Source organism: Pan paniscus, chromosome 7 (genome assembly GCF_029289425.2).
Source record: "Pan paniscus chromosome 7, NHGRI_mPanPan1-v2.0_pri, whole genome shotgun sequence".
Lineage (NCBI taxonomy): Eukaryota > Metazoa > Chordata > Mammalia > Primates > Hominidae > Pan > Pan paniscus.
In genome coordinates this window covers 111,692,941-111,816,576 of record NC_073256.2, presented here as the reverse complement: position 1 = coordinate 111,816,576, position 123,636 = coordinate 111,692,941, and the positions used below count along the sequence as shown (strand labels likewise).

Genomic DNA, 123,636 nt, shown 5'->3' with positions numbered 1-123,636 from the left:
CTTTCAGGTTCAAGTGATTCTTGTGCTTCAGCCTCCAAAGTAACTGGGACTACACTACAGGCACAAGCCACCATGCCTGGCTAGTTTTTTGTATTTTTAGTGGAGACGAGGTTTTGCCATGTTGGCCAGGCTGGTTTCGAACTCCTGGGCTCAAGTGATCTGCCCTCCTCGGCCTCCTAAAGTGCTGGGATTTCAAGCATGAGCCACTGTACCTGGCCTAAAGACTAGTTAAGCAGAAAAGATTATATATGCAATTTTAATTTTTATTATTTTAAATTCATAGGACAGATTAGGAGGTAATGAGTAGGATCTTGTAAGCGTCATATAACTTCATAATCTAGAGAAGGGGCTGCAAACTAAAGTACTAGCAATACACATTATTGTGTTAACCAATCTCCAGAACTCTTTTTTTTTTTTTTGAGACAAACTCTTGCTCTGTTGTCCAGGCTAGAGTGCAGTGGCATGATCTTGGCTCACTGCAACCTCCACCTCCCAGGTTCAAGTGATTCTCCTTCCTCAGCCTTCCTAGTAGCTGCGATTACAGGTGCACACCACCAGGCCCAGCTAATTTTTGTATTTTTAGTAGAGATGGGTTTTCACCATGTTGACCAGGCTGGTCTCGAACTCCTGCTCAAACTCCTGATCTCAAGTGATCTACCGCCTCGGCCTCCCACAGTGCTGGCTTAATAGGTATGAGCCACTGTGCCTGGCCAGAACTTTTTCATCTTTCAAAACTGAAATTCTATACCCATTAAACAACTCTGATTTCCCTGTCCCCCCAACCCCTGGCAACCGCCATTCTCCTTTTCGGTCTCTGTAAATTTGAGTACTCTAAATACCACATGTAAGTAGAACCGTATAAATTTGTCTTTTTGCAGCTGGCTTTTTTCACTTAGCATAATGTCCTCAAGGTTTATTCATGTTGTAGCCTGTGTCAGAATTTTTTTTAAAGACTGAATAATATTCCATTGTGTGGATATGCCACATTTTGTTTATCATCGGTTGATGGACATATGGGTTGCTTCCACATTTTGGCTATTGTGAATAATGCTGCTATGAACATGAGTGTACAAATATCTTTTCAAGACCCTACTTATAATTTTGGGGGGTATATATCCAGAAGTGGAATTGCCTAATGACATGGTAATTCTGTTATTTTTAATTTTTGAGGAACCACCATACTGCTTTCCACAACAGCTGCACCATTTTACATTCCCATCAACAGTGCAAAGGGGTTCCAATTTCTCCACATCTTTGCCAACACTTGTTATTTTCTGTTTTGTTTTGGTTTTCATAATAGCCCTTTTAATGGTTGTGCTTCTGACTTTTAGGGAGAAGCCAAAAATCTGCATTATTGTGTAATCAGTTTTCAAATATGCAATTAATTCAATTTAAAAATTAAAAACATTTTGTGAGCAGAACAAAAAATTATGCAGGACAAAATGTGCCCAGAGAGTTTCAACCTGAAGAATTTGATGATAGCATCTGTTTTAGAAATCACAATGGAATTTCTATAAAGAATTATTTTTATTTGGGAAGGTGAAATGTGCCAGGTAAATCTGTGATGGGACTTGATGTTGTGGAGAAGTTCTTTGTGACCAAAAAGTCTGGTGTTGAGAACCAGTTCTATGCTCTACTAATTAGCTGTGCAACTTTAAATCGCTCCTCTTATCCTAAATTTCTTTCTTTTCTTTTCTTTTCTTTTTTTTTTTTTTTTGTTGAGACAGAGTCTCGTTCTGTCACCCAGCCTGGAGCACACTGGCGTGATCTTGGCTCACTGCAACCTCCACCTCCTGGGTACAAACGATTCTCCTGCCTCAGCCTCCCGAGTAGCTGGGATTACAGGCGCCCACCACCATGTCTGGCTAAATTTTGTATTTTTAATAGAGACGGGGTTTCACCATGTTAGTCAGGCTGATCTTGACCTCCTGACCTCAAATGATCCGTCCGCCTTGGCCTCCCAAAGTGCTGGGATTGCAGACATGATCCACCGCTCCTGGCCTATCCTAAATTTCTTTATCTGCTCTGCCTACATCAGTAGGTTATGGGGATTAAATAAGATTTGTATTTGATTTTTTTTTTTACATGTAGAGCATTATTACTTTAAATTAGATCCTCCACTACCTAGACAAAAATATACTTAACATGCCTTACTTGCTAAGTTATTTCTGAAGCCAGAAATTAGTGCCTGCTTGATAAATAAGTGGAAATTATGTAAGTAGAATTATACTAATGTTTAATAGCTCTGCTGAACAATATTGATGTGGTTTTAGGGAGACTATTAGTTTGGGGACAGTTTTATAATGGTTTTTTGAACATAGATTCTAAGTGAGGATAGTCCAGTTTCTGTCTAAGCAGAATTTCCAGGATACTCAGGGCATATGGTAATATTTTTTAAATGTAAGGAGGTGGTAATTGCAGGGAACAGTGAGTAGTCTACTTTGGCCAGTGTAGGAATGTAGGGACAGTGTAGAGGGGATGGAGGGGAAGGTATGTTTGGAGACTGGGGTCAAATTATGAAAGGTCTTATTTGCTGTGCTAAGCCTTAGGGAGTAACTGAACTTTTTAAATGTGAGTGACATTTTCAGATTTGGTACTTTTATGAGCTTCTATCAGCCAGTCACTATGAAAGATGTTTTCACATAACTCCTAATCAGAAGTATTCTTTTAAAAAGGGAACTAATGGGGGCAGTGGCTTATGTCTGTAATCCCACCATTTTGGGAGGCTGAGGCAGGAGGACCACTTGAGCCCAGGAGTCAGAGACCAGCCTGGGCAACATAGTGAGACCCCCCCATCTCTACAAAAATGTAAAAATAGCCCAGGTGTGGTGGTGCACATCTGTAGTCCCAGCTACTCAGGAGGCTGAGTGGGAGGGTTGCTTGGGCCCGGAAGATCAAGGCTGCAGTAAGCTGTGATTATGCCACTCCACTCCAGCCTGGGTGACACAGCAAGACCCTGTATCAAAAACTAAATAAATAAAAATTGAAAAAGTAAAAAAATTAAAAGAGAACTACTTTGGTGCAGCAGAGAGGAAGGATTAGAGAGGGAAGAGCCTGAAGGCCGACCAATAAAGAAGTTACAGGCCAGGCGCAGTGGCTCACGCCTGTAATCCCAGCACTTAGGGAGGCCGAGATGGGCAGATCATGAGGTCAGGAGATTGAGACCATCCTGGCTAACGCGGTGAAACCCCGTCTGTACTAAAAATACAAAAAAATTAGCCAGGTGTGGTGGTGGGCGCCTGTAGTCCCAGCTACTCGGGAGGCTGAGGCAGGAGAATTGCTTGAACCCATGAGGCAGAGTTTGCAGTGAGCCGAGATCACGCCACTGCACTGCAGCCTGGGTGACAGAGCGAAACTCCCTCTCAAAAAAAAGAAAAAGAAGTTACAGCAAAGTTCTCTACGAGCAATTCTCGAAAAGCAATCCCTAGACCAGCAGCTCAGCATCACCTGGAGATGTGTTAGAAATGCATATTCCTCCAGCCTGGGCAACATTGCAAGATCCTGTCTTTACAAAATATATATTAAAAAATTAACCAGGTGTGGTGGCGTGTGCCTGTAGTCCCAGATACTGGAGAGGTTGAGGCAAGCGGAGCCCTTGAACTCAGGAGGTCGAGGCTGAAGTAAGCCATGATCACACGACACTGCACTTGAGCCTGGGCAATATAGGGAGATTTTGTCTCAAAAAAAAAAAAAGCATTAATGAATATTCTTAAACATGACCCCAGGCCCAAGAGGGGAGGGGTTGGCAATGTGTGTGTGCTTTAACAAATCCTGCAAACAATTCTGTTAAAGTTTGATGCACCCTAAGGTTTGAGAACCACTGATCTATATCAATGGTTTTCTTTTCTTTCCTTTTTTTTTTTTTTTTCTTTTTGTTGTTGTTGAGACAGAGTCTCGCTCTGTTGCCAGGCTGGAATGCAGTGGTGCGATCTCGGCTCCCTGCAACCTCTGCCTTCCGGGTTCAAGCTATTCTCCTGCCTCAGTCTCCCGAGTAGCTGGGACTACAGGTGCCTGCCAACGTGCCAGGCTAATTTTTGTATTTTTAGTAGAGATGGGGTTTCACCATGTTAGCCAGGATGGTCTCGATCTCTTGATCTCGTGATGCGCCCGCCTCAGCCTCCCAAAGTGCTGAGATTACATGTCAATGGTTTTCAAATTTAGGAATCATCTGGGGAGGTCTTTAAAAATGCAAGTTTTGGGGGCCTACACATCTCTTTTTAAAAAACTTCTCAGGAGATTCTAATAATTAGCCAGGTTTGGATACAGTGACCTAAATGAAAGTAATGTCCTCAGCTAGGATAGTGGTAATGGAGACAAAGGGATCATATAGAACAGATATTTGTCAGATACTGTAATACTGCTAGAATTAAATTAGGCCATGATGGCATAAAACTCAATAAAGCAGTTACTGTTCTGAAATAACTTTCTAATGGGAGAAGAGAGGGGCAGGTGCTTGGGAGCAGAATAAGGAAAATGTAGGTAGCATTTTGGAACAGCAGAATTGAAGCTCAAATGTCTGGAGGTTTCCGGATGTGGTAAGTAGTGCCACAGGCTCCAAATGGATCACAGAGGGTGAAGGTGAATATGAAACGACAACTAGATTTGGCAATTTGGAAGATTTTATAAACTTTGTGGTGGCAATTTTATTGGAATGAGAATTTGAAGGTAAGGTAAGCAGAATCCGTAATGCTATTTGTTGGCATGATTGAGAAATGAAAGTATAGGCGATGGGTACTTTTTCAATTTGAACTGAAGAGAGATTGCTAAAAACTATGTGTATCAAAGCCATCCGCTCCTCAACTGTTTACATATAATGATTGACTTTGGATATATGGCCTTAGACTGTTATCTGCAGAGTCTAGTTATGTTTTTTGTGCTTCCACACTTTTGACTACAGACTTCTTTGAAATTCCATTTCTGATTATTGTGTTTTGTTATGTCTACTTTCATATCTGAGATGTTCTGTCGTCAGGCTGGAGTGCAGTGGCGCAATACGGCTCACTGCAACCTCTGCCTCCCAGGTTCAAGCAATTATCCTGTCTCAGCCTCCTGAGTAGCTGGGATTACAGGCGCCCGCCACCGTGGCTGGCTAATTTTTGTATTTTTAGTAGGGACGAAGTTTCACCATGTTGGCCAGGCTGGTCTCGAACTCCTGACCTCAGGTGATCCACTCTGCTCGGCCTCCCAAAATGCTGGGAGCCACTGCGCCCAGCCACATATTCTTGAGTTTAAAATGGAATAAGGTTTTGAGGTATTCATTTAGAAAAAAAATGCTGAATTACATGACTTATTTTAAAGCAATAGACAAAACTAAAATATTAGTTAAATAAACATTCTTAAACTTTTTTTCAAGTTAATAAATCTTGACAAATTATTTGAGTTGACAAACTGTGTTGTATTCCCCACTGAAGGTCTCTTGGTTTGCTAAGAGATACTTTAGGCATATTTTGGTAAAGCTTTGGTCCTCTTTAAGTCTGCAGCTGCTTTCAGTTGTTGCCTCTCGGAAGGATGCTTTTAGATGTTCTGGTAATCCTGGAATGGTAGAATTGCTACTTACTCTGATGAAACATTTCACTTGGCCCTTCCAGAACAAGTTAGGGTCCTCTGGAATCACTGTTCTCTTTAAGCTAAATAAGGAATCAAAAATAATTCACCTGAAAGCCCAAGTCATAGAAAATAAATATTATCCAAAACTGCTCTATAACCATGTGAAACTTATTCATTTTTTTTTAATTGAAGTGAAGTCTCACTATGTTGCTCAGGCTGGTCTTGAGCTCAAGCTGTCCTACTGCCTCAGCCTACCAAGTAGCTGGGATTACAGGCACGCACAAGCACACCCAGCTAGCATGTGAAACTTTAAAAAACTGTTCAATAATTTTCCCTCCGAAACTTACTTCGATGAAAAAGTAAGAAATTAGTAATGAATAGAGCTAGGTACTAATCCTGCCTTTGCCATTCTTTAACTTCTGTGTGATATGAACAAATCACTAGTGGGGTGTTATTTTCTCATATTCTGAAACATAAAATAGAAGTAGGAATGTGTGTGGTGGGAGGTGAATATGAATCAAAAGAGAAATGTATTACAGATATTTATTATAGAGTTAAAGTAAAAAATAACAGTCCAGAATTGATCAAGTGTAGTGGCTAGGAGACAAGTGGGATCACAACTGAAAAAGAAGGGTAATCAGACTAAAAGGAAGTGTCCAAATTATTTTTCTCCTCTCCACTCCTCCCACCCCAGCTGTAATGTTGATGCTGCTTAATCAATTAACTAACATTACCAATAAGTAATAACCAATTAATGTGTTAATTCAACATTATAGTTACAGAGACTTTTACCTCCAATATTTGTTACTGTTAACCCCAAGGCATAGTATAATGTCCTTATAAAAATATTTAGGGGTGACATACTTGGCATTGAATGATTAAAGAAGGAAATGAAACGAATACCAATATATTGGTATATACCAATATATTCATTTCCAAAGATATATGTATCCACATAATTGGACAAAGACTTTGATTTTTTTCTCTTGAGACAGGGTTTCATTCATGTTGCCCAGGCTGGTTTTGGACTCCTAGACTCAAGCGATTCTCCCCACTCAGCCTCCCAAAGTGCTGGCATTACAGTCATGAGCCACCACACCCAGGCCTAAATTGCATTTTATTAGTTTCCTTTAGAGATAATCCAAAATCAGACTATACACTTCTGCAGAAAAGTACTTTTGAACTACACATTACAGTGTCCTTTGCATTACCAGGTACTTCATGTTTCGTATTTGTTGAGTAACAGAAATCTTGTTTTTTAAACTTCTTTTTTTTTTTTTCGAGATAGAGTCTTGCTCTGTTGCCCAGGCTGGAGTGCAATGGCATGATCTTGTCTCACTGCAACCTCCGCCTCCTGGGTTCAAGCAATTCTTCTGCCTCAGCCTCCCCAGTAGCTGGGATTACAGGCACTCACCACCATGCTCAACTAATTTTTGTATTTTTAGTAGAGACAGTGTTTCACCATGTTCACCAGGCTAGTCTTGAACTCCTGATCTCAAGTGATCCGTCCGCCTTGGCCTCCCAAAGTGCTGGGATTACAGGCATGAGCCACCACGCCTGGCCTTTTTAAACTTTTTACTTGAACTAATGTTTGACTTACAGAACACTTGCAAAAACAGAACAGAGTGTTCATGTGTACACTTCTTCCAGCTTTCTTTCTTTTCTTTTCTTAAGAGACAGTGTCTCACTATGTTGCCCAGGCTGGTCTTGTCTCAAACTCCTGGCCTCAAGTGATCCTCCTGCCTTGGCCTCCAAATAAATATCAACAAATATTTATTGAGTGCGGTCTGTAAGACTAGTACAGTTCTGGCTGGGTGCTGTAGCTCATGCCTTTAATCCCAGCACTTTGGGAGGCCGAGGTGGGCAGATCACGAGGTCAGGAGTTCAAGGCCAGCCTGGCCAATATGGTGAAACCCTGTCTCTACCAAAAATACAAAAAATTAGCCAGGCGTGGTGGCGGCGCATGCCTGTAGTCCCAGCTGCTTGGGAGGCTGAGGCAGAAGAATTGCTTTAACCCAGGAGGCAGAGGTTGCAGTGAGCCAAGATCATGCCACTGCACTCCAGTTGGGTGACAGAGTGAGACTCCGTCTCAAAAAACAAAACAAAACAAAAAAGACTAGTACTATTCTAAACACATGGGTACAGCAGAGAATAAAGCAAAGATCCTGCCCTCATGTAGCTTATATTCTGAGAGTAATAGAAAAACAATTAACAAATAAGTATATGTTAGGGAATGGAAAGTGTGATGAAATCTATAAAGCAGGGTAAGGGAGATACAAGATGAGACAAGAGAGCAATGGACTGTCAGATAAAGCCCTTTGACAAGTTGATATGTGAGTAATGATCTGAAGTGAAGGAGCAAACCAGATGCAAATCTGCAAGAGGAATGTCCCAGGTCACCTTTAGCCAATCTGTTTTAGATTTTCTGAACTCCCCAGATGATATTAAGGTAGGCTGCAGACACTATGAAGCTAGCTTGTTTTCTGGTTACCCTTACTCTTTATGTGTCCCAGTCCAAAGAAGAGGGGGGTGCGGTTTACTAAGGTGCCCAACCTTGGCAGGTCCCCATTTCAAATTCTTGTAATGCTGGCTCCAGGAGCTGCCAAAAGCACAACTCAACCTATGAGGTGCTCTTTATGACTGGAAAAAGTTCCCAGGATAAAAGCTCCTTAAGCACATTACTCTTTTTTTTTTGAAATAGGGTCTCTCTGCTGCCCAGGCTGGAGTGCTGTGGCACCATCTCGGTTCATTGCAGCCTTCACCTCCCAGGTTCAAGCGATTCTCCCGCCTTAGTCTGCTGAGTAGCTGGGATTACAGGCGCGCTCCACCAAAACCAGCTAATTTTTGTATTTTTAGTACAGACCGGGTTTCACCATGTTGGCCAGGCTGGTCTCGAACTCCTGACCTCAAGTGATCCGCCCGCCTCGGCCTCCCAAAGTACTGGGATTACAGGCACAAGCCACCGCTCTCAGCCTCAAATTACTCTTTTGAATGGCTGTACCTATTTACACTCCTACCAGCAGCCCAAGAGTTCCCATTGTTTCACATCTTCATTTCACCCTTGATATTTTTTAGCTTTTACTTTTTGTCAAACTGCTGGATAAAACTCAATAAACAACCTTTAGCCATTCTCTCTCCTTTCAGATTAGCCTTTCTAATACCATTTTTCAGGGATAGTTGACTGTGTTACCGCCTAGCACTTAGAAGGTGCTCAGTAAATACTCATTGAATGATGTAACTTTCCTACTTAACATGCTTTAATGCTTTTCCAAGTCCGGAGGCGGCTCCCCTTTTCTGAGAGCCTAATAATCACGTATTCATTTCTATATTCCCAGAACCTAACAAAGAGTTTGAAAATTATCCTGCAGGCACCGCTAAGTCAATGTTTTTTCGGATAAATGAATAACCAATAGGATATCGTATACTTCTGCGATGCACGCATTTCTATTATCGCAAACACCGAATCATACCGTATTTATTACTTATCCACGCAGATGGTGAGGTCTGTAGCCTCGGCACCTACACTGTGTCTGAAAGTAGGCACTAAACCAGTATTTTTTAAATTGAACCGTAAACTTGAATCAAACTTGGAAGCATTTAAAGGCAAACGCAAAGATACATGCGCAGTGATGCAGTAGGGTCGTCCAATCAGAGTAGGGCAGGACAGGGCGGCGCAGCGGCTAGGTAGTGCGCACGCGCGGCGGGCTCGTCCGCGATTGGCTTCGCCGAGGCGGGATCCTTGAGCTTCTCCGGCGGCGAGGGGATAGCTGGTTACCAGAAGGGCTTCTTTGCAGGGCCGGTGGTTTCTGTCAGATTTTCGCCGGTGCGTCCTGCAGGGGGAAGCTCGGGAGGCCGCGACAGCCTGTAGGCTCGTGCGGGACAAAGCAGGGAGTGGCGCCGGAGCAGGCCAACGAGGGAGGAGGGAGGGAAGGCGGCAGGAGCGACCGAAGTGGCCTTCTGCGGGCCTGCAGCTTTGGTCTGAAGTGCCAGGGACGCCCTGGCTGCTGGCCCTGGGGGGCTTGGAGCGAAGGGCGGGCGGTGGGGGTTTAGGGTTGTGCGTTTGTGTGGGAGGGATGGTTCTGGGCAGTGGCCCCTGGGGCCGCCACTGCGGTCGCTTTGCGCAGGCTCCTCTGGCGTTTGGGTCTCTCCCTCACTCCTGCACTGGGAATCTCCTTCCCCAGGGCCAGGGGGTGAAGGCTCCGCGAGCGTCCTGGAGAGTGTTGGTACGCCTTCTTTAGGGGCTTTTACCTCTTCACTGGTCAGGTTTTTCTTGTATTTCCTTAAAACCTTTTAATCGATTACCTTATGGAAGATTTTCTAGGTAGGTACAGATGCTTCTCGACTTACTACGGGGTTGAAAATATCCCAAGTGGAAAATGGATTTAAAACACAGCTAACCTATTGCGTATTAAAGCTTGGCCTAGCCTACTTTTGTTATCAAAAAAATTATTTTCAGCTGTTTATTTTAGATTTGAGGGTACATGTGCAGGTTTGTTGCATCGGTATATTACGTGGTGCTGAGGTTTGGATACGATTGATCCTGTCACCCAGGTAGTGAGCATGTTACCCAATAGTTTTTGAACCCTTGCTCCTCCTTTCCTCCCCCTTCTAGTTGTCTCCACTGTCTATTGTTGCCATCTTTATGTTCATGAATGCCCAATGTTTAGCTCCCATTTACAAGTAAGAACATACAATATTTGATTTTCTGTTTCTGCTTTAATTCGCTTTGGATAATAGCCTCCAGCTGCACCCATGTTGCTGCAAAGGACATGATTTCATTGCTTTTTACGGCTGCGCTAGCCTACCTTAAACATGCTCAGAACACTTACCTTAATCTACAGTTGGGCAAAATCATGAACACAGACGGTTGTGTGGTTACTTGTACAGTTTCTACTGAATGCTCATGGCTTTCTTAAAAGTCAAAGAATTCTAAGTGACACCGTCCTAAATTAGGAACCATCTATATATAGCCGGAGTCTCAAAGGAGCAATTTAAGGCATGAAGTGAAATAATTACTACCTAATGTAGTTGGAAGTCGACAAGCAGCAACAGCAGGGAGAGACCGTTGCTGGTTCTTGGTAGAGTTGGTGTACTTACCTTCTTGCATCCTAGACGTTTGATGGTTGCACATACCTCTCTTTAAAGCCCAGACGAACCCAAAGATTCTGGTCATTGTCCTGTATGTTGAACTACCCCTTCTCTATCTCCTTCACAGGACCTTCATCATTTCTACTCTCCGATAATACTAATTATACCAGATAACATTGAGTGCTTACTATGTGTCAAGTTTTGTTCTAAGTGCTTTACATATTTCATTTAATCCTCCCAACAGTCCGGTGTGTAAGTATGATTATGGTACCTCCTCTTAAAGATGAGGAAACTGAGACACATGGAGCCAAAGTAAACTGTGCAAGACCATTAGGAAGTGTCAGGCCACATTTATATTCAGGCATTTGCTTTCAAAGTTGTGTTCTTATTTACCACAGTGTAGTGCCAAGTACTTGTGGCTATCTGGTGTATTGCAGTTGTCAGCTTGGCCTTACCATTTTACTTGGAAGGACTGAAACTAATAGGTGTTATAGAAGTTGTAGCATCACATCAGGGCTACCAAATGGCTTTATTTCTAGGACCTGGGAAAAGGGCTCAGACAGCACTAATTAATTAATTAATTTATTATGGACAGGACAATATGAACATACAGAACCAGTTTAAAAAGCTATAAGGGTGCAATGGTCTTTTGGGGGGAAATGTACTGATTTCTGCATTTTACTTTGAAATGTATCAACAAATTAAATGGCTTGATGGATGCCCAAGGTCATATGTAAATAGCAGAGTTAGGATTCTAGCCAGGCAGCCTGGCTGGCTCCGGAGTCAGTCTGTTTTCTTAACCACTGCTCTGTGCTGATGCTTGTATGCTTGCATTATCATTTTTATTAGTTTACAAAATAGGAGGATTGAAAAATCAGAAATCGTGTATTAGATGTAGAAGGATTTAGGGTAGTAATTCTTCGCATTTAGTGTTGAAAGAAATTTTAGCATCTAGTTCATTCTTTATTTTATAAATGAGAAAATTGGTGTCTAGAGAGTTAAATAGCTTCCCCAAAGTTAAGCATCCCTGAAATAGCAGAATCTGAACTACACTCTGGTTTCCTTCATTTCTACTGTTGATGTTTCTAACTACTGTATTTTTTAACTGTTCCTTTTAAAAAAGTGTCAGAATTTTCAGTATTAGAGGGGAGTCTGACTAATGTAGAGAACAGAACTGATTACATTTCATGATGTGGACATCATATTTTTATTAATGCTATCTAGAATTTATTAGTTTAAGAAGGCTCATTATCTTATTTCGGTTGAGCTATAGTCACTAAAATCTTTAGTTTTAAATTTCAGCTTCTATTGTTCTGTTTCATTTGACCATTAAGTAACTGAGTCTAAATGCAAGGCCTAACATCCATGTCGTCCTGTGACAGTTACCGTTAATCAATTTCAAACTTGTGTCAATTATATATTTAGAGGCCTGTAGTATTCTGCTTACCCATTATAAAAAGGAAATTAGTTTAATGAAGTTATTTTGGCATGACTTGTTTGGTCAGAATTTGTACTGACTTCTGGTATTGGTAAATACTGCTTCTAAAGCAGTCAAAAACCATCTGTTTCATAATTTGCTTTAAGATTAAAGATTATACTAATAGAGATCTATTTTGTCCTTGAATAAGAAACAGAAGAGAGTGATCTCTCCTACTCATTGCTCAAACTATATAAAGGCTGGTTATATATCAAATATTTACATGTTTCATTATTTTAACATTGATGAAATTGGGAAATGTCTAACCATCAATGATAGTGTATCATGGTTTAATTGGCTACACTTTTTTTCTTGGATACATAAAATAATGGTACATCTTACAATTTAAAAATTTTTTATTTTTAAAATTTTTATTTACTTTAAAAAATTTCTTTTATATGGACTAACGATCAAGAGTATATCTTACAATTGATGGCATTTTAGATTTGATGAAATATGGTAATTTAAAAAATCTAATTAATGATACTTTTCCCTATTACAAAGGTAACATTTTCATTGTAAAAAATTTGAAATATACAGAAAATAACTCAGAATAGAATAAAAATTACTGGTATTCTAACCAGACCTAGAAATAATTAGGGTTAATGTTGTGGCATGTATTTTTCTAGTTTTTAAAAAACGATTGTGTATTTTAATATATAACATGTATATTATATCTACTTTATAGCAGTATAATTTACAATGTGCAGTTAGATGTGTACATTTTGATGTTTTCATATACAGATGTATATATACTCCTGTAACCATACTACAATCTTATATAGATTATTTCTATCACCTCAAACAAGTTCTCTCATGCTCCTTTGCTTTCTAGTCTTTTAAATGTACATACACCCATTATCGTTTTTATTTTTCTTTTCTTTTGTAAAAATTAGAATGAGGCTGGACATGTTTTGTGGCCATTTTTCCTTTGATTTATTAAAACATATTTCTCGTGTCATTAAACTTTTTTTTTAAAGTACTGCCCCCCCGCCACCCATTAATGGTATCATTCAGATAACAAATACTGAACTCCTTCTGTGTATTTGGTACTGGCGATATACTGATGAATTGTACGTAAGATTTCATGCCTGAGTTAATAGCTCAGAGGGAATGATAGGGCAAATTTCATTGCAGTGTGAAAAGTGCTTGGGTAGTGCATATATAGGAAGGTCTCCAGTCCAGTCTTTGGGAGGAGATGAAGAGGGCTCATGGTTAAGACTCCTAGACGATAAGGTAGAATTAATTAGGCAAAGAAAAGTGGGAAAAAGCATTCCCAACATTATATAAGGGAAAGTTTGTTCAAAGCCTAGAGAAAAAGAGAACATGGCTAGCTTGGGGAATAGTACTGACTCGATTTTGGTGGTATATGAAGAGAGTGTTCTGTTGTGTGGGTGTACCATAATTTATCTTGTACTTCATTATAGACATTTGTTTCCCTTTTTCCCCCTACTGTAATTGATACTAGCATCATTATTCTTTTTTTTTTTTCTTTGTTTTCTTTGAGACAGAGTGTTGCTCTGTCACCCAGGCTGGAGTGCAGTGGTGCGATCTCAGCTTACTGCAACCTCTGCCTCCTGGGTTCAAGCGATTCTCATGCCTCAGCCTCCTGAGTAGCTGGGATTACAGGCGTGTACCACCACACTTGGCTAATTTTTTTTTTTTTTAGACGAAGTTTCGCTCTTGTTGCCCAGGCTGGAGTGCAGTGGCGCTATCTCGGCTCACCACAACCTCTGCCTCCCGGGTTCAAGTGATTCTCCTGCCTCAGCCTCCTGAATAGCTGGGATTACAGGCATGCGCCACCACGCCTGGCTAATTTTGTATTTTTAATAGACACAGGGTTTCTCCATGTTGATGAGGCTGGTCTTGAACTGACCTCAGGTGATCCACTCACCTTGGCCTCCCAAAGTGCTGGGATTACAGGTGTGAGCCACTGCACCTGGCCTCAAATTTTTATATTTTTAGTAGAGATGGGGTTTCACCATGTTAGCCTGGCTGGTCTCAAACTCCCGACCTCAGGTGATCCACCTGCCTTGGCCTCCTGAAGTGCTGGGATTACATGCGTGCGAGCCACTGTGTCCTGCCCAGCTGATTATTCTTATACGTAGTTACTTAGTATTATCTCTGATAGTTCCTTAGGTTAAATTGCCAGAATTGGAATTTCTGGGTGAAACAGATAACGTTGGTAGTCATGTTCATCCTTGCTGATGGCTTATGTTAAATAGTGTTTTGTGGTGTTGCTTTGAATTGGAATGCTTGCTACTATCTATTGCAGAAACATGATGTATGTATGTAATGTCCTTGTTTTCCATCTGTTCCCCTATCCAGTCCTAGTGGAAATAAGATTGAGTGAAAATTGGGAAACCTGGTTCTAGTCTCTTGATTTATATTTTAAAAATTCCACTGTTTTCAAATGAAATAGGATAGTAAAAACAAGTTGAATTATAAAAATACCTTTTAAATTGCCAGATTTCATTCATTCAAAATATTTGTTAGTGATGGTAATGTATCTGTCACTGTTGACAGACACATTATAGTCATTAGTGGTGGAGAAAACAAGCATGAGATTGTTGCCCTCATGTGGTTTATGGATTAGTGGAATAGAAAAAAGGCAACATGTTTGATATTTGTATGTGAATTGTATTTCCTTGCATTTTGAAATTTTTATTTAAATTGCTTTAAAGAAGATATCATGCTTATAGTATTATCAAAATTGACATATATTTAAATTTACACCATTTGTATTAGTCTGTTCTCACACTGCTAATAAAGAGATACTCAAGACTGGGTAATTTATTAGGAAAGAGGTTTAATGGACTCACAGTTCCACATGGCTGGGGAGGCCTCACAATTATGCCGGAAGGCAAAGGAGAAGCAAGCCACGTCTTACATGGGAGCAGGCAAGAGAGTTTGTGCAGGGGAACTCCCATGTATAAAACCATCGGATCTCGTGAGACTTAGTCACTACCACGAGAATAGGCCCTGCCCTTGACATGGGGATTATTACAATTCAAGGTGAGATTGGGTGGGGTCACAGCCAAACCGTATCACCGTTCAGTTTAAATCTTAAATTCTTTTCAATAGCCCTTGATGAAAAATAAAATCTTACTAGCTATTGAACTTATTTATTTATTTATTTTTATTAAAAAAAAAAAGAGATGGGCTCTCTTGGGCTCAAGTGATCCTCCCACTTTGGCCTCCCAAAGTGCTGGGATTACAGATGTGGGCCACTTTGCCCAGCCTGAACCTGTTTTCTCAGGCTTATTCTCATATGTTTTGTTTTTGTTTTTTCAGTTGAAGTCTTGCTGCTATGTTGCCCAGACTGGTTTTGAACTCCTGACCTCAAGGGATCCCCCTCACCTCAGCCTCCTGAGTAGCTGAGACTACAGGCATGCACCACCATGCTCCTCTTATCTTTTTTTTTTTGAGACAGAGTCTCGCTGTTGCCCAAGCTGGAGTGCAGTGGCGTGATCTGAGCTCACTGCAAGCTCCGCCTCCCGGGTTCACGCCATTCTGCCTCAGCTTCCAGAGTAGCTGGGACCACAGGCGCCTGCCGCCGCGCCCGGCTAATTTTTGGTATTTTTTTTAGTAGAGATGCGGTTTCACTGGGTTAGCCAGGATGGTCTCGATCTCCTGACCTCGTGATCCGCCCGCCTCGGCCTCCCGAAGTGCTGGGATTACAGGCATGAGCCACCGTGCTCGGCCTTTTTTTTTTTCTTAATTTTAATTTTTAATAGAGACGAAGCTCCTAGGTTCAAGGGATCCTCCGGCCTCATCCTTTCAAAGTACAGGGATTACAGGCATGAACCACCACGCCGGCCCCTTTTACCTTTTTACATATGTCATGGTTGTATTACCAAACCAAACTTGAGACGGCCTGCCTGGCACAGCAAAGCTGTCCACAGACATTGGGATTTGCAGCAAGAGAAAGTGAGGCGTTTATTGCAGGGTGCCAAGCGAGGAAAAATGGGTAGCTAATGGTTAAGACCCAAACTCTGTGATGGCTTTCATGTAACTATTTTTAAAGATGGGGAGGCAGAGGTTACAGGCAAAGTTATAAATCAATGCATCATTGATTTGGCCTAAAAAGGTGAGACATCTTGAAGTGGGGGCTTGCGAGTCATAGATGTATTAAAAGATTCTCTGATTTGGGATTGGTTAAGGAAGTGAAGCTCTGTCTAAAAACTTGGGGTCAGCGGAAAGGAATGTTGAGCTCTGGCCTGTGGGTATGACTTCCTCCAGGCCTCTGAAGAAGAAATTCAGAACAAAGAATAATAGCAGTTAGAGTTCAGTCCTGTTTCCCCTAATCTGAGGTCTGTGTGCCAGTAGACAGTATTTTCCATTTGGTGGCGGTCTGGATTTCTGAAAAACAACTCAAGGACATATGTTAAGATGTTACCTTTAGTTTCTAGAGGGAACCAAACATTTTGTCAATCTAACTTCCCTCACCATTATTTTAAGCTATTACCTTCTTGCTAATCATATTGCTCATGTACTTCTCAGGGCTAGCTAAGTGCCTGGAATTTCCTTTGAAGGAACTGAAGATTTTCCTTTGTTTCTATGCTTGGTGGGCCAGGCAGGCCCGTAAGAGGGGTTCCTGTTCCATCTTAGTTGTAGTTTTGAGCTATTTTTATATTTGGGGGTGATTGTAATTAGATTCGTGGATAGTTAACTGTTTTGGGTATTTTTCAGGTCATCACTGCTGAATATGAGACGATCTGCAGCACCAAGTCAGTTGCAGGGGAATTCCTTCAAAAAACCAAAATTTATACCTCCAGGAAGAAGTAATCCAGGTCTGAATGAAGAGATTACAAAACTGAATCCAGATATAAAATTATTTGAGGTAAGGAAAAAAAGGACTCATGATATAGATAATATAGAGAAGCATGTATGTTTAAGAAAATGCCATTTAAAGAGTTAACAGTATTTTCTGCCTGTAGGAATTTTCAGTATCTCTGAAAACATCTTCTAAAAACCTTGGAAATGAAGATTACATAATTTTTTTTAAAAGGAATAACAGGCTGGGCACAGTGGCTCATGCCTATAATCCCAGCACCTTGGGAGGCAGAGGCGGGAGGATCACTTGAGCTAAGGACGTCAAGACCTGCCTGGGTAACATAGTGAGACCCTGTCTCTACAAAAAATAAAAATTTAGCGGGGTGTGGTGGTGTGCACCTGGAGTATCAGCTACTCGGGAGGCTGAGGTGGGAGGATGACTTGAGCCTGGGAGGTCAAAGCTGCAGTGAGCTGTGATTGTGCCACTGCACTCCATCCAGCCTGGGCAACACAGCAAGACCCTGTCTCATTCAATCAATCAATGGAATAACGTGTACTTGAGTCTATAAAATAAACTTTTGGTAATGATAAGTAAGTACCTCTTTGAGGGAAGGGGTGGAGATTCTAATCAGTGTTCTTTTTAAAGTTACCACATAAATAAGTGAAAACTTCTTTAAGGTCATTTAAAGAGGAAAAAATACATAATGATTTGTGTCACTATTCCAAACATTTTTTCTCACTTTTATCTGTAAAAAGTGAATACTGGCTGGGTGCAGTGGCTCACGCCTGTAATCCCAGCACGTTGGGAGGCCGAGACGGGCAGATCACCTGAGGTCAGGAGTTGAGACCAGCCTGGTTAACATGGTGAAACTCCGTCTCTACTAAAAATACAAAAACTAGCCGGGCATGGTGGCACGTGCCTATAATCCCAGCTACTCCGGAGACTGAGGCAGGAGAATTGCTGGAACCTGGGAGGTGGAGGTTATAGTGAGCTGAGATCATGCCACTGCACTCCAGCCTGGGTGACAGAGCAACACTCCGTCCCCCCCCCCCCAAAAAAAAGTGAATACTGGAAGCAGTCTTAATGTGTCTCATTTACTATTAAGAAAAAGGATTGTTTTGGTCTTAGGTCTAAGATCAAAGGCGTTAGTATATATGAAAGGTATATAAAGTATAAAGAAGGCATATAAAATGGAGAATTCACACTACCTACTACTCTGCAATTCCCTGATCCTTTTATGTTATAGGGATTAAAGTCTATTAATTTTTCCCTCTTCTTTTTATTGTGGTTAAGCATATGTAACATAAAATTTGCCACATTACCATTTTTAAGTGTACAATTAAGTGGCATTAATGACTTTCACACTGTTGTGCAACCATCACCACAATCTGTTTCCAAAACTTTTTCATTACCCCAAACAGAAACTCTGTACCCATTAAACATTAACTCCCCATTCTCTCCACTCAGCTCCTGATAACCACTATTCTACTTTTTGTCTGTATAAATCTGACTGCCCTAGGTACCTCATGGAAGTGGAATCATACAATATTTGTCCTTTTGTGTCTGGCTTATTTCCCTTAGCATAATGTTTTCAAGGTTCATCCATGTTGTAGCGTGTATCAGAACTTAATTTTTTTGTATGGTTGAATAATCATTATATGGTTTTACCACATTATGTTTATCCATCCATTCATCTATTTGATGCATGCTTGGGCAGTTTCCACCTTTTTGCTATGGCGAATAATGCTGCTATGAACATTGGCATCCAAGTTTCTGTTTGTGTTCCTGTTTTAATTCTTTTGGATTATAACTAGAAATGGATTTGCTGGGTAATATGGTAATTCTGTGTTTAGCTTTCTGAGGAACCGTCAAACTGTTTTTCATAGCTGTACCATTTTACATCTTCATCAGGAATGTGTGATGGTTGTAGTATCTACATCCTCAGGAACACTTGTTATTTTCCATTTAAAAAATTTTTTTATTATTGGCATCTCAGTAGTTGTGAAGTGGTATTTCACTGTGGTTCTGATTTGTATTTCCTTAATGACTAGCGATGCTGAGCATCTTTTCATGTGCTTATTGGCCATTTATATATCTTTGGAAAAATGTCTATTTAAGGTCTTTGCCTGGTTTTTAATGGTGTCTTTTTTTGCTGAAAAAACCTTCTAATTTTTGACTCTGCTTTTTTTGGTCTGTATGTGTTTGTTTTATCCTATATTTCTTTCCCAAGTAGATTTTTTAGCACTTACCAATGTAAAAATTCTGGCACACTGTAAGGAGAAAACATAGGCTTTTGTTTTCTTAATAAGGTTTCTTTCTTTCTTTCCTTTTTAAAATACAGCTTTATTTAGGTATTGATAGAGTTTGGATATTTGTCCCTTCAGAATCTCATGTTGAAGTGTGACCTCCAGTGTTTGAGGTTGGCCTAATGGGAGATATTTGGGTCATGAGGGTTGGATCCTTCATGAATGGCTTGGTGCTGTTTTCATGGTAATGAGTGAGTTTTCGCTCTGAGTCCACATGATATCTGGTTGTTTAAAAAGAGTGCGGCATCTCCCCCCTCCCTCTTTTGCTCTCCCTCTTGTGATTGAGATGCAGTTTCCCCCTTTACCTTCTGCCCTAATTATAAGCTTCTGGAGGCCCTCATCAGAAACAGAAGCTGGCACCATGCTTCCTATACAGCCTGCAGAACTGTGAGCTAAAATAAACCTCTTTTCTTTATAAATTACCTGTCTCAGGTATTCCTTTATAGCAATGCAAACTAATACAGATATAATTTAAATACCATACAGTCCACTTACTACAACTCAGTGGTTTTTATTATATTCACAGAATTGTGCAGCCATCTCCATAATCAATTTTAGAACATTTTCATGACAGCAAAAAGAAACTTTTTATCAGGAATTTATTTCTTATTGCTGAAATATCAGTTTTCTCTTGCTGCTGAAACAAATTACCACAAATCTAATGGCTTAAAACAACACAAATGAATTATCTTATAGTTCTGTAGGTTAAAAGTTCAACACAGATCTAAGATCAAGGTGTTGGTAAGGCTATATTCATTTCTGGAGATTTTAGGGGAAATCCGTTCCCTGGCTTTTTCCAGCTTCTACAGGTCACCACATTCCTTGGCTCATGGCCCCCTTCTTCCGTCTTCACAGCCAGGGAAGCACGTTTGAGTTCTCATGTTTCCTTCTCTTTGGTTTTCTGCAGCTAGAACTCATTTGATTAGGTTAGGCCCACCTGGGTAATCCAGGATCATCTCTCCCTTTCAAGGTCCTGGTCCTTAATCACATCTGCAAAGTCCTTTTTACCACATAACAATACATTCACAGATTCTGGGGATTAGGGTGTGGAAATCTTTGGGAGCCGTTATTCTGCCTACCACACTGAATAATCTGTTGTTTTAATATACCACAATTTATTTATCTATTCATTAGTTAATGGTCATTTGGGTTGTTTCCACTTTTTAGCAATTATGAGTAATACTCATGAATGTTTGTGTACAAATTTTTGTGTGGATATGTGTTTTCGTTTCTCTCTTTTTTCTTTCTTTCTTTTCTTTTTTTTTTTTTTTTTGAGATAGGGTCTTGATGATGGCACCATCATGGCTCACTGCAGCCTCCACCTACTAGGCTCAAGTGATCCTCCCACCTCCATCTCCTAAGTAGCTGGGACCACAGGCATGTGCCATCATTTTAAAATTTTTTTATAGAGATTTTTAAATTTTAAATTTCATAGGCTAATTTTTAAATTTTTTATAGAGATGGGGTCTGCCTATGTTGCCCAGGCTGGTCTCTAAGTCCTGAGCTCAAGCAGTCCTCTCCTCAGCCTCCCAAAGTGTTGGAATTACAGATGTGAGCCACCATACTTGGCCATGTTTTCATTTCTCTTGAGTGTATTCCTAGGAGTAGAATTTCTGGATCATATGATAATTCTATGTTTAACCTCTAAATGAACTGACAGACTCTTTTCCAAGCTGACTGCACCATTTTCATTCTTACCATCAATGTATGAAGGTTTTAATTTTTCCATATCCCTACCAACACTTATTATCTTTTTGATTGTGGCCATACTAGTGGGTAAAGTAGTACCTCATTGTGGTTTTGCTTTGCATTTCTCTGATAGCTGATATGGAGCACTTTTATGTGTGCTTATTACCCATTTGTGTATCTCTTTGGAGAACTGTCTTTTTTTTTTTTTTTTTTTTAAGGTGAAGTCTTGCTCTGTCGCTCAGGCTAGAGTGAGCCACTGTGTCCAACCAATATTTATTATTTATTTATTTGTTTGTTTGTTTGTTTGTTTGTTTTTGAAATGGAGTCTTGCTCTGTCACCCATGCTGGAGTACAGTGGCACAATCCTGGCTCACTGCAACCTCTGCCTCCTGGGTTCAAGCAATTCTCCTGTCTTATCCTCTGGAGTAGCTGGGACTAAAGGTGCCTGCCGCCACGCCTAGCTAATTTTTGTATTTTCAGTAGAGTTGGGGTTTTACCATGTTGGCCAGGCTGGTCATGAATTCCTGATCTCAGGTTATCCGCCTGCCTTGGTGTCCCAAAATGTTGGGATTACAGGTGTGAGCCACCACGCCTGGCCAAGATTTGTTTTTTGATGTAATGTCTAAGGACTAATTCTAGGCAAAAACACAGATTTACTATTTTTTTCTTTTAATTCTATAAATAAATTAAATAGTTATTTTACTTTTTAAAACTGAAGTGGGGCATTTTTGAAATTATACAGCAATTTTAAGCAAGGTAACATGAGAAGCCTAAAAGTATTAGGCTTAGCAGTCAACTCTGCCGTCTTTTTACTTTGTCTGTTACATTCTTAACTTCTTGTTTTTAAACTATTTCTTATCTTAGATTGAATTAACCTATAGTGAGAAAGCATTGCTTTGGTGACTTCAGTGGTTTTTACTTGATTGGTCTGATAAATACAAAATCTGGGACAAATTGAACATCAAAAGAAATATACTAATGGATTATAGCCCATTGAATAATACAGGAGTCAGAATCTATACTAATATATGTAAATAAATGAATAAATAAATAAATGAAGATTAAACTCTTCCTTACAGTGGAATGCTAAAGCATAGAAGTAGAAGTAATGATGGTGTTAGAGAGTCTCAATGGATGCCAAAACTAGTGGGTAAATGTTCAATGAGGAAATAGGATATTTGAATATACTCAAGTATCTCCTCACAACATACTTAAAAAAATTACAAAGGGAAAAATACTTTGGCAGACACCACCTTAATCAGTGATCAAAGTTAATACCTCTAGTAATGGAACTAACCGATATTATGTGCCTCCTAATATGATGAACTGTTGTATTCTTGCCCCAAATTCACAATCTGAAACTAATCATAGGGAAACATCAGACAAATCCAGATTGAGGGATATTCAGCAAAATAACTGGCCTTATTTTGAAATTTTGAAATTTCAAGACCAGAAACGATGAATGAAGTTAGAGATTGAAGGAAACTAAAGGAACATACTGACTAGATGTAATGTGTGATCTAGGATTGGATCCTGATTTGGGGAAAAATCTATAACAGACATTATTGCGATAAGTGACCAAATTTGAATATAGACTGTGGATTAGATACTGGTATTATACCAGTGTTAAATAATCAATTTTGATAATTTTACTGTGATTATGGAAGAGAGTCTTTGGAAACACACCTTGAAGTATTTAGAGGCGAAGGAGCGTAGTGTCTGCAGTTTACTCTCACGTGTGTGTGTACACACATACACAGAGCAAAGGAGGAGAGGGAAATGGAAGAAAATGTAAACCAATGGTTAATATGGGTAAAGGTATATAGGAATACTATTTTTGGAATGTTACCATGAATTTGAAATTATATGAAAATAAAATGTTGCAAAAAAGAAAATTTGTGACCTTCATTAGTTGACTTACTTTAATATCTGATCAGATATAAAAAATATAAAAAAATTTATCAGGTTTTTTTTTGGAAAGTTTATTTACTAACCATGAAATTTATTAAGATGAGTATTTATGGCCGGGTGTGGTGGCTCACGCCTGTAATCCCAGCACTTTGGGAAGCTGAGGCAGGCGGATCACCTGAGGTCAGGAGTTTGAGACCAGCCTCAACATGGAGAAACCCCGTCTCTACTAAAAATACAAAATTAGCCGGGCGTGGTGGTGCATGCCTGTAATCTCAGCTACTCGGGAGGCTGAGGCAGGAGAATTGCTTGAACCTGGGAGGCGGAGGTTGCAGTGAGCCGAGATTGCGCCATTGCACTCCAGCCTGGGCCACAAGAGCAAAACTCCGTCTCAAAAAAAAAAAAAAAAAAAAGAGTATTTATAATAACATGACAACTTTGCCTATTATTGTGAGTTTCTATTTAAAAAAAATTCAACCATTTACTACTGTGGTAGACAGAAAAAATGGCCCTTTAAACATATTCATGTCCTAATCACTGGAATCTGTGTTACCTTACATGGCAAAAGAGACTTTGCTGACGTGATTAATGTTAAGGACCTTGAGATGGGGAGGTTACCCTGGATGATCTGAGTGGGCCCATTATAATTATAAGTGTCCTTAGCAGTGGAAGAGAGAGAGGGAAGAGGATCAGAGAAAGAGATGGTGATTAGGGAAGCAGGGGCAGAGAGATGTAACATAGTTGACTTTGAATATGGAGGAAGAGGGCTAAGCCAAAGAATTTGTTTGGCTTCTAGAATTTTGAAAAGACAAGGAAATATATTCTCTCCTGGAGCATCCAGAAAGGAACTCAGCCCTGGTGATAACTTTGATTTTAACGCAGTAAGACCTAAGTCTGAGTTCTAACTTGCGAAACTATAAAATGATAAATTTGTGTTGTTCAATGCCACCAAATTTCTGGTAATTTGAGAGAGCAGCAATAGAAAACCCATACATATACAAAAAAAAGAGAAAATAGCACATAATGAACTTCCTTGTCCATATTACCTAACTTCAACAATTGAAAATGTATGACTGATCTTTTTTTTATTTTTATTTTTTGAGGCAGGGTCTGGCTCTGTTGCCCAGGCTGGAGTACAGTGGTGTGATCTCAGCTTGCTGCAACCTTGGCCTCCTGGCCTCAAGCCATCCTCCCACCTCAGCGTTCGAAGTATCTGGGACTATTGGAACACACCACTGTGCCTGGCTAATTTTTGTATTTTTTGTAGAGACTGAGTTTCACTATGTTGCCCAGGCTGGTCTCAAACTCCTGAGGTCAAGGACTCTGCTTGCCTTGGCCTCCCAAAGTGCTGGGATTACAGGTGTGAGCCACCATGCCTGGCCATGACTGATCTTGTTTCATCTTTTTTTTTTGAGACGGAGTCTCGCTCTGTTGCCCAGGCTGCAGTGCAGTGGCGCAATCTTGGCTCACTGCAATCTCTGCCTCCCGGGTTCATGCCGTTCTCCTGCCTCAGCCTCCAGAGTAGCAGGGACTACAGGCACCCGCCACCATGCCCAGCTTATTTTTTGTATTTTTAGTAGAGACCGGGTTTCACCGTGTTAGCCAGGTTGGTCTCGATCTCCTGACCTCGAGATCTGCCTGCCTCGGCCTCCCAAAGTGCTGGGATTACAGGTGTGAGCCACTGCGCCTGGCCTAATTTTTTATTTTTTTGAGACAGGGTCTTGTTCTGTCGCCCAGGCTGGAGTACACTGGTGCATTCTTGGCTCACTGCAACCTCTGCCTCCTAGGTTCAAGCGATTCTCCTGCCTCAGCCTCCCGAGCAGCTGGGATTACAGGCGTGCACCACCGTGTCTGGCTAATTTTTGTTTTTTCAGTAGAGACGGGGTTTCACGATGTTGGCCAGGCTGGTCTTGAACTCCTGACCTCAAGTGATCCGCCTGCCTTGGCCTCCCAAAGTTCTGGGATTACAGGCGTGAGCCACTGCGCCCGGCCTCTTGTTTCATCTTTAGTTTTCCACTCCAGCTCGAGTCACTCCCTTCTTATTTTGATGCAAATTCCAGGAATATGCTTTCATTTGTAAATTTTTAGAATATGTCTCTAAAATATAAGAGCTTTTTAAGGCCGGGTATGGTGGCTCACCCCTGTAATCTTAGCACTTTGGGAGGCCTAGGCAGGAAGATTGCTTGAGGCCAGGAGTTCAGACCAGCCTGGGCAACATAGTGAGACCCCATCTCTACAGAAAAAAAAACATTAGCTGGGTATGGTGGCACATGCTTGTAGTTCCAGCTACTAGGGAGGCTGAGGTGGGAGGATCCCTTGGGCCCAGGAGTTGAAGGCTGCAATGAGCTATGGTCGTGACACTGCACTCTTCAGCCTGGGTACCAGACCAAGACCCCATCTCTTAAAAAAAGAGGTGGGGGCTTGTTAAAAAAACCCAACATAGTGAGATTACCATTATCTCACCTAAAAATATTTAAGTACTGATTTTAGTATTGAGAAATTTAACAAGAAAAAGAGCATTTTATTATGAGAATGGCATGTTATGATTTGTTTAAAAACTTCTGATATGTTTAAAATACACTATAATTATAAGCATAATTTTTCATTCTGTCATATCGTTCAGTTTTAGTAGCATAATTTAAAATAGTTCTAAAAACAAGCAATAAAAATTAGATTTTAATTAGTTAATTTTTTTTTTTTAGATGGAGTCTCGCTCTGTTGCCCAGGCTGGAATGCAGTGGTACAATCTTGGCTCACTGCAACCTCCGCCTCCTGAGTTCAAGCGATTCTCCTGCCTCAATCTCCCAAGTAGCTGGGATAACAGGCACTTGCTACCACGCCAGGCTAATTTTTATATTTTTAGTAGAGACAGTGTTTCACCATGTTGGCCAGGCTGGTCTCAAACTCCTGACCTCAAGTGATTCACCCGCCTCGGCCTCCCAAAGTGTTGGGATTACAGGCATGAGCCACCATGCCCGGCAGATATTAATTTATTTTTAAATATCTAGTTCTAGTTTATATATATAACCGGTATATCATGTTTTAAATTAGAATCTTTTATGTAAAAATACAGAAAATACAGAAAATTAGGTTTGATTTCTGATTTAAATATATATTTGTTTCTTTTAGGGTGTTGCAATTAATAACACCTTTCTCCCATCACAAAATGATCTTAGAATATGCAGTTTAAATGTGCCTAGTGACGAAAGTACTAGAGAAATCAATTACAGAGATAATTGCAGTGGAAAATATTGTTTTGAAGCACCTACACTGGCAACATTAGATCCACCTCATACAGGTAAGACTGCTTTTTATTGATAAGGTTTATGCTTGACCAATAGTATTACAGTATTCTTTAAATGATGATTTAAGAATGAATATGTTATATTAGAAAATTGTTGATGTAATACCACTACATTGTTGGTAGTTCAGGTTTTTTGTTGTCATAATTTATCTTTAGTGATTGGATTAATAACTGTGTGATTAAAGTGTGCTTTATAGTAGATGTATGCTTAAGACTGTTTATTATAAACTTGGTCAAATGTGATCTTTTCCTCAAGAACCAAGATTGTGTTTAAAGATAGGATTTATACATGTTTTTCTAAAAAGCATGTTAATAGGACAAAAATTGGAGAGTTGAACTTGAAATTAGTTACTTGTTAATTCATTAGAGTCTGGAGTACTTCAAATCAGAGTTGAATTATTACGATACATACTTGCATGAAAACCAAGCATTTAACAAATGCTCCATCCCTCTATTGTTGAACTGAGTTAAAATAATGATTATGGTTCTTTTTGTATATGTAAGAGATCACTATTTGTTAGGTAACTAAAAAAAATAATTAAGATGGTTCATAGATGTTTATTTGGCCTTGTGAAAGCCATCATTAGACTGTATTTTTCCAAATTACATTTTATTCATGTTTTGGTTGAATGAACAGATTCAGCCAGCTGGCCCCATCTGTTGGGCTACAGAATAGTAACTGCCATCCTTATGATACCAGTGCAAATCAACAAAGTGCCCTAAGCACTTCACCATTTTGAAGGAAGTTCTTGGACTTCCTGATGATTAATGAATTTTACCTGTGAATGGGTTTGTATCTTGTTGGGACAGAAAGGAATTCTGTATTTACCTAACTGGCCATTATCTTGGTGCCATTTATGTGCTCCTCATAACTTTTCAAAAGCTGTGACTGGTGTCAGAACAAGGTGGAGAAAGACTTTTTGAACTGATTCAGTATAGGAAGATCCCTAGGAACAGCTCTGGGCATGGCAGTTTAGCTGCTGCTCTATCTTACTGACTTGCTCTCCCTTCTTTCCTCCCTATTTTCCCCACTTCCTCCTTCCTTGCTTCCATCCTTGTTAGGTGACTATTCTGTTTTCCCAGATTTTCTTTTCTACTTTAAGCCCGAGGTAGAAAATGATCCATGTATGCCCAGTTCTTTTCTAATTTCTTCATCAGAAAATGACATTTAGACTCTGGAATATAATACCTTTTATGTTACTAATCTTGGGCTTTATTTGTATTCTACCATAGTTTCTCATTCTCTTCCCTGCTAAATTTGAGAAGGGAGTTAAGAGTTAAGATAAAATAAAGAGGGAGTTAACTTACTCAACTCCTAATCCCATAATCCTTTCTCTGATTAGTACATTCAGTGGACTGGAGAACCTGTGCCAACCTCCTGATACCCTCCTGTTTCTTGTTCAGAAAGAGGTTAAATTGGGGAAAAGAGCTTTGTGAGAAATGTTTTGTTCTCTATGGTGGAATGTTGGAGAGGGATGTAGCATATAGAAAAGCATAGAGATGAGAGACCTGTTTAGTATCCACTCACCCTTTCACATCTTTTTCATTCTTGATCTAATCCACCTTGAAATGAACTACAAATCTGTATGTCCCAGTTAAATAACATATGTCATTTTCCCCATCACCTTTTTATTTTGAAATATGCCTACAAACTCTCGAGTTGAATGATGCAATTAACATCCTAAACTCACCAGTTACTAACATTTTGCCTCATTTGTGTGCTTTCTCTCTTTTTCTCTATGTAGATGCACTCCCCTCAACCTTTTGAAAATAAGTTGCATATATCATGCCACTTTACCTCTAGCCACTTAAGCATGTATTTCTTGAAATAAATGTTTTCTCCTGCATAACCACACATTGTTATTATACCAAACAGGATTAATAGTAATTCATAATATTTAGTTAATTGTTAATGTCATTTTTGCTAAGCTAGTTTCAGTTTGGTTTTTCTTTCAACTGAAAGAGCCCTGATAAGTACATTTTCACTTTCTTGAATTCACGGGACACTTTGAGTCTCTTCATAACACTACGTGTTTACAGATAATATTCTTTGTGTGAGAATGAAGATGTAGGTCTACCACTAATGACTTCCCCCAAAGCTTAGGGAATGTGATTTCTTTGGGGGTTGTGGTAGAATGGCCATAGGACCCACTTCTATCTTTTTTGATCCAAGCTCCACAGGTGTTTCTTTTCATGAACAATCCAGTTCAGTACTTTTGACCCTGGGCTTTCAAAAACCAAATTCTGGGAGAGGGGAAATGTAGTGGCTTCAATTGTGTCTCCTAAAGATATATGTTAAAGTCCTAAGCCTTGGTACCTATGAATGTGAACTTATTTGGAAATAGGGTCTTTGCAGATGTAATCAAGATAAAGTCATACTGGATTAAGATAGACCCTAAATTTAATGACTGGTGTCCTTATGAAGAAAGAGATAGAAACACAGACGGAAAAAGACCATGTGATGGTGGAAGCAGAGATTGGAATAACCACCCATGATTGCTGGCAACCACCAGGGGCTAGAAAGAAGCAAAGAAAGATTCTCCCTTAGAACCTTCAGAGAGAGCATGGCCCTGCTGCCACCTTGATTTTGGACTTCTGGTTTCCAGACTGTGGGAGAATAAATTCTGTTGTTTAAAGCCACCCAGTTTGTTATAGGAGTCTCAGAAATAAATACAGGAAGCCCCAGATCTCTTGGATATTCAGAGCTATATAGTTTCTTTAGAAAAAGAGAAAGTTTTTTTATTCTTTCTGATTCTTTCTCATTCTGAAGAACTGTGAGAGGAGACTATGCCATCTTCTGTTATCTGTTTACCTGAATCTCCTTCACAAAACTGTGACATGCAAAGGCAGGAACGTTCTCTTGTTAAGGTTTTAAATCAAACCACATAGATTTAAAAATGTTTTGTGACTGAACGAAGAGATCCTGAGAAACTTACAGTTTTCTCTAGTTGAGTCTCTTGGCTGTCTTTGGCTTCAGAGTGCTTCAGGGAAGTCAAGTAGCCACAAAGAGGCTATTGGAACATTATAGTTTGCAGGCTCTGGTAATATTTGAGAGAATAATTTCACAAGTGTTTTGGAACAAAAGTCATGCTGTAATGGATATGTGATGAATGGAAATAGGCCAGTGGAGGAAGTGAATGTGAGTAAGTATGTAAATAAAGTTTGTAAGTAAATAAATAAATTCGGTAGTGAAGGAAGTAGTATCTCGAGGAATGGTAGGGGGCTAGAGAGTTTTGTTGTGTTTTTGTTTTAAGGTAGTATGTTGTAGGCTGAGAGGAAAAAGGTAGTGAAGAGTGGAAGATTAAAGGTATAACAGGGGAGTGATAAAAATCTTTCCCCAGTGGAGAAGTTAGCTAAATGTTTCTTAAGTGGGTCTTAGGTCCTTGGAGATGGTTGGGCATATTCTCAAGAGTTTATAAATTCTCAGATAAGTTAGACTTTTGTGTTTTCTTTTAAATGATATGAATAAAAGTGTATACGCTCGTGCTAGATCTTTTGGATAGCTGCCTTATAATTGAGTGCCATTACAAGATTTTATGCCTGCAGATGAGAACAAGTAGACAACTGTATAAGTGGTATACTCTTGCCAAATGAAGGTTTCCCATATTCAAATAGGGATGGTGAATGAATTAAGCCATCTCATCCCCTATTGGATAAAAGGCTTGTTAAACACAAAAGATGTGTGTCAAATCTGTTGGTATCATATTTATATTGTAATTAGCAGTTTAATCTTAGCAAAATATTACTATCATGAAACTAATATATTTTAAAATATTTTATTGGTTTTATTTGTATTCATAAATGTTTGTTTTTTAATTGTGATAAAATATACATAACATACAATTCACCATTTTAATCATTTTAAAGTATACAATTAAGTGGCATTTAGCATATTTACAATGTTGTACAACTGTCAGTTCTATCTAGTTCCAGAGCATTTTTCTCTAAAAAGAAACCCCAGATCAATTAAATAGTCACTCTCTTTCTCTCCTCTCTTTCCAGCCCCTGGCAACCACTAATTTGCTTTCTGTCTCTATGGATTTACCTATTCTGGATATGCGATGTAATGAGAATCATGCAATATGTAATCCCTTGTGACTTTTTTTTTTTTTAAAAGGTAATGCATGCACATGGTAAAAAACTCAGAAGACGTTAAGAGTATAGTAAAAAGTTGGCCGGGCATGGTGGCTCACGTCTGTAATCCCAGCACTTTGGGAGGCTGAGGCGGGTGGATGACCTGAGGTCAGGAGTTCAAGACCAGCCTGGCCAACATGGTGAAGCCCTGTCTCTACTAAAAATACAAAATTAGCTGGGTGTGGTGGTGCACACCTGTAATCCCAGCTACTTCGGAGGCTGAGGCCAGAGAATTGCTTGAACCCGGGAGGCGGAGGTTGCAGTGAGCTGAGATTGCGCCATTGCACTCCAGCCTGGACAAAAAAGAGCAAAACTCCATCTCAAGCAAACAAACAAAAAGAGAATATAGTAAAAAGTCTCCCTTCCCTGTTACATAGCTGTCTACTTCCCTTCCCCAGAGGTAACCAGTTACTAGTTTTTTGTATGTCTTTTTTGAAGTATTCTAGAAACATATTTGTATACATATATATTTTTTCTCCATCTAAATAATTGTTCACTAGCTTCCTTGTTCTATACATTGCATTTTTACTGCAACAGTATATCACTGAAATCTTTTTGTCAATGCATTTAGAACTACCTTATTTGTTTATTTATTTTTTTGAGACGGAGTCTTGCTCTGTCACCCAGGCCGGAGTGCAGTGGCGTGATCTCGGCTCACTGCAACCTCTGTCTCTGGGTTCAAGTGATTCTTCTGCCTCAGCCTCCTGAGTAGCTGGGATTATGGCACCTACCATCACACCCGGCTAATTTTTTTGTATTTTTAGTAGAGACGGGTTCACCATGTTGGCCAGGCTGGTTTTGAACTCCTGACCTCAAGTGATCCGCCCACCTCAGCCTCCCAAAATGCTAGGATTACAGACGTGAGCCGCTGTGCCCGGCCAGAACTATCTTATTTTTAAAACTAATTCCACTGTGTGGATGTGCCAAATGTACTTAACCAATGTCTTAATGGATATTTAGTTTGTTTGGGATCTTTTGTTATTACAAATAGAGCTACAATAAATATCTATATAATATATACATATAGGAGACTATATTCATAAATACCTTGGAGTAGGATACTCGTCACAAGGTATGTGCCTTTAGCATTTTGATGGATAATGATAAATTGCCTTCTATAGAGGTTAGTACAGGTTTATACTCTCATCAGCAATGCATGAGGAATGCATTTATCATGTATTGTGATGCTCAATCTATATGTAAGTATATATTTATATTTTTGATATTTGACAATCTAAGTTAAACAGTGTTATTTTGTTGTGCTTTCAATTTAAACTTTTTGATGTTAAAGATTATTTAAAAATTACAGAAAAAATTAAGGATAGTAGGCTGGGTGTGGTGGCTCAGGCCTGTAATCCCAGCACTTTGGGAGGCCGAGATGGGTGGATCACGAGGTCAGGAGATCGAGACCATCCTGGCTAACACGGTGAAACCCCATATCTACTAAAAATGCAAAAAATTAGCTGGGCGTGGTGGTGGGTGCCTGTATTCCCAGCTACTCTGGAGGCTGAGGCAGGATAATGGTGTGAACCCAGGAGCGGAGCTTGCAGTGAGCCGAGATAGCACCATTGCACTCCAGCCTGGGTGACAGAGCGAGACTCTATCTCAAAAAAAGAAAAAAGAAAAATTAAGGATAGTATAAAAAACTTCCACAAATTTAACATTTTTGTGTGTATTGTATGTATATGTGTAATGTTTCAGTACTAGTTGAGAATAAGATACTGACATGGTGCTCCATCACCTGAAATTCTTTAGTATGTATTTCCTAAACAAGGACAGGCTGCTATATGATAAAGTACAGAAGTACAACAGTCAAAATTGGGATATTAACACTGATACAATGCTATGGTCTGAACGTTTCTGTTTCTCCAAAATTCATATGTAGAAACCTAAGCACTAATGTGATGGTATTAATATTAGGAGGTGAGGGCTTTGGGAGGTGACTGGGCCAGGAGGGTGAAGCCCTCATGAATGAGATTAATTCCTCCGTGAAACAGGCCCCAGAGAGTTGCCAATCCTCTTTCACCATGTGAGGACACAGGAGACAGTGCCATCTATGAACCAGAAAGGAGGCCCTTACCAAACACTGAATCTGCCAGTTTCTTAATCTTGGACTTCCCAGCCTTTAGATCTGTGGGAAATACATTTCTGTTGTTTATAAGCTACCCAGTTTATGGTATTTTGTTATAGCGGCCTGAATGGACTAAGACAAGGTCCTTCATGGCAGAAACAAATTTAAAAATGAATAAACTTTTTTTTTTCCTGCTAGACCAGGATATGTGTTGTATTTAGTCATCATGTCTTTTAGTTGCCTTCAATCTGGAACATTTTCTTAGTCTTTGCTTCTATTTTGTGACTTTTTAACTTAAGGAGTACAGGCCAATCATTTGTTGAATGCTTATCAGTTTGGGTTTGTTTGATATTTCCTTATAATTAGATTTAGTTTACACATTTTTGGCAGAAATATCACAGAAATAGTTCTTAGTATATCAATCAGAAGGCACATGATGTCAATTTATCCCATTACTGGTGATAATAAGTTTGATTATTTGGATAAATTGGTGTCAGCAGGGTTTCTTCACCATAAAATTATTTTTACCTTTGAAATTAGTAAGTATCTATGGAGAGTTACTTTGAAATTTATTACTATAATTGTTGCCAAATGTTAGTTTTCTCATTCCATCTATATTTATTAGTTGGCATTCTGTTGCAAGGAAGAGCTTTCCCTTCTCCCCCATTTATTTGTTAATTAATTTTTATGGATTCATAAATGTCTGTTTTATTCAGTGGGTTATAATCTGTTATCATTTATTATGATGCTCAGATTGTCTCAGATTTGGCCAATGGGAATCCTTTTACCAGGGTTCCTGTGTCCGTTTGACAATCCCCATCAATTTTTGAGCGTTTTTGTGCTTTTGGCACAATAAGATCTTTCCTGCCCCAGCTCTAGAAATCATTCAAGAGCCCTAGTTCTTTTTTGGCGGAGAAGTGTATTTAAAAACCAAAAACTGACCACTAGGTGTACTCATTGATACTGCAGTGTTATTGCTTTTAGCTCTTCTAGCAGTCAAAACTCGAAAATCTATATATGATTACATCTATATTTATCTATAAATACTAAAAACCATCAGCTCATACCAATACCTCCAATTCTAATATAGTACCCCAGGGTTCATTTTAGTTTGCAGCCCTTTCTTTCATAGTGAAAAATTTGGTTATTGTTATCTTAAATATATTTACCTATTAATTTCTGTTTAACCAGTCTATCAAAAAGGGACCAAATTTAATAGTAAATTTTTTTTTTTTTTTTTGAGACAGTCTCATTCTGGATTCAAGCAATTCTTGTTCCTCAGCCTCCCACGTAGCTGGGACTACAAGCATCCACCACCACACTCAGCTAATTTTTGTGTTTTTAGTAGAGATGGGGTTTTGCCATGTTGGCCAGGTTCGTCTCGAACTCCTGGCTTCAAGTGATTTGCCCACCTTGGCCTCCCAAATTGTGGGATTACAGGCACGAGCCTGGCTGAGATTTTATATCCTTATTAAAAGTGCTTATTTGAATAGAAGTTAGTTATACTTTTTCTCACAGAAACTATGACATGATAAAACTTCTTTGGTTTATGTATGACTCTTTTAGCCCCATCATAAAAAGGGTTTTTGCATAATATTTGTGGATTGCTTAACTTTTCCTAGGGGCCTAAAATTCTTTGATATTCAAGTCAGTCTCTTTCCAAGTACCTATCATGTCAACCTTTTGCAAAATTTGCTGTTTCATTTTGTAGTTGATTGTCATGCAGTCTCAAAGAGACTTTGATATTATGGTTGAGGTTTAAGGGACATTTGAATGGAAAATGATTTTTAAAAATTTGTGACCAGTTGATTGGTGAATCTATTTTCTTTTCTAGTGGCTTTTACTTCCTTATACAACAACCTAGACATAACTGCAAGGAATCAGATATTGAATATTCAGAGCCACTATATCTTTTTCCCGATAGAAAATTCTCCACAGACAATTGAGTTTTGAGGAGATCATCCTTTGTCCTTTAGGGCTCTTTTATGAAGATTTGGGTAAGGGAATAAATTAGGTTTTATGATTTTTGGGCGTATGAGCATTGTTTCTGATCCACACAGTCAGTAGTCCAGTCTGCTGAAGAAGGGGAAACATGATAGGTGTATCCTTTCTCCTTTCAAAAATACACCATTGAAGATAATTCTCCCCTAACTAATTTGCCTTCTAGTTCTTGTCCTAGTTGTCAGGATTAAGAAGGGCTTTTGAGGAAACCTATACACTGGGACTGTTCTTTTGAATTCCTGCCTTGGATGGAAGTGAATAAAAAAGGTCCTAAAGGTACTAAAAGGTCCTAAAGGTACTAAAAAAAGGTCCTGGTCATTTGAATATTGACTCTCTCATATGCATCCTTCCAAATAATCCTGAAGGATGTTTGAAACTACTGAGGCGTTATCCAGGGCTATTTCTAGGAGGTTGGGTTATCAAATTCTCTCCAGAGTATAGAGCATTTCCTTTTTTTTTTCTTTTTTTGGAGACAGAGTCTCACTCTGTCACCCAGGCTGGAGTGCAGTGATGTGATCTTGGCTCACTGCAACATCTACCTCCTGGGTTCAAGTGATTCTCCTGCCTCAGGCTTCTGAGTAGCTGGGATTACAGGTGCCCACCACCACACCTGACTAATTTTTGTATTTTTTTAGTGGAAACAGGGTTTCACCATGTTGGCCAGCTGGTCTTGAACTCCCGACCTCATGTGGTCCGCCCGTCTCTGCCTCCCAAAGTGCTGGGATTACAGGCGTGAGCCACTGCACCTGGCCGCCAGAGTATAGAGCATTATTTTTTAGATGGGTCACTCAAGGGAAGAGGCAACAACCTGATGATATGGATATTGGGCAGTAGTTAATTTACATGGGTTCTAGAGGGTTGTCTGTGTGTGTGTGTGGTGGGGGGCAGGGGGGAAGGGTGTGGTATAAGACCTAATATTAAAGCTCAATTTAAAACATTTTAAAAATAAATTTTATTGTGCATACCTGAGGTTTACAACATGATGTTATGGGAGATATATATGTGTGTATGTGTGTGTGTGTGCGTGCATGTGTGTATGTATATGCATGTGCACACATGTACATATATAGAGAGAGTAAAATGGTAATATAGTGAAGCAAATTAACATATTATTCATCACATATACAGTTTTTTGTGTGTGACCAGAGCACCTAAAATCTACTTATTTAACAAAGTACCTAATACAATTTTATTAACTATAGCCTTCATGTTGTATATTAGATCCCTAGACTTGTTCATCGTACATATCCACTACTTGTATCCTCTGACGCGTATCTCCTGATTTCCTCTCCCTCCTCCCCCACCAACCCACCTCTTTGTTCTGGTAACCACTGTTTTATTTTTAATCTCTGTATGTTTGGCCTTTTTTTTTTTTTTTAAGTAACATTTCACATATAACGTGAGATGCAGTATTTTTCTTTCTGTGTCTGGCTTAATTCATTTAGCATAATGTCATCCACATCCTTCCATGTTGTGGCAAATGACAGAGTCTCCTTTTTTAAGGCTGAATGATATTCTATTTTGTGTATGTGTGTGTGCTCCCATGATGCAGCGAACATGGGAGTGCAGATTTTTGAGATGGTGATTTCATCTCCTTTGGGTGTGTGCCAAGAAGAGGGATTGCTGGGTCATATGGTAGTTCTATTTTTAATTTCCTTAAGAACCTCCATAATGGCTGCACCAATCTTCATTCCCACTAACAGTGTACAGGGTTCCCTGTTCTCCACACCCTTGCCAACATTTGTTATCTCCTGTTTCTTTTTGGTGGGGGGAGTGGGGCGGAGGAGACAGGATCTTGCTTGGTCACCCAGGGTGGAGTGCAGTGGTACAATCATAGCTCAATGGAAAGACAAAAAAAAAAACAAAACTATAGAATAGTTGAAATAATAATGACATGCAGCCTCTACTTTTTGGAGAATGAACTGTCTTCCTATCTTGTCTTTCATTTGAATCCTCATTTAAAAACAAAATGTCAGAGAAGTGGTAATTTGAGCAAGGTAACATAGGCAAAGAAGAAAACACAAGGGAAAGAAAAAAATAACCAAAAAGAATATATTTTTATATCAGCTAATATGCTTTTGGTTCAAGTATCGATAAAAATACTAGCTTATATAACTGAAGGTTTTTATTGGCATGTATAACTGGAAATTCCAGGCTTCAGGGCTGACTGGTCTAGCAGTTTCAAGGATACTGTCATGAGCCCAGTTTCTTTCTATTTATTCCATCTGTCATCTGCAGGATTGGTTGCATTCTTAGACTGGCTCCACTCATGTTAAATGATGGATCCCAGCAACTACTGTGGCCACACGCTTTTTCTCATCTATCTCATGACAGGCAGATGGTTCCTACTCAGAATTACTAAATAAGATTTCCTAACTTTGTGCTGTTGCTGACCACTTTCCTGTGACCAGGGGTTTTTCTAATCCCAGTCTTAGTTTGCCATCATGAAGAGGAATCCTTACCAGTTTCTGAGAATCCTCAGTGTACGAAGCAGGCACATACTTTTCATCTCCTTCCTTAGAAGTGAGAGTTGTTTCACCCAGGTTTTCTGGCTGCAGCACAATGAGTGAGTGGTGTAGTGAATATTGTGAGACGCCACCAGCAAACATAATGTTGACTATACTGATAAAATGATTAAGTGAAAGAATGGCTAAAATAAATAAGAGTAGCTTAGCAATGTTTGCAGTATACAAAATTCATCTAAAGGGCAGGCCAGCTTCTGAGGCAGAGAGGCTCCTTTAGCTCAACGTATTTTTACACCAAGGACAAGACTTGGCCAAACAGAGATCCTTAATAGACAGCTGGGAGCTATTTTGTGAAGATATATGTAAATTTAGATTATATAGAGTAGGTCTGTGATTCATGTAGCATGGGTGGAGTAAATTTTATAATTTGACTCCTTCGGTTTTGTGAGGGTTTTCAAGGTCCTTAAATCCTAGGTTTTGATTGTCTTGACTGCTTAACATCACAGAATATCACCACCAAAGCACAGTGATGAAGTGTGAGATATTTAAATGCTGTAACTGAGAATAACTCTCAGAGATTGGATTTACCCTAGTTTTTGCCCTATTTTTATGTGGCAGATTTTTTTTTTTTTAAGTCTTATCTTCCTCTCATGTTGCATTGTGATTATATCAAACATAATCTTATGTGCCCCTTCAGAGTCCCTTGGCACCATCTGCCTTGTAGAATTTTCTGCTGCCACTGGAGGCTAACCAGTTGCTTCATCTGAGGAATGAGGGCCCTATGCCTTGGTGGCCACCATCTAGCTAAGTTTATGAACCATACTCTAGGAGGGTCTGGCTCCTCCTGCCACTTCCAATCTTGGGTATAACGCCACACAACATCCTTGTAGGTAGCACCCTAAGCATCGGTGAAGGCCAGATGACACAAAATGAAGTGCAGTGTACTTCAGGGTGGACTTTGACCAGTGGGAAATAGGAGACAGGAGGGAACTTGCCAGATAAATTTCTTTTTCCACATGGACTACTCTGAGGTATGGTTTCTTTTTGCAGTCTATCAGGAGACATTCCACAAAGAGTACACCAAGTGGATGCATTTGTTAAGTGACCTACTATTTTTTTTTATAGCTTGTTGTAAAATGGTAGCCAGCACTTTCCCTTGCTTTATATATTTTCTTGCCTCAGTTTACCTTCTCTTCACCTTTGATGCCCTGTGTATGCACCTCTCAAGTGAAACATCAGCATTTTAATCAGGCTCTGTTTGCCAGAGAACTGGGCCAAGACAAAGATTAATAAGGCATATAATTCTTATCTTGACTCTTTTGGACTACCTCCTAAAATACAGAAAAAATTTCTGTAATCACTGTACTTTTTGTGCCTTAAAAAGAGTTTGTGGAAAAAATCACCCCTACCCCACAATTATTCTTTACTATTATATCTAATTTATCTAAGTTTTATTTTAGAAATTCAACTTTGTTCAAACTTTGCACATTTTTAATGGCTAAAGAGTTTAAAATACACTACTTGCTATGTTTTCTTTTTAATGATAATTTTTGAACATTTTATTATGATACTTTAAAAAATCTTACATAAATGTTGAAAGAATTTTGTGTTGAACACCCATAAACCTACCATCTCAAGTCTACAATTAAAATTTTGCTATATGTGTTTTATTATATATTTATCCATCAATCTACATTAATTTTAAAAAAGAGTTCTAAAGTTTCAAATATGAGTACGTTTTCCTCAAAATAATTCATGCAATTCATTAAGATTAATGTGCTTAAGCCTAAGTGTGGTGGTTCATGCCTGTGATCCCAGAGCTTTGGGAGGCTGAGGTGGGAGGATCGCTTGAGGCCAGGAGTTCAAGACCAGCCTGGGCAACATAGTGAGGCCCTGTCTCTTAAAAAAAAAAAAATTAATGTACCTAAATACATTCTTTTCATAAAACTATCTAAAATACTGCAGATACAACTCAGCTGTTATTATGGGTGCTGTGCTTCAAATAAATGGTGTTATTCAGTATTTATCTACTTACAACTTTGACACTCGTGAATAAAAAAATCAAGACACATTAAAGTGGTAAAAAATTTTATTCGGTAACCACTGGCAATAGGGGAAAGAGCTGAGCTCCATGATTTGTGCAGTCATGACTGGGCCTTTTAAAGGGAGAATGAGGGAGTACGGAAGGGGAGCAACTGAGGGCTCAAGTAGCGTCAGGAAAGTGAAAATTACAAAGGGCTGGTGCTGTGGTTTGAATGTTTGTTTTTCCCCCACATTTATATGTTGAAATCCTAACCCCCAAGGTGGTGATATTAGGAGGTAGGGCCTTTTGGGAGGTAATTAGGTATGAGAGTGGAGCCCTCATGAATGCGATTAGTACCCTTTAAAATAGGCTCAAGAGATCTCATTTGTTCCTTCTACCATGTGACGACATACTGAGATGGCACCATCTAAGAACCAGGAAATGGGCCCTTACCAGACACCAAATCTGCTGGTGTTTTTATCTTGGACTTCCTAGCTTCCAGAACCACGAGAAATAAACCTGTGTTGTTTATAAGCCACCCAGTTTATGATACTTTGTTATAGCAGCTCCAGGCTAAGATAGTTGGTCATTGTAAATGTGAGTGGGTCAGGTGTGCCTGCCAGCTGACAGTTATCAAAATTAGGATTCTGTCCTTCCACAGAGACTGGGACACAGAGATCCAAACCTTCCTGATGATTACATTTCAAAGGAGTGGCTTTCTGGTTCTTGAGAAAGACACTGCTGAGTTGTAGGAGATACATACACATCTCAAAGGGACAGAGAAAGAATTTACAATTGTAAACTCTTCTTAGTTAGTGCTCTAAGAAAGGAAGGTCAGGGGCCTATAGTCAGGTGTTGGCTAGAATAAACAGTAAGCTTCTTTTGATAGCCCTGAACTTCTCCAGACAGACTGGAGCTCAAAAGGAGGCTGGGTATTCCAGGGCTGAGTGGAGGTGGGCTAGGCTACTAGAAGCTTTGCTAGAGTTGGTCAAGGCTCTTAGAGCAAGAATTTGGATGGAGTTGTTTGCCAAGAATTATTTACAGTTCTCATTAGTTTGCCTTGGATGTTTTTTGTTTTCATTTTAGAACACGTAGATCCACCTTATTCTTTTTAATTGCTGCAAAGTATACCATGGTATGAATACATCATAGTTGTTTTTAGTTTTAGTTTTTTTTTTTTTTTTTTTTACTATTAAAACCTCTGCAGTGAACATCCTTATGCATGTGGTCTTGTGAACATATGCATGTATTTCTCAGGAGTTGTTAGATCATAATGTGTTTGCATTACACTTTAATATGGTCTGCCAAATTGCCTTCCAAAATGACTGCCATCATTAGTGTATGAGAGAATTTATTTTCCCAACTTCTTCAACACATGTTACTAAACTTTTTAACTTTTGCCAATTGAATGAGGAAAACCTACTGTTATCTTTTGTGTCTCCCTGTTTATTTGTGAAGTTGAGTTCTTTATATGTTGGACATTTGTGTTTTATTCATTAAGTTATCTGTATTCTACAACCATTTTTCTATTGTATTTCATAAGCATAAAATTTAATATAAATTTTATATGATACAGGAGCCTTCATAAGTAAATGAAGACTCAAAAAATTGGTAAACTTGTATATTTTTTATTTTTACAGTTTATTTTTATTTATTGATACATAATAGTTGTACATATTTTGGGGGTGCATGTGATATTTTCATATATGCATACAATGTGTAATGATCAAATCAGTGTATTAACCAAAAATGTGACTCAATCAGAGGTTTATTAAGCCAAAGTTTAAGGATACACCTGGGAAAAACACAAGTCACAGGAGCATCTGTTACCTGTGCTTTCCAAAAGAGGGTTTCTGGAACTCAGTATTGAAGAATAAAGAGTAAGCAGAAGGACAAAGGAAGGTAAGAGAGGCAGTGAGACAAATGGTTACATTTTTGTGAGGCTCTAATTAGTGCTCAGTAAATCTGTGTTTTACATAAGGTAAGGTAAACATTTGAAAAGATGGAGTAGAGGAAAGAGTCAGTTATGCATCCATCTCGGGGTAGCCGAAGGAGTGATTTTTTTTTTTTTTTGATAATTTCATTTTATTCCCTTGGGTCATTACTATTATTATTTTTCTTAAACTTTTATTTCAAGTTCAGGGGTACATATGCAGGATATGCAGGTTTGTTACATAGGTAGATGTGTGCTCTGGTGGTTTGCTGCACAGGTCATCCCATCACCTAGGTATTAAGCCAACATTCATTAGTTATTCTTCCTGATGCTCTCCTGACCATCCCTATAGGCCCCAGTGTGTGTTGTTCCCCACAATGTGTCCATGTGTTCTCATCATTCAGCTCCCACTTATAAGTGAGAACATGCGATATTTGGTCTTCTGTTGCTGTATTAGTTGGCTGAGGATAATGGCTTCCACCTCCATTCATGTCACTGCAAAAGACATGATCGAAGGAGTGATTTTTTGTCTTGTCCCTGCAAAAGACATGATCGAAGGAGTGATTTTTTGTCTTGTCCCTGTTGTGTACCTAAGAAGGTAAGCTTGTAATTGACATTGTCAGCATGAGATTTAACAGAACTCAGTTTTGAGAGTTAAACTTAGGTTGCACACCCAAGGTTACAATTGGCATGTGCTGGTTTTAGGGGATATGTATCCTGAAAGATTTAGTGACTAGGAAGGGATTTTCTTGTGAGAAATTTGTGAGGGAGGTATATGTCCTTTTGCCATTGCGGGACCCTGACTTAACGTGTAATGCTATGACACAGGGTTGTGAAATTATAGCTCTGGGGGGAAAGAGGAGGAAGGAAAGGCAGTGTTGCATGACTAATTTTCTAGGTTTAACTTTCCTTTTGGTATAATGAGTTTGGGGTCCTAAGATTTTATTTTCTTTTACAAGAGTAATTAGGACAGCCATCACCTCAAACATTTTTTATGTTGGGAACATCCCAATTCTTCTGTTTTGAACTATACAATAAATTGTTGTTGACTATAGTCACCGTATTATATTATTGAACACTAGATTTTATTCTTTCTATTTAACTGTACTTTTTTTTTTTTTGAGACAGAGTCTCGCTCTGTCGCCCAGGCTGGAGTGCGGTGGCGCGATCTCGGCTCGCTGCAAGCTCTGCCTCCCGGGTTCACGCCATTCTCCTGCCTCAGCCTCCCGAGTAGCTGGGACTACAGGCGCCTGCCACCACGCCTGGCTAATGTTTTGTATTTTTAGTAGTAGAGACGGGGTTTCACCATGTTAGCCAGGATGGTCTTGATCTCCTGACCTTGTGATCCGCCCGCCTTGGCCTCCCAAGGTGCTGGGATTACAGGCGTGAGCCACCGTGCCCGGCTTTTAACTGTACTTTTGTACCCATTAACCAACCTCTCTTAATCCCCACCTCTCCTTCCCAGCCTCTGGCAACCACTAATCAAGTCTCTACTTCCATGAGATTCACCCTTTTAGCTCCCACATGTGAGAGAGAACATACGGTATTTGTCTTTCCGTGCTTGGGTTATTTCACTTAACATAATGACTTCCAGTTCCATCCATGTTGCTGCAAATGACAGGATTTCATTTTTTATAACCAAATAATATTCCATTGTGTATATGCAGTTCATTTTCTTTATTCATCTGTTGATGGACACTTAGGTTGATTTTTTTGCCTTTGTTTATTGACTGTTTCGTAAACATTTTGTTTCACAAAAATCTCCAACTGAAGTTAATAATAGGTGATATTGTGGAATATATGTTTGGCCTTTGACCCCGTTTCCCTGGTATACAACTCCTAAAATCCTTACGACCTCCAAAGTAATGTCTGTTTGTGTGCTAGTGATTGATTGATGGCTGACAGCCCCTAGGTAGTTTCAGGATGTGAGTTGGTTACGTGAAAGACCAAGGCACCATTAGAGAGTTGGAACGTTCAGCCTCACCCCTATCTCTGGGGAGAGGAGAGAGGCTGAGGGTTAAATTGATTACCAGTGGCCAGTGATTTAATCAGTCATGCCTATGTAATGAAGCTTTCATAAAAAGCCCAAAGCCCTGTGTTGTAGAGCTTCGAGATAGCTGAACAAGTGGAGGTTTCTGGGGGTTGTGCCTGGGGTGGGCATGGAAACTTTGTGTCCCTTCCACCATAACTTGCCCTATGCATCTCTTACATCTGGCTGTTCATTTGTATCCTTTGTAATATCCTTTGTAATAAACTGGTAAGCGTGTTTCTGGAGTTCTGTGACCACTCTAGCAAACTAATAGAACCCAGAGGGGATTGTGGGAACCCCAACTTGAAGCTTTTTGGTTAGATGTTCTGGAGGCCCAGACTTGTGACTGGTTGTGTAGCAGGACGAGCCACAGACAAAACCTCTCAGACACCGAGTTGTAGAAGGAAGGGCTTTATTCAGCTGGGAGCATCGGCAAGCTACTGTCTTAAAATCTGAGCTCCCTGAGTGCACAATTTCTGTTCCTTTTAAGGGCTCACAACACTAAAGATTTCACATGAAAGGGTCGTGATTGATTTGAGCAAGCAGGGGGTACGTGACAGGGGCTGCATGCACCGGTGGTCAGAGTGAAACAGAAAAGAGCAGGGAGTTTCACAGTGTTCTTCCATACAATGCCTGGAATCTATGGGTAACATCGGGTTCTAAGTCATGAGTTAATTTTTAACTACTAGGTTTAGGCCAGGCAGGCCCAGGCCTGGTTTTGGACCTGGCGCCGGGCTGCCTGTCTTTGATTTCACTTCCTTGTTTTTTTCTTAAAACAGGTACTGAGTATAAAACAATATAAAACAATATGAGAGGGTCTCTCTCTTCCCTCAGGTGGGGCCATGGGGTTTGTGGTACTGAGCTCTTAACCTTTGAGATCTAACACTATCTCCTGATAGTGTTGGAAAGTTGAATTAGAGGATACCCGGCTCCTCTCCACTGCAGAACTTAACTTCTTGCTTGGTGTGTGGGGAGAAACTCCCACACATTTGGTCACACAAGTCTTCGTGTTGATTGTTGTGGTGTGAGAGCAGAGGAAAAACAGTTTGAGTTTTTCACTCTCAGACAGCACAGTGATTCTTCATAAAACTCTATGACTACACCAACGAGCATTGGCAAAGAACAAAAAATTATTCAATGTCTTTTACCAGTTCCATAAACTGGCAGTGATTCATAGCATTTACACATATATTCGTAATATTCTTAACAACTATATCCATGATACCTTTTCATAGTCTGCTTTAGAAAGTCCTGCATAGTATTTTCCACTTAATTCTGCATCAGTAGTATAGCTTCTTTTAATTTAAAAACTTGTCCATTCTATCTTTAAACTAGAAAGATAATTTTATTGTAATATAATCAAACAGTAATAAATATTTCAGATTAATCATCAATTACAATTTACATAGGTTATCACTAATTTGTGCTGTCTGCATTGAGGACTAAGCTCTGATTTTTTTTTTTTAATCTTGCCTAAATTCCTATCTAACGGGTCTGGGGAATCATGCTCTGTAAACCATACATTCTCATCAGATGGTTTTATTTAACCCTGTATATCATGACTTACTTTCCAATCTGACTCTGGCATAACATGGAAGAAAATAAAAATATTTTACCCCAAAACATGTTTCTCTGCCATATCTTGAAATGGTGGTGCAAAGCCATCCCTTGTGGGAAAAATCCACATTCTATAGAGAATCCACTTTCCCCTTGTTTTCCTTTCTTCCTTTCTAGATCCAGGAGATAATCAACTAAGAGCCAGGCACTCTTTTAGGTCTGATAATAAACAATATACAACCTGTTCTCTCTGAAGTCTGCTATCTGAGAGCTTCCTCTGCACAGTAAAACTTGGTGCCTACAATCCTTTATCTTTACCCGAACATACATTTCCTTTCTATTGATCCCAGGTCTTCAGATAAACTCAACCAATTATAAACCAGAAAACGTTTATAGCCTGGAACACCGCCCCCCCCCGCCACCCCGCCCCCGCCTTGAGTTGTCCCGCTTTTCTGAACTAAACCAATGTATTTCTTAAATATATTTGGTTGATGCCTCCCTAAAATATATGAAAGTAAGCCATACGCCACCCACCTTGGCACATGTTCTTAGGGCCACCTGAGGGCTGTGTCTTTGGCCATGGTCACTCATATTTGGCTCAGAATCAATCTCTAAAAATATTTTATACAGAGTTTGACTCTTTTCGTTAACAGCGTGATATATTCAAACACACTATGATCTGCATCTTTCATGTTAATGCTGCCTGGAGTAGACCATGATATGGATGTATTGTATGCTTTTAACTCCAACTGATGTGCTTTTAGATTGCTTCCACTGTATGCAACTACAAAGAATGCTTCGTTGCTCCCGTGTGCATTTTATTTTTCTAAGGTAGATTCTGAGACATAAAATTACCACAATTTTAGAAGATTTCCTACTCATGTAAAATATTAGTAGATACTTCCAGATCACCATCCAAAATGTCATTTTACACTCCCTTCAATGGTACAGAAGAGTACTCTTTCCCTTCTATCCTTTTCCACTCTTGGAGTCTTCTTTTTTTTCTTTTTTTGAGGCAGGGTCTCGCTCTGTCACCGAGGCTGGAGTGCAGTGGCATGATCATGGCTTAGTGCAGCCTCAACCTCTTGAGCTCAAGTGATCCTTCCACCTCAGGTTCCTGAATAGCTGGAACTACAGGCATATGCCACCACACCTGGCTAATTTTTGTATTTTTTGTAGACATGGGGTTTCTCCATGTTGCCTGGTCTGGTCTTGAACTCATGTGCTCAAGTAATCCTTGGCCTCTCAAAACTGTTGGATTACAGGCCCATGTGCCACTGAGCCTGGCCTCACTCTTGGCATTTTAAGTCTTAAAAAATTTTGCTAATCTATGAATGAAAATCATTTTTAGTATACATTTCCCTGATAACTAGTGAGATTGAACATTTTTTCATATTTTAGTAGTGTTTCATTCTTAACATAATACCTGTATTTCTTCTGAAAATAACAAAATAATTATCTAAAGTATATACCCTGTGTTCTGTAATACCTGTATTTCTTCTGAAAATAACAAAATAATTATCTAAATAAAGTATATACCCTATGTTCTTTCTTTGGTTCTCTTTTAATGTTCCAAAAGCTCAGAAAATGCTAGAATGATTTTGAATACCTGTGGTCCAGTCGTTGTTGGGGCAGGTTGATTTTCTTTTTGCATCTCTATGGACAAGAATCATTTGCATTACTGATTTCTACAATTTACAGAGCTGTGAAACTGCTCAAAGACAATGAAAGGGTAGAACTATTATGGAATCAAATTACTCAGTAGCGTATACCAGACAACATCTAGCATTCCATAGAACATCCAGCAATCTTTCACTGTTTTCTGAAAAGATAATACACTTAAAGCTTTTAACACATTGGCTCACAGTGAGAGCGCAGTAAATGTAATTTGCTTCTCCATTGTTAAAAGAATGAAAAACAAGATAATTGAGAATTTATAGCATTTCTGTGGAACTACAGTTCCCTGGATAGGTGCTGTATCTAGATTCATTTTTGATTTCATTGGGTCTTGCACAGTGCCTGGGAGCATTTATATACGTGGTCAGTAATTAAAAACAATTTATTTTTCCTACCTCTTAATAACTATCACAGTTGTTCAGTGATAGTTTTATTGGATAGAACTATGTTCAAGTATGTTCTAATTTATTCCCCTATCTGGAAAAATATGTATATTGTGAGAAAATAGGTTTGTCTTGCTTACATTATTATGTATCATATATTTTCATACTGGGGTTAACAAATATATTTCTAAGCACCGAAACTGATGGCCTTGAAAATGGCTAGACTAGCTGTTTCCTTTCATAGTCCAAACTGTGTGAATATAGCTAAATAAAAAATCTGGCTCTATTATAATAGCAAATGCGATTTTGTATGTGGAGTCTTAAGGCGTGATTATACTGTTTCTCACCATGAACAGTGATTTTTTACACATGATAAGGCAGGCTAGCAAATTCACATACATTACGGCTAGAATAATCCATTGCTTTAAAAACATGATTTTTACCTGCTTTTTAGATTGAGTGTTCTATAAAAATTTTTTCTTAACTGAAAAAAATATGCAGAGGCTAATGTAGACTGTAAAATGAAGGAGAAGCTTAGCTTTACTGTGGAGTCTGGGTCTGGGTGTAACCTAACTAGCTAGAGGATATGCAATTCCTGATTGACAGCAGATCCAGCATTATGCAGATTTTGTAAGGGAGAACACTCAGCTCAGAAACAGTGATGAGAGGCTCTGTTAGGAATTACTACATTCACCACTCATATCTTTTAGTTTTCTGTCTACTGGATTTGTAAATAAATAGCACAAAACAGTTCCTCTTTTGTTTTTATTAAAGTGATACTGCAATGCAGTTCAGTCTGTCAGCTAGGCATACATGTGTGAAATTTGATATTCTCACTAAATTAGCTAATTTTTAGCTGTGTTCCATGCTTATCTCTAGACCTTCGTGTATTAAATCCTGTCTCGAGCTGTTCCCTTTATACACAAGTGTGTTTTGCTTGTGCCTTCCTGTCTTCTTCAGTGAGAAGCTTTATGTAGGTCAGGCTTGGCTTAAGCAGATTTCCTGAACCTGCGTCAGCTTAAGCTGGAGGAATTTTAATAAACCCTCCCCTGTAGGCGTGGGCCTAAATGAGGCTAGCCTAGTTAAGCCTGATCTTTTTGTTTGTGGAAAGAGCTGAGCAGAGCTGAAGGCTGCATGGTGGTTTCAGAAACTGCCTACTTAATTTGAAAAGAACAATGGTAGGAAAGGCTAGATCTTCCAATTTTACCTTATCCGAAAAGCTTGATTTGCTAAAGCTTGTGAAGCCATATGTGAAAATTCTCGAAGAACACACTAATAAACATTCAGTAATAGTAGAAAAGAATAGATGTTGGGATATCATAGCAGTTAACTATAATGCAATTGGAGTAGACCGCCCTCCTCGAACAGCACAGGGCCTACGCACCCTTTATAAAAGGCTCAAAGAATATGCCAAACAGGAGCTATTACAGCAAAAAGAGACCCAATCAGATTTTAAAAGCAATATTTCTGAGCCAACCAAGAAAGTTATGGAGATGATTCCCCAGATTTCCAGTTTTTGCCTGGTAAGAGACAGGAACCACATACAAAGGTAAGCTTTACTTTGTTTTGTTATGGAAAATTATGGCGCCTCCTATCTATTGGGCTTTGGCTTAGTCGTGATAGAGATATGCATAGTAAGCATCCCCACAACGGGAGCAATGAATAGTGTCTTTGTTTTGCATTTTTTAAAAAGAGAAAAGTGAGGCTATGAGGAATTTTTCTGTTGCATTTAAGCTACTTTTTACTGTCTTCCCCTCCCCCTTCCCTCCTGTAGTCTCTAAAAGTAAAGGTTAGGAAGGAATAAGTGGGTTGAAATTTGTGACATCACTTCATAAACTTCTTAAGCTTTAAAATTAAATTATTTAGTTTGCTTCTGAGAGATACTTTTTTTCTCATTTAAGATTACATTTCACTGGAATTTTCAATTTTATATAAGATTTATATAAAGTTAGCAGTTTCTAGAGAAATGGAACCTTGCTTTTTTATGAATTGTCATTGTCTACACTTATTGAATATATGTTAACTAACAAATATAAACAAAATCAATAAGTAAACTTGTTAATGGCATGATTGTGTATATGAAGACAGTTTAAATTATTTTTCTAACACGTTTAAAATAAAGATGAACACAACTAAAGGGAGTTAATGCCTAATTAGGGATTCAGTTTACTTAATAAAATTAAAAGTTTTTTTTTGTTGTTGTTTTTATTCCTTAATAGTCTAGTTTCACTTTGATCTTGGGTCGTATAGGAAAGAGTAAGCTTTCTCTTACTGCTTTGCAAGGATATCAAATTATGAATTTTAAAATACCCCTAAGAGCAACTGGGTTTTTTTAGAGTTAGAAGCAATTTTTTGGTTAAACTTGTGTTCTATGTAACTATTTGCCTTGGAATTTTCAAAAGTATTATCTTGCCACTAATTCAGATTGTAACCTCTGGCAAAATATAAAAATGGCAGCTACATTCTTATTCTGAACCATTTAGGGTAATTTAAACAAATTGTAAACTCCTTGTTAGTTTGAGGAGCCTTTCAAACAAAGCTTTACACAATGTGCTTTTCTATTGGTGGAAGAGGCATTATATAAGCAAATTATTGATTACTATGAAATCCCTTTGAAATTAGGAGAGAAGCAGAAAAAAACCACTTTGTAGCCAAGTGCATATGTTATTTTGGTAATTTACTAGGAAAGTATTTTTGAGCCTAGCTTCTTACCAGATACTGCTTATTTCTACTTGATAGCACAGTAAAAAAAATATCACCAGTGGGAATCCAGGACATGAATACACAGTGGATTAATTCTTGGGGCCACTGGTTAAAATGTTCACTGTGATGACAAATGATGAAATCCCAATAGCTAGATATCCAGAAAACTACACAGTAAAATTGTTTTATACTGTGCTACTTATGCAGAATTTTCTCTCCCTTGAACCATGGAGAAAAGTGTTTTTTGCATTGCAGGTATAAAACTGTACCCTTTGGTTAGTAGGTATAGGTTTTTATAATTTGAAAACGACATGTAGAAACTGTAATTTTAGTTAGTTGCATATTTAAAAAATAACAGCGAGTAGAAGAAAAATAATATATAAATATACAAGTATCTGGTTACATTTTGACTATTTGTGTGTGAATATTTACAATATTCACACACAAAAAATCTTTTGGGATATGAACATTTCTCTGATAAAAATGAGTTGATTTGTACATTTCTATACCTATGGCTTAAATAATACCAATTTGTTAGGTTTTAAAGGGAAGAATATAAGAAACATGCCTTTTAAATTCTTATGTTACTGTGTCTACATTGACATTTTCTCTGTATTAGCTTATTTCTTTAATATATATATTTAATGTGCTTATATTTATTTGATTGACATCGTCCTTGAATCTTAATAATCTCAGAAGTTTATAATTATTCTATAATCTTAACTATACTTCTACATAAATATGCCTGTTAATCTTACCAAACTCTTCCTTTTTAATAAGGAAAATACTAGTGTTTGCATTAACATACTTAAAAATATATACCTGTTTTGTAAGGCTGTTTATTTTCTGTAACTCACATTGACTTATGTCTTTATTTTTACCTCTTCCTAATATCAGTTTATATTTTGTGTTTTTGTAAACTGATCTTCAAAGTTCTGATTCTCAAGTCCTTCTCTGTCATTTTTGTGACCTGCTCTAAAGCTTTTTTTCTCCCTTTTTACATTGTTATGCCTTAGTTGTAATGTTTTAGCTAAAATGGAAAGGAATGTTCCAGATGTAAGGCATATTTTTAATTTACTTGGTAGTATTATGTCTATGTTTATACTCTCTATTTTACATACTAATTTGAAATAGTAATTATGTGGTTTTAAAAACTTAATTTTCATATGCAATTTTAGCCTTTTCCCATTCCAGGTTTTAGTAGAGCTATTAATAGAAGCAGAGCTTGCTACTTTGAATTACATTTATAATTAATTGTTTTGTTTTTGGAAATAATAAAATGACACAAACAGAGACAAGAACAAAAATAAATTTATATAACCTACAAATAGATTTTTTATTATATACTATATATGTTTCATTTTGTCTCTTAGATAAATATCTGATATTTCTGGCAATTTAATGGCATTAGTAAGTAACGTATGGGTAGTTTTAATCTTTTTCTATGCATTCTGCTTGAACTTGTTCCAGCATTTTAATCATCCATGTAGAATGTATTCTTTTAATTATGTTTCTTATTATATGTAAAGTCTTCTCTAAATAATATTAAAGTATTTCCATTCATGTTCAATAATCTAATTTCCCTTTATAACTTTTATTTTTAAGTTAGGCAGAAGCATAAATTTAAAAAAACAACCTCAAGGAGCAGATATTCTTAATTCACAGCTTCACGTTATACATAAAATTATGTTTATAAAACAGAATTTTAAGGTTTATTGCATTTATAATATCATAACTTGTTATGTTGAAGCTTAAATTATGCTAAAGCTATAGTTGTCTCCATTGGGAATGCATATTTGGTGGAAATTATGTGTAAATTTAATAAACCTTTAATATGTCTGTATAGGCCATTAAAAATGTTTCATTAAAAAATCATTTAGTTTGTTTTTTTTCAGTCATTCAACACATAATGAGCACCTACTAGGTTCTAAGTACAGTACCTGCTAGGTACTGAGTATACAGTTGTGAATTAAAACCATTGCTCTTGTGAACTTTACCTGACCAGTGATTGAAAGACTTAAACAGCATCTGAGTCATATGGTTCAGAATAGGTAAAAGGGAAGTTTTTCCTATCAGATAAAAGCATCTGAAATAAGAAAGTTAGGATAACCTCCAGTAGTTGAGCATATCCCAAAGCCATATACAATCTTTATGTTTTATTTTTTGGGCAAATGCAGAAATCAGTACCTCCCATAGATGGCCTTTCACTGTCCTTTTATAAGTTATGGGCCTTCATGGTTTTAAGATCAGTCCAGGAGAGCAGAAGCCTGAGGTCTAGGGCTAAGGTATGGGGATAATAAGACTGAGAATGCATTAAATGGCTCTGTACACCATTTGAAAACCTTAGGGTTGTGGGAAAGATTGGTGTCTGTTTGACAACATGAAAACTGGCTTTTCTTTTTATTTTCTTCATTGGCCTTCTATAATATTTGTAATTTCCTGCTCCTTTAAAGCACAATTTTAAAGTTAAGGATGGGGGAGATCTGTGAGTATGTATTATTGAAATCCCAATCTTAGTCACTTTAATGTATTTCAAGTGTTTAAGATTTTTTTTATTTTGTAACTTTATAGTTTTAAAGCTTTATCATTTAATGTATATTAAATTAAAATTATGCTATAAATATACACTTTTTCTTCATTTGATTTACATATTATAATGCTTTTTTGTGTGCTATAGTGCAAACTTGGATGAGGAGGCACAGGCTGGTACCAGTTCACTACAGGTAATGTTGGATCACCATCCTGTTGCTATTACAGTGGAGGTGAAGCAAGAAGAAGACATTAAACCACCTCCTCCACTGGTTTTAAATTCTCAACAGAGTGATACTTTAGAGCAAAGAGAAGAACATGAATTAGTACATGTTATGGAAAGATCCTTGTCGCCTTCACTTTCCTCTGTTGATATGAGAATGACATCGTCTCCATCTTCTATTCCAAGGAGAGATGATTTTTTTCGGCATGAGAGTGGTGAACACTTTAGGTCACTATTAGGGTATGATCCTCAGATCCTGCAAATGTTGAAAGAGGAGCATCAGATAATTTTAGAAAATCAAAAAAATTTTGGATTGTATGTTCAGGAGAAGAGGGATGGATTGAAAAGAAGGCAGCAGCTAGAGGAAGAGCTACTAAGAGCAAAAATTGAAGTGGAGAAGCTGAAAGCAATTCGCTTACGGCATGATCTACCTGAATATAACAGTCTCTAAGTTTTTTTTTCAATCTTGCAATTTGATAATTTTGATTTTGGCCAAATTACTTTAATTTGGGAATATCCTGAAACAGAATACACGTTCTTGAAAAATGTTGTTAATCTCTATTATGGAAAAACTTTTTAGATATAATTTTCTAATTATTTTCTTTTGAGATATTAAAATTTACTGGTTGGTTGGCATGGTTATAGTTTTTATTGTCTTCTTTTTTTTTTTCCCTAAGTTTAATTGTTGACCTTACAAAAGATAGTTTATTCTGATCACTAAGATATACACAAATGCATATACAAACACATATTCTTTCAAAGTTCTGAGTCTTCAACATTTTTAGTTAGAACTTTGAAAGCTATAATTAGAGATTTTTAAGTCAGTCTAATTTAGGAGCTATACTAACCTAATACCAAGAAGCTTGTCTGTATGACATTGGTTTTTATGCTTTTATCTTTTGAAGGAGTAAATCCTAGGATTTTAGAGATGGAAGATATTTGGAGAACACTTTTTTTCCATCTCTGCAGTTTAGGGGTAATGAAACAGGTCCAGGGAGAACTCAATGACTTACTTAGGGTAACAAAGCTATTTATGGCAGAGCAGAGACCAGCACTTAGTTTTTCTTTGTGTAATTTCTGTCCCGCTATTCGATAGAAGTAAATATCCACTAAAACATTCTCTAGATTTAAATATTAGAAGCATTTCTTTCATTAAAATTGCCTTTAAAGATTGTTAGGTTGTGAAATCAGGATAATTACATCAATTACCCCCATTCTCTCTCTATTTTTGTTCCAGCAAAATAGATAAGGTATTCCATTGAAGCTATCATATATTTTGGCTGTGTGATTTAAAGACATGTCTTAATTCATTTTGAATGTCCTGTTCTGGAAAAAATTTCTTTCACAGTAAAAATCAGAATGAACAAAATTAAAATTTTATGTATTTTATAAGTATTGTTATTTTAGTATTCATGGAAATAAAACCTCAATTCTTAAAGCATACATATTAAATTTATATTAAATCTCTAATATGTATGTTACTTAAGAATTTCTATTTTTGCTGGGGTTTTGTTGAGAAGGGATTTTTAAGCCAAGTTGTAGAATGGGGTGGGTGTAATTTCAGCAGTGAAGGGGACCATGGGTGTTTGAAGTCAAGAGTGAGACGCTGGAAAAAAGACAAAAGAATGGGAAAAAGTGGATTGAGTATATAAGCACAAATGCAGTGCTAAGCCATTGATTTTAAGTGAATGTAGAGAGAGTCAATTTGGGCTGTAGTATCCTGGACTAGGAAGGACATCTCCCTGGACTAGGTAGGGTAGCTGCTGTTTAGCTCCAGCAGAATTTTCACATGCGGGGATAAACCAGAAATCTGCATTTTTTAATGAGGAATCTTCCAATTTTAAAATGTTTGCAAATAACACAAAATGCTTTTAAAACATTATACAGACAACATGTGAGTGGGCCTCATTGAGCCATTGGGCTTCCACATAGTGGCCTTTGGAGTAGAGCAATGGTTTTCCAAGTATGGGTCCTGACCAGCAGCATCAGCATCACTTGAGAACTTGTTAGAAATGTAAATCCATTTCCAAGTGAATTAGAAACCCTGGGGGTGTCAGCAATCTCTTTTAATAAACCCTGTAGCGATTCTGATGCATGCTAAAGTTTGAGAACCAGTGAAACAGAGTATTTTGGAACCTCGCTTGGTGCCTAAATCATACTAGTCTCAAAATTTTTGTCGAAGAGTAGTTGAAAGTGAACTGAGGGATATAAATTTGGATGATGGTTGATACCAGATTATGAATTACATTAAATACTTTTTTTTTTTTTTTTGAGATGGAGTCTTGCTTTGTCACCTAGGTTGGAGTGCAGTGGTGCGATCTTGGCTCACTGCAATCTCCGTTTCCTGGGTTCAAGTGATTCTCCTGCCTCAGCTTCCCAAGTAGCTGGGACTACAGGCGTACCACCATGCCTGGCTAATTTTTTGTGTTTTTAGTAGAGACGGGGTTTCACTGTGTTAGCCAGGATGGTCTTGATCTCCTGACCTCGTGATCTGCCCGCCTCGGCCTCCCAAAGTGCTGGGATTACAGGCTTGAGCCACCGTGCCCAGCCTAAATACTATTTTTAATGAGTCAGACTTAACGTACAATGGGAAGCCATTGAATGCTTTGAATTAGGGGGCTAATTTGATTATAGTTGTGATTTAGGAGGAGTGGCATTTAGGGACAGGCATTGTATTGGAAGAACTTAAATCAGAAATTTAAGTTATGGCTATAGAAATAGAAAAAAATGAACTCAAGGTACTATTTTAGCATGTTGACTGCTTAATTTCATTGGTTGGATTAAAAAGAGGGTGTTTTATAGCTGGTAGAGTTAACTTCTTTAATTATAAAGATGTCCTGAATATATAATATTGATATATCCTTTTGACAATGTTACCTTTTCTCTTTAATCTGTGCTATGACTTTTCTTTGAGTCTAATGAATCTTGTAATTCTTAATTTGAGGTAATGTTTCCCAGTATAATTCTAGTAAATACATCTTGGCAGTAGTAAGCTTTATTTTTTGAAATTATTGAAAGCACACATATGAGATGTAATTCACTTTAGAGTTTCAGCATGCTACTAAGAATTGATAATGAATGTTCAATTTAAATGTTGGCTTTTACAGCAAATCAGAGTTTTCCCAAGTGTGTTCTGTGGAACATTAATTCTGTGAGATGTTTCTAGAAAAGAGATCTGTGTTAAAAAAAAGTGCAGTATACATCTTTTTTATTTTTGGTGGTTAGGTTCTAAAATAATTGTGGAAGGTAAAAATTATGTATATACAAAATAGCCCTTGAAAATTCCTTTGCTGCCCATAAAATAGCATAAACATAGTCTGCTACAATCATATTTTTCTGCAGCATTGTTTAAGATTGCTTTTTCTTTAGTGTGTTAGGTGACACAATTCATTAGCATTTAGGGGCTGTATACAATAAGAAACCTATTTTTAAATATTTTTAAACACCAGAATCACACTCTTTGAGTTTACTGCAGCAACTTTTCCAAGTCAATCTTGTTTTTCTCCAAGTCAGTCTTGTTTACTTTTAATTTGCAAAAGTTTAAATGCATATAATTCTCCTCATTGTCTACCTCCCCTTGTATAACCATGATTAACATAGTATAGTTTATGAGAATTCCTGTATAAAGAAAATTATTTATTTGACCATAGAATCCTTTTCCGAGGCTGTTTATTATCTTACAGAGTATCTTAGGGTAATTTGGAACCAAACCTTTTTTTTTCTTCTTTTTTGTATTGAGACTTTTTTGAGTTAGGGGACTACTTACCAACTAACATTAGCAGTTTTTGTTGAGGACAAGTTTCATTAAGGGGAATATATAGGGGAAAGTTTGCTAGTACAATGGAATGTACACTTGGCTCTCTATCTGCAGGTTTCACATCTGCAGATTGAACCGCTGTGGATTGAAAATATTCAGGCAGAAAAATAAATAACAGTACAACAATAAAAAGTAATACGAAATTTAAAAAGACGGTATAACTGAGGTAGGAGTTGGGCTAATCCCCAGTTTTGGGGCTCACTTGTCCTGTATCCTAACAACTATTTACATAGTATTTACATTATATTAGCCATTGTAAGTAATCTAGAGATGATTTAAAGTATATGGAAGGATGTGTGTAAATTGTATGTGAATACAAACATTTTATATAAGGGACTTGAGTATCTGTGGATCTTGATGGGGTAGGGGGTGTCCTGAAACCAATCCCCCTTGGATACTGAGGGATGACTATACACTTAAGCCACCAGACATCTTGCATACCATAGACAATTGTTTGGGGTCCATGAGCTTTAATTACAAAATGTAATGCTGGGAGAACATAGAGAAGAGTGATTTTGTTTTTTAAATGTAGACTTGATTCTGTAGAAATATACTACATTTGATAAATATACTAAGTATATAGATTATTTCATCCAATATATTAGTAATTTAGATAGTGGATAGCCACTTTCCTATCTTTCTCTTATCCATATGAATGTAAATGGATATGTTGTTACAACTTACGATTTTCTAAACTAGCTGTGATTTATAATGACATCCTGAGAAAAGTCAGTGAAACTCATTTCTAACGAATACCAGATTTCTTAAAATAGTCAAGTATTTTTCTTTTGTGTATGATGAGATATTAACTTGGTGTTATTTCATTTTTTTTTTTAAGGAGTCATTCTACCCTGTTCTATCTTTACTTATGTGAAAATGTTTAAAATATGAGTTTTTTTCATGTGCCTTCTTTTGGAGTAATGTCAACTTTTAAATACACATGTTTAAATAACTTAGAGTGTAATAAATTGTGTTTAATATATACTGTAGATAATGATGGTTAAATGCTTTGTTAACACATGTTCTTTTAAATACAAGATACTACTTTGTACTGATTTGTGTACTTTTTTTGTGTGCCGTTAAGACAAATAATTCAGTACTGTAGAGGTAAAATTTTTTGATGAGGTATAATTGAAATACATTCATTTAGATGATTATGTTATAATAGATGGCCAATGTACCATATCTAAATATCACATTTCATTTCTTTTTTCAAATGTTAAGAGCCACAGCTTCTCAAAATCAAATATTTGATGGTGAATTTGATTGTAAACACTTAAAAGTAATTAGATGAAATATGGTTGCATACTTAAACAAGAGTAAGTTCTTAGAATATGCAATCTAATTAAACATTAACAGTCAAGCAAAATCTTTGTATACGATTTTGAGAAATTGTTCAATATATTTTTATAAATCTTTTATATTGATTAAAGCTAGTAGTTACAATTTGAACATATTATTTATTTTTAGTTTCCAATTGCTTTGTAATAGTGGAAAGCAAAATAAATGAGTAAATAAAAATAAAAATAAAAATATTGCTCATATCAGTCCAGACAACTTAAACTAAAAGGATATATCATTATAATTCCACTTTGCTAGCAGGTCTTTTTTGTTTTAAAATTTATGTGTGAATTCACCTCTGTTACAAAGTTTTTTTTCCCCTAACATTAAGAAACCTTTCAAACATACAGAAAAAGTGAAAAGATAGTTATAGTAAGTATCCATATATCTACCACATAGATTCTGCAATTAATGTTTTGCTATACTTGGCTTCATCACCTATTTATCCATCAATTCTTTTTTTTTAAAGGAAAAATGTTACTTCGAAACAAGTTGTAGAGTTAGAATAATTTACCCTTAAGTACTTCAGCATGAGTATTACTAGAGTTCACTATTTATTTGTGCATGTGTGTTTTTTAGGTAAGATTTGCATACAGTGAAATGCACAAATTTAAAATATACCATTTGGTGAGTTTTGATCTACAACTGTGTAGCTCAAACCTCTGTCAAGAATTAGAACAATATCACCTCAGAAAGTCCTCTCTTGCCTGCTTCTAATCAGTCTTCTTGCACATCAGGCAACCATTGTCCTAATTTAAAAAAAATTATAGATAAGTTTTGCCTATTCTAGAACTTCATGTAATTGGAATCATACAATATGCATACTTTGTTTCTGTTTTTTTCACCTATCTTAGTGTTTTTAATATTCATCCATGTTTATCCATCCTATTAGTAGCTCATTGCTTTCTGTTGCTGTGCAGTATTCCATTGCATAAATATACCACACTTTTTATGCATTATCTTCTGATGGACTTCTTGGCAATTTCCATACTTTGGCTATTATGTATAAAGATTCTATGAATATTCTTGTGCAAGTTTTTCATGGACATAATGTTAGTTAGGGAACCATACAGACTTAACCTTTAAGAAATTGCCAGACATTTTCTAAAGTGATTATATCATTTTACACTTCCATCAACAGGGTATGAGTTTTTTTTTTTTTTTTAATTTTTGCAAAAGGCTGGGCATAGTGGCTCACACCTGTCATCCCAGCACTTTGGGAGGCTGAGGCGGGTGGATCGCTTGAGGCCAGGAGTTCGAAACCAGCCTGGCCACCATGGTGAAACCCCGTCTCTACTAAAAATACAAAAATCAGCTGGGCGTGGTGGCAGGCACCTGTAATCCCAGCTACTCAGGAGGCTGAGGCAGGAAAATTGCTTGAATCTGGGAGGCAGAGGTTGCAGTGAGCCCTGATGACGCCACTGTACTCCAGCTTGGGCAACAGAGCAAGACCCTGTCTCAAAAACGAAACAAAACGCCCTTTGCATGTTCAGTGACTGGAATGTCAGAAGTGAAATTGATGAATAATTTTTGTAATATTTAAGTGCATTCAAAATGTTGGGCAGGTAATTTAGATATCTGGGAATATTGTAGTTTATTGGTTTTTTTTTTTCATTTTAGTACTAGTTGCATATATATGCTCTGACATGAGGTATTGAAGAAATATGAAATTGTAGTCTCTGCTACGCTTATAAAACATAATTCTGAAAATGATCTTTAATGCAAAGAAATATCTTCTAGGTTTATTTTATACTTATTGATACTTATATTTAGTTCACATTCAATCTCTTAGATAAAGAAAACTGAGTGATTATCAGTTTGAAGGGATTTGTATATTAATGTTTGTATGCTTTTTAGTGTAATAAAAACTGTTTCAATCTTAAATTTATATTGCAGTTATATGTTAATGCATATTAAACATTGGTAGGTTTTGGTAATTTTAAAACTCAAAACATGATCTGCAAGAGTATTTACATTCTTTATTGAATTTGATTATATGAGACATTTTAAATTTTCATTTGTGCCATTGAAAACAATGTGTGTATTTAGAATTGTTAAACAAAAGAATATTAGGCTGGGTACGGTGGCTCATGCCTGTAATCCTAGCACTTTGTGAGGCTGAGGCAGGAGGATTGCTTGAGTCCAGGAGTTGGAGACCAACCTGAAGACCTCGTTTAAAAAAAAAAAAAAAGAATATTAAAGGCTTAGGTTTATGGGTTGTACAATTAAGTCATTCAACTCCAGAGTGGCTATGCTTAGGAATCATTCACTAAGACGATAATGCCCACTATTAATATTAAATGACATTATTTCCCTTTATCAAAACGTGCCCTTATGAATTTTTTTTTTTTTTTTTTTTTGAGATGGGGTCTCGCTCTGTCACCCAGGCTGGAGTACAGTGGCACAGTCACAGCTCACTGGAGCCTCAACCTCCTGGGCTCAAGCAACCTACCTGCCTCAACTTCCTGAGTAGCTGGAACCACAGGTGTGCACCACCATGCCCAGCTAATATTTGTATTTTTTATAGAGACAGAGTTTTGCCGTATTGTCCAGGCTGGTCTTGAACTCCTGGGCTTGAGTGATTCTCTCACCTTGGCCCCCCAAAGTGCTGGGATTACAGGTGTGAGCCACTGTGCCAGCCGCCTTATGAGTCTTGCAGATAGACCTTCAAGTCTCTTGTTTATGCCGACCACTTTTTGGTATGGATTTGGCAAGCACATTACAGGGTCAAGGGGAAAATAGATCAGAACCCAGTTTACAGTTAAGAAATTATAGACTGGGATTGTTAGGGGTGGTTATTCTGGGACATAGCAAATTAGTCAATATTTTCTGTAGTACAAGTAGTCTAGATATAGGAGGTTATGTTCCACTATTCCATGTTCCCAACGATCTTGTTTTTACCTTTTGGAATTATTCACCCTCTCTATTCCATGCTGTATGGCCTACATAATTTTAAAAATGGGAGTAATTGAGAAAGGGACAAGGGCAAATGTTGATGGTGTAAACATTAAGGGAGCACTTACTATGTGGCAAATACTGTTGTGTTTTACATATATTCACTAATCCTTGCTCACAGTAGGTTTGCGAGGTAAGTATTAGTATTATATTCATTTTATAGATTTATAAACTGGCACAAAGGTGTTAAGTAACTTATATAGGGTCATAGAGCTAGTAAGAGGCAGACTTAAGACTCTAACCCAGCCAGTCTGTCTCCATAGTTCATGCCCTTCTGCTGTTCTGCAAAAGAAAAGTGTATATCTGAGAATCTTATGGTATTTCAAAGTTACTTATAAGTAATTTCTGAATTATCAGAATTTAGTTATCTTGTTCATTGTTTTTTCTGGGAGCTGGTGGGATGGTGGCAGGGAGGGTCTTGGACATAACATCCATTCTCTTAGACCCTGGGAATACAATACGGTATTTTACTCCAGGATGTTTTCCCCAGTCTTTTGATGAAGACATTCTTTTTACCTGCTCTTTAGGGTAAAAGGGGAAGTATGTTTTTCTCTTGGATAACCTAATAAAAACAGAGAAACACATTTTAACTATGCAGAAAGATTTTGTCAGTTTTTAATTCAATGCACAGTGACTGCTACTGGTAGAAATAATACAAAAAGAAAACTAATTACAATTGACTAAAATTGCACACAGCAAAATTTGTGTGAAAAGAGTTCAAAAGCTAATTGAAGCATTCTGTCTTTTGTTAATGCTAAAAACCTCAAAACTTTATCTGGGAAGATCGGGCTTGGTAAAACAACGAAAATAACCCATGACAGCTACAAATTTATCTAAAAACTGGTTAAGTTTTCTTGACTAAAATTTGTTGGATTAATACGATCCTGATAATATTTAGCTGTGCAAAATTTGACTCAGTAAAACTTCATTTGGTAGAAATTATGGTTATGAAAGAACATGTTCATAAAAGCTTTCACCGATCAATGAAATAATATGGTACATAAACAAGTGACTGAATCTTTGCTACAAAATTTACTTGGAAAATGATCCTGATGATAACAAGTTTTTTCTGTTTGTTTGTTTTTGAGATGGAGTCTGGCTCTGTTGCCTGGTCTGGAGTGCAGTGGCGCGATCTTGGCTCACTGCAACTCCGCCTTCTGGGTTCAAGCAATTCTCCTGCCTCAGCTTCCTGAGTAGCTGGGACTACAGGCGCCTGTCACCATGCCCAGCTAATTTTTTGTATTTTTAGTAGAGATGGGGTTTCACCATGTTAGCCAGGATGGTCTTGATCTCCTGACCTTGTGATTAGCCTGCCTCGGCCTCCCAAAGTGTTGGGATTACAGGCGTGAGCCACCGTGCCCGGCCGGTAACAAGTCTTTGTCAATGAAAATAAAAATTGGGTAATAATGGAAATGAGGACAGAGTTATATTCTAAAGCAACTCTTAGAAAATGAATTTTAAGATAAATATATATGTATATTTATACATATTCTCTTTCCCAATTAGTCCCATTTTTAAAATTATGTAGGCCATACAGCAGGGAATGAAGAGGGTGAATAACTCCAAAAGGTAAAAACAAGATCATTGGCAACATAGGATAGTGGAACTTAGCCTCCTATATCTAGACTACTTGTATTATGAAAATATTGACTAATTTGCTATGTCCCAGAATAACCACCCCTAACAATTATATATATATATAATTTTTTGTGGTGAGGGGGCTTTCTAGAAAATTCTGAAACTGGATTTAGAATTGGCAAAAACTGGAAAATTCTGAAAGAGCTGTAACACTGATAATTATATATATATATATATATATATATATATATTTTTTTTTTTTTTTTTTTTTTTTTTTTTTTGAGACGAAGTCTCGCTCTATCGTCCAGGCTGGAGTGCCAGTGGAATGTTCTCGGCTCACTGCAACCTCCGCCTCCCGGATTCAAGCGATTCTCCTGTCTCTGCTACCCAAGTAGCTGGCACTACAGGCGTGTACTACCATGCCTGGCTAATTTTTGTATTTTTAGTAGAGATGGAGTTTCGCCATGTTGGCCAGGCTGGTCTCAAACTCCTGACCTCAGGTAATCCGCCTGCCTCAGCCTCCCAAAGTGCTGGGATTACAGGTGTGAACCACTGCGCCCGGCTGATAATTGTATTTTAATTAAATGTTTTTATAAACATTTAGTCAAAATGTACCTAGAGTCAAAATAGCAGTTTTTGAAAAGTATCTTGTTCTGTGAGTATGGTGATGAACAAATCAAAACATACTCTCAGGACTTTATAAGTTACTGGGGAAGGCTGACATTAAATAATTTGTTACATAACTAATTATTGAGATAATGTTGAGGTAATAGGGTAACTAGATCTAATTTGGCAATCGGAAATTTAAGTTGTACAGAGAGTAGAAGTTAATTTAGATAAGGGCATTAGAAGAAGACAGGTAAAAATCTGTAGCTGGAAATAGCATACTTCCTTCAAGATTACTAGGACTCATGGATTTTAAGCAAGAGGGATACTTTATCAGATTCACATTTAAAAATAGATAACTATAATAAATGTGGAAAACGGTTTTAGAGAATAGAGGTGGCAAAAGAAGCTGTCAGTAGACTTGTTGGGAAGCCCCTGCAGTAATACCAAAATTCAGATCAGAGATGAGTTGAAAAAAGTGGAGGCAATGGAGAAGGATACAATACATAGCTTTGAAAACCTGGTAGGGGGCAGAATTGTCTGGATTTTGTGGTTGATTGTCTGTGGGACTGAAAAAGTAGAGTGTCAAGGATGATTTCCAGTTTTCTGGCTTGTATAAGGACAAGACATGGGGAAACCAAAGGAGGAACAATTTTTGGAGAAAAGATACATGGACATGATGAGTTTGAGATGTTTATGAGATATGTGGACATGTCTGGGAGGCAATTGGATATGCAGATCAAGAGTTGTAATCTGGGCTAGAGAAAAAAAGGTTTTTAGTACCTGGGCGGCACTGAATCCGCTCAAGTGGACGGGCTACTTAAAGAGAAGTGGTGCACAGTGAGAGAACAGGGCCTAGAAGTCAGTTCTGAAGAACTCCAATAGATAAAAGGTAGCTGAAGTATGAACTGGCAAAGATGTCTAAGAAGATGCAAGCAAAGAGGTAAGAGGAAAATTTGAAGGATGTTAGAGAATCTACAAAAGTATAGTTCAGTATTTCTAGGAGGAAGTAGTCAACATTGTCTAATGCTTTTGAGAACTTTGATTAGGACTAAAAACACAACCTGTGGGTTTATAGACAAGGAGTTCCTAGTAACCTTTAACAGGGCAGTTTAGGGGGAATGACTACTGGAAGCCATATTGGAGCAGTTAAGGAGTGATTGGGAATTTGAAGAAGCAGAGGCAGTGTGGGGGTGGGAGTGTTTGGATACTTGAAGTGGAAACAATGGGGTAGACAGCTTCTTATGGTAGGAAAACATCTCTTTTTTTTTTTTTTTTTGAGACTAAGTCTCGCTTGATTGCCCAGGCTGGAGTGCAGCGGTGTGATCTCGGCTCACTGCAACCTCCACCTCCAGGGTTCAGGTGATTCTTCTGCCTCAGCCTCCTGAGTAGCTGGGATTACAGACACCCACCACCACGTCTGGCTAATTTCTGTATTTTTAGTAGAGACGGGGTTTCACCATGTTGGCCAAGCTTGTCTCGAACTCCTGACCTCAGGTGATCCGCCCACCTTAGCCTCCCAAAGTGCTGGGATTACAGGCCTGAGCCACCGCGCACGGCCAAAAACTTCTCTTTATATGTATGTGTTTCTTCCTGCAATACATGTTTCTCCCTGAAATATAACATATTACATAATAATCTTGACTTTATTTTTCCATGCTATGTTTTTTCCCCATGATTTACTGTGGAGAAAGGAGTTTATTAAGTAGGAAGTCAAAGAGTGACCTTGTTAAGAGCTCTTTGGGAGGCTGATGCAGACCAGTCGCTTAAGCTCATGAGTTCGACACCAGCCTGGGCAAAATGGTGAAACCCTGTCTATTGAAAATAGGAAAAAAAAAATTAGCCGGGCTTGGTGGTGCATGCCTGTAGTCCCAGCTACTCAGGATGCTGAGGTGGGAGGATCGCTTGAGCCCGGGAGGTGGAGGTTTCTGTGAACCAAGATCACACCACTGCACTCCAACCTGGGTGACCGAGTGAGACTCTGTCTTAAAAAAAAAAAAAAAAAAAAAAAAAAAAAATCAAGTTTTCTTTGGCGCTTTTACTACAGCATGTCGATATATTGATTTAGAGTACAATCATGTTGCTCAATGACAGGAATATGTTCTGAGAAATGCATTGCTAGGTAATTTCGTTGATGTGTGAACATTGTGGAATGTACTTCCTCAAACCTAGATGGTATAGCCTGCTACACACCTAGGCTGTGTGGTATAGCCTATGGTTCCTAGACTGTAAACCTGTACTGCATGTGCTGTGCTGAATACTGTAGACAGTTGTAACACAGTGGTATTTGTGTATCTAAACATATCTAAAAATAGAAAATATACAGTAAAAATATGGTATTAAGATGTTACGGGACCACCATCATATATGTGGTCTGTGGTTGATCAAAACCTTGTTGTGTGGTACATGACTGTATAGTAAAGTGTTTAATAATTTCTAGTAAGTGTGAGTGGGCTTATTTCAACCTCTTTTATTTTACTCTGTTAAATTGTTCATGTTGCTTTTTTTTTTTTTTTTTTTTTTGGTGGGGGCCAGGCTGTGAGAGAAGACGGAGGAGTTTTTAAATGACCTGGGTTTATTTAAAATATTGTAACAGCCCCGTAACTTAGTACCTCCTATTAAAGAAAATATTAAATGGATTCTTAATTCTTCCAGCACAGTCAACACTTGTGTTCCATGTATTTTATAGCATTTTACATATTAAAATTCAGTAGATTTATTTTTTGCTTTAATTTTATTTTTATTTATTTATTTATTTTTTTGAGATGGAGTTTCGCTCTTGTTGCCCAGGCTAGAGTGCAGTGGCATGATCTCGGCTCACTGCAACCTCTGCCTTCTGGTTTCAAGCAATTCTCCTGCCTCAACCTCCCGAGTAGCTGGGATTGCAGGTGCCTGCCACCACGCCTGGCTAATGTTTGCATTTTTAGTAGAGACAGGGTTTCACCATGTTGGTCAGGCTGGTCTCGAACTGCTGACCTCGTGATCCACCCGCCTTGGCCTCCGAAAGTAGTGGGATTACAGGCGTGAGCCACCACTCCCAACCTTTTTGCTTTAATTTTAACAGTTCTAATTGAAATTCTTTTATGCCTATTTTTTACTTAAATATTTTAAGTAAAATTCAGGGATTAGATTCTACATATTGGCAATATGTCGGCTGAATGTTGAGGGTTTTCTGGTCAGATTAAAACTTTAAAGACATGAGAATCTTTTCTTTTTTTCTCAGGTACCTTCTTTAAGTGTAGTGTGAAATTAGGAGAGTCTAGCAAAGAGGAAATGAAGATACATTTAAAAATATCCTATCACTAATCAAATTCAAATTGCAGCATTAAGGAGATACCATTTCTGCCAATTAAATTGATAAAGATGAATTCACAGAAAAAGTTCATAGAAGCTTTATGATAGTCAAAGCTATCAAAATTAAGCTGAAAACTCAACTGTCTGTCACTATCCTATATAATAATAAGGAACAAATTGTTGATACAGGCAACAATTTGGGATAAATCCCAAAGACATTATGCTGAATGGGAGAAATCATTTTTGAAACGGTTGTATACTGTATGATTCCATTTATTTGACATTCTCAAAAAGAAAACAATATTCATGGAAAACAGGTCAGTAATTGCAGGGGTTTTGGGTAGGGGGAGGGTGTGAGTATAAAGCAATAGCATGAGGGAGTCTTTCGGGATGATGGAACGATTCTATATCCTGATTGTGGTCATGGTGGTTCTGTGAATCTATACATGTGTTAAAATTTGTAGAGCTGTACATCAAAAGAAAAAGTCTATTTTACTGTATGAAAATTTAAAAAATAAAATAGTTAAAAATGGATAAAGGTGATGTTTTGTGCTAATGTAGGTGTAATGGGTGTAAGAAGTGGACACCCTTGCTTGGTGGGAATATCATTGATACAGCCTTTCGTGGAGAAAAATTTGTCAGTCTAAATCAAGAATCTGAAAATCTTTAAATTCATTGGACTGGTAATTTCATTTCTTGGACTTTATCTTCCACAAATAACCAGAGATGCACAGATTGAATATGATAGAGCTTAAAAAAAAAAGTCCAGTAATAAGGGACTAATAACATGTAGAAATATATCCACAATAACATATGAAAAGAGAAGGGTAAAAAACTATCCACTACATCTACTGGGACATTAGAAGCACATTTCCCCCCAAAAAGTGTCTGAAAAATGACCTGTTATCCATACACTCTCATTAGGGAAGGAAGGTCAGAAAACTGGAGGAGCTGCACTTAAGTCCTTTGTCTTCTTGGTTCCTGCTGAGGGCTCTAGCAGTCTGAATCCTTTCAGGAACTGATCAGAGTTCATTGGGTCATGCCAGACAGAGCTGACTCAAGCTGGGTATGAATCATTTGTTTTCTCAGAAAACACCTTTGGTGGTTCTGAGTATAATTTACTGGTTGAAGATAGCCAAGACTCACTTTCTAAATCCATGAATGCCAGTAATGAAGATACGATTTATCTGAATTCTAGTAGTGATAGATTTTCAGGCATTTGGCAGGTTGATTTACCTGGCTTGGAGATGTACAAGTTTTTTGTTTTCCAGACATATGTCTTCTTTTTCTTTTTTTTCTTCTTCTTCTTCTTCTTCTTCTTCTTCTTCTTCTTCTTCTTCTTCTTCTTCTTCTTCTTCTTCTTCTTCTTCTTCTTTCTTCTTTCTTCTTCTTTCTTCTTCTTTCTTCTTCTTTCTTCTTTCTTCTTCTTTCTTCTTCTTTTTTTTTTTTTTTTTTTGGTGAATACCTAGCAGTGTAATGGCTGGTTATAGTAGGTGTATGTTTAACTTTTAAAGAGTCTGCGAAACCGTTTTCCAAACTAGTTGTACTGTTTGACATTCCTTCCAGCAGGATATGATATTTTCAGTTGCTCTATATCTTTATTAGCACTTACTGTGGTCAGTTTTTTTTTTTTTTAATTTTAGTCAATATAATCAAGATGTGGTGTTATTTCATTGTGTGCGTGTGTTTTAAACAGCTTTATTGAGATACAATTAACATACCATATGATTCAGTCATGTAAAGTGTACAATTCATTGTTTTTTAATATAGTCACAGTTAATGTGCAACCAGCAGAACAGCCAGTTGCAGAATATTTTTAATACCTGAGAAAGAAACTTTTTACCTTTAGCTACCACCACCCTGCTTCCTAACCCCATCCTTACCCTCCAGCCTAAGCAACCATTAATCTATTTTCTGTCTCTGTAAGATTTTGCTGTTGTAGACATTTTATGTGAATGGAATCCTAAAATATATGGCCTTTGTGACTGGTTTCTTTCACTTAGCATAAATGTTTTCTGGGTTCATCCGTGTTTTAGCATGTATTAGTACTTTGTTCTTTTTCTATGATGGAATTATATTCCATTGTATGCATATGCCACATTTTGTTTATCCATTGTCAGTTGAATGCACATTTGGGTTGTTTCTACCTGTCGGCTATTATTAATAATCCTAGCTATAAACATTCACATGCAAGTTTTTTTGTGGACATATATTATTCTTCTTTTGGGCATATACTTAGGAGTGTAATTGCTGTGTCATTTGGTAACTCTTGTTTAATTGTTTGAGCAACTGTCATGCTGGTTTTTCCAAAGTGCTGCACCATTTTATACTCCTACCAGCAGGGTATGAGGGTTTTGATTTCTCCACATATGCATCACACTTGTTTATTATCTGACTTTGCGATTCCAGCCATCCTAATGGTTGTGAAGTGGTATTTCAGGTTTTTAATATGTATTTTCTGGATGACTAATGATGTTAAATATCTTTTTATGTGCTTATTGGTTGTTTGTATATATCATTTTCTGAATTTTCTAAGATTTTTGCCTGTTTTCTATTGATTTGTTTGTTGTCTTATTTTTTTTTCTTTTTTTTAATTATTATTATACTTTAAGTTTTAGGGTACATGTGCACAATGTGCAGGTTAGTTACATATGTATACATGTGCCATGCTGGTGTGCTGCACCCATTAACTCGTCATTTAGCATTAGGTATATCTCCTAATGCTATCCCTCCCCCCTCGCCCCACCGCACAACAGTCTCCAGAGTGTGATGTTCCCCTTCCTGTGTCCATGTGTTCTCATTGTTCAATTCCCATCTATGAGTGAGAACATGCGGTGTTTAGCTTTTTGTCCTTGCGATAGTTTACTGAGAATGATGATTTCCAATTTCATCCATGTCCCTACAAAGGACATGAACTCATCATTCTTTATGGCTGCATAGTATTCCATGGTATATATGTGCCACATTTTCTTAATCCAGTCTATCATTGTTGGACATTTGGGTTGGTTCCAAGTCTTTGCTATTGTGAATAGTGCCGCACTAAACATACGTGTGCATGTGTCTTTATAGCAGCATGATTTATAGTCCTTTGGGTATATACCCAGTAATGGGATGGCTGGGTCAAATGGTATTTCTAGTTCTAGATCCCTGAGGAATTGCCACACTGACTTCCACAATGGTTGAACTAGTTTACAGTCCCACCAACAGTGTAAGTGTTTCTATTTCTCCACATCCTCTCCAGCACCTGTTGTTTCCTGACTTTTTAATGATTGCCATTCTAACTGGTATGAGATGGTATCTCATTGTGGTTTTGATTTACATTTCTCTGATGGCCAGTGATGGTGAGCATTTTTTCATGTGTTTTTTGTCTGCATAAATGTCTTCTTTTGAGAAGTGTCTGTTCATATCCTTTGTTCATATCCTTTGCCCACTTTTTGATGGGGTTGTTTGTTTTTTTCTTGTAAATTTGTTTGAGTTCATTGTAGATTCTGGATATTAACCCTTTGTCAGATGAGTAGGTTGCAAAAATTTTCTCCCATTGTGTAGGTTGCCTGTTTGCTCTGATGGTAGTTTCTTTTGCTGTGCAGAAGCTCTTTAGTTTAATTAGATCCCATTTGTCAATTTTGGCTTTTGTTGCCATTGCTTTTGGTGTTTTAGACATGAAGTCCTTGCCCATGCCTATGTCCTGAATGGTAATGCCTAGGTTTTCTTCTAGGGTTTTTATGGTTTTAGATCTAACGTTTAAGTCTTTAATCCATCTTGAATTAATTTTTGTATAAGGTGTAAGGAAGGGATCCAATTTCAGCTTTCTACATATGGCTAGCCAGTTTTCCCAGCACCATTTATTCAATAGGGAATCCTTTCCCCATTGCTTGTTTTTTTTCAGGTTTGTCAAAGATCAGATAGCTGTAGATATGCGGCATTATTTCTGAGGGCTCTGTTCTGTTCCATTGATCTATATCTCTGTTTTGGTACCAGTACCATGCTGTTTTGGTTACTGTAGCCTTGTAGTATAGTTTGAAGTCAGGTAGCGTGATGCCTCCAGCTTTGTTCTTTTGGCTTAGGATTGACTTGGCGATGCGGGCTCTTTTTTGGTTCCATATGAACTTTAAAGTAGTTTTTTCCAATTCTGTGAAGAAAGACATTGGTAGCTTGATGGGGATGGCATTGAATCTATAAATTACCTTGGGCAGTATGGCCATTTTCAGGATATTGATTCTTCCTACCCATGAGCATGGAATGTTCTTCCATTTGTTTGTATCCTCTTTTATTTCATTGAGCAGTGGTTTGTAGTTCTCCTTGAAGAGGTCCTTCATGTCCCTTGTAAGTTGGATTCCTAAGTATTTTATTCTCTTTGAAGCAATTGTGAATGGGAGTTCACTCATGATTTGGCTCTCTGTTTGTCTGTTATTGGTGTATAAGAATGCTTGTGATTTTTGTACATTGATTTTGTATCCTGAGACTTTGCTGCAAGGCTGGTTCAATATACGCAAATCAATAAATATAATCCAGCATATAAACAGAACCAAAGACAAAAACCACATGATTATCTCAATAGATGCAGAAAAGGCCTTTGACAAAATTCAACAACGCTTCATGCTAAAAACTCTCAATAAATTAGGTATTGATAGGACGTATCTCAAAATAATAAGAGCTATCTATGACAAACCCACAGCCAATATCACACTGAATGGGCAAAAACTGGAAGCATTCCCTTTGAAAACTGGCACAAGACAGGGATGCCCTCTCTCACCACTCCTATTCAACATAATGTTGGAAGTTCTGGCCAGGGCAATTAGGCAGGAGAAGGAAATAAAGGGTATTCAATTAGGAAAAGAGGAAGTCAAATTGTCCCTGTTTGCAGACGGCATGATTGTATATCTAGAAAACCCCACCGTCTCAGCCCAAAAGCTCCTTAAGCTGATAAGCAACTTCAGCAAAGTCTCAGGATACAAAATCAATGTTGTCTTATTTTTAAACTATAAGAATTCTTAGGCCGGGTGCAGTGGCTCATGCCTGTAATCCTAGCACTTTGGGAGGCCTAGGTGGGTGGATCACTTGAGGTCACAAATTCAAGACCAGCCTGGCCAACCTGGTGAAACCCCGTCTCTACTAAAAATACAAAAATCAGCTGAGCGTGGTGGTGGCGCCTGTAATCTCAGCTACGTGGGAGGCTGAGGCAGGAGAATCGCTTGAACCCAGGAGGCAGAGGTTGCAGTCAGCCGAGATCACACCACTGCATTCCAGCCTGGGCTATAGAGCAAAACTCTGTCTCAAAAAAAAAAGAAAAAAAAAAAGAATAATTATTCCGGATACAAGACCTTTGTCTTATTCATATGCTGTGAATATTTTACCCCAGCCAGTGGCTTCCCTTTTGTTTTTTTAATGGCATCTTTCAAAAAGCAAAAGTTTTAAATTCTGATAAAAGTTGATTAATAATTTTTGATTTTTATGTTTCGTGCTTTTGTATTCTAAGAAAGCTTTGTATATCCTGAGGTTACAAATATTTTATCCTGTGTTTTCTATTAGAGATTTTTTGTTTTAGGTTTTACATTTAGGTCTATCATTCATTTTGAGTTGAATTTTGGATATGGGGTGACTTAATGGTTGATGTTTATCTTTTCCAAATGTGTATCCAGTTGGTTTAGCAATGTTTGTTGAAAAGACTTTCCTTTCCTCATTGAATTTGCTTCCCTACCTTTGTTGAAAATAATTTCGCCGTATATGTGTGAATCGTTCTATTTCTTGCTTCTCTTCCAATGCATTGGAATGTCTATATGTCTTTTTTGGAGAGGAAGGGCAGTACCAAACTATCTTGATTATCGCAGCATTATTGTAAACATCCAACTTTGTTCTTTTCAAAAATTGCTTTGGTTAGTCTACGTTACTTTTATTTCCATATGAATTTTTAAATCAACTTGCCAGTTTTACTAAAAATGTCCTGGGATTTTGATTGGTATTGTGTTAAATATATTGATCGTTTTGGGGAAAATTACTATCTTAACAAAGTTGAATGTTCCAATTCATGAAATAGGAGCTGTGCTTATTTATAAGAGCTTTGTTAATTTTTTTTCAACAAAGCTTTTTAATTTTAGTGTAGAGATCTGGGTTATCTTTTGTTAGATATTTTCCCAAGTATTTCACATGTGTGTTTTTTGGAGCTACTGTGAATGGAATTTAAAAAATTTTATTTTTGATTATTTCTTGCTAGTCTATAAGAATACAGTTGATTTTTGCATATGAACCTTGCTTCCTGTGACTCTGCTAAATTTATTCTTTATTTTTAGATTCTCTGGGGATTTCTATGTAAATAGTTATATTATCTGTAAATGCTCCGATTTTATTTCTTCCTTTCTGATCTTTATACTTTGTATGCTTTTATTGCCTTATTCCTATATAAGTAAGTAGGAAAATAGTAAAAAGGAAAAAAAATTACTTCATTTTGTTTTTAAAATTTTATTGTTTTGATAGTTTCCATGGTTCAAGTGTATATGACGTAAAAGACATAGTGAAGAGCTCTTCAGTAATGGCGGGAATGAGATTTTGCTGTCTTCAGCTAAACCACCTTTTATCCAGCCACTGAAAATCTAGTGTGTGCAAGTTAGGTGTAAGAAGCAGGAGACAACGTAATTTTAATAATATTTATTCTCATTTCTACTTTGCTGTTTTATACTTGTTCTTATTTGAAAAAGTAACATATCATATGATCCAACACTTTCACTTCTGGGTATATAGCCAAAAAAAAAAAAAATGAAATTGGCATGTTGAAGAGATATCTTCATTCCCATGTTCCTTGGAGTATTTTTCACAGTAGCCAAGATGTGAAGTCAACTTAAGTGTCCATCAATGGATGAATGGATTAAAAACTTCTTGGTATAGGTACACAGTAGAACACTACTCAGCCTTAAAAAAGAAGGCAATCCTGTCACTTGTGACAACATGGGTAAACCTGGAGGACATTATGCTCAGTGAAATAAGCTGGACACAGAAAGACAATTATTGTGTGATCTCACTTATATGTGGAATTCAAAAAAGTCAAACTCTTAGAAACAGAAAGTAGAATGATGGTTACCTAGAGTTGGATAGAGGTGGGGCATTGGGGAGATGTTGGTCAAAGGATCCGAAATTTCAGTTAAGGAGGAATAAGTTCAAGAAATCTATTGTATAACATGGTGACTATAGTTAACAACAATGTATACTTGAAAAATGCTAAGAAAGTAGCATTTTAAAAAATGTTCTCACCACAAAAAGTATGTGAGGTAATGGATAATATTAATTAGTTTGATTTAGCCATCCCACAGTGTATACATATATCAAAACAGAATGTTGTGCACCTACATATATATAATTTTTGTTTATCAATTAAATAAACAAAAATTTCAGGTTTTACTTTCAGAGAACTCTGTAATCTTTGCCTTTCCTCAGCTTGTCATGTTACTTAATTAAATCAGTTTTGTCAAAATGTGATTTTAGATATTTTTCCATGCTATAGACATTGAAGTAATTTCTTAATTTTTAGAGTTTTAAAATGTTTACAGTGATTATTATGTTATTCTACTTCATTTGAGTTTATTTGACTTTGGAACAATAAGACATTTGTAGTAATTATACTCATGTGGTAATATTAACACCTGATATTTGGATTTCTTAGTTTATAAAATGCTAACATGAGTATTATCAAATATTCTTTCATACTATTTCTTAATATAATCTAATTTTCTTGTGCCTTTTGGTTTTGTTTGAATGACCTTACTACTTAGACATTAAAGTCATTTTTAATAATGTGTTTTTTTTTAATTGTAGTTCATTCGGCTCCTAAAGAAGTAGCAGTGTCCAAGGAACAAGAAGAGAAATCTGATAGCCTAGTTAAATATTTCAGTGTTGTTTGGTGTAAGCCTTCAAAGAAAAAACATAAAAAGTGGGAAGGTGATGCTGTTCTTATTGTAAAAGGAAAGTCATTTATATTAAAGAATTTGGAAGGCAAAGACATTGGAAGAGGTATTATGATACTACCTAATGTTTACAGTTTGGCCTGAAATTAGTATGTATCTCTGGTTACATAATTGAAATGTAATTGGGTTTTATAAAGAGATGATAAGGTATTCTTTAATGGATGTTCATTCCTCAACTGTGTATAATACATAAAATAATCTCAAAATGGTTAGTGAGCCTGACAATCTTATGGTTTATGCTAGCTCAGTGAAGCAAATCCTATCCTATGGTTTCATTTTCTCCAAAAATGGCCAGCCAGCTATATATAGTTATTTTGGTACTTTTCTGAGCTTAAACACTAAATTTGACTTGGTATACTTTCTCTCTCTCTCTTTTTAAGAATGCTAAGTGGTTAAAATTGAAAAATATGTTGATATCAAGTTGAATGATATGTAATTTCAGCACTACTCAATAATGTTTTGAAAAACAGAGCAAGGAGATAATGGTTAGGCCTGACGTAGATTAACATATGGAAATTGGAGGTTGCCATTGTTTCTGTTACAAAATGTTGCCAGCGTAATTTGTAGTAATACAAGTTTGGCTACAAATTAAGAATGGCTAACACCAACTACAGTGTCTTTGCATTGTCTCAGTTCAATTTTGAGTGTGACCTATAACTATAAAATCTGTTCTACATGTTTATTTACTTAAAAATATAGTTTATAGTTTTTAATAACTATTATGTGCCAGGCAGTATGCTAGGAATACCAAAGATGATTATAATTTATAATTTACTGGGAACAAAGCAAAGTAATTGATGATTAGGAAGCAATAATACAGTTGTTTCAATGAGAATTTTTACTAAATGCAGTTGGAGCATAAAAGAACCATTTAATCTGCCCAGGAAGCAGTGGGAGCATAAAAGAACCATTTAATCTGCCCAGGAGGCTAGGGGTAAGCTTGATAGGAGTTACCGTTTAAGGTACTATTTGAAGGATGAATAGTTTTGGAGGTTATAGATAAGGGCCATGTGCAAGAGAGAATAGCACATGTAAAGGCACAAAAGCAGGAAGGAATTCAAATTAGTTCAGTGTTTCAGGAATGTAGTGTATGAAAGGCCGTGACAGTGTTAAGAGTTGAAGCAAACTAAATTATCTACAATAGAATGTTTTATTTATTATAAAAATATGGAACAACTGTGTATAGTGATTAGGGGAAGTAAAAAGAAAAATATATAATACACATTCTATGTTGGTTAAGGTCGATTGGGGCTAGATTTTTGGAGAATTTGTTCATGCATTGGTATTGCCTCTTTAGTGAAATTCTAAAGTCAGTGAGAGAGGAAAAATTATCACAATTACTTTGGAATATTTTTTACCCCTAAGGTATAGTATGCATGGTTTTGCATATGAGTAGTTTATAATAAAATGATCTTTCAGTTGCAAGTAACAAAAAATGAAAATTAGGCTTAAAACAGTGGGTTTTTACCCTGACCATGCCAGTAGAATCACCTGAGGTGCTTTTAAGGGTGTAGTGGCTCACGCCTGTAATCTCAGCACTTTGGGAGGCTGGTGGGGAAGGATTGCTTGAGGCTAAGTTCGAGACCAGCCTGGGCAACTTAGCAAGACCTTGTCTATACAAAAAAATAAATTAACCAGGTGTAGTGGCATGCATCTGTAACTCTTAACTACTTGGGAGACTGAGGCAGGAAGATTGCTTGAACCCAGGAGATCGAGGCTGCAGTAAGCCTTGATCCTGCTACTGCACTCCAGCCTGGGCTGGAGAGACCCTGTCTCTTAAAAAAAAAAAAAGAAAAAGAAAAGAAATGCCGATGCCCAGACTCTGACCTTTCTTTGAGGCTCTGATTTATTTGGCCTGTATGGTAGGGAGAGGGACTGAACACAGGTGTATTTTAGGGTTTTCAAAATGAAAATATCCAAACATAGGACTTGGTTGCTTAATTATAACATTAATAAATGTATTAACCTGAAGTTAATTTTGCAAGTTACTGTCTATAAGCAGTTTTTCTTTTAAATAACTGGGATATACAATATGTAAATTTGTTAATGTAAAGATAGAGGTGCTAAGAAAACTGAAAGCTGGAATGCTAAAATTGCTAATAGCTTGTGATAATGCATCAGGCTCAGTTGGCCATCATTGCATAATACCTAGAAAAAAAAAAACCAGTATGTGAAACAAAGTTTAAGAGTAAAAGAAAAGCTTCTAGCGACTGAGATGTTTGAAAGAGTCATCTTTGGATCAAGATCATCTATGGATCTAAATGAAATGAGAGATCTTGGAATTAGAGCTACTTTAAAGGTACCTCAAAGTTAAAAGGTTATTCTTGTCTTCCATTTCCATGTAAAACTGAGATTAACAGTAATTAGATTTTATGTGAAGATAAAACTATAATCTTCATTAATTTGGATAAGTGAAGACCAACACTGAATTGGGATGGAGTGATGGGTCTTTGACATTGAGCTAAGTAATTTCTTCCTATATCAGAGCATTACAATTAAAAAGTATTCCACCATAAATAATTTAAGACTATATATTAAATACAGATTGGCACAGATTATAAATTTTAGGCCAGTTTCAGTAGAGAAAATTTTAGTAATTTTCAACTACTTGAAAAGGGTCATCATGTTTTCTAAAATGCGGCAGTCTTTTATTGTTATTTTTAGAGACTTAAAAGTTTCTGGTATACACAGCTCCTTTGCTTGGTAATGGCACAATAACTACACATTTAATAGTTTAATGCATTTAATAGACAAGGATGGAAGTCTAAAATGCCATCTATGTGGTTAGTGAACTCATTTTAAGCAGCCCATGACTGACTTATCCATACTTATATTTCATCAGCACCTTTACGCAGCAACACTTAATAAATGTTCATCAAATTAATAATAATTCAAACAAGCTTAATATTACAAAATATTCCATGTTTTATTAAAGAGTTAGAACATGGAATATCTATGACCTCTTGCCACAACTGTATTTTAACTTTGCTATCTCATGTGGAACAGTCAGTACTAGTTGTGGTAGCAGTTGCTTTTATTGCTAGTTCTCCTTCACATTTCTAGCTGTTTCTAAGTGAAAATAGAGGTACCATGATGTTTCTGTAGTTTATTTACAAGAAAGGAGGATACATATAGCCTATCAAACTATTTTCTTGGCTTAATTTTTCCAGACAAGAGATGGCAAAACTATAGAGTACAATAATCTATATTTTCAATAGTAAAAAAATTCTTGCTTTCTCTAAAGCATGGCTAATTTGATAGCTGTATTATTTCTTTTGATTTTTAATGTTTTTTTTTTTAACCAAAATGTTAAATTATGCTTCCATTTTGGCTAATGCATTATATAAGACTATTTACATTCAAAGTGCAGTTTTTTTGTACAGTTATGGGAAGGTGACCGTGGTATCCTTTAATTTTTGTCAATTAATTTTTTTCTTTCTTAAAGTGTCAATTTTTTTCTTTCTTAACTTAAAGGCATTGGTTATAAATTCAAAGAGCTTGAAAAGATTGAAGAGGGCCAAACACTGATGATTTGTGGAAAAGAAATAGAAGTCATGGGTGTAATCTCTCCAGATGACTTCAGCAGTGGCAGGTGTTTTCAGCTTGGAGGAGGAAGTACTGCTATCTCGCGTTCTTCTCAGGTTGCCAGGAAATGTTTCTCTAACCCTTTCAAAAGTGTTTGTAAACCAAGTTCAAAGGAAAATAGACAGAATGATTTCCAAAATTGCAAACCACGCCATGACCCATATATGCCAAGTAAGATTTTAAAAATAATTTGAATTTTCTGTTTTTACTGTCAAAATGTTTTTTGTGTGTGAATTTGAAGTTTAAATTTTGTTTTAAAAGTTGTAGGTGAAAGTATACATTATTCTTGAGATATATAATCTGACATAAGAGATAATGTTGAAGTCAAATAACAATATAGTTTGGGAATTATTTCATATGTAAATGAATAATTCCAAGAATACAGTAATAAAAATACTGTACATGTGTTGAAGGAAACATATCTAAATTGTATGTGTATAATTTTGAATAAAATCTGACTTTTTAGTAAGGAGAGAAATTAGTAAATGTATTAATCTGGACTATGATTATACTTCTAATTTGAGGACTGTATGCCTTGATCACAAGCATTAGTGTATAAAAATATTGAATGGTAAGATTTCATGCAAAGTCCAAATTTTACTAGTGAAAGTTCCATTCAATCAGTTAATTTTCACACTGATGAATGCAATTTTAAAAATCACGTTAAAAAAAAAGAAACCTAGATTGTATCTGATTGTTCTTTTGACTGTTCACTCAGCAGGTATTTCTTGATTGCCTTTTATGGGTTGGGCCTAAAGATAAAACTGTCATCACAGAGCTTCTCATTTGGTGAGGGGAAGGACAAGTAATCCGAATCAAAGTATAGTGTAGTAGATGTGAAAGTTGAGACATAGAGGTGACTTCTTTCCTCACAACAGCAAGTATATAAAGTAATGATTATTTTTCCCCATTGCAAGTATTATGGAAACATAAGTTTTGAAGTAAAGAGGCCTTTGAGATCATTTAGATTCGTCTCTTCACTTTGCATTGGAGAAAACTGAGGCCCAGGAAGATGAACCGACTTACCTAAATACAAATAATCAACGGCATTATTGGGACAAAACCCCACAATTAAAAATTCTTAGTTCTATATTAGCTTATCCCAAAGACTTAGTTGAAATACAGGCAGTGGAAGCTGATGCAGCTGAATTTTCTCTTTTTGTCCAAATATTTTGTCTGTCCCACCAGCTCTTTTAACAATCCCCCTCCTCTTTATTCTCCTTTCTCTTTGTACTTTTACTATTACACAATACAGGGCTGTGGGGAACTGAAAAGAATACTGTGCTTATTCAGAGATCTGAGTAAGAATCATGGTTTTGCCACTGAACTAACTGGTTCTTTGACCTCTTGGGGGTAGTCACTAACCTTCCTAATGTTTTGCCTACTCATGTGTAAAACGTGGGTCCTAATAACCACCATAGAGATTTAGAGTGTGTAGTATATACTCTTTCCAGGAAATACTTGTTGAGTGAGTGAATGAAACATTTTATTGTGGCATTTATGTGTTGTGTGTATGTGATGTAAATGTATATATATCTGTGTACATGTGAATTTTATATATATATGTGTGTGTGTGTGTGTGTGTGTGTGTAAAAGCACTTCGGGTAAATAGTAAATGGTTAATTATTCTCATGTATTTATCTTAGCCAAGGATAGAATTAGGTTGTAGACTTTAATGCCTCAGACATGTTGTTAATATTAAATGATCATCTTCATCATTGTGAAGATAAAGAAACATCTTAAAATTTGAACTAGTGTTCTATTATTTTGACTGTTTAGGTTTCTCTTTCTTGAAGATGGGCCTTTTATTAGGTGATTTATAATCCTGTAGTCCTTTTTGCTTGGGCAGTATGTGATTTTTCACCTCTATCTTCTCTTTTTCCTTGTTGTCCTTTTTAAAAGATAGAAAAATAATGGGGCCATTTCTTGACTGGAAATCCACAAGGAGCACACTCTTACTTTGCTACAGTGATATAGAGGAAAGCCAAGGACTACATTTCCCATTTTTACTTCCTAGTCTCCTACCTAACAGGAATTGACCTCAAAGATGAAAGTTCATTTCAGTTACTCAGAAACCTAGGAAGATCCACAGAAAACTTACCCTCTGGGTATTTGTTAATGGTAAACATGACTAAACTCTTATTCCTGTGACAGTATAGTTCCACACTGATGAATATTTACATAGTCTACTGGAATCTATTTCTTTTTATCTCCTCTTCTCATCTCCTCATTCTTTTTTCTTTTTTTATCTAATTCAATTTTTATAAACATGATGTAGGCATGCAAATATATCCCCAAAATAATTTTGGTGGGTTTATTATCTAATTTCAGATTTATCAATTGAGACCTGCCTTCTAGTTATATTTGATTTTGCCTTTTTGGGTGATATTTTAGTAAATCTTTTAAATTGTGTTAGCATAGTTTTGAAGAATTACATTGTTATTCTATGATGACTTCATGCTGCTTTAAAGAGGTTCATGAGGCTGGGTGCAGTGGCTCATGCCTTTAATCCCAGCACTTTGGGAGGCTGAGGTGGGCAGATCACTTGAGGTCAGGAGTTTGTGACCAGCCTGGCTAACATGGTGAAACCTTGCCTCTGTTAAAAATACAAAAATTAGCCGGGTGTGGTGGCGCGAACCTGTAATCCCAGGTACTTGGGAGGCTGAGGCACGAGAATTGCTTGAACCTGGGAGGCGGAGGTTGCAGTGAGCTGAGATCACACCACTGCACTCCACCCTGGGCAACAGTGATACTCTGTCCCCAGGAAAAAAAGCTTTATGAACTTGACATTTATGAATGTAGTAATTAACTTCAAGCAAATAATGGTGGCTAAGTCAATGGAGAATGTATCATTTTTTCTCAGTTCTAATTAATAGGAGTAATGATCATTGTTAGTGTGTTTAGGACTGAAAAGATAGAAAGCCTGTATGTTAAATTTGGGGAGACTTTTTAGAATGAGAAGCTGTGAACATTGGCAAATGCATCTTGGCAAAATTCCAACCTGTGCTTTCAGTTGGAAATAGTTCTCTTTGCTCTGAATACTCAACTATTCAATGTTGTGGCTTATTGAATTCCTTACTAGACAATAGTGAATTTCATTGCTTTCGAAGCACTTTTGGGTATATGAAGTTTGGAAGGCTCTTCGTAATTCTTTGCATGAAATCGTTCATCAGTAAGGCATGAGATTTTCTTTTTAAATTTTGTGCCCTTGGGTAACATTACTGTGACTAAATTTTGGACTTTTTTGGCCACAAATGATGGCAAACATTTCTATCTTAGGGTAATGAAAACAAGATAATGTTGGTTGCTGAAAAAGTGAAATTACAATACTTGTACTTTTACCATTTTTTAAGATTCCCTCGTTATGCCACGACCAGATAAGAATCACCAGTGGGTATTCAATAAGAACTGTTTCCCTCTTGTGGATGTAGTGATTGATCCTTACCTTGTATATCATCTTCGACCACATCAGAAAGAAGGAATCATATTCCTTTATGAATGTGTAATGGGAATGAGGTAGGAAAATAAATCATTTGTTTAATCTAATCTGAATTTTGATTTAACCTGTAACACAATAATGGTTTTCTAAGAAGATCCTGATATAATGAGTCCTGAGGGTACACTATGAATTTCAATTGGTAGGAAAGGTGAATAGTGCTTACTGTGTGCATTTATTCCAAAAGTGGTTCTTGATAGATGCCACGTGCCAAACATACTGCTAGGAGGTGGGCATATGGGAATCAGGACCACGGTCCTTACTTTTAAGTGGCTTTTAAAGTATTTGAGTAAACAGATAAATGCAATTGACCTTAATGTGGTATAATAAAAGCTCACCGACTGCCAGTATGGTAAAGGGTCATAAGAGCAAGTGAAAGAGGCTTTTAATTCTGGTTATAAGATTTTTTTTTTTTTGGAGACGGAGTCTTACTATGTTGCCCAGACTGGAGTGCAATGGCGTTATCTTGGCTCACTGCAATCTCCATCTCCCAAGTTCAAGTGATTCTTGCGTCTCAGCCTCCTGAGTAGCTAGGATTACAGGCGTGCTCCACCATGCCTGGCTAATTTTTGTATTTTTAGTAGAGACGGGGTTTCACCATGTTGGCCAGGCTGGTCTTGAACTCTGGACCTCAAGAGATCCACCCACCTCAGCTTCCCAAAGTGCTAGGATTACAGGCATGAGCCACTGCACCTGGTTATGAGAATTTTGGAAAAAGATTTTCTTCTGTCTCTACATCTGAAAATAGAAAAAAGTTTCTTCTTCCCTTTTGCATTTTCTGATTAAAGAATAGTAGTATCTTAAAGATATTTTAGAGGACACAAAAAAACAGGAGAAAAAAAGAATCAAAGGCCCCTGCTAACATTTCTTCCAGTCTTTTTTGTTTATTTGTTTTGGTTTTGTTTTGCCTTGTTTTTAAATGCCAAGACCCTTGATTTTAAAATTTGTCCTTTAAAGGTAGTTGGAAATGAAATTCTCCCCAACTCTAAGAGCTCCTTGAATGATGACAAGTTAAGGGAATACTGTCTTCCAGAAACTGTTAACTAGACTCATATTTCCTCCCAAATCTGCTTTTTCTTTCAAAGGTCTTATCTCAGTTGGTCTGTGAATCATCTTTGATTTCTTCTCTCTCACATTCTGAATCTAGTCAAACCTGAACTTTTAATTATTTTAACCTCCTAAATATTGTTTCCTAATCTTTTCTGTCATTCCACTGCAGCATCTCTAGTAACCGATGTCATAAAAATATCATATTTTATCTAGACTATTGCAATGGCTTCTAACCTGTATATTTGCTTCTGATGCTTCTCAAATGTATTCTACTTAAAGCCACCATCCTGAGTTTTCTGAAAAACAGTTCTGAACATGGCATTCCCTTATTTAAAATCATTCAGAGACTCTCAGAACTTAGAACAGTGTTTCCCAAACTGTGATCCCTACTCCACTGGCAGTATATGGGACCATTTTGAGGTGGCAAGTGGACAAGCCTTTAAAAAAATTTGAATAGTAGCATATTTAGTTAATTATTAGAAAAATAGGCTGGGCATGGTGGCTTACACCTGTAATCCCAGCATTTTCGGAGGCCAAGGCAGGTGGATCACTTGAGGTCAGGAGTTCAAGACTAGCCTGGCCAACATGGTGAAATCCCGTCTCTACTAAAAATACAAAAATTAGCTGGGTGTGGTGGCAGGCACCTATAATCCTAGCTACTCAGGAGGCTGAGGCAGGAGAATCACTTGAATCCAGGAGGCGGAGGTTGCAGTGAGCCAAGATAGCGCCACTGCACTCCAGCCTGGATGACAGAGCAAGACTCCGTCTGGAGAGAAAAAAAAAAAAAAAGAAAAATAGCACATTAAACTTTTGGTTTCACAGATAAATTATGCTTAGAAAGAGTTTTCTTTTCAAATTTAAGTTAAAATGATTTGAAGAAAAATAATAAATAACATATAGTATCACAGATATGACAACAAATCGTGATGGTAGTCATGAAATACTGGTGTTTGGGAGATGCTGATATATAAGATACAGTCTAAACTCTCAAGGATAAGTATCCTCATCTTTTGTCTTCTACCTGCCGTGGTAGCTTCATATTTTTCAGTTCAAGCTCCAACTATATTCAGCTGCCTAATTAGTGTAGTAATTATTTACCCTTTACAATTTTGCTCAAGGTACATCTCCATAAAGGCTTCCTGTTTGCTCCCTTCTCTTTATCATGAAAGGATGAATCTGGATTTTCTCTTTGCTATTCACTGTATCTCATTGGGCTGACATTTGGTCCTTTGTTGCCAAAGTATTGATCTAAAACAGCCACCTAAATAGTAGCTGTAATTTATGTTGGTAATTTTTTTCTCTATACCTTGAAATGGAACACATATATAAAATTGCATATTGGTTCTTAATTTCTACTAAGAAGAAATACAATTAACTGACAAACTGCAGTTGACTCTTGAACAACTCAGGAGTTAGGGGTGCTGACCCACTGTGTAGTCAAAAATCTGCATATAACTTTTGCAGAAACTTAACTAATAAACTACCGTTGACTGGAAGCCTTACTGATAACATAAACACTCAATTTACACATAATTTCATATATGTATTATATACTGTATTTTTACAAGAAAGCCAGAAAAAAGAAAGCATGAAGAAAACCATAAGGAAGAGAAAATGTATTTACTATTCATTAAGAGGAAATGGATCATCATAAAGGTCTTCATCCTTATCATGTTGAGTAGGCTGAGGAAGAGGAGGAAGAGGAAGGGTTGGTTTGGTTGTCTCAGGAGTGGCAGAGGTGGCGGAAGAGGTGGAGGAGATAGAAGGGAGGCAAGAGAGGTAGGCACACTCATTTATAACATTTATTGAAAAAAACCCATATATAAGTGGACTTTCACAGTTCCAACCCTTCTTGTTCAGTGGTCAACTGTATACTTATGTATTTTTGTAATATCCTTAATTCCCTTGGACTTTCTTAACTTTAAAAATATAAAACATACACTTCTAAGGTCTTTAAAAATATAAAGTGGCATAAAAATACATGGTCTTACTAATAATATCTCTAATAACATTTAATTTTAAATTACATAACTTAGTAGGTCTGTAGGATAACAACTTTTACTAAATTATGTGTATTATATCAAGTGTTTAGTGTTTAATTTTTTTATGATGCAGGGAGCTATTTTTGTTGAGGACTTCATTTACTGACAGAATCATAAAATACAGCTCAGTAGATCTTGCTGATTAAATATAATACAACAATATATTTTAAACTGTTTTGATATCTGAAACCAATAAAAATCACTTAACTCTTAGTGATGAGAAACACAGTTATCGTTAAATTATCCATATGCAGATATAAAATTGGAATTCATTTCCAGCCTCTAAATATGTACATGTAATAGTAGCAGATGATTTAGATTCAAGTCTCTAATTTCAGATTTATGTTTTGGTAATTTAGTTGACAATATGTAATGGATATAATTATCAAAGATGCAAAAGATGTGTTGTAAATCAGCTAATGAAGTACTAAAAGTCTTCAGTGTCATTACAAAATATCAGTTTCTGGTTCTTGATGATTTTAAGAGCATAAAATATTTTTCTATTGTGATTAAAGGAAGTAAAATTTTTTCTAACAGAATGAATGGCAGTTGTGGAGCTATTCTTGCTGATGAAATGGGTTTAGGGAAGACATTGCAATGTATTTCGCTCATCTGGACCCTGCAGTGTCAGGGACCCTATGGAGGCAAGCCAGTAATAAAGAAGACACTAATTGTCACACCTGGAAGCTTGGTGAATAATTGGAAGAAAGAATTTCAAAAATGGCTAGGAAGTGAAAGGATCAAGATATTTACTGTTGATCAGGTAAGAAACTTAAAAGTTTAGCCTTAGTCATTTAAAAAAAATCTAGTTTTTCAAATCAGTAATTCAGTTTTTACTTGTTAACTCCCTAACCCTTTTGCACAAAAATGGAGTCTTAGCTTACATTTTGGTTTTGAGTTGTTATGGACTGAATGTTTGTGTCCCCCAGATTCATATGTTGAAACCCTAACTTTCAATATAGCAGTATTAGGAGGTGGGCTTGGGAGGTAATTAGGTTTAAATGAGGTCGTGAGGGTAGAGCCACGTGATGAGATTAGTGCCTCCGTAACCAGAGCAAGAGACACCAGAACTTCCTTTCTCTACCACGTGAGGATACAGTAAAAAGCATTCTTCTGCAAGCCAGGAAGAGGGCTCTCACCAGAAGCCAACCATGCTAGCACCCTGATCTTAGACCTTCCACCAGAACTGTGAGAAATAAATGTCTGTTGTTTAAGCCACCCAATCTATGGTATTTTGTTTATAGCAGCCTCAGTTGACTAAGACAGAAAGAGTTAACACATTCCAATTCTTAGTAAGTGACTGTCAGGAATAGGCTGCTTAAATTTGATTTCATATAGTTTCTGTTCCTGATTTTTAAAATACTATCTTTTTTCCTCAGGACCACAAAGTTGAAGAATTCATCAAGTCTATATTTTATTCTGTTCTTATTATCAGTTATGAAATGTTACTTCGTTCCCTGGATCAAATTAAGAATATAAAATTTGATCTTCTAATCTGTGACGAGGGGCATCGTTTGAAGAACAGTGCCATTAAGACAACTACAGCCCTCATTAGCCTTTCTTGTGAGAAAAGAATAATTCTAACTGGTCAGTATTCAGTTTGGGGAAGATATTTTGGAATTTTTGCCTAGTGAACATACAGACTTGTACTATAATGCTTAACATTCAAATAACTGGTGGTGTTGGATGGAATTTATACTAATAAACCTGTGTTAATGAACTCTTGGTAGGATTCTGAATCTTCAAATCCATGTGTAATTTTCTGTAGCCCAGACTTTGGAGTTTTTTAGGAATAAACACAATGATATCATGATAAGGAATTTAGGAGATCAGACTGGATTGCTTGTGCTTGGTTCCCGAGTCTGACATAGCTGTACAACTTGGAGCAAATTATTTAGTGTCTCTGTGCCTCAGTTTTTTTAAATCTCTAAAATAGGAATGATAATACCATCTAACTTTGTAGAGTTCTCATGAGGGTCAGAGGAGTTAATCAATGTAAAGTTCTTGGGAAACTACCTGACACGTGGTAAGTGTTTAATATAAATATCAGTTATTTTTATATGTATATGCTACATATGCATGGTTTATTGTTGGACAGAGCTTCTGGACCCAACTGTCTGGAAAGGTGGAATGGATGGTAAATACGAGAATCTTCTTCTACCTTTTTATTTAAGGCCTAGACTGGAGTATGATCTAAGTAGCTCAATGTAGCTTTTCTCCCATATCTCATCTTGGTCTTGTATGGCCCTTCCACTTCGCCGTTGTGTCAGCAGAATGAAGAAGAGAATTGTATTCATTACTAATATTTACAATTCCCCTATTTTCTACTTGGGGCTTCATTTTCCCTACCATCTTCAGCCCTTTTGGAAGGAATGGTCAGGATATGATTATTCTTACTGTGTCATCGTCATTTTTTCCTTCATGTGTTGTTTATGCATGTCACAGCTCTCTGAAGTTAAATGAAGAGAGAGAAGGAGTATGACCAAAAACTTGTACCTCCTTCCTATACCGATAGGGTGGAAATATGCCCCAGAACAACAGAGAGGAGAAAACTCCTCCTCTTCTGTTCTTACTGTGTTGGGGTGGGGAAGACTATCCACCTTTAAGAAATTCCTCATGATTTGACTTCCAATTTGTATAGGAGGATTGTATTAACCATTATCAAAAGCGATTTTTAAAATGATCTGTACTTTAAAAAAATGATTTTGGGAAATGCTAAATGACCTTTTTATTTTTTGAATTTAATCACGATGATAAAGACAAAAGGACTAGGGTCAAATTTCATAGTTATACCCCCAAGATTTTCTGGTTGCCCAATGAATGTTTGTCAATAATAGTGAAGTGGAAACCAAAGAATAGGAAAACTAGTGTTGAATATTTATAAAATGCCATTTTTAAAGGAAAAAATGAGTCAGGGAAATGGGAACCATACTCTGAATGATTTTCATATCTTTGGCTGTTTGAGAAGCTGAGTGGATTCGTTATACTTGATTTCCAGTGCTGCAGTTCAGATTTCTTTACTGGCCTTTGATCTTGAGATCACTGGAGCCAGAAAAGTAATGAAAAAAAAAAATGAGTTAGCTGAATTTAGTAACACTGAGTTAGAAGAGAAAAAGACTGTTTCTTCTTACTGCTTAAGATGGGGGTCAGTATTGCTTATTTAAAGAATAGTTGCAGATATAAAGTAAAAATGTTTAGCACTAGAAGGGAGGAGAAAAAGAAATAAAAAAGAAGAGTGAGAAATAAAATATACTGAAAAGTACTGAAGATAAGAAATAAAAGTAGTTCCCTTCCTCACTTGAAAATCATAATTTTCTGTAGCAAAAATATATAATTTTATTGATATTCTCAATGATAAGCAAATACTAATTTAACTAACATTCCAAATTAAATTTAATCTGCAGTAGAAAATTGATCTAGGATTTCATTCAACAAGAATGTCTTGATAGCAACCAGTGACATTGTTTCATTTGAGGCATTAGTATTGTCCTCTGTATCCTTTGTCAATCTTAGCTTGTTTCTGTTTTGCTGTCCTTATCACTCTTATCCCCTGAGCTATGAATTTAGGTAAAAACTAGCCCTAACTAACCTTTTTGATTTAGAAATACTCATAGTTGGTTTCTGTATTCTTAGAATTGCCTGAATGAAGTCTTTGCTTTTATGGGCAGGACGTTTTACCCCAAGATGATTTGTTCCTTATTATGAAAGTACATGTTTGTATAGGAGTATGTACAGTGATATATACATGATAGGTGCTCAATAACTAAGAATCAAATGAAAATAATTTTGATTTTGTTTCCTCATATTATCTAGCCCAGTGCTGTGGAGTTAATATTTACTGGAAAATGGTTAGGATTCAGTTTGATTGATAGAGGGGTATTAGTCTTGTAGCACTGCCATAGCAAAAGACCACAGACTAAACAACAGACATTTATTTTCTCACAGTTCTCGAGACTGGAAGTCCAAGATCAAGATGTCAGCAGGTTTGGTTTCTATTGAGATCTCCCTGCTTGGCTTGCAGAGAGCTGCCTTCTCCCTATGTCCTCATGTACTCTATCCTCTCTGCAAATGTATTCGTGGAGTATGTCTCTCTCTTCTTAGAAGGATACCAGTCATATTGGATTAGGGCCCCATCCTTAGGACCTCATTTAACCTTAACTGCCTTCTTAAAGTTCCTATCTCCAAAAACAGTCACATTGGGGGTTAGAGCTTCAACATAGGAATTTTAGGGAGATACAGTTCAGCCCACAATTAAGAGCTGAATGATTATTATAAGATCTTCAATGCCCTTTCATTATATCATAGAAAAGATAAATCTGAGATTAATTCTTTACTGTTATAAATAATGTGATGAATATCTGCAAGCATATACTCTTTGTGTATAGATTCCTAGAAGTGGGCTTATAGGATTAAAAGGAAAAATATAAATGTGTATAAAAAGCTCTCAGAGCTTTCTATGGAGGTTACAGGAGGATATAGGTGTAGGTTATTGACAGTGTTGGGTTGGGTGGTAGATTTATTTCTTTTTAAAAAAAAACAAACCAAAAAACAAAGAAAAAGCTTTTTTTTTGTAGGGATAGGGTGGAGGTAGGGAAAAGAAAGAGTCCTTTCATTTTCTCAGAAGTTTCTTTCCCATACTCTTGAAAATAGTCTTAGTAAGTACACCAACTTGACTTGAAAATCTTTAGTTTTTTCTTTTTTTCTTCTACAGGTTTTACCTAGTCTAGAATTAGAGCACTGAAATAGCAAATGGGGGTCTAAATTACCACTAGAAAGCAATGTGACAAACTCTTACAATGATGCTATACTATACTATTGGTTCTCTCTTGTAGCCATATTCCCCTTCTCATCTTTTTCCCCCCTTCCTTACTCTTTTTCCTTCTTCTTTTCTGCCCTAAATCCTTTTTCCTATTCCCTTCTTGTGTTCTGCTTTTCTTCTTTTGTCCAGTTTTGCTCTTGCCTCTTCCCTTTGTATATCAGTTGGGATGATTTCAGATGCTGGTAACAGATGATCTGAATCAGATGTGCTTATTCCCCCATATAACTGGAAGTCTAAAGGTAGGCCAGGCTACAACAACCCAATGTCATCAAGGATTCTGGTTATGTCTTCTGCTCTGCCATATTTGGTGTTGGCTTCATCCTCAGGCTGGTAGCAAGTGACTGCAGCAGTTCCAGACATCACAGCTAGATGTGATGATATCCAAAGGAGAACAGGACTGGCTCTTGTTGTTTCTCTGTGTTTAAGAGGGACTTTCCTCAAAGCCCCTCTGTGATGACTTCTCATGTCTCATTGGCCAGGATGAGTCACATGCTACTGATGGAACTTCTTGGTGCCCTTTCTAGCTCTCCTTTTCTGGGCTGTTGTATCCATCCTTTAGCTGCTGGTACTATTGATTAAACAACTTAGAACCCCTTCCTTTTCTGGAGAATTATCTTTGATTGAATGAGAGCTGTATTCTCCTCTATAGTTTGCAATCAACGACTGACTGATTTAGGGGTAAGCAGCAAATGGCAGCTCCCTTGCCTTAGAGTGATTTCAGGACCAACGTTATGGTGCAGTTTATGCTCTAGAGCTCCCTGTAATTTAGCTCAAGCTAAATTGTAGCTGAGGCCATTCTTGCTTAGTTTCTTCCCCTACCATTTTCTGATTCCATTTTTCCCTTTCTCCTGAGAGCTCTCCCTCTGTAAATCACGTGCAAACAAATCACTGTCTTAGGCTCTGCTTCCAGTGAACGCAGTATGAGATAAGAACCCTTGTGTATGTCAGTCATTTGCAAAGGAGGGGACAGAATTACTATGATTGACTTAATCATTTGGGGTTTGATGAATGTCTGAAAGCCAACCACAGTGATCCTTCTACCGTTCTTTCTCGTCTTTCCTATACTCCCCAATCTTTGTCATCATCATGCATATTCTTTTAGAGGCTTAACTGAATATATACCAACATAAATGTATTTTTCCCAACTCTTTCAATGATGTGTCTAAAAATTTAAAACTGACTAGATGTGTTAAATTTAAAAAAATTAGCAATTGCTGGTCCAACCTGGGGGTGGGGAGGACCCATTAAGTTTTAGGGAGGTGATTATTAAATTCCTTGACATTAAAAAAGTTATGTCATCTATCTTAATGAAATAAATGCATTTTTATTTACTTTTCACATTATTTATATCTTTGGACAGCATTTTCTAATCTCTTATTTGAAAGCCATCTGATATTACATTGTTTGTGCTGATTTATATGTTCTTTTGGCACTATTATAATTATTGAAACATGCTAATGTTTCTTTGAAAATTAGCCAAAAGCTATTGCATACTATATGTAATATATAGAAGGTATATGAATCCATTACAGTCTGTATTAACCCTTTGGATGGTGAAGATCTTAATTTGATCTGATAACTTTGAAAGGTAGTAATAATAGGTGCCATTCAATGAGTGTCTACTGAGTGTCAGGCATTTTGCTGGGTACTTCATATCCATTGTCTCTACTTTTCATTATAATTATTCTGGGAATTTATTATCTTCATACGTTTATAAATGAACAAAAATCCTGAGTTTAAAGGACTTAAGCAGTTTGTCCAAAGTCACACAGCTATAATAACAGTAAAGTTACTAAAGTTATAGAACATTTATTATGCTGTAGGCACCATTCAAAGTATATTATATGGATTGACTACTTTGATCCTCACAACCCTAGGAACGACTGTTATTATCTGCATTTTACAGAAAATAAACTGGTGTAAATAACTTTCTCAGGGTCACTCAAGGGAGTAAGTGATGCAGGTAGGATTTGAACCTAAGCAGTCAGACTCCACTGAGCCTGCACTCAGTCTCTATGCTATACTACTATGTAAGAACTTAGTATGCAATTAAAACCAGAGTTAAAAGTTTATGTGGTGATTAATATGTTTTAACTTGCTTTGACTGCTCTTTCTTAGTTTTAGGCAATTTGCTTGTATTTATTCCTTTTAGGGAATAAATTTCTCCAAACTTCCATTGTGGTTTTGCTATAAACCTGAGATTGTGATTGTAAAACACAAACTTGACCTTTTCCTCATTTTTGTCTCTCTTTAGGTACTCCAATTCAGAATGATCTGCAGGAATTTTTTGCATTAATTGATTTTGTAAATCCAGGAATATTAGGCTCTTTGTCATCTTATAGGAAAATATATGAAGAACCCATCATTTTATCGAGAGAACCTTCTGCTTCTGAGGTATAATTTACTCTAATAAATAGGTTTTTAAAAAGCCATATGTCTGAGGAAATCATCCATAACTTCGTATTATTTTGATTTAGAAAAATCAATAGTGTGAACTCTTTATTTTTCTCCACAATCCTTCGTTTCTTGCATTCCTTATTTTAGAATATGACATCACTTGTCTAAAATTCATGAATAGGAACTTCACAAAGAATTATGACAATAAACATATAAAAATGTTCATCTTTACTAGTTTTGAAAAAAGTAGAACAAAATAACCAAAGTGACTTTTGTACTTTTCTATTGGTGTGTGTTTGTTTATTTAGAGATGGTGTCACTCTGCGTTGCCCAGTCTGGCCTTGAACTCCTGGAGTATCCTTTTGCCTCAGCCTCCCGAGTAGCTGGGACTGCAGGTGTATACCACCTCCCCAACTTGGATTTGCTAGTAGTAGCAAGTGTAGACAAGAGTCTCCTATTTGGAATGTAAATTGTTGGTTGGAATGTACATTGGCACAACTTGGGGAAAGTTTGGCAATGTATATCAAAAGCATTAAAATTGTGTATATCTTGTGGCCTGGCAATACTCCTTTTATGAATTTATTATTAAAAAAATAGTACATTTATTTAAAAACTTAGCTGGCTGGGTGTGGTGGCTCATTCCTGTAATCCCAGCACTTTGGGAGGCTGAGGCGGGTGGATCACTAGGTCAAGAGATCGAGACCATCCTGGCCAACATGGTGAAACCCCGTCTCTACTAAAAATACAAAAATTAGCTGGGCATGGTGGCACATGCCTGTAGTCCCACCTACTCAGGAGAATCACTTGAACCCGGGAGGCAGAGGTTGCAGTGAGCTGAGATCATGCCACTGCACTTTAGCCTGGTGACAGAGTGAAACTCCATCTCAAAAAAAAAAAACAAAACTAAAAAACTAAAAACTTAGCTGTAAGGTATAGGGTGACCTTATGTCTACCAAAAAAAAAAAAAAAAAAAAAAAAAAATCAGCCAGGTGTGGTGGCATGTACCTGTGGTACCAGCTACTTGGGAGGCTGAGGTGGGAGGATTGCTTGAGCCTGGGAGGTGGAGGTTGTAGTGAGCTGAGATCACATCACTGCACTCCAGCCCTGGGCGACAGAGTGAGACTCTGTTTCAAAAAAATAAAACGAAATAAAAACTTAGCTGTAAGGGTAAAAAATTAGAAACTGGCTGGGCACAGTGGCTCATGCCTGTAATCCCAGCACTTTGGGAGGCTGAGGCAGGTGGATCACTTGATGTCAGGAGTTTAAGATCAGCCTGGCCAACATGGTGAAACCCCGTCTTTACTAAAAATATAAAAATTAGCCAGATGTAGTGGTGTGTGCCTGTAATCCCAGCTACTCAGGAGGCTGAGGCAGGAGGTTCCCTTGAACCTGGGAGGTGGAGGTTGCAGTGAGCCGAGATCGTGCCACTGCACTCCAGCCTGGGTGATAGAGCAGGACTCCGTCTCAAAAACAACAACAACAAACAAAGAAGCAAACTAAAGGAAACACAAATGGGAAACAAACATTTTTAAAGGTAGGACAATGGTTAAATTATGGTCTACGTGTTGTATACAGACTATATTTCATTGACTCTAAGATTCTACCAATTATAGGATATATCATTATTTTGTTATTTAGGAGACTGTGACTTCACTTAATTAAATGGTTATGCTAAACATATAAATAGATTATGGTTGGTTTTTCTGTCCCTATACTCATATTTTATTTCTTCTTTTAAAATTTGTTGGGAAGCAATGAGTAAATGGTTTATCATTATGAAATCTTTAATGTTCATTTTAAGTGTATTTTTGTCTATAACACTTTCATTTAAGTCTGCTATTTTTCCATAGGAAGAAAAGGAGTTAGGAGAAAGAAGAGCAGCTGAACTTACTTGCCTCACTGGACTCTTTATCCTTAGAAGAACCCAAGAAATTATAAATAAATATCTCCCACCTAAAATAGAGAATGTTGTCTTTTGCCGACCAGGAGCACTACAGATTGAGCTTTATCGAAAGCTGTTAAATTCTCAGGTTGTCAGGTTCTGCCTTCAAGGGTTGTTGGAAAATAGTCCCCATCTAATATGTATAGGAGCTCTTAAAAAACTGTGCAATCACCCCTGCCTTTTGTTCAACTCTATAAAGGTAAGTGCATAGTATCTGAAACTGTGTCAGGGATATGAGGGTTCTATAGTATATGAATCTAAGAGGGCAGACAGGGCTAATTTCTGAGGTTGCATTTGTGGGTTTTCAAAGCATGTCCACACTCCTAGAGCTGAAGTAGGGAAGAGATGAGTTTGAGGTACTGCCTTCTATAGTTTGTGTCCAATCCCCTTTGGCACCTTATCTAATACTTGGCGATCGTCTCCCTTCCTATTTTATGTTAATATAGTCTGTCAGTTTTGTTTGTTTGGTGCTGACAAATACAAAATGTGCCATTAAAAATAATTTATTTTTTTCTCATTTTGAAAGTGATACATGATTGTGCATAAAATTTAGAAAATTCAGAAAATCACAAAGAAAATAAAAATCATCTTAAGCTCAACCCATGGAAAATCACATTTTGGTATTAATAATATTAGCTAACAGTTATTAAGCACTAATTATATACAGGTTGAACATTCCTAATCTGGAAATTAGAAATTCAAAATGCTCCAAAATTCAAAACTTTTTGAGTGCCAACATGACATCACAGGTGGGAAATTCCATACCTGACATCTTTGCTTTCTGATGTTAAGTGCGCACAGACTTTGTTTCATGCACAAAGTTATTAAAAATACTGTATAAAATTACCTTTAGGCTATGTGTATAAGGTATATATGAAATATAAATGAATTTCATGTTTAGACTTGCAGCCCATGCCCAAGATGCAAATATTCCAAAATCTGAAAAAATCTGAAATCTGAACCACTTCTGTTCCCAAGTATTTTGGATAAAGGATGGTCAACCTGTACCAATCACTAAGTGCTTTATTAGTGTTATTTTATTTATTATTTACAAAACTCTATGGAATAAGTACTATTATTTCCCCATTTTTTTGGTGAGGAAATAGGGGCTCAGATATATATGTATATATGTATATATATTATATATAAAATCTATATATATAATCTATATATATATAATCTTATTCTAGAGAAACTTAATAATGCTGTTTATTTATTTGTTTATTTATTTATTTTTTGAGATGAAGTCTTGTTCTTGTCCCCCAGGCTGGAGTGTAATGGCATGATCTTGGCTCACTGCAACCTCCACCTCCCACGTTCAAGCGATTCTCCTGCCTCAGCCTCCTGAGTAGCTGGGATTACAGGCGCCTGCCACCACACCCAGCTAATTTTTGTATTTTTAGTAGAGACGGGGTTTTACCATGTTGGCCAGGCTGGTCTCGAACTCCTGACCTCAGGTGATCTGCCTGCTTCGACCTCCCAAAGTGCTGGGATTACAGGCTTGAGCCACCGCACCTGGCCCTTTTTATTTATTTTTTTAAAAAATATTTATTTTTTAAAAAATAGAGATGGGGTCTCACTCTATTGCCCAGGCTGGTCTCGAACTCCTGAGCTCAAGTGATCCTCCCACCTCAGTCTCCCAAAGTGCTGAGATTACAGGTGTGAGCCACTGCGCCCAGCCGCAACTTAAAAAAAACTGATTCTATATACAGTGATAAAAATCAAACCCTTTGGGCATGAAGCACGGTAAAAATAGCCAAAAATTTCTTCATTAAAAGGAAGACCTTATGATGGCCCAGAGTATACCAGTTAATTTAGAATATGTTTGTACATTCTTGAAGAAAGCAGCAGGGGGCTCTGAGTGTTTCTCCATTGTTGCCATGCAGTCACTAATAATAGGCATAGGATACTTCAAATAGGGTACATAATTTATAGTCTGACATTTATTCAGAAAAGCCTTTTCTCTAACTTCATAGCAAATAAGGATTGATATAAAAGGGCAGAAATGAGCCTTCTACATGTATAAATAACCTTTAAGCAATGGCTTGTAACTATGTTTCTATTGAAACTAAATTGTTTCCCAAGTTCAATTAAGATGTTAGGTCTTTCTTTAGGAAATGTGAGTGGAACGTAACCAGTAACAATATCATAACTCATAATTGAAGTGTACATGGAGTCAGAAGAGATAGTGTCGCGATTAGCTTGAGATGGGAAGTCAAACTGGTAAATCTCTTATGATGGAGATGCTGCATCAGGCTGTCACAGTATAAAGATATTATCTATTGGTCAATTATTAATTAGTGGTACATATTATAATATCCTGGGAAGCTCTTAAAATTACATTAGTCCAGGCCTCAACACATATGGATTAATTCAGAGTTTGTTTGAGAGTAGGACCCAGGCATGCGCATTTTTAAAAAAGCCTTCTCAAGTGATTCTAATACATGTTCTTGGTTAAGAACTTGTGCATTAAGATTGCCCATCTTGGCCAGGGCGGTGGCTCACGCCTATAATCCCAGCACTTTGAGAGGCTGAGGCGGGAGAATTGCTTGAGGCCAAGAGTTCGAGACCAGTCTGGGCAACATAATGAGGCCCTGTCTCTTTAAAAAAAGAAAAGATCACCCATCTCCCTGTACTCTGATTTAATATTCACCAGACACCTTCTGTTAGTGGTTTGACTTTCCCTGGGGACGTTCTTTCATAGGACAGAATGCACGTGCATAGACTGATTGGTCTAAATAGGCAGGTCTCATAGGTCAATACATTTTCATTCTGACTTATTCAGTCTCTTAATTTGGTTAATATGAATAATTTCCCTAGAGCTTAAGCATATTCAAGTTTCTGAAGATGAAAAACTGTATACTAGACCCTGGGCCTGTGGTCCTTTGATGATCTTTCCAAGTTGTAGGCAGAGCTAACCTAAAGCAGCCAGCAGCTACTTCTTTCTCCTCACGTCCCAGTGATAGAAATATTTTAGAGTTCCTAGTATTTTTAATCAAATGACTACACCTAAATATTGCTGTATTTTGACAGTAAGCCAAATTAAAATTAGTACTCTGTGCCCAGCATTTTTATACATTTCACATAGGATTCACTGCCCTTAAAGTGTTTCTAGTATTACTAAAGAGGGGGTGCAACACACAGGAAAACATTTGTGAAGTATAAAAAAAAGTCATTTGATCTTAAACAATCCTGGGGTTAGGGGGGCTGACCCCTGTGTGTGCTGTTGAAAATCCCTTTATAACTTGTATGACTTTTGACTCCCCCAAAACTGAACTACGAATAGCCTACTGTTGACCAGAAGCCTTACCAGTAGCATTAAGTCAGTTCACACATATTTTGTATATTATATACTGTATTTTTACACTAAAGTATGCTATAAAAAGAAAATGTTATTAAGAAAAGAATGAAGAAGAGAAAATATATTTATTATTCAGTAAGTGGAAGTAGATCCTCACAAAGCTCTTCACATTGAGTAGGCTAAGAGGAGAGGAGGCAGAGGAGGGGTTGGCCTTGCTGTATCAGGGGTGGTGGCAGAGATGGGAGAAAATCTGCATATAAGTAATTCAAACCCATGTGTTCAAGGGTCAACTGCATATCATTAACTGCTCAATTAGATAAAGTCAAAGCTGAAATGTACTGTGTAACCATAAAGGTTAAAACTCAGTGCAAACAAACGCTATGAATAATCAGGCATAATGCACTGGGTCCTCAAGTATTTATAGGATTGGGATAATTGAGCAGCAGAATAAAAAAGTATCCCAGACAAGGGGTTTAGGTTGAACAAAGTTTCAAAAACAGTGATAAATCTGGTAAATATGGGAGAGAGTTAAGAGACCTGCCAATCCTAGGAATTTAACCAAAAAAGTGATGTCATGAATACCTCTGATCTCTAGTTATATGTTCACATATCAGCTAGGCAGTTTTGGAGGGGGAATTTCAGAGGTGCTGATAATCACCTTGGAATAAATTTATTCTACAACTATTGGTGAAATAAAAAGTATTGTTGTTAAGTAAGAATAAATTTCTCTGTTAATTTATTGGTGAAATTCTTCCTTCTTACAGAAGAAACTGGTAAGATTAAGTAAACGATAGTGCTTGTTTTTGGATGTAAAGGTGTTGTATGAAGCCCACAATTCAGTAGAGAATACTAATAGGGAGGGAAGGAGAGAGGAAAAGAGAAAAAGATGTATCAAAGATGCAAAATGTTAGGGTTTTGGAGAGGATGGATTTTGTATCACCATTTGCCCTTTATTTCCCTCTCCTTTCTTTGTCTACTCCTACTTCCTGTAGTTACATGTGGGAAATATTAATACTACACTTGCAGGGTGAAGGTAGCAGGCATCATGAGACTGCGTTAGAACTGCTCTGTAACTAACTCAGTAGAATGCATGTTACTTTTTTAAAAAATGATCAAATCATGACCTATAAAGATTTACCTAACAGTTTCTTGGACTTTTCAGATAGCTGTTAATCTTCACCTTTTTCCTGCCATAATTTTAGCATTTTCCCCTCCTAACTAAAAAAACAAACATGAGCCAGCATTAACAATCATCATTTTGAATAGGAAAAGGAATGTAGCTCAACTTGTGATAAAAATGAAGAAAAGAGTCTGTACAAAGGCTTGCTAAGCGTGTTTCCTGCTGACTACAACCCTCTCCTGTTTACTGAAAAGGAGTCAGGAAAACTACAGGTGTTGTCCAAGCTCTTAGCGGTTATCCACGAACTTCGACCTACTGAAAAGTAAGATCGATTTAACAAACTTATAAGTGCTCATAGTTTTAGTTTGCACTATTTCTTTACTTCCTACTTCCCTTTTAAAATAAGAAAACATTAAAAATAAGTTGTTTTCTTCTTTGGGAATACGGTTAGCTTCTAGTATTTCATAAACTTGTAATTAACAATGTATCTGTAAGTTTTAAGAAAAACTAAACATATGTATACTTTTAAAAACCTAGTGATATTTTCTGATATATAATGCTTGTTTCTCAATTTTCTTCAGAATCCTTTCTTCTTTTACTGTTTCTTAAATACTGATACACCTTAGGATTTTCTCTTTAACTTTCTCACTCTTAACACACTTCCTGAGTGCTATACTCCCTGTACTTTCAACTATTGCACACACAAATGCACACACACACACACACAACCATACCATGTGGTCCAGTGTGTGTGTGTGATGACTATATATATTTTATATCTTCTTGGATACCAAACACATATAATATTGAAACAAATTTATATCTCTAGTTCAGTCCTCTCTTCTAATTTCTACATCTTTATTTTTAAGTGTTGAATGGACATCTAAATCTATCTTGATGTCCTATAGTACTTCAAACTTCCCAGGTCCAAAACCATGTGACAAAACCATCATTTTGTTATTGTAAGCCTCATCTTGTCCCATTATTCCTTGGTACCGTAATGCAAGCAAAAACCCTGGAAATTATTATAGACTCACTTTTCTTCTTTATTTATCCCACAGTGTCAGTCACTAAATTCTATTGATTTTATTTTTTAATTTCAAGCATCCATCCTCATTTTTCTGGTACCAAGATTTTTGTTTTGATTCTTAAAATTACTGATTTGGGTTATGATGGTCTCTTATAAGCTACTTCCCTCTTACTTTCAGCCCCCTGATATACTCAACATTGCCCTGAATTATATTTCTAAAATATAAATATGAACTTGTCACTCCTTTTCTTAAAAAATCATTTGAAGACTCCCACTTGTCTTCCAGAAATTTCTAAATTCTTTAGCACATTAGGCAGGACTCTTCATGACTTGGTTAATGCCTCCTTTTCCAGCCTCATCTCTCATCACTCCTTCACACATACCATGTGGTTCAGTCATACCAAACCACCTGCAGAGCCTGTAATTTGCCCCACTTCTGCTCTGCTCTTACATGTTGCAGGTTTCTGTGCCTGGCTTACCTCTGCTTCTCATTCTTCTGGCCAACTTTTTCTCTTTGTTAAGCCTCAGCTCAACAGACCAAGTGCAATTGTTTATACCTATAATCCCAGCACTCTGGGAGACCAAGGTGGGAGGATTGCTTGAGGCCAGGCATTGGAGGCCAGCCTAGGTGATAGAGTGAGACCCCTTTTCTACAAAATAACAACAACAACAACAACAACAAGACTCAGCTCTCATGCTTTCTCCTATCTCAGATTGAGTTAGACTCCCCTCCTCTGTACTCCATAGCATCCTGTACCTACCTCTAATGGAGCTCTTCTCACATGTTTTATTAGATAATATTTGATATGTGCAAAAGGGCATGTGAGATGTATATATGCAGATTGTGACCCAGTTTAAGAGTGCAAACTTTCACTTTAGCTTCTATTTATATCTTATTATCTTTTTTTTTTTTAACTGGACTTTTTTTTTTCTCTGAAGGGTGGGCGGGATAGGTGGCTGTTATTGGACAAAGGATAATGAGTGAAAAGAGTTTTGGAAGAAATGAGAAGAGATACAATTTGAATATAGATGTGAGAATTTATCTTTGAAGATGTCATAGGGGAAAGTTTCCCTCTTGTGGCAAGAAGGAAGAAAGGAATGAAGAGAAATATAATGATTAAGAAAAATAAAAATAATATTTGGGGATTGAAGTTGGGGTGGTCTTTTCTCTTTATCTTGAGATAGGGTCTCACTCTGGGGCACAGGCCGGAGTGCAGTGGTGTGACCTCAGCCCACTGCAGCCTTGACCTCCCAGGCCCAAGTGATCTTCCCACTTCAGCTTCCCATGTAGCTGGGATTACAGGAATGTGCTATCAAGCCCTGCTAATTTTTGTATTTTTGTAGAGACGGTGTTTCACCATGTTGCCCAGGCTGGTCTCTTAACTCCTGAGTTCAAGCAATCTGCGTACCTCAGCCTCCCAAAGTGTTGGGATTATAGGTGTGATGGTCATTTTGACTCCTTGTGGGTCCTTAAGAAACCTAAACCCTGCCATGTTGCATTGAAGGAGAAGCTACACTTTCATAAGTGGCACAGGCTGGGTCTTTGTTCTGTTGCTTCACATTATCTGAAGAGATCGCCTTTTCTTTAAAAAAAATTGTGGTAATATAGACATAACATAGAGTTACCATTTTAACCATTTTTTTATGTATAATTCTGTAGTGTTAAGTACATTCACATCCTGGTGCAACCAATGTTCAGAACTCTTTGCATCTTGCAAACGAAACTGAAATACTATATCTATTAAACACCAACTCCTTATTTTCCCCTCCCTTAACACCTGGACTACCCTTCTACTCTCTGACTCTGACTATTCCAGATACCTCATATAAATGGAATCATATAGTTTTTTTTTCTTTATGTTACTGACCAATGTCACTTAACATAATGTCCTCCAGGTTTATCCATGTTGTAGCATGTGTCAGAATTTCCTTCCTTTTTAAGGCTAAACAATATTCCATTGTATGTATATACCACATTTTGTTTATCCATTCATCTATTGATGAACACTTGGGTTGTCTCTACTTTTTGGCTCTTGTGAATAATGTTGCTGTGAACATGGGTGTGCAAATAACTTTTCAAAACCCTGCTTTGAATTCTTTTTTTTTAATTTATAGATATATTTTTATTATATTCTAAGTTCTAGGGTACATGTGCACAATGTGCAGGTTTGTTACATATGTATACATGTGCCATGGTGGTGTGCTGCACCCATTAAATTCTTTTGGATATAAATCCAGAAGTGGAATTGTTGGGTCATATGGTAATTCATTTTTAATATTTTGAAGTACTGCCATACTGTTTTTCATAGAGGACTGCACCATTTTCATTTCCACCAACAGTGCACAGGGTTCAAATTGCTCTATCTCCTTACCAACTTTGTTACTTTCTATTTTTTTGATAATAGTCATCCTAGTGGGTGGGAGGTGGGATATCATTGTAGTTTTGATTTGCATTTCTCTAATGATTAGTGATATCGAGCACCTTTTAATGTGCTTTTTGGCTATCTTATCCTTGGGAATCCCCATCTTATCCTCGGGAATACATTCCAAGACCAGGAATGGATGCCTGAAACCACAGATACTACCAAGCCCTATATGGATTTTTTTTTCATGTATATTCATACCAGTGATAAAGTTACAAATTAGGCACAGTAAGAGATTAACAACAATAACTAATAATAGAACAATCATAACAGTATACTGTAGCGAAAGTTATGTGAATGTGCATTCTCTCTTTCTTTCTCAAAATACCTTACTGTGTGTAATATTTTTGAACCGAGGTTGACCGCAGGTAACTGAAACAGTGGAAAGCAGATCTGCAGATAATGGGGTACCACTGTGGTCTCTAGGTGCCTCTGTATTTTCTTTGTCTTTCCTCTGTGAGTCCTCTGTCTTCCTGCTACAATTTGAACTGATCTCTAATCTTGCTACATAGCTGTCATCCTGGGGCTTTTTTTTTTTTTTTTTTTGAGATGGAGTCTCGCTCTGTTGCCCAAGCTGGAGTGCAGTGGCGTGATCTCAGCTCACTCCAACCTCTGCTTCCTGAGTTCAAGCGATTCTCGTGCTTTGGCCTCCCGAGTAGCTGAGATTACAGGCGGATGCTAATTTTTTTATTTTTAGTAGAGATGGAGTTTCACCATGTTGCCCAGGTTGGTCTCAAACTCCTGACCTCACGTGACCCAACCCCCTTGGCCTCCCGAAGTGCTGGGATTACAGGCGTGAGCCACAGTGCTCGGCATCCTGGGACTTTTAAAAAGCCATCACCTATGCATAATTCCGTTTTCACACTGCTATAAAGAAATACCTGAGACTGGGTAATTTATAAAGGAAAGAGGTTTAATTGACTCACAGTTCCACATGGCTGGGAAGGCCTCAGGAAACTTATAATCATGGCAGAAGGCAAAGGGGAAACAAAGACCTTCTTCACAGAGTAGCAGGAAAGAGAGAGCTAGCAAGAGCAGGGAAAACTGCCTTATAAAACCAGCAGATCTCGTGAGAACTCACTCCCTATCATGAGAACAGCATGCAGGAAACCGCCCCCATGATTTAGTCACCTCCCACCTGGTCCCTCCCTGAACAAATGGGGATTCTGGAGATTGTAATTCGAGATGAGATTTGGGTGGAGACACAGAGCCAAATCATATTAACTTATAAATTCATTTTTTTCCTCTTCTGTGTTGGATTTTCTGTTTTCTGAATTTCACATTTTGCTGGAGCACATCTCACAGTAGTTTCCTAAGAAAGATGGGAGATTAATCTTTTTGACTTCTTGTACATCTGAAACTGTCTTTATTCTACACTAGCACTTGACTGACAACTTCCCTTGTCATAAACTTCTAGATCAAAATAGTATTCCCCTAGAATTTTGAAGACATTGCTTTACATGTTGTTTTCTAGTTTTTAGTTGCTTTTGAGAAGTCTGATGATTTTCAAATTTCGATTCATTTGCATATGACCTATTTTTCTTCATCAAAAATTGATCAACTTTTATTCATTCTTCATACTTTGAGTTATAATCTTGATATACCTTAATATGAGTCCTCATTAATTGAGCTGGGAACTTTTTAGTAGGTCCTTTTTATCTGAAGACTCCATGTCTGGGAGATATCCTTTCTCGCTCTTTTTTTTTTTTTTTTTTTGAGAGGGAGTCTTGCTCTGTCGCCCAGGCTGGAGTGCAGTGGCGCGATCTCGGCTCACTGCAAGCTCCGCCTCCCAGATTCACGCCATTCTCCTGCTTCAGCCTCCGGAGTAGCTGGGACTGCAGGCGCCCACCACCATGCCCGACTAATTTTTTTGTATTTTTAGTAGAGACGGGGTTTCACCGTGTTAGCCAGGATGGTCTCTGTCTTCTGACCTTGTGATCCGCCCACCTCGGCCTCCTGAAGTGCTGGGATTACAGGCTTGAGCCACCGCGCCCGGCCTTTCTCTTAAAACAATTTCTTGTTTTCTTTGGAATTCCTGTCAGTCAGATATTGAACCTCATGAATTGATTCTCTAATTCTTTTTTTTCTCTCCTATTGGTCATCACTTTTTCTTCTTAATGTATTTCCTGTCAAACTCTCGTACTATTATCTTCCAGCTCTCCTGTTAAAACTTTGTCTATCATTTTACATTTCTAAGATATTTTTCTAATTCTTGATTGTTCCTTTTGAAAAATTGCATCCTCTTCCATTGAAGGATAGATAGCTCTTGTTTGAGGACATAAATTATTTTCGGAAAGTTTTCTTCTGTTTTTTTTCATTGCTTTGTTTAATTCAGGTTTGTTTATTTTGATTTTTCCTTTTCATGTTGAAGCTCACTTCAAATAGCTGGTGTTCCCTGGTGTCCACAGTTAAGAGTGAAGCACTAAAACATTAATTGAACACTATATGGATAGGCAGGGCTCGTTGACTAATAACCATCATTGGGTAATCAGGCAGCAAGCTAGCTTTTAAATTTGGGGACTCCCTATCTGTGGATCTTTTCTGGGGAATAATCATTTAAGTCTTTCCATAGATGAATCCTTTAGTAGTATCTTCCTTGGGCTGGCATATGGGGTGCCTGGCTGCTGGTATTCTAGTAGTTGGCAGGAAAAGGGTAGAGGGATCTTATTCAGTATCTAGACTTTCATTAACACATTTTTTTTTTTTTTAAAGACAGGGCCTTGCTCTATTGTCCAGGCTGGACTGAAACTCTTGGATTCAAGTTATCTTCCTGTTTCAGCCTCCTGAGTAGCAGGGGCTACAGGCATAAGCCACTACATTGGCTCTCCTGCCTTCTACAGTCAGTTCCCTGGTCTAACTTTCTTTGGTTTATTTTCTCCAGATAATAAATACTTTATTTGAGAAAGAAAAGTCAACTGATCACATGGGAGCAGGGCCTGGGTTCTACGTACCAGTGTTGTAATAGTTCCAGTCTAAATTCCTTCCTTCTCAGGTACCTTAGCAAGATTCTGTGGTGCAAATGAACTTTCATTTGTTTCTTACTGGAATCTCCCTCTTTGGGCATGTAGGCATCACCTTATGTATACTCCTAAGCAGGTGACTGCTTCACTATGGTTTTTGTTTTCAAATATCTTCAGAGTTAGTTTCTGTTCATTTTTGTATTTTGCTCATTCTCTTGCTGTTTTTAGAGTGAACCTCAGAGAGATGAAGAAGGCAGAAAGGTCTTTGCCGCACTATCTTAAAACTGGAAGTTTAGATATTGACTTTAAAATGGAATATGCAGGAATGCCTATGTTTTAATTGTACAAGGTCATTGTTGCATGTTCTCTCAATGTCAGTGATAATATTATTGTGGTATTTTCTTTCAACTAAGAAAATCTAATGCTGCCTTTAAATTTATCTAAAGAATCTTTCTTTTTGATTGACAGGGTGGTGTTGGTATCCAACTATACACAAACCTTGAACATTTTACAAGAAGTATGTAAGCGTCATGGATATGCTTATACAAGACTTGATGGACAAACACCAATCTCTCAAAGGCAGCAGATTGTTGATGGCTTTAACAGTCAACACTCTTCTTTTTTTATTTTTTTGTTAAGTTCAAAAGCTGGTGGTGTAGGACTTAACCTCATTGGAGGATCTCACTTAATTCTCTATGACATTGATTGGAATCCAGCCACTGATATTCAGGTAGGTATATTTATGCATTAAATAGATATTATTGAATGCCTGAGGATACAATGCCTATTGAGGATACAAAGATGATGATGATATATAATATCCACTGCATAAAGAGCCCTTATTTTGCATGAGGCACTCTCCTAAGTGCTTTCCATCTGTTTAATCCTCCTAACAAGCCTACAAGGATGGATATTAGTAGTCCCATTTTACAGATGAAGATATAGAAGCTTGTTCTAGATCCCACAGCTTGTAAGATGCAGAGCCAGGATTCAGACCTAAACCTGTATGTCTCCAGGTTCTAGTTTACTGCAGAGTTGGGCCTTTAGGATGTTCATGACCATTAGGTGAAGACAATAAAGTTACAGATGCTATGATTAGTGTTTATGCAGGCTACAGTAAGGGTATAAAAGTAACATATTTAGGAAAATATTTGAGAAGCCTTTGGTTTTCTTTAGAGTACAGCCCATCTTTTTGTATCTTGAGTTTTCTACCTGTAGGTTTGCACCTCAGTTGGTATGTGCATTGGGGGATCCCAAGACAACCCTCAGGTTTAATGATTCACTAGGAGGACTCAACTGAGAAAAGCAGCTATACTCACAGTTATGTTACATTATAGTAAAGAATACTCAAAGCGGTAAGGAAAAGGTACTGAGTCCAGGGCAGAGTCCAAGAGAGACCAGGCACAAGCTTCCAGTTGTTCTCTGCCAGTGGAGTTTTATGGACAACACTTAATTCTGTCGGCATTGGTGAGTGACAGTGCATATAGAATACTGTCCACCAGGGAAGTTCATCCACGTCTTGGTGTCCAGAATTTTGTTTGGAGTCAGTTCTGTAGTCATGGAACACCTGCATGACTGACCTTAGTTAATCAGTCTTTAGCCTCCAGAAATCAAACTACATGATCCAAGGCCCCACCATATAACATTGTTAGCATAAACTATCTGGTGTGGCCCAAGGCTTCTGGTAAACAGACACTCATATCAGGCAGGACATTCCAAAGGCCTAGAGATGATCTCTTAGAAGTTGGTTGAAGGCCAGATTTTTATTTGAAATGTGCAGGGTTTGAACATCAACACTTTAATGCACAGTGTCATTGATAAATCTTTTAACCACAGGGATCCACCTAGAGCCTTAGCTGATTACATGTATCCTAGGTAGTTCTCAGGGGCAAATCTTCAGCTATTTGGACTGAGAATGAACCTCCAAGCCCATGCTACACTTGGTTCTTTCCATTCTTGCTGTCCATACTCACTGTCCCATTGATGAAGATCTATTCTCTCACTCTTGCATGATACTCTTGTAGTTATTTTACAGTACCATAGTAAGTGTTCACTCATCCCTTTCTTTCTGCCAAGAAAAAGCTATGAAGTAGGGCATGCTTCACACACCTGAGATTTGTTTTTTGAAGCTGTATGTAAAATATAGAATTCCGAATTTTAAAACATATTTCTGCAAATTGCATATGTGGAAGGGGCCATTAGTTTCTACTGTACTCTCAGAATTCTCACTTATTTTCTATAGGCAATGTCTAGAGTATGGAGAGATGGTCAGAAATATCCTGTACATATTTACAGACTCCTAACTACAGGTAACAACCCTTCAGTGTGACAAAAATGTATACTCTTTGAATAATTAAAATTATTTTTTGTTAGCCTGTGCTTCAGTGTCAGGAATATATTGTTATTTTGTTAACTAGTATGTTACTAAACATTATACCCAACAAAAATAATGAACATAAAGATCTGAAGGAAATCTAATTTATGTTTTCTCTTTAGGTACAATAGAAGAAAAGATCTATCAAAGGCAGATCAGTAAGCAAGGTCTTTGTGGGGCAGTTGTCGACCTCACCAAGACATCTGAACATATTCAGTTTTCAGTAGAAGAACTTAAAAATTTGTTCACATTACATGAAAGTTCAGATTGTGTTACTCATGATCTGCTTGACTGTGAGTGCACAGGAGAAGAAGTTAATACAGGTTAGTTATATTTTAATTCTGTTACTATGTAGTAAAGTTAATTTATTTCTCGTTAGCAGTTGAAAATATTTAAAGAATAACTTTATAATATTTACCATTTGCATATGTTAGTTTTATTTTTTTCTCAGCTCATAGGGCAGCTGCCAGATAGAGATATTTGAGAAAATATTCAGTAGAATCTTATTCTCTGAATTTTAGCTTTTTATTTCTGAATCACTTGTGAAAAATTGAACTTACTTAGGAAAATCTTTCAAGTCCTGGTGTAATGGCTTTGGAGTTAGAGTTTTTTTTTTTTTCCAAGACAGGGTCTGGCTCTGTTGCTCTGTTGCCCAGGCTGGAGTGCAGTGGCGCAATCATGGCTCACTGCAACCTCCGCCTCCTGGGTTCAAGCAGTCTTCCAGCTTCAGCCTCCTGAGTAGCTGGGACTACAGGTGTGCACCACCACACCTGGCTAATTTTTGTATTTTTTGTAGAGACGAGATTTCTTCATGTTGCCCACACTGGTCTCGAACTCCTGGGCTCCAGCGATCTGCCCGCCTCAGCCTCTCAAAGTGCTGGGATTACAGGTGTGAGCCACCGCATCCAGCCAGAAAAATGGTTTTAATCCCTATTTCTCTTTCACAAAAAAACATACAGTTGACAGAATAATCCTGTTGTTTATGTTGTACAGAATTTATTCATAATGGGGTCATATTTTCTGAGGCACTTAGAAGCATAGGTCACCATACTTCTCAGTACTTGATGTAAGTGCTAGTGCTGCCTAAGTAAAGCTGAAAATTTACCCTCCAGAATAGACACCATTCAAAAAGGAACTAGATCAGGAGTAGGACTTGAGCAATCAATGTCTAGTAGCTGAAAGTTACTTGATGAATTATATTAAGATAGGTTGAAGAAGTTAGACTATATAAGACTGAGATGGAAGAATTTAGATTTTATATAAACATAAATATATTTTATATAAATGTTTCTCTTCTATGGAAATGTTTCTTTATATAAATGTTTCTCTTTAGGTACAATAGAAGCTTTATTAGTTTATTATTTGTCATATAAATTATATATGATTATATTTATTAGTTATATGTCATATATAAATATATAACTAATAACTAAATATAATAAATATAATCATGCACAATATATAATTATAACAATATATAATATTTATGGTAGTTAAAATATGTATATATTTTTATTTTTTAGTGGGTAGAATTTAAACTTCATAGAAATGTTTTCAGATTTTCTCTTTCTTCATAGCCATTTTGGTTATTAAAAATATTAATTAGCACTTTATCCTCCCTATTAAATTTTTTCCTGTTTTAATAATTTCTCTTCTTTTCTCCTTTTTCCTTGTATTTACTCTAATGTTCTTTTTCTAATATTTAAGTTTAATACTTAGCTTAATGATTTTTCAGTCTTCTTTTCAAAGAAGTGGATATTTAAGATTATACATTTTCCTCTAAGCTGCCCATAATTTTGATATACAGTCTTTCATTATTCAGTTCTAAATATTTTGTTTTTTCATTATGATTTCTTCTTTGTCTCATGAGTTATTTAAAAGTATGTTTTAAAATGTATTTTAGTTTTTGTTACTGAACTCTGGCTAATGCTCTGTAGTCAGAAATAGAACTACATGATATGGATTCTTTGGTAATTATAGAGACTTGGGGTATGGTCTAGTGTGTGGTCATTTTTTGTAAATGTTTGTTTTGTGCATGGAAATCATGTATATCTTCTTAATTGCCTAGTGCAGAATTCTGTCATATTAGCCAGATTTTGTTATGTAATCCATTTTTTCTTTTATAGATTTCAAAAATGACTAATTTAACTTTTGAACCGGTAATATATTTACATGACTCAATTATTTAAAAATATAAAATGTACATGGTGAAAACTCTTCCTCCTACTCTACCTCCTACTCTACCCTTATCTCCCTAATTTCTAGCCTTCTACATCAAAAGAAACCACCACTATTAGTTTTTTTGTGTATCCTTCCAGATATATATGTATGCATATATAAGCCACTCTAGATATATATTCTTGCCCAGTTTTCCTCCCAATAAATTATAGCATATTATATTTCTGTACCTTTTTCACTCAGTAGCGTATCTTGAGATCTTTCCGTATTGTTACAGAGTTTCCTCATTCTTTTTCTTCCTCAGCTGTATAATCTTCCAGTGTACAGATATATCATAATTTATCCCCCACTATATTAGTCTGTTTTCACGCTGCTAATAAAGGCATACCTGAGACTGGGCAATTTACAAAAAAAAGAAGTTTAATTAGACTCACAGTTCCACATAGCTGGGGAGGCCTCACATTAATGGCAGAAGGCAAGGAGGAGCAAATCAGATCTTACATGGATGGTGGCAGGCAAAAAGAGAGCTTGTGCAGGGCAATTCCCATTTTTAAAACCATCAGATCTCGTGAGACCCATTCATTATCACAAGAACAGCACAGGAAAGACCTGCCCCCATGATTCAATCATCTCCCACTGGGTCCTTCCCACAACACGTGGGAAATATGGGAGCTACAAGATGAGATTTGGGTGGGGATACTGCCAAACCATATCATCCATAGATGTACAATTAGGTTATTTCCCATAAGTGTGTATTTTATTCATGTATCATTTTGAATATCTTCAAGTATACCTATAAGGTAAATTTTTAGTATTGCTGAGTCAGAGAATGTGTACATTTGTAATTTTGATAGATATTGCCAAAATGCCCTTTGTTGGATGTTGTGTCAATTTACACACTCCCAGAAATACACTAGAATGTCTATTTTCCCATAGCCTTGCCAGTTTAGTGGATTATCAAATGTTTGTATATTTGCCAATCTGATAGTAAGAAAATAATATATTGGTATAGTTTTAATTTGCTATTCTCTTATTACGAATGAAGTTGAGCATTTTCCTAAGTTTAAAAACCATAGTTCTTTATGTGAACCATCTCTTCATATTGTTTGCCCATTTAAAACATTAACAACCTAATTTTTTGTTAGATATATCTATTATTCAAATAAATATATTAAAATATGAAACTGTGACAGTGGATTAGAGAAAATTGTTATTTTGTCATTTTCTGCTTCATATATTTTATATCTTCCTTGTGAAATATTTTTTTCATTATGGTTTCTCTATTTTATTGTTATGTAGTGATCGCCTTATCCCGAATGCCTTTTGCTTTCATTGTGTCTTAACATATTACACTAGTTTTCTTATCATTAGGGTTTGTCTGGTCTATCTTTTCCCATCTGTTTACCTTAAATTTCTCTGTGTTCTTATGTTTTAGGTATCTCTTGTCAATAGCATAAAGCTGGATTTTATTTTTTGTCCAGTCTAATATTTTGTTTCAGCGAGAACATTGTTTGTTTGCATTTATAATTATTAAGGTATTTTTATTTATTTCTACTGTCTTTTCATTTTTTAATGAGGGCCTAATACTGGCTAACTCTTAGCCAGAGGTTTTTTGGTTAGTACTTTGCAGGTATTATTCTATTGTCTTCTAATTTTGGAAGCAATCTTGTCATCTCTTTTCTTTTTTTTTTTTTGAGACGGAGTCTTACTCTGTCACCCAGGCTAGTGTGCAGTGGCGCTATCTCGGCTCACTGCCAGCTCCGCCTCCCGGGTTAACGCCATTCTCCTGCCTCAGCCTCCTGAGTAGCTGGGACTACAGGCACCTGCCACCACGTCTGGCTAATTTTTTGCGTTTTTAGTAGAGACGGGGTTACACTGTGTTAGCCAGGATGGTCTCGATCACCTGACCTCGTGATCTGCCCGCCTTGGCCTCCCGAAGTGCTGGGATTACAGGCGTGAGCCACTGCGCCCGGCCTTGTCATCTCTTTTCTTAAAACCTCAATGATTATGAACACTGACAAGAATTTGATGATATTAAGGAATGACTTGAGGCTTTTCTTTTAGGTGTGATAAAATTTCAAAGAAGTGTTTATCTTTTAGAAATGTAGAATGAAATATTTATAAGTGAAATGATACATGCTATATATTTATTATATTTATTTGAAATTTCCCATAATTAAAAGGTTAAAAAAATAAAACCTCCGATAGCTTCCTATTGCTCTTAGGATAGATACTAAAATCTCTAAATTGATAAGTTAGTCAGGGCAGTCTAATTGCTGTAACAAGAAACTAAAAAAGCACAATGGTCTAACACAATAGAAATATGTTTCTCATTTGTGTAACAGGTCATTGTGGGCATTTAGTGGACAGCCTTTCATAAGGTAATTTCGTGATCCAGGGTTCTTTCACTTGGAGCTCTTCCATCCATTTGGACCTTAGAGTCCTCTGCTGGGATCCCCTGCATCTGCCAGCCAGCAGTGAGAGAAGAGATAAAGTAGAAAATTGTTCAGTTTGAAGGATGTTTATAGTTCAGACCTGGAAGTGACATAGCTGCATTCCATAGGCCAGACTCAGTGGCAATATCTAACCGTAAGGGAGGCTGGGAAAGGTGACTAAGTGCCCTGGAGGAAAGAGAAATGGATTTGGTGAATAACGGCTGGCCTCTGCCATTCATGTTTTGCATAATCCAGCCCTTGAATACTTGCTTCACTGTGCATTACTTAACTTCTTTTGCATTATTCTTTGCTTTTACTCTATAGGCTTTAATTGCATAGGCTCGTATCAATTGCTCGACTATGCCAGTGTCCCTTCCTTTTCATAGCTTTTTAATGTGCTTATCATAGAATGCTTTATCTTTTTTCCCCATCTAGTTCTTTTCTCATCTTTCAGATCTTAATAGAACATTTCCTCAGGGTGCCCTTCACTTAAAGTCAGCCTCTCTTGTCATATGTAAGATAGTTCCCTGTATCCTTCCTTCATACCCTTACCTCTGTTTGTAATTCAGCTCCACAGTCCCTTATCTTCAATTCTGAAATCTAGAAAGCTCAAAAGGTTTTTTTTCTTCATAAATTTGTGACAAAATTATTTGTGGCAAAACCTTACCTAAATTGATGTGAGTTTATCAATAGTCTTTATTTAACCCATTTTGTAAGACTATTTATGACTTGCTACAGAATGTTAATGTGTTTCATTATGGAATGCTGACCCAGATTGTTCGAATTATATTCTGAATTTGTAAACCTGGCCCCACAGGTTTTAGGAAAGGGATTTTGAATTTGTAATACATTTTTCGGATGATTATTTATTTAATGTATATCTCTCCCACTAGACTGTAAGGTCCTTGAAGTCAGAGACCATGCCTGTGTTTCTTCATCATTTTACCTTTGCTGTTTAAATCAGTACATAGTAAATAATTTATAAATGTTTGTAAAAAGAATGAATTTGTTTTAACTTGAACCATGGTGATCAAATGTAATAAATCACATAAACTAATTATCATAAAACAAAAAAGTATTGTATTTAGCAGGATATTGGCTTGCCTAAGGATTTTCTCATTGTTTTACTTATTACAGGTGATTCGTTGGAAAAATTCATTGTCTCTAGAGATTGTCAGCTTGGTCCACATCACCAGAAATCTAACTCCCTGAAACCTCTTTCTATGTCCCAGCTGAAGCAATGGAAACATTTTTCTGGAGATCATTTAAATCTTACAGATCCTTTTCTTGAAAGAATAACAGAAAATGTGTCATTCATTTTTCAGAATATAACCACTCAAGCTACTGGCACATAGTGAAAGATTACTTCTGACATTCCATTGCTCTTCTTTTGAAAATTAGTATGGTAATTAAATGTACTTTTTGAAAATTAATAGAATTATTTAAATTACAGTATATGTTGCAAAATATATCACTTTTGATACAATAGTCAAAATTGTTTGAGTGGTTTAATGTTTTGTAAATATTAAGTGTTTAAATGAAAAATTAAAGATGTGCTTATATCATTGTATAATTGTTAATAATTCCTTGATTAATACACTTTCATTAAGTATCTACTGAGAAATTTTTATAAGGAATATAAAAAGGTAAAATACTCTCTGTCTTTGGGAAAACTAATCTGATTAGAAATATTAGACAGATGTTTGAAACAACTGAAAAACTTGGTAAGTTTAAAATGTAGCTCAAAGGAGAAAGAGAATGAGAGGTTAGGATTGCAGATGCTAAAGATGTTGGATGTAATAGTTGCTGCAGGGCAGTTTGAGTGAGAAAAGTCAATGGGTTAGTGCAGGAGTTGAAGGATTTGGGAACACTTTAGAGCACTAGTTCCTAGTTTGGGACCTCAGACTTATGCAGTCTGTAAAGCCATGTCTACCAAATATTGTTTATGCACTGAACAAAGGTTCAGCTACCATCATTTAAGGGTTATCTGGAGTAATTTTTGGCATTGAAAAGAGTGTTTTAGCTGTGCGCAGTGGCTCCAGTTTGTAATCCTAGTTACCTAGTAGGTAGAGGCAGGAGGATTGCTTGAGGCCAATAGTTTGAGACTAACCTGAGCAACACAGTGAGACCCTGACTCTAAAAAACAAACTTAGCCAGATATGGTGGCACATGCCTGTAGTTCCAGCTACGTGGGAGGCTGAGGTAGAAGGATTGCTTGAGCCTAGGAGTTTGAGTTTGCAGTGAATTATGATTGGATATGATCCAATATCCATCCTGGGTGACAGAGCAAGACCCCATCTTAAAAAAAAAAAAAAAAGGTTTTAATATACAAAGCAAGCTTTAGAAGACTGAAGCCTGCAAAGAGAAAGGAGTTACTAATTTAATTTCCAAATGGGGCTTCTGTAATCAGCTTTTGTTTCCATTTAGGAAAATTTCTTTTAGACAGAAAATACAGGCATACCCTGGAGATATTGCAGGTTTGGCTACAGACCACTGCAGTAAAATGAATATCACAATAAAGTAAGTAACACATATTTTTGGTTTCCCAGTGCATATGAAATTTATGTTTATACTATACTGTAGTCTATTAAGTATGCAATAGCATCATGTCTGAAAAATGATGTATTTTCCTTAATTTAAAAATAATTTGCTAGAAAATGCTAATGGTCATCTGAGACTTTAGTGAGTTGATGCCTTTTTTTTTTTTTTTTTTTTTTTTTTTGAGATGGAGTCTTGCTCTGTCACCCAGGCTGGAGTGCAGTGGCATGATCTTGGCTCACTGCAACCTCTCCCTCCTGGGTTCAAGCAATTCTTCTTGCCTCAGCCTCCTGAGTAGCTGGGATTACAGGCATCCGCCACTGTGCCCAGCTAATTTTTGTATTTTTAGTGGAGACAGGGTTTTGCCATGTTGGTTAGGCTGGTCTTGAACTCCTGACTTCAGGTGATCCACCTGCCTTGGCCTCCCAAAGTGCTGGGATTACAGGCATGAGCCACCGTGCCCGGCCTGTTATCTTTTGCTGGTAGAGGGTCTTATACTGATGTCAATGACTGCTGACTGATCAGGAACCTGGTGAAGGTTGCTGAGGGTTGGGGTGGCTGTGACAATTTCTGAAAACAAGACAGCAACGTTTGCCACATCAATTGACTCTTCCTTTCACAAAAGCTTTCTCTGTAGCGTGCGATGCTATTTGATAGTATTTTTCCCACAGTAAAAACTCTTTCAAAATTGGAGCCAGTCCTCTTGAAACCTGTCACTGGTTTATCAACTAAGTTTATGGAATAGTCTAAATCCTTTGTGGTAATTTCAACAATGTTCACAGCACCTTCACCAGGAGTAGATTCTATCTGAAGAAACTACTTTCTTTGCTCCCCCATAAGAAGTAACTCCTCATCTGCTCAAGTTTGGTCATGAGATTGCAGCAATTCAGTCAAATCTTCAGGCTCCACTTCTAATTCTAGTTCTCTTGCTGATTCCACCACATTTACAGTTACTTCCTCCACTGAAATCTTGAACTCCTCAAAGTCAATTATGAGGATTGGAATTAATCCAAACTCCTGTTAATGTTGTTATATTGACATCCTCCTATGAATTGCAAATAGTGGATCTTTTCCAGAAGGTTTTCCATTGATTTTGCTCAGATCCATCAGAGGAATCACTGTCTATATGGTCATAGCTAGCTTTACACAATGCAATCCTTATATAATATGACTTGAAAGTCGAAATTACTGCTTAACCCATGTACTGCAAAATGGATGTTGTGTTAACAGGCATGAAAACAACATTGATCTCCTTGTACATCTCCATCAGAGCCATTGGATTACTAGGTGCCTTGTCAATAAACAGTAATATTTTAAAAGAAATCTTTCATTCTGAGCAGTAGGTTGCAACTGTGAGCTTAAAATATTCAGTAACCCAGGCTTTGTTGTTTCATTTCTAGAGCACAGGCAAGTAGATTTAGCATAATTCTTAAGAGCCCTGGGATTTTTGGAAGGTGGCTTCAACTTAAAGCTACCAGCTGCATTAGTCCCAAACAGAGCCAGCCTGTCCTTTAAAGCTTTGATGTCAGACATTGACTTATCTTCTCTAGCTATGAAAGTCCTAGCTGGCATCGTCTTTCAATAGCAGGCTGTTTCTTCTACATTGAAAATCTGTTGTTTAGTGTAGCCACCTTCATCAATGATCTTAGCTAGATCTTCTGGATAACTTGCTGCAGCTTATCCATCAGCACTTGCTGTTCACCTTACACTTATATGATGTGGAGACAGCTTCTTTCCTTAAATATTATGCTAGCTTCAAACTCTTCTGCAGCCTCCTCACCTCTCTCAGCCTTCATGGAACTGAAGAGATTTAGGGCCTTGCTCTGGATTAGGCTTTGGGAATATTGTGCCTAGTTTGAACTTCTTTCCAGGCCATTAACACTTTCTCCATATCAGCAATAAAGCTGCTTCACTTACCATTTGTGTGTTCACTTGTAATTTCCTTTAAGAGCTTTTTCTTTGCATTCAGAACTTGGCTAACTAATGCAAGAGTCCTAGCTTCCAGCCTGTCTTGGCTTTCAACATGCCTTCCTCACTAAGCTTAATTCTGTCTAGCTTTTGACTTAAGGTGAAAAATATATGACTTTTCCTTTCACTTGAACACTTAGTGGCCATTGCAGGATTATTAATTAGCCGAATTTCAGTATCGTTATGTCTCAGGGAATAGGGAGGCCCAAGGAGAGGGAGAGAGATGGGGTAACCAACAGTTGGTGGAGCAGTCAGAACACACACAACATTTATTGATTAAGATTGCTATCTTACATGGGCATAAGTTATGGTACATCAAAACAGTTACAATAGTAACATCAAAGATCACTGATTACAGATAACCCTAACATATCATAATAATGTAAAAGTTTGAAATATTGCAAGAATTACTAAAATGTGACACAGACATGAAGTGAGCACGTTTTGGGGAAAAGTGTTACTCATTTGCTTGATGCAGGGTTGTCAGAAACCTTCAGTTTTAAAAAAATCACAATATCTGGGAAGCACAACAAAATGGGGTATACCTGTATTGTCTTGAGGTGTTAAATACTCAATTATGTATAATCAAGGATGAATTCTTTTAATTTGTTAGTGCCATACCTGGGTAGCTAGCTGTACATCTAGGATTCATGAACAGGCAGTTTGGGACCAAATTCGTCAGTGAGGAAGTAGCCAACTAATAATAAGTAAAAATGGTATTTCTTGGCCCCATGTATATAGACTTCATGCATGAGGCTTTATATACAACTTTTTTTTTTTTTTTTAAGAGAGAGGGTCTCACTATGTTGCTGGACTGAACTAAACTTTCAATATCTATCTTGCATCGTATCCTTTTCAGGCATAAAGTACTTAAAAAACATTGATAAAGGGCAGGTAATTCTGCCTGTCTTTTTAAACAAAAATTTATGTATGTATGTATGTATGTATGTATTTATTTTATTCACATAGTTCCAGCCACTCTGCAACTGCTGCCTGTCTTAACTGTGGTGTATGCGAGGGTGTGCTGCCCAGATTGCCCCTTTCAGAACCAAGGCGCTTGTTTCTGCAGCTGCCAGAAGCATCACCTGTGGGCCACTTATAGCCAAATTCTTCCCCAAGAATAGCCCTCAGCTGAGAAGATCTGCCTCACCCAAGATTATGCTCCTCCCCTGGTTGGCCAACATTTGAGACTGGTGGATGCTGGGTAGAAAGGCCCAGCACCCTTATCTCAATTCAAGACAAATCTGTCAAAAGGAACATTTCAGCTCCTTAGGTAAGGGTGCTGGGCCCTGTTTTTATAGTGGATACCTATTGTTCTTCATAAAGTTGTTTGTTTGCCAAGTAGTGTGGGAAGTAACCTTCCATCCATTTCTCTGCCTCACTCTGAAATCTTCCAGTATCCTGCATGAGAGTGATTTTGCAGTAGAAATTTCAGAAGAGGCTGAATTTCATGGGAGAACCCATGTGACATGGAATAAAGGTAGCATATGTGGCATGGGATCTGAGAGGCTGAGAAGTACAGAAGATAGCCCTCTGGGAATTGAGGAAGACTTTGGACTTTGATAAGCCAGGCATTTATGGGGGTTTAGACTCATTTTATCCACATGTTAAGGGACCTTAACACCTGGTTTGCACGTATAAAGCAGCTTTCGTGTGAGAGGTGCTGTTTATAAGAATTTTCCCTTTCTCTATGTTCCCAGTCCATATGCTCATGTGCTCGCATGCTCTCCCTCTCTCTCTTGGTGGACTCCTTTGAGGATGGGGATTTAATCTTACTTACCCTAATATTCTCAGGACCTTGTATGGGACCTGGCATAGAATAGCTATTTAGTAATTGAATGAATGAATGAGGTACTTAACCTCTTTTACTTCTTTAACCACCTTGATCATGTTTCTTGCTCATAGATCTCAGTTTCAAGGTATTTATTTACGCCAACTGCTGAGCATGGAGCTGTGCTCAACACTGAAGAAAGCAGAGGCAGCAGTTTCTTCTTGCCTCTGACAGCATCCAGACTTCCCTTTTTGTTTTTGTGATCTGTCAATCTGCTGCATGAGCTGACAGAAGCTGTCACTGCAATGGGTAATAATTTAAGTCACATACATAATTCATTTCTAATTACACAAATACACCTTTCACACAGCTTTATGTCATAATGTTCTGGTTCTAAACGACAATGCAAATACATTTCAGTCACGTTTTCATTAGGATTGAATTACTAAAGCTGAATTTAAACATGAGCAGCTCTGATCTGCAGAACTAAACTCCTAGACAGCCTATCCATCCATTTAAAAGGGTGTATGACAAAGGAGCAAGTGAAAAAAATCTGGCTGGCATTTCATTTGAGTGGCTCAATTATGGCCTACAGTCACATTGCCTGAGCAACTGTGTCCTAATATTATGTGGCAAGATTAAAATTTTGACTGTGACTCACAGCAAACAATATGTATAATTAGCTTATGGCTTTGTTTTTCTGAATTGTTCCCAAATTAATATATTGTATCCTAGAGGGATTTGTAGATATGCTATTTTGGTATTCAATGAAGGCTTCAACATGACTTGATAGGGATATTATTTTGTCTTACCTTGTATGATAAAAACATGTTTTTGGTTTAGACCAGTTTCCTGTGGCACTTTTCTATAGCTAACCTGTGATCTTTGCTTCAAACCATTACAAATTTCTATCCCTAAGATCCTGTGTTCACAAAACCAATACCAATTCAGAATACAGCTTTTATGATGTAAAAACTGTAAAAAAAAAAAAAAAAAAGTACCTTATTGACAGACAATAGTTTATTGGAATTTGTTACACTTGAAAACCTGAAGTGTTCAGTGTGATTTAATCTTTACAATTTTTTTAGATTTATTAAAAAAGTATTTTTTTTGAGTAAGAAGATAATAAAATTCCAAAGCAGACCAAAATTAACAATTCCTTTATTTTTATTTTTTGAGGAAATGTCAACAAAATACTGAAGACTTTTTTTGAGTAGTTAAAAGAAATATAACATCATAGATGTCTACAGCGTAAAAATTCTGGCTGGGCATGGTGGCTCACACCTGTAATCCCAGCACTTTGGGAGCCGAGGTGGGCAGATCACAAGGTCAAGAGATCGAGACCATCCTGGCCAACATGGTGAAACCCCATCTCTACTAAAAATACAAAAATAGCTGGACGTGGTGACACGTGCCTGTAGTCCCAGCTACTTGGGAGGCTGAGGCAGGAGAATCACTTGAACCCGGGAGGCAGAGGTTGCAGTGAGCCGAGACTGTGCCACTGCACTCCAGCCTGGGCTACAGAGCAAGACTCTGTTTCAAAAAAAAAAAAAAAAAAAAATCCTTTGTACCTGCAATGTATTTATTTTCACGTATTCCTTTTTTTTTTGAAGTAGAGATGGGATCGTGCTGTGTTGCCTAGGTTGGTCTCAAACTCCTGCCTCTGCCTCCCAAAATATTGGTATTACAGGTGTGAGCCACTGTACCCATTCCCTGTTTTATTATTAAAAATTTCATCTCTGGGGGTATGCATAGTTTCTATAGTAATTATAGATCAAGTTAGAATTTGAAATTGGGAGTTAAAATCCTTCCTGAGTATTTATTTCTGGATGTGTCTGCGAGAGTGTTTCTAGAAGAGACTAGCCTTTACCTATAGAAGAGATTTGCTTTACCAACATTGGTTTGTATCATCCAATCTTTTGAGGACCTGAATAGAGCGAAAAGGCAGGGAGGGTAAATTTACTTTCTGTTTGAGCTGGAACATCCATCTTCTCCTGCCCTCTGACATCGGAGCTCCTAGTTCTCGGGCCTTTGAACTCAGACTGGGACTTACACTATCACCCGTGTCTGTGTCCATTTGAGGTGCTATAGCAAAATACCATAAACTGGATAGCTCATAAACAACAGAAATTTGTTTCTTACAGTTCTGGAGCGGGGGTAGTCCACGAACAAGGCACCAGCAGAGCCAGTGTCTGGTGAGGGCCTGCTCTCTGTTTCATAGATAGCACTGTGTAGCTGTGACCTCACATGGTGGAAGGGACAAGGAGTCTCTCTTGGGCCTCTTTTATAAAGGCATTAATTCCATTCATGAGGACTCTGCCCTCATGACCTGATCACCTCCCCAAGACCCCACCTCCTAATATCACATTGGTAATATGGTTTCAACATGAATTTGGGAAGGACACAAACATTCAGACTATAGCAACCCCTTATCCCCTTCTCAGGCCTTCAGACTCAGACTGGGACAGCAGATTTTGGGACTTCTTGCCTTCTATAATTATGCGAGTCTATTCCCATAATAACTATATATCTATATATCTATTTATCTCTGGACAATTCTGACCAATACAGATGTATACCATTGTTTAGCATCTGAGTGGAACAAAATTACAACTGCTACATTTGTTTAAAGAAAATCTATAGGAATGTCAATCTAATGCTTCTGTCTCTTACATAAATATAATGGTGCTAAGTAAAAGTTTAGTATTTATAAACCTGTTTATTATGTATGCAGTATAGCCATTATGGACTAATATAAATAAATGAGATAAGATAGGATCAATGATTTTCTGAAGCAGACCAAAATGAACACATGAAAATCAGGTGCTTGAAACATGTGATAATCTACATTTATTTAGCTCTTTACAGATAAGTGGTTTGCTCCTCACAACAATGCTGAGAGTTGAACAGAGCAAATACTCTATTATCTTCGTTTTACAGATTTAAGGCTTACAGAGATTAAATAATTATTCAAGATCATTCAGTGACAGAGCTGAAACTTGAACACCAGCCCCTCTTTTAACTCAAAATCTGAAGCTCTTTCCAGTGCACTGTCCTGCCTTTTCTATGATTTCACCATGCCAGGTTCCTGAGACAGATGTATATGTGAGAAGAAAAATGAACTAAAGTGAGTGTTTCATATCATGTTCTCTTTTCAAGTGAATTAATTAAAGAATTGGGTTTTGGATTAGGGTGTGTGAATTTCATGAGATCTGAATCTTATGTTTATCCTTTCACAGAACAATAGACATGGTATTTTACAATTGAAGCAGTTGATTTGATTGACCACCCTTTCTGCTCAGATTGCTCAAACTGACAACTCACAAGACAAAAACACAAGGTCACAAGACAAAAACACAAGGTCACAAGACACTGTGGGCTGCATCCAGCTTTAGGTTTACTTGTCTTTAAGAAAGCATACACAGCAGGCAACGAGAAAGCATGGATTGCAAAAGCAGAGTGGAACTCTTATGAGTCCAGGCTAGGCTTCCAAATGTCTCAGTCTCTCTGTACCGAGGATACATATGGTCATGTGAGACAAGACTGAGTGTGTGTGGAAAACCACCATTAGTGGGAGCCATCAGCTCTGGGATTCCTTCAGCTTTCATACTTTGTTAAGGTGGGAAACAAAAAGTACATATGGAGGTCAAAATATCCCTTTCATTTTTGGTAATAGCTTACTTGATTGGCTTGGCTTTACATCTGTTACCCAAGTGGGTTGTTAATACTGAGCTCTATCCTACCCATGAGGAAATGTTTCCCAGGTAAGCTTCAGGGTTTGGAGGCACAGAAGAAGCTTGTGTTTTTTGTTTTCTTGTTGTTGCTGTTTTTGAGATAGGATCTTGCTCTGTTGCCCCGGCTGGAGTTCAGTGGCACTATCGTAGCTCACTGCAGCCTCGAACTTCTAGGCTCAAGCTATCTTCCCACCTTAGTCTCCCTAGTAGCTGGGACAATAGGCATGTGCCACAATGCTTGACTAATTTTATTTTATTTTTTGTAGAGACAGGGTCTCGCTATCTTTCCAGGGCTGGTCTTGAACTCCTAGCCTCAAGCAGTCCAGCCACCTTGGTGTCCCAGAATGCTGGGATTACAGCCAAAAATCACTGCACCTTGCCTTGAGAGCTTGTGTTTTCTACACGCAAACTCATTTCCAGGAGGAAGAAGGTGGAGATATTTCCATTTTTTTTTTTTTTGCAGTTTTTTTAAATTGAGGTAAAATTCACATATTATAAATCATAATTAAAAATAATTTATTGAGGTGAAGTTTATATGACATAAAATTGATTATTTTAAAGTGTACAATTCAGTAGAATTTAGTACATTCACAATGTTGTTTAGCCGTCACCACTGTCTTATTCCAGAACATTTTCATCACCCCCAAAAGAAACCCCATACCTGTAAGCATTTACTCCTAGTTCTAGGATGAACTGTGACCATCGTGGTCCCTTTCATCTTCTGCTCTAAAACAGCAGCAAGGGAAGGAGGGTAACTGAACTTTTGAGGTTCTTTAGAGGTTGTTCCTCAGGGCCATGAAAGTAGGGTTGGGATGGGGAGTGACAGTGCACTGAGCAAGGTTCTAGTGGGTCCTTTATCCCACCTGCTGGTTGTTAACAAAGGGTTCCAGTGACTTCTACTGCAGGCCTATTTTAACTTTCCATTTGTATTAGGGTTCTTCAGAGAAACAGAAACAATATGAGATCTCTCTCTATATATCTATATCTCTCTATATCTATCTCTATACATCTATCTGTCTGTCTGTCTATCTTTCTATCTATATATATATACTTAGAAATTTATTTGTTTTAAGAAATTGGCTAAAGGGATTGTAGGGGCTGGCAAGTCGAAAATCTGTAGGGTAAGCCAGCAGGCTGGAAACTCAGGCAGAATTTCCATGTTGCAGTTTTGAGGAATTCCTTCTTCTTTTGGAAACCTCAGTCTTTGCTTTTATTGCTTTCAGCTGATTGAATGAGGCCCACTCACATTATAGAGGGTAATCTGCTTTACTTAAAGACAACTCAGTGTAAATGTTAACCACATCCACAAATACCTGTACAGCAACCTCTAGACTAGTGTTTGACCAAACAACTGGGCACCATAGTCTAGCTAGGTTGACATAAAATTAACCATCACATCATTTACTCTTATTTATTTTATTTTAAATTAATAGCAGCTGTGTAGCACTCATTGCATGCCAGGGACTTTTCTAAGTGCTTTATGAATATTCATTTAATATATTTATGCTTATTAACAAGGATCCATTATATGTACATGAATACAAATCTTAGTGTATAAATATAAGTTCATGACTTGTTAGTATGGTTTGCCAAATGCTTGTTTTTTCCTCTTATTTATATACCTTTTGTTCATGCTTAATCTCAGTCACTAAACCTTTTTATTTGGACTTATTTCTCTGGGTATCCTCTAATCACTTTTTCCTGGGCTGTGCCTTTTCCCCCAGCATTCTTGGACTCCCTGCTGCTATTTTGTGGCTGTAATTGTCAGAAAACCTGTAATACAGGGGCTTAAGTAAGGCAGAAGTTTATTTCTCAGGTGAAAGTCTGGGTCGGCAGTCTGGGCTGGTGTAATTTCAGTCGCTGGGGACCCCAGCTCCTAGCTTGTTGTGGCTCCCCAGTCCCTATTATGCAGCTTCCACCTTGTGGTATACACTGGATCCAGTAATCATATTTGCATTTCAGCCAACAGGAAAGAGAAGGAGAAGACTTCCTCTTAAGGGCTTATTCTCAAAATTGCATACCACACTTTCATTTACATCCCATTGATCAAATTAACCACACGTCAAGGTGGAGATATTCTTGATAAATTTACCAGTCAGAGAAGTCACTATCTCCCAAGGGGAAGGGTGAAACAGGTTGCAAAGGGAGGCCAGGAGTTAAATAAACTGAGCTCCCTTCACCAGAAAGGTGAAGAAGCGCTTCCCTCTGACAATGGCCAGTCAGTACAATTTTAATGACACCAATGGTAAAGCCATTCACTAGATACTGGGTATGGTGGGGAGCTTTGAAAAAGTAGTTTATAAGAGAGCTTTGCAAAGAAGGTTGGTGTACATATAGGCTATGGTTTTTGTTTTTGTTTTTGGCATTGTCGAATTTGTTATCAAGTTTTGGACTGAGTGATTATTTATATGATTATTATTTAATCTGTCATAATGAGAGCAGCAGTAGTGCTGATAGCCTGTGGCTTATATCAACGCTTTAGAAATGTTAACAAGTAATGACTATTTTCTGTTAGCAATAACTGTAGCAATAGTGTGTCACCTTAACCTTTATCCTCTGAATCCTATTCATATTTTAAATTTCAATCACTAGTAAATCATATACTGCTAGCTTTATTATCTGAAACCAGCTGCTCTAATATTTCTTCCTTTATTTATTCAGACCTCTGCCATAGGAGGGAATCATCAAGGAGAAGCCTTGTGTTTTCATCATGAGGCCTCATTAAACACGATAAGGTTGGAATGTAGCCAGATTTTTCCCCATGGTTGGCCTTGGAAATCAGTTTCTAACTCAGGGGGCATCAAACGAGGTGGCTCTAAGGCGGCTGTGAGTGATGTTTTTTTTTTCCTTCCTGGCCTTTATGTTCTTTTCTACTCAGTGGCTAAACTAACTTAAGCCAGCTCACGCGTTACACCAGAGTCCAGAGGCAGTTAGGAGGGGCCACAGCTCTGCAAAGTCAAGGGCATGCCAGCTGGAATAAGGGACTTGGTTTATCATACAGAGCAGCCACTATCCTGCTCAGTCTAATGATTAATGAGAAGTTCCTGGGGCAGAGATTAGGGAAATTAGGAGTGGGCAAGTGTAAGAAAGCAAGAGGAAGGTGAAT

The 123,636-nt window shown here is 37.3% G+C and overlaps 2 protein-coding genes across 3 annotated transcripts; both read left to right on the top strand.

The window, feature by feature from the left end:
• The first annotated feature begins 9,207 nt into the window (after window positions 1-9,207).
• On the top strand, window positions 9,208-112,089 carry RAD54B (RAD54 homolog B). 2 transcript variants are annotated; one of them, XM_003821102.6, is made up of 15 exons: window positions 9,208-9,370; window positions 16,805-16,955; window positions 25,922-26,090; window positions 73,219-73,413; window positions 76,842-77,123; window positions 80,306-80,468; window positions 84,078-84,303; window positions 84,920-85,127; window positions 90,614-90,753; window positions 92,607-92,897; window positions 97,266-97,441; window positions 104,001-104,262; window positions 105,775-105,841; window positions 106,029-106,229; window positions 111,657-112,089. In XM_003821102.6, exons 2-15 carry the CDS (start codon window positions 16,821-16,823, stop codon window positions 111,872-111,874), a joined length of 2,733 nt encoding a protein of 910 aa, XP_003821150.2. In that variant the 5' UTR covers window positions 9,208-9,370; window positions 16,805-16,820; the 3' UTR covers window positions 111,875-112,089. The 2 variants fall into 2 exon arrangements, with proteins under 2 accessions (XP_003821150.2, XP_034822250.1); XM_034966359.4 differs by lacking the exons at window positions 73,219-73,413; window positions 76,842-77,123; window positions 80,306-80,468; ... (7 more) ...; window positions 106,029-106,229; window positions 111,657-112,089 and adding an exon at window positions 51,750-56,692 and having other exon boundaries at window positions 9,221-9,370.
• FSBP (fibrinogen silencer binding protein) lies at window positions 47,395-56,692 on the top strand. Its single transcript, XM_003821103.5, has 2 exons — window positions 47,395-47,918; window positions 51,750-56,692. Exons 1-2 carry the CDS (start codon window positions 47,545-47,547, stop codon window positions 52,273-52,275), a joined length of 900 nt encoding a protein of 299 aa, XP_003821151.1. The 5' UTR covers window positions 47,395-47,544; the 3' UTR covers window positions 52,276-56,692.
• Window positions 112,090-123,636: the final 11,547 nt, after the last annotated feature.

What these genes read in the sequence shown, in the direction of transcription:
- FSBP (XM_003821103.5), top strand. Translation starts at nt 47,545, where the DNA reads ATGGTAGGAAAGGCTAGATCTTCCAATTTTACCTTATCCGAAAAGCTT. An exon ending in GACAGGAACCACATACAAAG is followed by an intron (nt 47,919 to 51,749) that starts GTAAGCTTTACT and finishes TGTGTGCTATAG; the next exon opens with TGCAAACTTGGATGAGGAGG.
- RAD54B (XM_003821102.6), top strand. Translation starts at nt 16,821, where the DNA reads ATGAGACGATCTGCAGCACCAAGTCAGTTGCAGGGGAATTCCTTCAAA. An exon ending in GAAAAGAATAATTCTAACTG is followed by an intron (nt 85,128 to 90,613) that starts GTCAGTATTCAG and finishes GTCTCTCTTTAG; the next exon opens with GTACTCCAATTCAGAATGAT. An exon ending in GAACTTCGACCTACTGAAAA is followed by an intron (nt 97,442 to 104,000) that starts GTAAGATCGATT and finishes TTTGATTGACAG; the next exon opens with GGTGGTGTTGGTATCCAACT.